This window comes from Platalea leucorodia, assembly GCF_965183815.1.
Source record: "Platalea leucorodia genome assembly, chromosome: 3".
Taxonomy (NCBI): Eukaryota; Metazoa; Chordata; class Aves; order Pelecaniformes; family Threskiornithidae; genus Platalea; species Platalea leucorodia.
Genome location: NC_138825.1, coordinates 92008135 through 92152313, shown reverse-complemented (window position 1 = coordinate 92152313; position 144179 = coordinate 92008135). Strand labels below are relative to the sequence as shown.

The 144179-nt window shown below is 38.9% G+C and overlaps 1 protein-coding gene across 1 annotated transcript; it reads left to right on the top strand.

Moving 5' to 3' along the window:
- Nucleotides 1-42269: 42269 nt before the first annotated feature.
- Nucleotides 42270-136351, top strand: MEI4 (meiotic double-stranded break formation protein 4; the record flags this gene model as incomplete). The annotated part of the gene is made up of 5 exons (XM_082305485.1): nt 42270-42342; nt 59435-59683; nt 72220-72776; nt 92018-92149; nt 136100-136351. The coding sequence occupies 5 exons, from the start codon at nt 42270-42272 to the stop codon at nt 136349-136351; spliced, it is 1263 nt and encodes a 420-aa protein (XP_082161611.1).
- Nucleotides 136352-144179: the final 7828 nt, after the last annotated feature.

The following is a 144179-nucleotide window of genomic DNA, read 5'->3' as shown; positions in this document are numbered from 1 at the left end:
CTGAAAAGGTATCCTAATTTGCACAAGAATTGAGTACTCACAATGAACATTGTTTGCCATGAGCATTTTTGATCCTCAGAATGCCTTGATTTAGGCAGCATTCAATGATTTTGGCATCAAAATATGTTTGAATTTGTTGGTTAGCAAATACAGTTGTCATTGCCATATTCTTAAAACCACTTTTTTCACTGAACATGTCCCACCTTTCTGCCAAAAATACTTCTCCGGCCAAACTGGGGATAGCTACATAAGTTACTTTGCAAGTGGTTTCTCAGAGGTTCAACCTCTTCGTTTGAAGTCTTTTATCTTTCCCAGAATCTTTCATTTCACTGTCAGGGACCAGGAACTCATCCTACATCATATCTTGTTTGTTGCTAAGTTTCTGTAAAGCTCTGGTGTAAACAGGAACTGTTAGTGATTGCTGATGAATCACACTGTCCCCTGAGTTTCTTATGCAGTAAAATTAATCTTCCTGGGTTTTGCATGTACAGACGCAGCCTGTGACCTCACAGCTGTGACCTGTGCTGAAGCACAGTGCAATGAATCATAAAGGACCTTGTCATAGACTTGGGGGGGTGGAAATTCTCTTTTGTTACCCTCTGGACTCTCTTCATAAGGAACAGAGGGACTGTCAAATTGGGGAGCATTACCCACTGGTGCAACTTACTCAAATAGCCAGAAGGCTCAGCCAGCAAAAGAAAGGTTTCCGTCCTAGGCACAGGTCCTATAATTCTCCTGATTTCAGGAGAGCGGAGGGGGGTGTGTGGAGAGTGATGGTTTTGTTTTCTGACCTATCCTCTTGTTCAATAAATGCTTGTGTCCATCCTCAGTATTCCTTGACTCCACTGGAAAATGTTTACATCATCAGTCATTTGCCACATCTGCTAGGCAGAATTTTAACATCAGATATAGAATGTAAATACAAGCTCTTGTGGAAAGGGAAAGGAATAAAATGGGAGAATCACTGCTACCAGCTTTTTTCTGCACCCCAGTCCTACCTGTGTAGGTGGTGACCTGCATTCTCCTTGAGAAACAGAACCTCTTCACACTCGCCTTTTCCTCACAAAACAAATCTTGATCACTTACACACCTCTCATGTTTGTGCCATGTTTTGATCTATATGAAATTGCAGCTTTTGATAGAGAATATTTTCGCAGTGTGAATAAGTAAATATGAAAGATCTACCTTCATTATCAAAATGAAGCAATTAAACCATTGCTTCCTCCAAGTATCATCGCTCCATCACTCCAGCCTTTCTATAGTGGAAGTTTTGCATTTTGTAGTTTTGGTTTCTGCTAATAGAAAGTCTTTACTTTTTAAATCCGCTTTGCTTTTTTTTTCCCCCCGGCAGCACCCTTTAAGGTCTCATTTCTAACATTATTTCATAATTAAAATAGGAAGGAGAATCTCCTCCCTACTTTCTATATCTCCACTGAAAATAAAAAGAAAGGTTTTCTCTTGAGTATTCTGACATTTTTAATTATCCTCTCAAATTTTATTTAGGGTTTTTTTGTTGCTCAAAGTAATTTTGCTTGCCAGCAATTAGAGGTAGCATGTTGTACAGCAAACTGTTCCAGACACCGGGGGAAACCTCAGGAAAAGAGTTTCCATGGTGTTTAGTCAGATCTGCATAACTGTTACTTAGTGGGGAAAATAAGACAAGGGTACTCAAGAGCAGCAAAACAGAGGGCACTTGATGTTCTGGGTTTCAAACTGCCTGTTCAGCCATACTGGCCAGACCTTCCAGTCAGCCTGCTGATGTGTTGTGCCACAGCATGGATGGGGTATTTTACCAAGGTGAATTTGTTCAAGATTTTCAGTCTGAAGGCCAGATTATGATATGATTCTCTTTCCTTTTTACTTTGACAGTTATGATGAATAAAAGATGCTGAAAGCATGATTTATGAAGGGGTAGATCTACAGAACTCCCTCCTTCAAAGTTCACCTTTCTTCTCTTAGCCCACTGCTTGCATGCAGGAGGATTTCACTGTTCCCTGAAAAAACATCCCTGAACCTCTTTGGTATTGCTCCAAAGCTGCAGAGTCACCCAGAAATTGGAAGCTGGGTACTGGCCATCCTGAAGCTGCAGCTCAGGGAGTCACAGTTGGAACTAGTGTAATGTTTTGCAATTCCCTAAAGCTAGAAATACTATTTCTTGCTTCTGCTACCCAGGGGAAGAAGGTAAGAGGGCAATCTCTCTGCAGGGTAATCTGCATGTGGGCCAGGTTCACTTATAAAACTATGTAAGAACTGAAAGGTTTTTTTATTTGGATGAACTTGCAACCTGGACATCAAACTGTACTCAGACAGGGCAACCTTGTGTTTAGGAGTTCCCACAAGACAACCTGGCACTTCCCTCAGAAATGAAGTCAACCATCTCCCTCTCCAAGAAATTTCTCCCAAAGAGAACGGAGTCATGTGTTGCTCCTGCCTTAATCACAAGCAAACTCTGACAGATCTGGAGGCCTTCCCCACATTTGTATGGGGCCATACAATGCCCGAGATCACTGATTCCACCTGGGAGCTTCAGAAGCCTGCGGCTCACCCTTGTCCCCACGTCACTTGCGGCTGTGGCTCACAGAAAGGCAAATGCCGCATGCACCACACCTGTGGGGCAGTCAATCCAAGGGACAGGAGATGGATAGCTCAGCCCTCTTCTGTCCTGTGCTCCAGTGGGAATAAAAGAGCACGTTTTTAGTGGCTTGCAGCAAATGGCTGCTTACGGGCACACTTGCCTCTGCCTGTTTCATCACCCTCCCTAAGCAGAGCACCTCAAGCAGCACTGCCCAAGTGTTATACAGCCCTGGCTCTCTCTGGGCTCTTCCCCATGTAGCTGTGGTTTTAGCTATTGCATTACACTGATTTATCAGTCCCTGTTAACTCTATCCCCTGTAGATACAGTCCTGCATTTCACTGTCAAGCTAGGAAAAAAATCTTTAACGTGTTAAGCCAATTTCTGCCCACAAGTGCTCCATTAATTCCATCAAATCTATTTTGGTCTTATTTCTGCCATCAGTTCTGCCACATTTTGTGCCAGCTCAAACCAATAAACTAAATTATTAAGGCTAGGAGCCTTGCTCAGATAATATGGGCACTTTCTGAGCAGCACAGGACAAAGGTTAGCAGCAGAACGCAGCAGTGGAAAATGAAGCACAGAAGGGATGTAGCATAAAGATGTCACTAGTTTTCTCCCCAGTCCTAGCATTAATATACTTACTATATTTTCCACGTCATTTACACCATCCTCTACCCAGTTAATTTTGTAATCTGAATCTGAGGACTCAGGCTGGGGAGCAGAACTGCTCTTCTGGAAAAGGGGAGGCTGTTTTAACTATTTGAGAATTAAAGTAGAAATAGTGGGTATGAGGAGAGGGAAGGCTGGGAAATTTTGTCTGGGAAAAGGCATGTGTTTCATTTGACTTTCCTTGCACTATAAGTGTGAAATGAACAAGATTTGGGTAAGCAGCTTTAGTTTAGATTCATCCCAAAGCTCTTCACAAATGCAGCTGAGTTTGTTTTTAGAGGAAGCTTCATTTTCCACTGAAGAATTATATGATGCTTGGGTCAGAAAATAAGGACTAACACCTGGATTTGTTCCTCTTAAATTGAGGAGTTAGGTGTCAAGATATCATACCATAGCAACCAAAGAGATTTTCAGCCGTTGGTGTGCCTTTCCAGTTCATGACATCCAGGGTGGGGATCCACCTGCCTTCCCCAAGATCCCTTGCATTTGATTGATTCACCCTCATGTGAGGAATATGACCATCTGTATAGAAAGACCTCACTTCATCCTGACCTTTGTGCTAGCTGGGGAGGGAACAAGCAAGAAGGGGTCGAGTGAAATAAACATTGAGGGTTTCTTTTTTTAATGGGCAAGTGTGAGGATAAGCTAAACTGGAGTGGATTGGAAGGTATCAGCAGGTTTTAGGGAGAGAGATTAAAAAGGAAATCATCCCTATATGTTTCTTCAAGAGTTTGTCAGCTAGTCACACTCTCTATGGGATGCTGGCAGAGACATGACCTAGGGGCAGGAAATAGTGTGTACGCCAGTATTAGGAAGTTCATGGGGGACACAAGATCCAACCAAAATGTACAAGATCAGCTTTGTGTAAAAGTGGCAGAGTGCAGCCTTTCATGACTGTGGGTCCCTGCCATGATACTTCTGCATGGCCCAAGTTTGGTTTCTTCACCCTCTTCGCCTTCAGGGAATTTCCCAAATAGGCAGCTACTTTGTAAGCAAGTCCTAATGGGGACTCATCATATTTTACACTCAATGCTGCTTCTGCATGGTGCTTACTACTATATCGACAATGATTAAGTGTTCTTCAGAAGGAAAAATGCCACCTTCTACATCAAAAAATTCCTGTTTCCTTACAAGCCTGGATTTAATATTTATAGATCCTCACATTGTTTTCTTTGTTTAAAAAGCATATTCCTCCTCCTCCTCCAAAACCTGTGTCAGAAGCATGAAGGGGAGAAGCACACTTATTTGTAAGATTAAATTCCTTTTATTTTCCTCACCACCAGTCTTCACTTGGATAAGACACAGTAGGTTAGGAGGTCTCTGTAAAGCACAGAGTTCCAGTTCTTATCTGTCTTAGTACAGACTTTTCAGTCTCTTCCTAATCTTCCTTATTACTCCCATCTGCACCCTTAGAAAGACTGTATTTTGAGATGCGCTAACCTGAGGACAGTATTCCTAGCACAGCAGATGTATCTTGATTTATAAATGGGCTTATGATCTTTTTCTTTTTATTCTTCACACCAGCCTTTTGTAGCCTAATATTTACTTTCTGATTTTCATCTCTGTTGAGCAGTGATCCTCAGAGAACTGTGATTAGCAATTTAGGACTGCATCCAGGTTTATTGTAGCCACCTCACTACACTGCCTATTTCCCCATGTTAGTCCTTCTAGTTTTGCCTGGGTTTGCCTGACCTATATAATTTTGCTATCTTGCTGTTTATCACCCTCCCCAGAACACTGCTACATGTATATAACTGCACAAACCTTATGAATATATTTTCTGTACCTCAGCAGTCACCTTTTTTTGACTCTTAGCCAGTTTCTAGTCCATGGCAACAAATTGCCTCTCACCTTGATCCTGCTGAATTTCTTTATCCGTTCGATGTGAGGGATTTTGTCAAAAGCAGTTTCAAAATCTAAATAAATAATGTCAGTTAATTTTCCTTCTCCTGTAAAACATTTTCCTGGCATTTTGAAAGACTGCTAAGTAGGTAAGAAGACATGATCTCCCTTCTAGCATACTCACCCTCACTGTGCCCTATGGTCATGAGGCTTTAGAGGACATATAATTATGGTTATAATTATCTCCATAATCAATTCACAAAGTACAAATTCAAGAGATTAGAATTATTCTAATAAAAATATATATTTATTAGACATTAACACTGTATTTGAATAAGAATAAATGCTTTTGAAAATTTAATGCTTTTGATTTATTTCTCAATAGCAAAAAATGTAGGCATTGTGGAAACTTACCGCATTCAGAAGATAAGCTTCCCCTCTGCAAGTCATTTATGCAGTCATTAGAAGGGAGGCCACATGGTGTTATGCTGATCTTTTAGAACAAGATATCCATATGGGAGATCTCAGTACTACTGATGTTTTCAGTTACAGCAGTCTTGCTTGGCACAAAAATACTTCTGACATTTAGGTAAGATTTTCTTCAGGACCCCTCAATTGTTACATGGGCTTCTCGTTTTTCTTCATTTACCGGAGAACATGTTAAAGCACACTGGCATATATCAAATACCCTATAAAACAATGACTCTTTATGCTTTAGTGTTGATTTGGCATTAAAGTACTTTGACATATTTATTCATTTAAACAAAGTTTGATTAATGATTATAAGCCATCAGTTTGAACAGTCTTAAAGACTAATAGAATGGGTTGTCAGTTTAAATAAAAATCAAATTGTTAAGTAGCAAATTAAAACATTAGATCACACTTTTCCTTCAGTTTACCTCTAAAATCCTATGTCATTTTTACAAGGAGTAACAATTGTCCATATTCCTTGTTTAACTGGTCAAAATGTGTCACCCCAGTATGCTGATCTCTATAGGTCTCTGCTGTGTTCCTGTCCAATTACCATTTTTTCCCATTTTGAATTGCCAGAGCATCCTATTACAAAGAGCTCTACTCCCAACTCATTCTAAGCAATGAATAATTTTCTGCGCATTATTTCCCTTCCTTTCAAATGGGATAAGCTTTCCTAAGCTTTGGAAAGGTCCTGGAGGACCCAGACTGAAGCACAGTCTTTGAGAGGGTGATTCAACCCATCTTGAGACAAGCATGAAGACGGATAATGTGCATTGCCTTTGGGAAGCACCTGTCTCTCTCTGTTGACTGTGGAAAGTAAAAAAACACATCTACATTGCCCAGTGCAGTGCTACACACAGATACCTGACCTTAGTCTATAAGCAGAAGCACAGTGGCCACTCTACCCTCATGAATTAGTCCTTCCGAAAAAGCACCAATGTGGCTGGTCACAGGATCTGAATGAGCACCTGTGCTTGACACTGGTATTCAAAAGTGCCTGCTGATCTTTCTATGGCAATACACTGCATTGAGGAGATGTGCCATAAAGGCACAGGCAAAAGTCAGATGCAGATGGCAAGTCCAGGCTCAGAAGCAGCCAGGAATGTGGATGTATTTTGGTTTGGACACCACCCACAGAAACATCAGGATCTCACATAAAGCCTGGGGTGATATGCTAATGCTAGAAAGCCTAAAGGGAAGATTCTGCCTTTAAAATTATTAAAACAGGGAATCAAAGAGAGAATAAAATTTCTCCAGCAATTTAAGGACTTTGAGGTTTTAACTAATTATATAGATTTTTTTAAAATCTGTGGCTTCATTTCCCTCTTCTATTAATGAAATCCTTTCCACCTGAATGCGTAGATTTTCTCTGTATGTACAGAAAGACAATTTAAATCAACTTTCATTTTTTATTCTAACAGAGTACCACTCTGAATAAATATTTCATTTATTCAGGAGACTTCCTGAAGAAAAACAGATTTTCATGATGGAAGGCCACTAGAAAAAAATCCAGTAAAGAACATGGCTTTTAGTAAGTTAAGACTGATACTTGTTTATTAATGTTATTGTCATCATGGATCTCTTGACAGGATTAGGTGCAACAAAATTGGAAGCTTCTCTAATCTATCCCCATATGCCTTTTTACTCAATTACAACATCCTTGCCTTGTTTTCTCTCTAGAACATAGGTTAGCTGTTTGCTCAAGCCAGTACTGGATGTAGTCTAAACATGACAAATGCTTTCAACTAGATGGCTGTACAGATATCTCTCTTTCAATTATTTTTTCAATATTTTCTTTCTGGATCTCTTATCTATATTTATCTTAAGGTTTTAGCACCACATGTCCATTTTATATACCTATTAATTACTTGGACTTGCTACACAACACTTTCTTTTTGAATGACTCCACAAAACAGAGAAATAACCAAATTGTTACAATTCATGGCCGTAGAATCATAGAATTATTTAGGTTGGAAAAGACCTTTAAGATCATCAAGTCCATCCATTAACCTAGCACTGCCAAGTCCACCACTAAACTGTGTCCCTAAGTGCCACATCTACCCCTCTTTTAAATACCTCCAGGGATGGGGACTCAACCACTTCCCTGGGCAGCCTCTTCCAATGCTTGACAACCCTTTTGGTGAAGAAAGTTTTCCTAATATCTAATCTAAACCTCCCCTGGTGCAACTTGAGGCCATTTCCTCTTGTCCTATTGCTTGTTACCTGGGAGAAGAGACCGACCCCCACCTCACTACAACCTCCTTTCAGGTAGTTGTAGAGAGCAATAAGGTCTCTCCTCAGTCTCCTTTTCTCCAGACTAAACAACCCCAGCTCCCTCAGCCACTTCTCAGAAGACTTGTGCTCTAGACCGTTCTTTGGATGTGCTCTAACACCCAAAACTGAACACAGTATTTGAGATGCGGCCTCACCAGTGCTGAATACAGGGGGATGATCCCTTCCCTAGTCCTGCTGGCCACACTATTTCCAATACGAGCTAGGATGCTGTCAGCCTTCTTGGCCACCTGGACACACTGCTGGCTCATGTTCAGCTGGCTATTGACCAACACCCCCAGGTCCTTTTCTGCCAGGCAGCTTTCCAGCCACTCTTCCCCAAGCCTGTAGCATTGCATGGCGTTGCTGTAACCCAGGTGCAGGACCTGGCCCTGAGCCTTGTTGAACCACATACAGTTGGCCTCAGCCCATCAATCCAGCCTGTCTAGATCCCTCTGTAGGGCCTTCCTACCCTCCAGCAGATCAACACTCCCAACCAACATGGTGTCATCTGCAAACTCACTGAGGGTGCACTCAATCCCCTCATCCAGATCATTGATAAAGATATTAAAGAGAACTGGCCCCAATACTGAGCCCTGGGGAACACCACTTGTGACCAGCCACCAACTGGATTTAACTCCATTCACCACAACTCTTTGGGCTCGGCCATGCAGCCATTTTTTTACCCAGCGAAGTGCGCGCCCGTCCAAGCCATGAGCAGCCAGTTTCTCCAGGAGAATGCTGTGAGAAAAGATGACAAAGGCTTTACTAAAGTCCAGGTAGACAATATCCACAGCCTTTCCCTCATCCACTAAGTGGGTCACCTTGTCATAGAAGGAGATCAGGTTAGTCACCCAGGACCTGCCTTTCATAAACCCATGCTCACTGGGCCCAGTCCCCGGGTTGTCCCATATGTGCCGCGTGATGGCACTCAAGATGATGCTCCATAACCTTCCCCGGCACCGAGGTCAGTCTGAGAGGCCTGTAGTTCCCCAGATCCTCCTTCCAGCCCTTCTTGTAGATGGGCGTCACGTTAGCTAACCTCCAGTCAACTGGGACCTCCCTGGTTAGCCAGAACTGCTGATAAAGGATTGAAAGTGGCCTGGTGAGCACTTCCACCAGCTCCCTCAGTACCCTTGGGTGGATCCCATCTGGCCCCATAGACTTGTATGTGTCTACGTGGTGTAGCAGGTTGCTAACCATTTCCCCTTGGATTATGGGGGCTTCATTCTACCCCCCGCCCCTGTCTTCCAGCTCAGGGGGCTGTGTACCTCGAGAACAACTGGTCTTACTATTAAAGACTGAGGCAAAGAAGGCATTAAGTACCTCAGCCTTTTCCTCATCCTTTGTCACTATGTTTCCTCTGCATCCAATAATGGATGGAGATTCTCCTTAGCCCTCCTTTTGTTGCTAATGTGTTTACAGAAGCATTTTTTATTGTCTTTTATGGCAGTAGCCAGATTAAGTTCTAGTTGGGCTTTGGCCCTTCTAATTTGCTCCCTGCATAACCTCACGACATCTTTGTAGTCCTCCTGAGTTGCCTGCCCCTTCTTCCAAAGGTCATAAGCTCTCCTTTTTTCATTCTCTAATGTCTTTTTTCGCAATCTATTTAAAAGTAATTCTGGTACCTTATGCAACGAATGCTGCATCCTCTGAGATATTCCAGAGATATTCTCAGAAAACACAAAAGGTTTGGCCATGCATTGAACAAGATGTTAATGAAGACTGAGTTCCGCATCTATCACATTCCTGCTTTTAGATATGCAAATCTCATCATCAGATGGCAAATTTAAGTGAGCTTGTTCCTATATAGAAATACTATAATTTTCCTTTATAATGGAAATCTCTGTGAATGAACACTTGATTTTGCAAGTAATTTTGGTGACTGCACAAATACATTCCCAATTTGGGACTGTATTTTCCACTCAGATGTTTAAATTTGCTTATGTGAATAATGTCATGGAAACATTCTTCTTTTTTTTTTTGTAAATTTAAACATACTGCATGTACGTCTCACTAAGGATGTCTATACATAATGGTAATGGCTCTAGTCTATGTACTGAACAAGAGTTACAGATAATTGCTGAAGTAATCTACAATAGCAAGAAAACATTTTTTAATATATGTAACCAATTTCTTCAGCAAAAATTGCAGCTTTTATTGTAATTAACTATTTGTAGTTAAGTGCCCTGAACTGAGCCTAGATCACATTGATTAAATACATCTTCCTGGATGTCGCATGTGGTGAGTCCTTACTTCAGGGAGACCTCTCTGTCCTTCAGTCTTTTGTTCAGTGCCTCCTTCCACAAGCAGAATATTGGCGCTCATCATTTCTCTCATCACCTCCAAGCTGCCAGTATGATCATCAGTATACATCTACATTATTTTTCTTGGTTCAGGCAATTTTCTTTGTGCTATTTTGAATAAAATTGAAATTGTTTCTCCTTTGGAGGTGACAGCTCTTAAACTTTTTCCTTAATTTGCTGCTATAAAAATGGTACCCACTAAAAAGTCAAAAATTATCATGCTGATGTAAACGCTGTTAAATACTTTGAACACAGCTTAAATAAAGCCTTTAAACTTCTGAAAGACTTTATCAGAAGAGTTTCTTAGAGAGAGGGAAAAAAAAACCTCATACAGAGAAAAAGCTAATTAATATTGGCAATGGATTCACAAAGAGGAAACAACATTCCTCTCATATAGTCAAATAGATGATACTTTTCTACTCACTAAATCAGAAAGTTGTCATCTTGCCAAACAGTATAGCTCTGTGGTCCAAATACCAGATTCTAAAACTAAATAAAAACAGATTGTGGCACATGTGCTGGACAGTTTGTTCTCAGATTGCCTGTAACGTGACGTGCCTTTCAGCAGAGAGCAGTGGGCTCAAGTGGTGCCTCCAGAGGGCTGGGAGATGGTCACTGGCCCCAGGGGAGGAAAAAGTGTCTGTGGGTGAGAGAGTCATGGCAAGAAGGCAGGAGCTGTAGCCCATGGAGATAGTACTGAAAGGGGCAGGGACCTGACTCACCCATAACTCAACCCCCACAGTGGCAGAGAGAAACTTTTTAGGGATCAGAGGGAGCTGGCTGCAAATCAAAACCTACTGTGATCACAGTAACCAAGCACAGAAGCAAGAACTGTCCTGCAAGTATATGAAGGATGGAGGAGATCTGTTTATATACAATTTTATTTCTGCTCTGTCTTATTCAGTTACTCTAAGATTTCTCTCTATAAAAGGTTAATTATTTTAGTTTATATTTTAATAAAATCTGGCTTTGAGTTGAAAGAGCTTTTCGGTCTTCTGATCTCCACCCTAAGGCAAGGGTCAAGACACGCATCTAAGAGCTTTCCCTGGCTCTCCTCTCACACCATTGTACAAACATCTTTTGCTTAACAGTATGCAGTATTTGAATTTATCAGAATTGGCTGCAAATTAATACTTACATCCTGTGAAAATGCCAGGGTTTCAAAATTTGTACTGTATCAGACAAAAGAAATATTGACACTTTCTTTACACAGCAGTACAATTCCATGACATCCCATTCTTTTGTTTTGTTTTGTCATTCTAAGCTAAACAAGACTTCTTGACATTTCCAGATACTGGGTTCACTCTGAGCTTAACTGTTTTAGTTAAGCTTTTTTTTTTAAGCTTTTTTTTAGTTAATCCAGTTTACTCTGGATTTTGAGCTGCTGCACTGACTCCTGAAGAGCTGGTCTTTGTGCCTCAGCTCTATATTAACTCAACTTATGAAACTTAACCATCTCAGTGCTATGTAACCCAGCCCCAAACTAAATATTTCATCCCAGTGGCAAGCTGAAATATTTCAACCTCTGCTTTTGGGTTTGGAGGTTGCAGTTTGGTTGGTGTTTCATTTTGAAAAATTCCAAATCAACTCTACATATTATTTATAAAAATACCGGGCTTAATTCAACCAAGAAATTCCCAAGGAAGAAAACCCTCAAGTTATTTAATAGTCACTATATTTTTTTATCCTGGCACCATGGGGCACTATGGTTGGGACTAATTTATGTCTTCTCCCACGGGCTGCTTTCCTGATTTGGACTTAGTGTTAGATCATCCAGAAACTTGGGAAAAATCTCCAAACATCCTAAGAATGTGTTTTGACTTACAGAAATGCTTTTTTTTTCCTGTTTCACTGTAATAGTATTGTCTTTGTAAAGTACTAAGTTATGAATGTGGGTCTGCTCTTAGGTATCTAACGAAGACCTTACATTTCAATACTACACTATTATTTTGAGTACCCTTCTGTAGCTAGAGACCTACTTCAATTCCTGGAAAAACTGTGCTATTTTTGGATTCTGACTCCCTGTTTCCCTTTTTGTGCTCTCTCCTTATCTCCTCCTTCACAGCATTTCCTTTCTCTCTCACTAGCTTTATATGATCGCTTCCACTTACCACAAATACCACTCGTGAAAGCTGGGCAGGGTCATCCAAAAAGGCTCCTTGGTACTATGGGAAAGGCACAAATAATCATAGGTTATCACATTTCTTTACTTGTTTATTTATTTGCAGGTCGCAATCCTAATTCTTTAGTCTGAATTGATTCAAAGTGAGCTAAAGGTCATACTAATTTTGACCAGGCAGTTGAGATGATTTATAATTTGTGTTTCTTCAGTTTTAGCCATGGTCAAATACTTAAGAGAGCTATGTCTGGGATGTTAACAGCATCCTAATCTAAGTACAAGGGAATATTTTTGGTATCCATTCTTTTTCTTTTTTTGAAAAAGAAAATTTGAACTTATAATGAAGAATATACAGGAAATTCTTAGATTAAATTGTTTCTTTTTATTTTCTTTCTGCCTTTCTTTTTTAAAAAAATTGAATATTGGAATTGTGCAATAGTATGTCTTTCCCTTTAGGACTCTCTTTTACTTCTATACTAGTTTTCTTTTGTTTCCATAATTACAGTGAAATTCTATCATGTCCAAACATATTTTCTAGTTGATAATTTCCTGACTATTACAGCACCTTTTTATTATGTGTATTTACTGTTTTCTTCAAACACTAATAGTTTCTGTAAGAGTCTACATGACTCATGTGTTACTATTTACTTCTGATTAAAAGGTGAATGAGAACATCCTAACGAACATCCCGTTTCCTCATTCACACACACAGTTATAACTGTGGCTGTGTGTGGGTACACACAGACAGACATACATATATATGTAAGCCCAGAGCAGAGGATTTCATAACTGTTCCATGACCATAAGTGAATACTCTGAAGCTATTAAGTAATGCATTTTTACACTGATATTATGTCATGTTGTCATAGTATTTGCAACATTTTCCATTCTAAGTGTCTAGAACTCTATAATAACTATATAATGACATTATTATTTGTGTATAAAATGTTGTGAATACTATGTTGCCCACAATAACTCTGCTTAAACCTGGGGAAATGTAGACAAATAATTAAAAAATCTTTTGCTACAACCCTTTGTTTCAATGTGTTGAAAATTTGACTAGATTTTTTATGTTATCTTCTGCTTGCACAATATCAAGTTACGCTAGACTCCAATTTATTTCTTATAAAACTGTTTTCTTGGAACCTCTGTTACCAAGATCTCAGACTGAAGTAATACATTTTCAATCTTTCTATAGAGAAGAAATGGTATCTTGCAGAATGTGAAGGTCTGGAAACTATTCTAATGCATAAAGTGCCTTTCAGTGGACAGATACTCCAGTGAAAGTAATATCTATCTGTAATGTGACAGGCTTGCAATAACTGCAGTCCTTGTCTAGTCTAATTTGAAAGCCCAGAAGTAACCATTGAAAACCGCAGGAAATGAGGCTTAATTTGACTATGTGACCTTATGCCTTGATCCAGATTAGTTGTTTTATGGTTTCTGAAACCTTAATCAGTTTGTTTAACAGCCACCCTGTAATAAGCACCCAGTAAACAATACCTCTGCCTCAATCTACCTATTTTTATTTTGAAGAAGGCAAGAGTTGTGGAGATATAGAACGAAAACTGAAAAACAGTAAAGTAAATACACAACTAGATAGGAAGTAGCAAACAAATTGTCATACTACCCAGATGGCTTATCCTGTTTTGATAGCAACTCCTAACTGCTGCATACATTTAATTTAAATGCAGAATAACTACCTGCAGAACTATGCTATGTATTGCTAGTTAAGAACTGTTTTTACAGTTTTACAAAGAAGGCTCCTTCATATTTCTTATTTCAAAGGAATAGATCTATTCTTTTGCAAATGAGTGTTTCTGTTCTTTTTCTAATCTAATGCTAAGAATTTTAATATACTTAATCTTCACTTGATTTATTCATCTGCTTGATTGGTTAAACAGTGATCACACATGTAGGTGTCTCTGGGATGTGCTTTCTCTTTTTTTTTATGAACTTGCAATCCTGTGTGCTGAATACTTATCAGAAGTAGTCATCTTAGTTAGGACTGTATTCAATTATAGGGCTGTTGTGTTTCACTGTCCCTATTTGTGTAAGGTGATTTCATCCAGAATGTTATTTGGCTTGTCCATTATCATGCAAAATAGTATTTCCAAATAACTTTCTTCTTTTCTTATCTATAATTTGCTTTCTCATGGCCCTTTCTGACTGCTTCAAAATTTCCTTATTTGAATTCCCATGGTCTGACTCTCCCTTCAGCATAAGAACAGGACAACTTGGACAATATATCTAAGTATTTTGAAGCTCCTGGGATTGCTGATACTAGTTTTCTTTCCCCCAAGCTCAGCTTTCCTCTACCTCCCCTTTTTGCCATCACTTCAGCAATCTTCTTTCCTTTGGACATCTTGCAGAGCAAGCATCCCGTGAGTAATATGGGGCTTTGTGGTTCTCTAATGCTACTTCACTTATCCTATTTTTTATCCTATTTCTCCACCCTGGAAGACTTCCAATAGTACAGCTCTGCCTCTAGCAGTGCAGTTGTCATGATACTTAAAAGAGTAGAGAAGATACTTTTTAGCTCTTTACACTTTTAAACAAGTCTATCTTTGTTGTACTTCTTTGTAGATTTTTTTGAATACATGGAAACTTTTCCAGGTTCTGGAAATCATTACACAAAGGGGTAGAGCCCACAGGCCTCTGCACCACAAGCAGGTTGCCTATATGCCAGTAAAAGATCTGGGGACACAAAAATGCTAATTGCTAGGCATAAATCTCTGTACTTCAGGAGCTATAATCTTAGAAGTTCTTGAACTCCCAGATCTTCTGGTAGCTGCAAATAAAGGTTTTGGCACTACTTCTAATATCCTACCCTGACAGTAATTCTCAGGAGCACAAAGGAAAATACATGCATATGGGTGCTGTAACTGAAATGTAAGAGTATGAGCATCATTGTGGCTGTCTTCAATGATAATTTAAACTGATGCAATCAAATGTATGCACGGAAGAATTGTTAAACCAGTCCCTGGCACATTTTGATCTGGGCGAACTAGTATCCTTCTGAGCCACTCCACAGCACAGGCTGGCCCGTGCCAGGGTCCATTTGCAACAGGCAGTTTGGAAGCGGCCACCCCTTTTCGAAGGCTGAGTAAAATGAACACGGTGGCACAGCCAGTCAAAGCCAGCTGGCTGGGAGATTAGTGAGTGGACCTTGGGACTGGTACGTTTACAAGTATAGACGTAAACCTCTTGTCTACTGAATGCTTGGGTATGCATTGCAGAACTGCAGCTGGATAAAATCCCCAGGGAAGTGGGTGAGTGGGGTCTGACAACGTCATCAAATGCAATTTAGCTCTTTCATGGTAGAAGTGCCTGAAATGGGCATGAGGGGGCAGTGCCTGAAAGCCAGGCTTTTTGCCAAGTTACAGTCCATATACAGGTAGCAACTAGGATCTGCATGAAAGGGCAGGGAGTGGACTTTATAGAGAGTACCAGTATTTGGGCAATGAGCATTAGGAACCTCAGGGACAAACCATCACAGATGGTTCAGAAAACATCTGTAGTACTACCCAGAGAGGGTGCTCTTGGGTTAACTGCTGGCTGGTAACAGGCCTAGCACTGTAAATTTTCTCACTCTGTAAGATTTTTACCCTGTTTAAGAGGAAAAAAAACCTTTATGGACTGCTGTAAACAGAGATTCAACCAGATTCCCCTGCAAACAGAGATAAGGAGATAGCAAAGATAGTTAACAAGGTGTGTCATACTGGCTAACTATACAAATCAAAAGGGGAAGCACTATCATTTTAGGTCTTATACCTTCTACATGGTTATTTCACTTCTGTAACACTTTGCACCTGTGCAGAACAGGATTTGCTTTCAGTTTAGCACAACAGACCTTATGGCTATGATCGTCCGTTGTCTTTCATTTCTTGTATCCTTCTGCATTCTTGGAAATATGGATCATTTTAAATCACCTGATTCTTTCCTGTACAGCAACAAGAAGCATAATGAAATTACAATCATCAATGGAAAATAGATGTGTGCTGTCCAGGAAAGATAAGATTAAATTGGTGGGACTGAGAATCAGCATGGTAGTAACTGGCAGTGAAATAAAGGTTAGATGGATGAAAACAGAAAGGATTTTGGTCAGTTGTGGTCTGGAAAGATTGCAAAGGTGATTTCACCGAGGCAGTCCTTGAAGTACTGCCACAGATCCTGAAGACAGGTGAATAGAGATCTCTGTATTTCTAGAGAATTCTTATTACTGGGATTACAATTTTCCAGGTATATGCTGGAGGACATGTATAAATGATAAAGATAAGGCTCAGTTATTACTACATAGCCACATGTACAGGAATAACAAGCATAATGGAATAACAGCCATAACTGGGACATAGGTTTCTGCACCGTGATGAGTTGAGTTGATGATTGAGTTAATAGAAATGGGACAACATTCAGCAGCACGAGACACAAGGCCAAGGATTCAGGAGTAGTTTCTAGAGTTTCTGCAGTAAATTAGCTCACGTGTTGGAACAATAGACCAAAAAAAATTGATAGCTGGTAGCGATCCTGTGATAGACTGATGTGATGCAGCCATATAAAAAAGAAAACATATCCTCAAGGATAGGGAAGTACTAAACAGTACTCTAGCAAGAACGTACCTGCAGTGTAATGTACAATTATAGCTGGTTACACAAGTGAATTAAACATGCTGAAAATCAGAAAAAGACTTCTGAGATACTTAGGGGAAAGAAAGGTTATCAAATGATCAGAGGGCTGGAACACCTCTCCTATGAGGAAAGGCTGAGACAGTTGGAGTTGTTCAGCCTGGAGAAGAGAAGGCTCTGGGGAAACCTTATTGCAGCCTTTCAGTACTTAAAGGGGGCTTGTAAGAAAGATAGAGACTTTTTACCAGGGCCACAAGTGACAGGACGAGGGGTAACCGTTTTAAACTAAAAGAGGGTAGATTTAGATTAGATATAAGAAAGAAATTCTTTACAGTGAGGGTGGTGAGACACCGGAACAGGTTGCCCAGAGGAGTTGTGGATGCCTCCTCCCTGGAAGTGTTCAAGGACAGGTTGGATGGGGCTTTGAGCAACCCAGTCTAGTGGAAGGTGTCCCTGCCCGTGGCAGAGGGGTTGGACTAGATGACCTTTAAAGGTCCCTTCCAACCCAAACCATTCTGTGATTCTGTCTTCTGAGAGGAACTTGGCTTTCACAGCCTAACAAAACGTGGCATGTCTATAATATTGCGTGTTAATACACCAGAGAAAAGCTATTTGAATGAATAGCCACTGCTGGCACAAGAACAAATGGGTATAAACTGGCCATTAATAAATTTATCCTGAAAAGAAGGTTTCTAAGCATTGGAGCAACAATGTTTTGGAACAGCTTTTCTAATTGCAGCACAAAATTTAATGTGGTTAAACAGCATGATGACAACCTGGATTAAATGATGTGATTGACCAAAATAGCAGAACTTCAGTGCTTTCCTATGGCCTGTATTACTAGAGGGAAACATTATACAAGCTTTTGGGCAATAGAGGTATAGATCCTCTGTCTCTAGATAGGTTTCTGAATTCAGTGCACACTGGAAAACACATATGCTGTTGCTAATTTTTTCTTGCCTCACTTAATGCTTAGTTTCTGTGTCTGTTGTTTGTTAACAAGAGTTTGTGAACTTGATTATATGTTGTTTTGCTACTGTTTAGGTATTTAACTACATCTCAGTCATTAAATATACATTAATAGTTTTAATAATATAAATAAAACATTTCATTGTTTCAGTAGATTAGATCTTCACAATATATTGTTAATCTTTTAGTTAAATTGTTACATTTCAGTTTGGCATGCTGATGTGTAATGCCCATTCCCCTCTCCTCTTAGGGTTTTATTGGTTGCTATAGTTACCGGCCATTGCTCCTCCCATGTCATTTATGTAGGCTAAATTCTTAGTGACCCTAAATCTGTTATCATATACGTCTTGCTGTTTCTATTTTGTGGGATGGCAAGGTACCCAACTTGTTGTGAGGAAGACTTCTGAAGAAATGAGTATAGCTTCTCTGCATGACAGTCTGGACTCGCGGGGCTGAACCCTCCCTGAACTGTCATATTTTTTAAATCCACATTAAGAAAAACCCAGCAAGATCTTGTACATGCTGTAACACAGTCTATCTTGATATTTATTATTTAATCTATTAAAAATATTTGGCTCTCTTCACACACAGTTGGGGGACCAATTAAAAGTCCAGAAAAACTATACAGTTTCTCATGTAATTAGATGTTTCAGGGCATGTTATTAAGGGCCATCTGTTCTCCTGGTTGACTGAGTATGACTGAGAAACAAGATGTTTCCTTTTGTACTTGGGGTTCCGTCTGTCTTGATTCTATATTTGATTAATGCTGTGTGGGGGTGGGGGCTGAATTTATTTATAATGGTCTTAATTTGTATAGTCGATTAAGTATGGTTTATCGGGTAGGATGTTAAACTGTTTAGCATTTGAGATGCCCTTTATTGTTTTAGTGCAAATAATTCTCTTGAACATTTTCTAGGAGAATCTCCATTGGTTTTCTCTTGTTTACATTCCCCCATCACCTGTTTTTTTTCCCTTTCTAGCAGTGATCCATTTTTGCCATGGAGTAAATGGTTACAACTAGAGAGAAATCACTGACATTTCATGCATTTTGAATTTGGCTGGTAAAGCCAAGCAGATCTGAGCAGCACAGCAAAACATATGCTGTAAAGTTATGAGAACTGGCTTCCTATCTCCTCTGTAACATCTGTGCGGTCCCACTGAAGACAACTTAGAATATGTCAGACTGGTGCACAATGTGGAGATACCCAAATTAACTTTTAATTTAGGTATTTCTGCTATGCTGCCAGCCATGATGTGTCAATATCGTTAAGAGGAAAGTTCAGTCCCTTTGTATCAGTGCAGCTGGTTGTCTACACTTTTCTCCCTAAGTGCCTCTAAATCCTAACAGAGCAATGACATGCAGATATACTTTTCTTTAACATTTCTAACAACAACTGATTGCTTGAGCTAGATCTTTGGACTAGCACACACACATTTAAAACCTAAACCTGGCTCTAAATAATACTTTCACTTCTTGTATAAATTAATGCAAATAAGATCAAAGGTCTTTTATGCTCTGCATATAGAAAAATATTCACAAATCTGTGCCAAGCCAAGACATCTGGTCATTCTGCTTTGGTTACAGCACTGTGTTTTGTTATAGCAACTGTGCTTTGATGTTTCATCCACTTTATATACAGCAGCAGGTAGAGTTCTAGCAATATTCAAACAACAAGTTTATTCATTCATTCACTCAAATGCAATATTGTATGAAGAATTAAACCTGAAATATGAGTTTATAATACACTGTTGCTGCACACTTAGCACTGCTAATGTCACTGCTCTAGCATCACCCTTAGGCATGCAACCCCTGGCACTTGCCCAGGCTGAATGCCTTCCTGTCAGTTTTAGGAATGGTTATCAAAATCCATAAGCAGTTTAAAAATAGTATTTGAAGATAATTGTAGGTACTTAGGGTAGGATCATCTCACCAAAATTTAGACAAAATTAGTTATCAAGGAGTGAGTTTTAGTTACCTTTCGCTGCCTTTAGTGCCAGCAGAGAATATCAAGAATTTCCAACTTGCAATTATTTTCCCTGACTTAGGGAAGGTGTGTAATTAGGTACCTCATTTGGAGTGAGATGAATCACCTAGGAGCCCACATCCCTCATCACTATGAAGAGCTCAACCTTGACTTCTCTAACTTTTATCCCTCTGAAGTTAACTTCATCCCCGCTCCCATGTGTGTTTCCCTGGCCTGCAATGCAATGAACTCAGCATTTTTCAGCTATTAGTAGATGACTCTAGAGATGTTCTTCCTCTTTCTTGAGGAGAAAGGGCATGCATTTTTCTACAAAGAAAATATAAGTGCAGCCACTATGACCGTGAAGCTACAGCTGTTCATGATGCACACCATAGTGAACACGATTAATATAGTCATCTGGAATTTATTATCTATTGTGAAGGAGATGTGGATACTTCGGGGTGTAATTGGAAAGAGAATTTAACTTCCTTCTTAAAGAATTCTCCCTGAAATAAAGAGTATCTTTTTTTTTATTTAAAGTGAGGGAAGTTGCTTAAAGAACACAACAAAAGCTATTAAAACTTTGACAGATGTTCTGCTCTGGCGAAATGTGAAACTGTGTTAATATTAACCCAAATAACACAGAGATAGATTGAGCATGTCAGAACTTTTTGTTACAATACTTTTGCAGACTGAAATATTCCTTTGTATTTTTTCCCTTCAGGAATTACTTTATTTCAAAATTGTAATTATTCTATAATCAGAAAACTGGAAAAATGAACTTTGATGGAGATTTTTTTTTTCCTAGAGTGGTTCTTTCATAAAGTATCTGAAAACATCAAGATTTGGGGAGAAATGAAATCATCCAAGAACTGGAATTTTCATCCTCATAGGAGCTCTACTTAAAGGATCAGCTTGCAAAGGTGTTTTCATCTTGGGAATGGTCATGTTGGCTGTCTGCACCCTTGATGATAACAATGTATGTCAGTTCTCACAGTTTTCATAAAATGGAGGATGGTATAATCATTGCAGATTATATAATTATTAGATAGTAAAAATACTGGGTTTGTAGATGTTTTTATATAATTTTCCTATGTGTTTTAAGACCTGTATCTTCTACATGCTACAGTAGTGGCTGTGCTTTCTCAAAATTTAATAATCATCAGGAATCCTTAGCATGTTCCTTATCATTTTTCTCCATTTTCTTGCTTCATAAGAATACACATTCTGTTACAGAGGAACTGAAAAAAATATGCATGTGAAAGCCAAGGTCTGAAAAATGGCTATACTATGAGCAGGATGGAGAAAGGTGAATTTTCCAGCCCTCTTGGCTTTTCTAGGCCTGGGCAAAAATATCTGAGCTTCTCAGGCTCCTTCCCAGTCTCAGGACACTTGTTTATAAATACCTACAAGGGACATGCTTTCTTATAATTGAGACTGAGTGGCCAGAGATTCAGTAAAGTCTCTGCTATTCAGTGGTGAGTGTAATTTTCCATTCCAACACTTTACCTAGAGACACAGTGCATACTTTGTCTGTCAGCATCTAAATTAAGATCAGGTTTTTATCTTATGCAAAAATTCCTTAGTGATATCTGCTGTTTTCCGTGCTACAGAGGAGGTTACAGGAGATCACTACAGCCTGATCTGGCTGCAAGAACCTGTGAAAAGTTGAGAGCTGTTTTCAGTGACTATCCTGTCCATGGGATTGCTCCTCCTTCCCCTTCCCAAGAAGAGGGAATTGCATGTGAAGTCATTTGTCCCCCTCTGGCAGACTCACAAAGCCCCGTGTCCCACATGCCGCCTCAGCCTGTGAAGCTGAGGGTGAAGCCTGGGTGACCGGTGCTTGTTGCATTCCCAATGGAGATGGGTCTGGGCTGAAGCAGCAGTAGACACAAATGGGGTGCTCCTGCTCTGGGGAGCAGTTGTCCAAAAGACACTTGGGGAGCTTTTGCATCAGTGGGGTTAGTAGCCTTTTTTGTTTAAATCTTGTTTTAGTAACAGAACAAATGAGAATGGATATGTGAAAGCTGTCCTGTTAGGCAGAATATTTTAGACTGTGTTGGAGCTGTATTTTAATCAAGGGCATCAAAAATACAGAAAGAGTTTGTCATACAGACTGAACATTAGGGATATTTTAACAGGCAGAAAGAAGGATGAGTGAGAGCTTAGCAAACTAATATAGACCTGGAAAATAAGATTTGATGACCTTTTAATCACTGGCTTTCTCAGTATGTAGAGGAAGATCATTTATTTTCTCAGTGCTTCAGTATCTTTCTGTATAGTGGGGATAATAACACTACTTGAAATAAGCCTTGTAGGGAGAAATGTTAAATTTTGGCAGTTGCTTACAGGTTTCGATCGAAGAACCACACTAGCTATTTACTTTGGACAAGTAAATGCTATGTGTAGATACAGAATCTCAAAGTAAAATAGGTCATGAAATCATGATGTGGTAAGGCACTTCTCTCAGACTCTGACCAGAGGGTACAGAGGACCTGTGGTTATTTTATGAGACATCTGTACCCTGAGCTAAAAAAACAACTGGACATTAAAGAGCCTTTGACAATCTTCAGAGGAAAAGACAAGTTATCATCACCTTTAAATCTGAAATTACAGATAATTACATTTTCCTCCCTTAATCCCCCTGTAGTTCCAATTAGGGATGCTATTTCTCACTTCCTCTTCCAAAGTGTGGCGCAACACCGCTATGCATTATTGAACAGCTGCCTTACTTGACCCCAGAGGTGACTGCTTCTTCGCGGTGGATGAAACAAGCCACACAGATTCCTTGACTACATCACAGAGATATTGTGACTAGCTTAATTAGATAATGCTCAAGAAGTGTTGTGAGATACTTGGATTAAAAGCATTATGTAAGGCCAAATTAATTATGAGTATTAATACAATCTTGATCTAAAGAGTAATTTGAATAATGGATAAAATAATAATGAGATCTTCGTGAGTCACGTACAGCGTGCTTTGCTTCTCCATATAAAATATCTCCCACATCATTTAAAATGTTTCTGTGGAGCAGAGCAGGGCGATGCTGCTCAGAAGTGACAGGAATACGCGCTGCCAGATGTGAGTCACGGCTGAACTCCAGCACTCGTTTCTTTATTCACATTTCAAGCACAAGACACGCTGTTCTCTACGACAGATTTGCCTGCAGATGCCTAGAAGAAACTTGAAATGAGGAATCCGACAGACAAGGGGGGGTTATTTGGTTTTGTTTTGAAGTTTGGGGGATTATCTTCATTCCCTGTGCAGGTAGGTGGTGACATGGCACAACCATCCTTGTCCCTAGGTGAAATCCTGGCATTTCTGAAATCAAGGAAACATTCCCTTTGACTTCAGTGGAACCAGGATTTCCACCACAAACATGTTTCTGTGCCATGTTCTTTCAGGTAAGGAAACGTGGAAATGCTGGAAATGATGTGTATTTATGCAGCCATGTAGTCAATTTGCCTTCAAAAATAGAAAAATCATACTGAACCAAACTGACTGGTCTCCAAATCTGTCTTGACAGTTGGGTGGCCAGCATGGGATTCCACTGCAGCTTTTTGCTTGGTAAGCTTTACACATTTTGTGGAAAGCTAGAAAGTGTGGTATCAGATTTTTTTTAATGAAATCTGAACGCATGGAGATCGGATTTCTAAGTCTAAACTTTTTATATTGCTAGGGTAGATTCTTTTGATTAAATACACATATCTACAGTATATTTAAGACATCTGCTCTAGGATGAGCTGAGTTGCTCCATAGATCTTCACTGACTTTAACAGGAGTCTACAGTAACTAACTATATTTAGTCATGTGAATTTTATAAATTTATACTTACTTTTTGGTAAGTACTTTAGGATTTTAATGAAATAGGGCTGGAATATTGAATTATTTAATGTTACTGAGCTAGTTACCACAGAAATGTGAGCATAGAATTGTATTTTAACTTTAGAAGCAGTGTAACTCTCCAAACTTCTCACTTTGATTACTACCTAATGAAATATTTGAACTGAATAACCATTTTCTTTTCAGGTGTTGGACAAATACCTCTAATGACTACTCCTCACACAAACTCCACTTATAAGGCCAGATTTCCACATGCAGACTTCCTTGTTATGTAAAACTTGAGCTGACTGACTAAAGCTGAGCATATAGATGACATTCTGAACATTTAGTTCTAGTCCTTTTATTTTTGTTTACTTCTGTGCTTCATTATAATGAGAGATACATGTTTTTGTGTATCAGGGATTATAATTACTTGTGTCCATAGAGCAGCTCACCAGAGAGTATAATTATTGCTCACATGTTGGCTCAAGGCAAGAATTAGACTAGAAAGTCTGACATGGCCATGACTCTTACATTTTAATTTGTTCACCCCCTGGTAGCACCTAACAAATCACCTATGCCTGTCCTAATTTTTCCATACAAAGAGATTAAACTCCTGCCTCCGTATCCTTTTTTGTGAGGAAGATATTCATACCTGAGAATGAAGTTCACCTTATTCACAAAGACACAGAGCTGCCTGAATTGCCACCTGGTGCGGGGACGGGGATGGCACACAGGGCAGCTGGCTGCACGTGCAGCACAGCCAATGTCACAGAAATGTCCGAGGCCACAGAGACGCGATAGACAGTGCTGGGTGCACAGGGATGGAGGGCGTTCTCTTTTTTGGGAGAATTCAAGCAAGGTCTTGGGGTAAACTATGTATCTACCACAGCTGGAGAGATTTATTCAGGCTGGAGGTGACATGTCCATTGCTCATGCGCCACATGTAGATCAAGAATCGGTTTGATGTGGGCACTGAGGACTCCTTCAAGACAGGGGCTACAGCAGGGATGGCCAGAGAGCCTGCAGCGCATGCTCTCTGTAGGTGCCGTGCATGCCCATCTATTTCCAGGTGCCACTTGGTCCAGAATTCAAAAGCACTTTTAGCGCAGGAGGGCGCTGGACTGCCCCTTACTCACCTGCAGAACAGGAGCAGAGGAAGGCTGCTGCCCAGCACAGGTACCCGCTCCTTTGCTATTACACTGGCCTGTGCACCGCTGAGACTTCTGGCTTCTTCTGTTTTCTGTCTGGAGCAGTTTAATTTCCTGAGAACTCTCATGCTTCAGTACAACAAAAGTCTCCAGGCTTTAACACAGCATATCTGGTAAGGCATTATGGTTTGAGCTATATGTTGGGCTAAACCAAACAAGTTAAGCCCTATCAAGTAATAAAAACTGGAAATGTCTCTTCTTTGCCTATTACCAGTGAATCCTGGGCCTCTAAATCACTGAAAAACATCTGGTACTCAGGCTTTCCTGGACTGGATTACTCTGAATTTGTGTGAAGATTTTCCTCCACAGCAGGGAGCCCTGACCATCTCCTCACAGCTATATTGCAGGGCATGTATGCATGAGCTTATTTTGGGAACTACATACCCAGCTGTAACGCTAGGGTTGACCAAGATTGCTCCATAAGGCCTTTGTAAGGTAAGTGAGCCTACACAGAGATGGCCATCCTGCTCTCCATGCTACCACCAAGTGAACAGAGGAGCCACTTTTTCCTCTATGCTCATACAACTCATTACAAAACAATAATAATTTTTCAGAAATTTGTCTCCATTATAGAAATGCTGGAAGTGGTAAGAGGAGAGTGAGTGAGCAGGTTGTAAATATTGCTCATTCTGTTTTAATATCTCAGTAATATGTGTTCACAAACAAGCACAAATGAAGTTCATTCTGCATATTTTAAATTCATTTTACCTGTTTCTTTTATAAGACTTATGTCTCACTATATGATTTTAAGTGGTTTTACAAAATTGCTTCAAAAGAGATGATTCTGTTGAGCTGGCATACACTTGATATATATCTTTGAAATTATTTGTTCTTGTGAATCCTTTTAGTTACAGAATAAAGACCGCTTAAACTTTTATTGAGACAACTCAAGTAATTTCCTTGTAACAAACTGAATGAAAACCACATCATTAAAAGAAGATTTAAAGACAAGAAAAAAGCCTTTTCATGAGAGCACAACTCTAGAATAATAACTTCAGCTCTGACAGTGAATTCTTAGTTATTTAATGAAATCCTAGTAAGCAGTACGTTATCCCATATGTGTAAGGATTTTTCAGTGAGAGAAAATAAACTTTGGTCCTAATGTGTGCTCTGGGAGCAAAAGGCACTGGGAAAACATTATAGCAGGGCATTTCAAACTTAATTTGCTCAGTTGTCTTTGAAGGTAGCTTGGGTGCTGATAACAGCAATTCCTGGTTCTCCATCGCGCTGTGCATGTGTGCAGGAAAAATGTGACATTGTCCTTTCCTTCACCACCCACCGGTTATGATCATTCATGCTGATACACAATCCATCTCCCCAGCTCTCCCCCCAACATCACCTCAAGCCCTTCTTTGCCACCACACCAGCCCCATGCTCAGCCAGCAAGCTGGCGTCAGGACACACGCTGCCGGCGGTGCACACTGGAAGTGCACATCCTCCCATGCTCTACCACCTTGGCACAGGGGCTGGTGTCAGGACAGTTTGGGGCACCCACAGCTGCTGTGGTGCATGGCAGTGAGCCACCCTCACGATCACCACCTGCCCCTTCTGTGCAAATGCTCAGGTCAGCACCTTTCGCAGCTGCTGCTCTGAGGCACGACCGCACTGTCGGCCACACCTGTACACCAGCGGGGCAAGGTCTGCAGTAATGCGTTAGGACACTGAGGCTGCAATTCCTCTCACCTAACCCCAGCTTTCTAAAGTTTAGAGATCTAGATACTGGTCTCTTCCCTTTCGAGCTAATGGAAGGAGACAGGAACAGCTGTGCTCAGAGCCGAAGCTCCGGGTGGACCTCACTGCTCTCCGAAGGTGTCTGTCCTCCACCTACAGGGACATCAGTTGGCTAACACTAACTGCATGTGGCATTGCCAGGTCTCGAGAGTTCGCAGAGACAGAGCTTGACCTTAATGTGCACCAAAATTATTTTAGCATTAACAGAACCTTTCTCAGCAAGCAAGTTGCTCTACATAAAGAAAGATCTGCACATGGTCCTCCCAGCATCCGGTCCTAAGATTTCAAATTTCTTTTGCAGATTATAAGATTCAAGAGCAATACAAACAAAAAATGTTCTCAATGATGAAGAAATATTGTCGTTAGAAGCTAATGAAATAACTTTCTAAACCATTTCACACCAGTTTGCCAATAGCCCAAGTCCAGACTGAGCTAATTCAAAAGGACTATAAATAGTGATCTTTGAAAATTAATAAAATAAGTAAAACCACACTAACATTATATGAACAAAATTAAAGGTGGAACCGAGAAAAGTAGAAGCAGATTATTTGCATTTCTCAAAGATTATTGCTGGAAGTATATTTATTCCTATAAGTACAAAGGGGAAACTGAAACTGATATTATTCAAAAATCAGCACATTTAAGTAATATTATGTAAGTAATTTCATTGAGTATTGATCCACTTAAAAGCCATATAGCATAGAAGAACACTCTCATTACATGAAGTGCTTCATAATAAATAAGTGAACCACTGAGTAAATCCATCTCATTCATAACCTGCACAGAAGAAGATAAAGGAAACCAGTGGGACAAAAAACATCACCTAAATCTGTCAGTGTTCAATACAACGTTCTTGTTTAGTGCCAAATAAAACTTTCTCAAACTTTTTTTCTCATGTCACTACTCTTTGATTCTTTATGTTAAAGATGTACCTGAATAGAAAGCCAAAGACATATCTTTCATTTACAAAGCCAAAGTCATATCTTTCATTTGCAGATAAGAAATAATTTGAAATTTGATTAAATACATTTCATCAAATGGCACGTCTGGTACCAGGATGTGATTGTGAACCTGTCCCAGTACAGTGAATGACTTTTAAGCTCTTTTTTTTTTGGAGAAAAAGTTACTCACTTGCTTTCTAGCACTAGCATTTACTTTTTACAAATACACTTTCTGTACCTTACTTTTTTTGTGATGGAGCTGTTTTGACTGATCTCACAGTTTTAAAAGTCAGTGAAAAACCTCTGTTTCACTGAAGTGGAAGCCTTGATCAGGCATTGCTTTTTCTTCTTAAAGGTGAAATAAATATAGAAGCATGTCTCTTAGTACATTTCGATCAACCTTTTCTTCTGCTCATGAACAAAGAACTCAGGAGTGGAGGGAGAAGATGAGGGCTTTCTCTGGGACAGGGGAGAAAGGCAGAGGAAAAAAAGTATAAAAACCCCTATAGTTTCTCCTTAAAATCCTTAGAAGACCAGCTCTGCCTCCTCCTTTGTGTTTTGTGGCTGGAGGGTTTTGAGCTGATTGGTGACTGAGGTGGGTTAGTATAAGGACCATTTATTGAAATGAGGAAAAATAGCTCTCCGGGTCATATACTTCCATATCCTTTGCCTTTTCCAGCGGTTAATCAGTACTGTCTTCTGCGATAACATGACTATGTTGATCCCTGTTGCAAGAAGATTATTGCTGTAAAATGTCCAACTGACAAAGATTTCAGAGTATATATTATCAATTTGTATGAGCCAAATCTTTCTTGGCAAAATCTCACTGGGATTTGCTTGATCCTGCAAAATGCAGTTTCCAGCTCTAGCTCAGCAAACTCATACCAGACATATAAAACTCTAAGCAGACTGCCAGTCCCATGTATCAGAGTAAAGGTTTTCAGCATGTTGCAAAACTCATCCCTAGTTGTTTCTGTTCCAGTAACTTTTCTGTATTTTTGTTGTAGAAAGTTCTTGTTAGCTGATACAAAATTCCTTTCTTACACTGCATCCATCCCAGAAGATGCAAAACTAATTGTCTGAGTGTGAATGTATATATACACATACACACATACATATCCACACACACGTCCTCTAATACACACACAACATCAGTCAGACTCCTGATATCTACACACAAAATTAAAAGAGGGACTGCTTGATGCAAGAACATGTAAATGCCCATACTGAACTGAAAAGGTGAGGATATCTTTTTTTAAAATTGTTCCTCTTACTGCGACCACCAATATAACTGACATAGCTCTCCAATCTATCATCAACTAATTTTTTAATTCCTGTACGTTAAAACTACATTTAAACCAAAGTCTTGGAGGCATGAAGTTCCACAGTTAGGTACCACTTCAGTAAACAGCCAGTTTCATCAGTTCAGATTTCATTTACTCGTGAGGAAAATATCAAAGAATCTGAAGATTTTCTTTGATCTGCTTATAAACATTCTGAGATCAGTGGCAAGAATCAAGGTACACTAATATTACCGATTGATACAAACAAATTAAGCATCAGTGAAGAAAGTCATTGAAATGTCTGAAACTCCCAAAATTCTTAGAAGACTGGATTTCTTCTAAAAGACTTTCTTCTCAATTAACTAACTTGGCAGTGCTCAATAAAACTGAAAAGCTATTAAGCTAAGTTAATAATAAGCTAAGTGAATAAAGTTAATAACTATGAGAAACTATCTGCTTTTTGTAGTCAGCTTCTTGACAACCAGTTGTAGCCAACATCCTTGGTGTCTGATTGGGAAAACTCTTGGCTCTAGATTCTTAGAGGAGAAATTTCAATATCAAAATAGAAATGGTTTCCATGTAGCTTTAAATTTTCATTTTGTTTCCTTAAATTATATAAGGAGATGGAATTTTATTCTCTCATATACCAACCAGGAGCTAGGAAAATTTAGCAACAACAGCCTGGATAGATGGTTACACATAACACACTGAGTATTGCAATAGGATGTGATATGCTGTGCATTGCAAATGACATAAATTATTAAACACTTTAATGTTAAAGGCCCTTAAGTAATTGATGTAATTTACTGGCTGGTTCACAAGTCAGTGTTTCAAGATTAATATTATACTATTATGAGTTGTTGAACAATGATGTCAGTGGTCAGTTCCCTTCTTTTTCCAGCACCTTATTTTGTGGTTGTCATCAGCGATATCACTTAACGTTTTATTGAACCTCCATTTGCCTGTTTTCTCACTATGTAGATATTTCTGTTCCCTGTACCCAAGTACCCACAGAATAGCACAAATACTATTCTCTTTAAAATGTAGTGTCATTATGAATACTTGCTTAAGCACACAAAAATTGCTTGGATTTGGAGGCCAGTAAATATGGACTCAAGCCATTCTCAGGTGCTATTGTCAAAGTCTTCTCATTTTTCTACTTATGTCTGTATATTTATTGAGTTATATGATTGCATCGTTCATAAAGAATACTGGGATCACGTCCTGACTTTGTCATTTCTGTTGGTTTTGTAACAGTATACACTCCACCATCTTGGAAAAATAAGAAGGGAAAAGAAAGAGAATTTTATTTTCTATTCATCATTGTTCAGCATACAAAATGCTACTCCGAGCTATTTGAAGTTCTACCTGAAAATTTTAGCATTAAATGGTTATCGAAACACACACAGAACACAAAGGAGAATTCTATTAACACAATTAAAATGGAAAGACAGATGTCAAGCACAAAAAATCCCACAAATTATTAAATAGTCCTTTAACATCATCCTGTCCTATAAGGTAGCTGTGAAAGTAGATTACCTCTTTGTTGGAAGAAATACCAAGACAAATGCTATTACTGCACCCTCTCATTTTAAAAGAAGTTGTGCAATGTCAAAATGTTTTATTCCTATAATTTATCTGACATTTTATTTTTCAGTATGCCTCTTTGTATGTGTTAAGAAATTTGTTTTCATGAAATGAATGGAAAGAAAGAGGACAGTAGGAATAAAAAATGGAAGTCAAGGCAAAAATAAGCTATCCATAGTCATGTATCTCTCTGTAAAAATGCCAAATATCCTCGACACCGGGATAATTGGCTGCTTTGGGTGACAAAGGGTATAGAGGAGGCATTAGCTCACCCAGAAACTGTACCAGCTTTCATTGGCGATACCCAGGCTTATTGGGAGCTTGCAGCAGGAAGCCCACCTGGAGATGAGCTGCAGTTCCATCCACATCTCTGTGTCCCCTGACCTGGTCACTCCTGTCACATGAAATCTCTGAGGATGTGACCAGCATGATGTGACTTGTACTGCTTGTTTAGAGAGGTAGGACAGGAACAGCATGTCCTACCTGGGGCTGGTGCAAGCAGTGTTTGTCTCTTTTATATCATGATTCCCTTCCATTACCTGCTGATTCAAAGAATGCAATTAGACTCACCCTAAATGAGAAATCACTTTATATTACATCCGTGAGCAATGTTATTGTAGTGTAAATTACTGTCAGCGAACAGAGGATGGATAAACAGACATTTTCCTGGTGTGCATTCCTCTTTTATTAAGAATATCAATAAGCAAAATCACTTGTCTTCTTAGGCAGGCTGGGGAATACAAGCAACTGTGACTGTTCATTAACTCATTTACACAAGTACTTTTTGCTAAATGGGCACATATACTTGTATCCTCACCGCACAAAAAAGACAAGATTGCTGGAGCTCAAAAGAAACAAAGACAAGCCCAGAGGGATTGCAGATATTTATTTAATCACAGGACCATTTACCTGATTTTCTTTAAGCTATTTGCTCACTTGAATTCAAACCCATCCATAACAAGCAATTCACCAAACTTTGAGATTTAGACATCAAAACAAGCCTGTTTTATCTGATTAAGTAAACGGAAAGGAAAATTTTGCAGTCTCTGGCACATTAAAAGATAAAAATCCTCCCCTCCCTTGCCCTCCCCCACACGCTTACACCTTGTCTCCAGGAACACATCACGTGAGAAAGAAACTTGTCAGTTATCAGAACTTTTAACACTAAGACTGGGATTAGACAGAACATGGAAACATGTTTCAAAATTAATGCAGTAAAGAAATATGGCAGTAATAAGGCAGCCTTATGGTTCATTTTAATATTTCCTCATTCTGGTTATTGGTTTGCAATATCAGCATCTCATTAGAGTCCAAGCTACAAAGAAGGCTTCAGGATAATAGATCTTGCTTTAGGCACCAGCGTTTGAAGGGAAAGGGACAATTTAATATTTTAAAGTCAGTGGAACTGTGTGTGGGCAGTAAGGAAGAGGGGCTTATCTATAGATTTACTGTGAAACAATTACGCTCCTGCAAGCTCTAAATCCCTCTCCTACTCACAATTAAAGGCATAGATAACTTCTTAATGTACAGTAGCTGACAGTTCGGATGATGGAAAGCCAATATCTATCAGTCTCTGTTTACTTCTTACTCTGTATGGGGAAAATCAGCCATATGCAGAATCCATTTGGGACAAAAGGAGCTTGACTAGCAGTGTAGAGATCATTTCCAGTACGAAACTGTTTCATCCATCAACTCTCTCCAGCACGATAGGACTGGATGTTTCATTTGCAGGGCAGAGGAGGAGATACCAAAGGAGGAAGCAATCAGTTCAATGAGAAAGGGAAAACTCCTTTCAGGCAGAATTTCAAGCTCCTAAATGACTTCCTGGAAGTCTCTGCATGGCTCGTTGATGGTTCTTTTGTTTGTTCATTCCTCCTCAGAAAGGTAATTGCCAGAAAACTTGAACTTGCAAGTTTTCGTTCATAGGGAGAGCGGTGCAAAAGGAAAGGGTGTGGGATTTTAACAGGTACAATAAATCAAATCTTGAAGTCTTTCTTCAGTTTGTGTTTTAGAGTTTATATAAAACTAACAAATCTGGCAGAAGCTTTAGCACTTCAGGAACCCCAGAATTTGTCCTGCTGTGCTTAGCTGTGAAGCTCTTACCTCCACCTGTTAAACAGAGGTACAGTATTTGTATCTCTAAATTCAGTTTATTTCACTAGTAAAATTTATGCAATCCACCAGCAAAGGTTGCTTTTAATGCACGTTACTGCTCTCTTCCAGCAGAGAAAGCTGTGAAACAGATCATCCTGGATCCAAAGCATCCTGTGGCTCTCACTGAGCCACAGTTGGAGGATTCTCCACACGTTGGAGGACTGCAGAGGCAGGGAGTTACTGCCTGGGGGCAGTAATATTTTCATATTACTTTTCAGATTTCTGTATCTTCCCTCCTCCCCTCCTCTGTTAATTTCACAGGAGATTCCCAGCTGATCCTTGTCATGAAGATTTTGCAAGGAAATTGTTTAAGGGGAGTCTAATGAAGATGGCTAGCAATATCTTGCTCATGCTAACTATAGACTAACTGAGGAGACCTAAGACTTGTCCTCCATCTGCCAACATTTGTGGATTCAAACCCAGACAGAAATGAAGTCAAAACCGCTCTGTGTCACTTGTGCTCCTTCAGGATTACATTTCAGTCTCAGTGAGACTGGCAGCAGACTAGGGCAGACAAGTAAAGATGGCAGGTACTGATCAACAGTGAAATTACTTACTTCCTTTTTATTCATTGACCCTTCTAGAAAATGGGATCAAAAAAGCAGGTTCAGCTGTTTTTCACCTCACTGGTTATTTAGGTGTATGTCTTTGCAGCAACATTTTTATTTTTGGAAAGAAAGGACTCTTGCTTTGATCTTAAAAATTTATATCAATTTTTTTTTTTATCAGTTCAATCATACCTGAGTAGCATCTTTTTGTGCTTAAACATACTGTGTAGAGAGTTGCATCAAGAAAACTAACAAAAGGAATTGTAATAATTCTTGATTCTTGTTTCCAGTTCCTATGCAGAAAGTTTCTACAGTTCCTTCTATCCAGTTTCTAAGTCTCGGTGTAAGTTTCAGTTGTTATTATTATTAGTGACTATTTAAACAAGACGACACTTCATTATGAGGCTTTGGGGTTTTTTTTCATGTTAGACATCAGAAGAAGATGAGCTGTTTGAAAAGATGCAAAAACAGTTTAAAATGAGATGCTACCAAATGTTTTTAACATCTTTCAGAATCAAAGGTGTATTTATCTCTATAACTTTCGTAACAATGTAGTATTTACAACTGGGGTATTAGAGAATTGGCTACTAGGCAGAATACTGCTTTCTTTTTTTTATCTCCTTGAAAATTTTAGGGGATCTTTCAATGTGCTCTCACCAAAAAGGAGCATCTAATCACCATGCAAGACACTTTAGCTTCTAAGAAGTAATCCTAGAAATTAAAAATTGACACTACCCATTAGCCTCTATCATACGGGGAAAAGTAATGAAGAAGACGGAAAAATTTCCAATTCACAGGTTTTTCCTGTGAGTTTTGTGGAGGCTCAAAATTATTTTAAGATCTTTTCATTTCCTTGTTTTATATTGAAAATGCAAATCCACATTTTTATAATTTTTTTCTTTTTACCTTGAACTGTTTTAGTCACCTAACAAACCATTGTTCACGATTCTCTGATATTAATAACTCAACATTTCCTTTCAAGGTTCTGCTTTGAAAACTTGCTGTCTAAGCCCTTGTAAAAGTCTGATTTGATTTGCATTTATGATTTTATAGTGAAGGACCCGTCAGATTTTCAATTATAAAGTTTTATTTTCAAGGACATTTACATAATCTTTGAATTCCTTCAGGGACATCTGAATGATCCTTTTAGGGTTTCCTATATTTGACAGGATTTTGCAAGGTTTCTGTGAGCTACTTAGATATTTCACAGGGGCTTTCTTAGCCTCATGGTGCAAGCTTACTGCATATAACTCATGAAACTGTAAATTAAGCACAGAAAATCAGTATGGGATGACGTTTGACACAGTACTCAATAGCAATTTTTTCAGTTACACATGGTGTAGTATCTTTATTTGGGAGTTCTCTTACAAAACGTAAATACTCTGTCCTGCAAATGTGCAGAAAATTTAGGATTGTGGAACAGTGGTTTGGACACATGTTAAAACCTATTCTATTTAATTTACAAACAATTTATCTAAGCACACAGTTTTTGAAAACTGAATTAACATCTCTGTTGCATTAAAGTCTTTAGAAAATATAAATAGTGATGTACATGGCCACAGCCTGACTTACAGCTGTCATTTCACCAAAGGAGAAAAAAGCACTGCGTAATTTCAACCCATTGAAATAAGTCCTCCAGGAAAAGAGTGAAGTAAGGCCCTGTAAAATTTAGACTACAGCTAACGAGCTTTGAGGGCAATATAAATGGAAAGCAGCCACGTTTGAGGGCAAATTAGTGGAAACCGACTTCCCCTTGATGCCTCCACATTCTTTGTTACTTCAAGTTCTCTGTCAGCTTTGCTAAACTCCTCCTTATGCTTTATTGAAGACAATTTCTTCATCTTATTATGTAAATTTAAAGGGGTTTACTATCTATCTTCTCCTATTGACATATTTCAACTGCTACTGGAGTGTCTAACGGCTAACAGGTGACCTACTTCCTATGGAAGATTAGCTGAAGTCATATTAAATATGATCAGTAACACTTGAAACAAGCTCTGGTTAAAAACCATTACCTAGAAGAGTAAAAACATTATCTGTATAATTTGCATTTTTGCTTTGAACATAACAAATAAGAAAATGGATGATCTTGGAAACATAAATATGCACTGAGGAGGATTAACAAATGAACATCTATGAAAGCAGCTAGGTTAAATAGAGTTGGCAAGACTTCTGTCCAAGTTAGTTGCTAATTAATATCTTTGTTAATCACATGGGTCAAATAGGATAACTGACTGTATTAGATAGGGTGCTAGTAAAGAAGCTGGAGACAAAAGTTTAATTTCTCTCTCTGTGGTTGATTCCCTGCGTCACTCTGTTCAATAGTATTTAAGCAATGATGGCACTTTCTTATCTCAAAGATGCCAAGGAAAATAGAAGGATGCTCAGCTATGGCAGTAATGAAGGACTCAACAGTGTCTAAGAGCCAAAACAACACACAATGGAGAAAACAGATGCCAGCAAGCAACATGTAAATAATATTCTAACAGCCTTTCCCACTGCTGCTGTAGGAGAGAGAAAACGGGTCTAGATGAACCCTTGATTTCACCCACTGCGGGTGAGACATTTCTTATATTTTCAACTGATGAATGCTTCCATCCCTGGTGTTACTTGCTACTGGAATTACCAGCTATGGAGACCCAGGTGAAATTGTTTTGACTGACAGTCTAAGGAATGATCTGTGGGACTCTGGGATCATCTCTTTGGCTTGGTATTGACTTTTAACTGAACTGAACTCCTAGAGCACTGAGACGGTCTATCTGATCTGTTTTCCACAAATAAAATAAAAATAGTGAGGACAAGCTGGTCTTCATGAATATTGGCAGAACAATTTCTAGCCCTTAAAACAAGTGTAGAAGTAATTACTTCTGAGGAAGAGAGAGATTCTTAGCATAGGAGGAAACACGTTTGGTACCATAGGTTTCTTTGAACTTTGACAGTACTTCAAAACTCTGAGCAGTCTGGAGCATTTAAAGTATTATTCCTTGAAGACATTTAATAGCAAGGAATAGTGTTCTGAGAGCTACCTAAATAAACATTTCAAATGAGGAAACAAAGAGGAAAACATATTTTTATTACTTTTTATAGCATCTCACTTGCAATGGCCATAATTATGGTTGAGAAGGTATTTCTAATATGACATTTACAGGTTTAAGAACATGATCTGTTGTGCCAATATTGTTCATGTTTGTTCACTACCCAAATATGAATTATCATGAAAGTGTGGTAAAAATCTAGTCTGGCTGGTTCTGAGTTATGGAATATGAGAAAACACACTTCTGCATAATTTGAAAAATGTTTAGGTTGCCCTTTTGTACTCCCAATTCACATAACTTTAGCTTGACGTATACCTGCCTTCGGCATGTTTGAAGAAATCTGTTTCTGAAATAATCACGTTATGCATCTTAAAACTGCCTACCTCAATCACAACTGTGCGACATTGCATATTTATTAAAGGCCACATTTTCCCTTGAGAGAAATATGTGCATATGTGCATGACTCTCAATGAAGTCATGCACGTATCTGTGCGTAGAATGTGGTGATAAAGCATAAATAAAATAGTAGAGTTGAAGAAGGAATGAAAATTATAAAAGCTATTGGAAAATAACTCCCCTCCAAATGCAAGGTGCATGGGAATACAAGAGGATTATCTCCATAAATACATTTCTTGGTCCAATTTCACCTTAGGTTCTCACACATCAGTGAAAGCAAAACTTCTGATTAAACTTCAGTTTAACTTTTTTACAGACCTTAAGGAAATTATATATATATCACATATATCAAGTATCACATGTACCCCACATAACTCAGATTTCTTTATTCTCAGATATCCAAGTAACCTACATAAGAATTTCACTCTGCTGACTTGCTGCTTTTCCTTTCATTGTTCCTCAAATCCTTGAGACCTCCAGTTATACAACCGATTGAGCTTATAGTAAAGAGCAACCGAATGTTACAGTTGAAATGAAAAACTGTGCGTTGATTTTACATATCATAACTGAAAAATCAAATAGTGAATTATTTCAAAAGAAGTCGAGAATTTAGTTAGAACTAAACTAAACAGAATTTAGTTAGTTAGAACTAAATTTAGTTCATTCTATGAACTATATTATACAGTAGTTTTCATGGATTTAAATGAAGCGTCCTTCCCTCTAATGAGGGTTTTAGTGATGTTGTAAGTCATGACAACTCGGTCTAGTTCCAAAATTACACATATCATAAAATTTAGGTTCACTTAAATTTTCATTGCAGCCAATTCCTTCTAATAATTTGTTCTCTTAATAATTACACAGTTGGCAATCTTGTTAATTTTTTTTTTTTTTCTTCTGATGTTTTCTACTCATTCAGCAGAAACATGATTAAAGATAGCACACACGTATTGGCAGATGGGTGATTGCCTTTTAAATGGTCCTGTGGAATGGATATTTGTGGAGACTTATGGGCATGTGCAATTTTCTCCACTTAAAATATGCACAACCCAGCCTTTGTGGTTCTAATCCGTGGCCTGAGGCCCATGTACGAACCTTCAGATTCCTGGACAGCTGCATCAGGACTGTCGTGGTTTAACCCCAGCCAGCAACTCAGCACCACGCAGCCGCTCGCTCACTCCCCCCCAGTGGGATGGGGGAGAGAATCAGAAGGGCAAAAGGGAGAAAACTCGTGGGTTGAGATAAGAACAGTTTAATAATTGAAGTAAAATAAATTAGAACAGTTAAATAGGCAAAGCAAAAACCGTGCACGCAAACAAAACAGAACAAGGAATTCATTCACTACTTCCCATGGGCAGGCAGGTGTTCAGCCATCCCCAGGACAGCAGGGCTCCATCACGCGTAACGGTTACTTGGGAAGACAAATGCCATCATGCCCAATGTCCCCCTCCATCCTTCTTCTTCCCCCAGCTTATATATATACTGAGCATGACGTCACATGGTATGGAATAGCCCCTTGGCCAGTCTGGGTCAGCTGTCCTGGCTGTGCCCCCTCCCAGCTTCTTGTGCACCCGGCAGAGCATGGGCAGTTGAAAAGTCCTTTACCACTGTGAGCGCCACTTAGCAACTACTTAGCAAGAACAAAGCATCAGTGTATCCTCGACATTGTTCTCATCCTAAACCCAAAACACAGCCCCCATACCGGCTACCAAGACGAAAATTAACTCTATCCCAGCTGAAACCAGGACAGTATCCACCCCTTATTCCATACCATTTACATCATGCTCAGGTCCCACATTATCCAATACATCCTTTTTAACCACCACCCCTGTTGTCCCAAAAATGTCCATTGAGCTCGTTTAGTCCATGACTTTGGGCTCCATCTGTGATAGTGGTCACTCCGGACAGGAGAGGTGGTGAGGTGGTGTGTTGCGTGGAGTTATTGGGCACCAAAGCCAGCTCAGGTCAGGTCACTGTTGCACTTGCCCTGCTTCTTGTAAGGCTTCTCCTCCATTGGTTCAGGTGGTTCCTGCTATGGTAATTCCTATAACATGCAACTCAGATCATGGGTTACAACAATTTAAAGGTATTTCCATCACAATCTCCACCCCTGGCCCCTTTGGGCTAGGTTTAACATTGCAATGAACTCCTCCCCTTACTCCTAGCCTGGCTAGCAACAAGGGGTTCCTGCTATAGTAATTCCCATAACATGCAACTCAAATCCCGGGTCACAACAATTTAAAGGTATTTCCATTACAGTCTCCACCCCTGGCCCCTTTGGGCCAGGTTATAGGGTTTAACACTGCAATGGAGTCCTCCCCTTGCCCCTGCTCCGGCGTGGGATCCCTCTGACAGCACAGTCCATGAACTTCTCTAATGTGAGTCCTTCCCACGGGCTGCAGTTCTTCACTAACTGCTCCTGCGTGGGTCCCCCACAGGGTCACAACTCCTGCCAGCAAACCTGCTCCAGCGTGGGCTCTTCTCTCCACGGGTCCACAGGTCCTTCCAGGAGCCTGCTCCAGCACAGGCTTCCCATGGGGTCACAGCCTCCTTCGGGCATCCACCTGCTCCAGCATGGGGTCCTCCATGGGCTGCAGGTGGAACTCTGCTCCACTCTTAACTTCCATGGGCTGCTCTGACATGGGATTATCCACGTCCACAGACGCTTTGGGGTGTCGTGCTCCCGCAGGAACTCGTCCACAGGTCACAGTCCCTTCGACTCGAGTTGACACTGGAGTTCCAGCCTGTCCAGTACAGCAGCACAGAAAAACAGCGATGCCCTGGCCATCTGCCAGCCCGGGTACGTGGCCATTGCTGTTATCAAAATGTTCCCAGGCACAACACAGTAAGATGACTCTAACATACAGTAAGGCAAGCAAGCCCCATGGCAAGCACAGAAGCCTGCCGATTAACAGCTAAACAGCAATAACAGCTATAAATTCGATCTAGCGCATTCCAATTAAATCTGTTGTTATCTCGAACCCTTCGGGCCCCACGTTGGGCGCCAAAAAGGACTGTCGTGGTTTAACCCCAGCCAGCAACTCAGCACCACGCAGCCGCTCGCTCACTCCCCCCCAGTGGGATGGGGGAGAGAATCAGAAGGGTAAAAGGGAGAAAACTCGTGGGTTGAGATAAGAACAGTTTAATAATTGAAGTAAAATAAATTAGAACAGTTAAATAGGCAAAGCAAAAACCGTGCACGCAAACAAAACAGAACAAGGAATTCATTCACTACTTCCCATGGGCAGGCAGGTGTTCAGCCATCCCCAGGACAGCAGGGCTCCATCACGCGTAATGGTTACTTGGGAAGACAAACGCCATCATGCCCAATGTCCCCCTCCATCCTTCTTCTTCCCCCAGCTTATATATATACTGAGCATGACGTCACATGGTATGGAATAGCCCCTTGGCCAGTCTGGGCCAGCTGTCCTGGCTGTGCCCCCTCCCAGCTTCTTGTGCACCCGGCAGAGCATGGGCAGTTGAAAAGTCCTTTACCACTGTGAGCGCCACTTAGCAACTACTTAGCAAGAACAAAACGTCAGTGTATCCTCGACATTGTTCTCATCCTAAACCCAAAACACAGCCCCCATACCGGCTACCAAGACGAAAATTAACTCTATCCCAGCTGAAACCAGGACAGTATCCACCCCTTATTCCATACCATTTACATCATGCTCAGGTCCCACATTATCCAATACATCCTTTTTAACCACCACCCCTGTTGTCCCAAAAATGTCCATTGAGCTCGTTTAGTCCATGACTTTGGGCTCCATCTGTGATAGTGGTCACTCCGGACAGGAGAGGTGGTGAGGTGGTGTGTTGCGTGGAGTTATTGGGCACCAAAGCCAGCTCAGGTCAGGTCACTGTTGCACTTGCCCTGCTTCTTGTAAGGCTTCTCCTCCATTGGTTCAGGTGGTTCCTGCTATGGTAATTCCTATAACATGCAACTCAGATCATGGGTTACAACAATTTAAAGGTATTTCCATCACAATCTCCACCCCTGGCCCCTTTGGGCTAGGTTTAACATTGCAATGAACTCCTCCCCTTACTCCTAGCCTGGCTAGCAACAAGGGGTTCCTGCTATAGTAATTCCCATAACATGCAACTCAAATCCCGGGTCACAACAATTTAAAGGTATTTCCATTACAGTCTCCACCCCGGCCCCTTTGGGCCAGGTTATAGGGTTTAACACTGCAATGGAGTCCTCCCCTTGCCCCTGCTCCGGCGTGGGATCCCTCTGACAGCACAGTCCATGAACTTCTCTAATGTGAGTCCTTCCCACGGGCTGCAGTTCTTCACTAACTGCTCCTGCGTGGGTCCCCCACAGGGTCACAACTCCTGCCAGCAAACCTGCTCCAGCGTGGGCTCTTCTCTCCACGGGTCCACAGGTCCTTCCAGGAGCCTGCTCCAGCACAGGCTTCCCATGGGGTCACAGCCTCCTTCGGGCATCCACCTGCTCCAGCATGGGGTCCTCCATGGGCTGCAGGTGGAACTCTGCTCCACTCTTAACTTCCATGGGCTGCTCTGACATGGGATTATCCACGTCCACAGACGCTTTGGGGTGTCGTGCTCCCGCAGGAACTCGTCCACAGGTCACAGTCCCTTCGACTCGAGTTGACACTGGAGTTCCAGCCTGTCCAGTACAGCAGCACAGAAAAACAGCGATGCCCTGGCCATCTGCCAGCCCGGGTACGTGGCCATTGCTGTTATCAAAATGTTCCCAGGCACAACACAGTAAGATGACTCTAACATACAGTAAGGCAAGCAAGCCCCATGGCAAGCACAGAAGCCTGCCGATTAACAGCTAAACAGCAATAACAGCTATAAATTCGATCTAGCGCATTCCAATTAAATCTGTTGTTATCTCGAACCCTTCGGGCCCCACGTTGGGCGCCAAAAAGGACTGTCGTGGTTTAACCCCAGCCAGCAACTCAGCACCACGCAGCCGCTCGCTCACTCCCCCCCAGTGGGATGGGGGAGAGAATCAGAAGGGTAAAAGGGAGAAAACTCGTGGGTTGAGATAAGAACAGTTTAATAATTGAAGTAAAATAAATTAGAACAGTTAAATAGGCAAAGCAAAAACCGTGCACGCAAACAAAACAGAACAAGGAATTCATTCACTACTTCCCATGGGCAGGCAGGTGTTCAGCCATCCCCAGGACAGCAGGGCTCCATCACGCGTAATGGTTACTTGGGAAGACAAACGCCATCATGCCCAATGTCCCCCTCCATCCTTCTTCTTCCCCCAGCTTATATATATACTGAGCATGACGTCACATGGTATGGAATAGCCCCTTGGCCAGTCTGGGCCAGCTGTCCTGGCTGTGCCCCCTCCCAGCTTCTTGTGCACCCGGCAGAGCATGGGCAGTTGAAAAGTCCTTTACCACTGTGAGCGCCACTTAGCAACTACTTAGCAAGAACAAAACGTCAGTGTATCCTCGACATTGTTCTCATCCTAAACCCAAAACACAGCCCCCATACCGGCTACCAAGACGAAAATTAACTCTATCCCAGCTGAAACCAGGACAAGGACATAACTTGTATGGATTTTATTTGAATTTGAAATTGTGCCACTTCAGTCATGCCATGCAAGTTTTAAATGGCGTCTTCATTTGTATCTACTGATGCTCACATTCGTATATCACCACCATTTTATTTCAGGCATGGGAACCATGGTAATGTAACCCTCTCATGCTATAAGCAGATGGTCTTCTCTGCAGCAACAGCCCAGCTGCTGGAAGAAAGGATTTATGTCAGGTCCACTGCCCTTCCCTGAAGGGCTCTGGGAGCCCCAGGAAGCACAGGATAACAGTTTCAAAGCAGGTACAGTGTTGATTGCAGCTCCCTTGATCTGTTAAAATTATGTTCAATCCTTCAGCTGTAAAGCTCAGTAACCACTGAACTAGGACATGTGATGGAATTTTTCTGAGGGAAGGAAAGTTGCACGTGGAGGAGACAAAGTGTTTTATCTTTGGAAGCTAGTTGCTATAGCTGAAACATACTAATCAGCTAACAAAAAACTACTTTCTCTACCTCTTTACCAAAACCTGTTTCACTTTGTCATTCATATCTAGCTATGTGTCTGTCTGTCTATCTATCTGTCTAAATATGTATATATTTATGTGTGTATACCTCTACATATGACCTATTCTATTTACACTACATATTGCATTAGAAATTCATTTTACTAGTCTAAAATATTTAAGTTTTTCTGAGAAGTGTTTTTGCTTTCTCCAATCTCCTCTCCATAGTTGCTAGATACAAGGAATTCTGGGCTCCAAGAACCTATATTTTTAAGAATTTAACCTGAAGCCTACCTTTCACACCAGGAAAAACAAATTAATTAATGGTTTAAGCTTGTTAAACTCAGTGGGAAACATTTACAATTAGAGCAAACAGACAAAACGCCTTTTAAGTGAATGAAATTGTGACAATTTACATGGCTGAGCAGATGGCCCTCCCTCTCCTCACCTATGAGAGCAGTACAGTCCAGTCCTTCTGTGGGGAGAAGTTATGCTAATTTTGAATACTAAACTGGACTGCTTAGCCTGTAAGAATAGGTCTGTTAATCACTAGTTATGCGTGCGCCTGTGTGCAAATGAGTGTGGGTAAGCAATATAAGTTTCCACAAAATGAGGAAATGTCTACATTGTCCTTTTTGGACCGAAGGAGGAAGAGCACTTTGGTTCCTGGTCAATTGGTGTGGATTTCCTAACACACAGGGCTTCCTTGTGCTTGACACCAGCTGTGTGGTGCAGCCAGACTGATATTGCACAGGGCATGACCTGGATAGTGCCACAATATAGCGCAGATATGCTGTTAGGTCCAGAAAAAAACTTCCGTGTTGCTATGCAATGCAAAGACTGTGAATATTTTTTAGTGAGAGACTTCTCAGCACTACTACCAAGGATGCTGGGAAGAACGAGGCTGACAAAGGCAGGTGCTGAGCGAGGAGCTTCTTGAGGGAGTCAAAATTCTTACACGTGTGTAAGACTGCCAGACCGTATGCCATTTCATCCAGTGTTGATCAGAGCACGTATGTCCACATTCAGGTCACAGCCTCCAAAACCTCTCCTGATTTTAGGTCTGGAATAGTAAAATTTTTACAAAATACAGACAGTAGCTACTTTAACCAGCTTCTGCCTGATAACTTAGTGGCCTGAGGGCTCATCCACAATGTGGCACACAAATACTACACTCACACAACTCACCAGATTATAGGCTTTCTTCAGGTGGTTGGGGAGAAGGCAGGGGCAGAGCACTCTGTTTTGCTTTTGGTTTGGTTTGGTTTGGTTTGGTTTGGTTTGGCTTGGTTTGGTTTGGTTTGGTTTGGTTTGGTTTGAAGGGACTTCTGGAGGTTTTCTAGTCAGTCCTATGTCCCACTTCAAGTAGGACTATCACCAGGACCAACATTGCTATTACAGCTCTTCCATCAAAGGAATGAATCCTTGGCCGAGATGGCATATTACATGGTATCATACATGACCCCTCGCATAACAGTAATTTCGTTTCTTACCTGAAAGCAGGGCAAATTCCAGTTCTTGCTGCAGAAAAATACACATTACCTGGAGTGGGGATCAAAACTGGAGCCCTCATCTTCCTGCCAGTTAACTGCTCTTTCACCATATTAAAGCTTCCTGTAGCCTAAAGAGTATTTAAGTCTATCCAAACCAGAGCATTTTTGGCCAAAGGAATTGAGACAAGCCTCTTCCAGAACACCACTGTGACTGCTGGGTGCAATGCTCCTGTGGGAAACAAGATGCAAATTCCCCCTAGAAAAAGGAATTGACTCTGTATCCTTCAAGCTTTTTTCAAGCTACTGGTTAGACAAGTGAGATGCTAGCAGCACTAGCACAACCACTGTGTCTTATGTGGGTTAGCATCTGGCATTTTTTGTGTGTGAAGTGTGGTTAAGTGAATATGTTCCCAGAGGTGAAACTCATTTCATCAAAACTTACACCAGACCCATTTGAGGCAGTAGAAAGAAATGGACGTCGTAAGCCATGATTCAGCTGACACCCAATGTTTGCAGAGGAATGCCAATCAAAATGCCTCAGGATTAAATCAGAATAATGAGGCTAATTTAATGCACTTAATTTTCTATATTATGAGGCAGTTAGGGAGGACTGCTCAGATGCTCTTTGATTCTAGCCCCGTGCGTGGAAGTGTAATCTGAATTTTGTATATCCTAGGATAGCTCAAATTTGATAGCAATTACCTCTTCTTCTCTCTGCTTTTTTATAAACTTCATAAAGAAAACCTTGTAGAATTACAATAAAAAGTACTAAATTAAATGAGTACTCTTTTTATATGTCCTTACTTTGTTTTTTCTTTCTTCCCAGATGTCTGTTGCCCTATACAGGGTAAATGGAAAAGAAGCTCTCACAACACTGTTTTGTTAGTCTTAGATCAATGACAAAATGCAAATGCAGAAAATTGTCTGCTATATTGTCACATTCATTTTTAAACATCTCTACACTAAAGTATGACCATCATTTTGATTACCTGCTAACATGCTTTTACCCTTTTTCTTACCTGGTGGTGTGGGAATCTTTTAGTATTGATTTCCAGGTGGTAAAATTCTTTGAGGGAAAGGTTTTCTTTTTCTTTAGTGTATACTGCATAGAAAAGAATGGAATCTGTCGTCATTACCTTTATGTAACTGACAGCATTTAAATAAAGCACTGCAAAGTATCTATTCATAACCAAGCATACTGGCATAACTGATGGTATGTTGCCTCTTAATGGTAGCAAGTTTTGTTTGTTTCCCTGTTCTCCTCATATTAGGTCTAAATTTTTATATTGCTTTTGTAGAACGAGGTTTTCATTGCCATCAGATGCTGAAGTGTTACCTTTTTTTCCTGATGGTAATGCTTTCTTTCTGAACAGTAACAAAGAAGCCATTGCATAACTCCCTGAACATCCTAAATCAGATGATTTGTTTAGAGTTGCAGATTATGATCAAAGGGGCTACTTGAGCCATATCTCTGTCATCAGAATTACTTACAAAATAGAGGCACCACAAACACAATATAATCTATTTTGAAAAGAGCATGATGCTGAGTAATGAAGAATCATGATGCCAAAATTTTTATTTTTAATTGAATATAGCACTGTAACACAGAAGAGTGAAGACTCAAACGAGAAGACACTGACGTTCCTGCTCATGATTTTCACACACTCTTCTCAAGATGCTACATCTCTTGTCCCACATCAGCTAAACAAAATCGCCAACTACAACAGTTGAGACAGCATATTTCATACATATTTTCAGACACTTCCAGCTCTTGGGTAAATTGAGATGCATTAAAATATAAAGATGTCTGATGAGTTCTGACAGACTGTAGTTCTCCAAATGAAAAGGTATTCTTTCATGTTTGCTCAAATTGTTGTTGATACTGTAGGCATCCAGTAAGAGCAAGGCCTGCATGTCTGACAGTAATGTAATCCATTTACTTTTAACAACTGATTGAAGCCTGTGTTTTTGGAGTTTGTTCTCAGTTGACCACTGACTCGTCTGTAATTATTCAGCGTGTGGACTGGTTAAGTACTGAGAATTCATGACCTCTAATGCGATTAAACACCTGCACTGCTTTTATGTTTAATTATTAATAAAAGCAGCTAATTATTTTGTATGACCTTTTGCCACGAACATATCCTTTGACTGTTCTTGAGATCAAAGGGCATCTTCTGAAACAGAGATCAAAAGAATTTATCTGCAACTAGTAGAATCAGCTTCCTTCATGATCTACAAACTGCTTATTTCAAATCAAAGCTTGAGTTTACTGCTGGTTCGCTTGAGATTACATACAGTGCTAATCATCCCATGTTTGCATATCAAAATGGGAATTGTATCTTATTTTTTATTTATTGGATATAACATTAATTTGCACACGTGCACGAATGCATGTGCACACACCCCCGTTGTTGATTTATGAAAAAGCAATGTTAGATTATGTAATCACTGGGAATATTCAGCCCATAAAGTTAATACAAGTCCTATACGTTATTTTTGGAAAGCATTCTTCAATAGAACAAGATCACACATCTCAGTGACTCTGCGGTTGATTGTGCCCAGATTTTGCTGCTTTCAGATGAATAAAAAAGTCCTTAGAGATGCTCTGTTAAAGGTGGGGGGGGGAATTTTTCCACCTTGAATATATTGGGATGCTTCAATTTATTTTAAAGGCAAACCTAAAAACTGTAAAAAGGTGTACTTTGGTTGGTATTCTGAAAGTTGCATACAATAAGTTTATAAGTTTAAGACACATTCCTTTTAAATACTACTATCTCCAAATAAATAAAAAGGGGGGGGGGGGCTGTGCATCTAAAACTAAATTTATGCAGCTCTTAGATGTTTAAGTACAAAATAATCAAGCGAAAAAACATCCCTCCAGGCAGCTGTTTAATGGTAGAAGGTCTCAGGATCATTAGGTGCCTCCCAGTAAGCATACAATTGTGAGTAGGACTGATACTCTCACAAAAAGCAGAGACACTTTTTTAGAAGAGTAATAATATTGCCTCTGCCTAATTCTGCTTTTTAGATTCAGCTCTCTGTATATAAACCCCAGGTCTCCAGGTAAAAGCACTGATGTCTCTGAATCTTTTATTTCGGTCACACTTGAAAAGATTATGTGAAAATGTGGACATTCTGATCTACATAATGACTGTCCACTTTGCAAAGCATCTGCATCACTTACATGCAGCAAAGATGCACAGAAAATGATAAAGTGTAGCTGCTGATACATCACTATAATAAAAGGCTGGAGAATATTTTATTATTTTTTGCCTTGGGTTTCACTGAGAAATAAGTACTGCTGTCAGAATGAAAATATTCTCTAAATTATTCAGTCTAATTTATTTTTATCATTTGAAGTCTAAAATGAAAGTTCCAATGTGTTAACAGTTTTCTGTAGTTGGGACGGTAAATTTATTTTTCGAATTAAAAAAATTAACTGCGTTAGCTCAGAAGTCTACCACTATGTATATTGATAAAGCTAGTTTTTTGAATAAATTAATTTAATGTGTCAAAAATAAAGCTGTTTAGATTATCCAAGAACAAAAAATGGGGATGAGAATTTTAAAAGTATATATTGTTTGTCACATTTGAATACTTGTGTTTAGAAAGATCAGTCCCTCTCTACTTAAGAACTTGATGTATTATGATAGGCCTAACTGTACCTAATGCATCTGACTTCATTACTAGTTTCTTATCTCTCCTCCTATCCTCCCTCCCCACTCTTCTCAACTGGAGACTCCATTTCTGGGCAAGAAGTCTTAACACAGGCTTTTCAGCACTTTGTGTAAAGTGCTTTTTTCAGCAGTTTGTGTAAAGAATGTAACTTGACATACAAAAATAACTTCTTAAGTTGACTGGTGAGCTTTGATCACAGTGTTTCAGCTAAAAGGCAGCTTCTGTTTCCAACATACTGTTAAAGAAATACTGTTCCGAAGTTTTGTGATCTCATTCGCTCTTGGGATATCAGAACAGAAGAAACGCTTAAAGAGACCTAAATTAATCAACAAAATAGTTCAAGAGACCTTCATGCAATTTATAGCAGTAAAAACGCCACAGATTTGAGACCATACATAGATCAGTGTAAATGTGTGTGGGGTCCCTTCAGGTGACTTGAGGCGATGGCGAGTGTGTGTGTAAATGTGTGTGGGGTCCCTTCAGGTGACTGAGGCGATGGCGAGTGTGTGTGTAAATGTGTGTGGGGTCCCTTCAGGTGACTGAGGCGATGGCGAGTGTGTGTGTAAATGTGTGTGGGGTCCCTTCAGGTGACTGAGGCGATGGCAAGCTCCGCCACCTCCACCCTCAGCGTGAAAACCAAGCGTGTGTCTGGGCGCCCAGGGGCTGGGCCCGCACCCCTCCGCAGGGCCCCGCTTGCCCAGCGCCTGCCCACAGCTCCGCTCCGCTCCCTCTCCGGAGGCAGCACAAGGGGACTTCAGCTGTCTCCTACGGGGCTCCCCTGCTTCCCCCTTCCTTCAGCTTCCCCACTATGCCCGTCTTTGCCTTTGCAGCAAGGTGGCCTTCGTCCTTCCCTCTCATCCCTCAACTCGTCCCAGCCCCGTGAGCAGGAGGAAAGGCCCACAGCATGAGCCAGCGGGCTCCGGCAACACCCGTAGGAAACACCCGCGTTTGGCCGCGACAAACGCGAGTGGGACGAGGCGGGCCTGTACCGCAGGGCTCCCACCAAGGTGCCCCGGGGCTGGGCCTAGCGGAGGGCCCAGCGGGGGCGGTGAGCTCCTGTCCCGCCCCGCCGGGCGCCGCCCCTCAGCCCCGGCCCAGGCCGCTGCCCGCCAGGGGGCAGCGCGGAGCCGCCTGTGAGGGAGGGCGGCTGCCGGCCGCCGGCGCTGCCCCTCGCCATGGAGCCGGGGAGCGGCCCCCGCGGCGGGGCTGGCGCTGCAGGTGGGTTGGCGCCCGGGGACGTCGGGGCTGCCCGGGGGCCTCGGCCTCCCCGCGGCTGGGGAGGCGGTAAGGGAGCTGGGCGAGGGCTCCGGGCGGGAGGCAGCGGCCTGAGGAGGTGCCCCCAGCCCGCCGCCGTCGCGCGGGGTCGGTGGGCTGCCTCCCCCGGCTGTTGCTGCGCCTGGGGGCATCCTTCGTGTTCCTAAGCCCCGCGTCCTTGGGTGGAGGTCAGGGGCTGTCAGGGAGTTGAAATGATTGTTTCTGATCGCCTCGTCCTTAAGAATTTAGAAATCATAGTGCTCAGTCTCCTACGCTTTTGTCAGTGACTGACAGAAGAAAGTAATGATGAATTTTCTTTTATTTCCCATTTGTTTTCTTAACTTGAATAAACTAGTCATTGAGCTGAATTAAAGTGTAAAAAATACTTTTCTTTACAATGGACTTGGCTGCAAATGCTTGACAAGTCACTTCCACAGTCTTTTACAACTTCCAGTGTTTCATAAACTACTATTCAGGCACTACGTATTTAGTTGTGGTTATAGTTATATTAGTATCTATAGTATATATACGACTTTGTTCTTCATTGCATACTGTATGCTCTTTAGAGTACCAGATTCCTACTATTCCTGCTATTCTTTCTTTTCCTTGTCTTGCGTTACAAACATTCGCTTTCTTTTGAACAATCTCATCTTTCATTCTGCCAGTATAAAATTTGTGTAAGAAAACCAAGAACGAGGTTTTTAAAATACAACAGATGCTTTCTGGTAACTTACCTGAAGGAAACTTGTTCACTGAAAGATACCGATCTTGCAGGTTTAAAAACTTGTGGAAATGGAACTATTCAGGTGAAGGCTGAAAATGTGAAATTAAAAAGGAAAAGTATGGTTATATTTTAGTTGATATATTTTAACATGGGAAGAGAAGAGATGCAAAATAATCCCTGTATAATCCTCCAGACTGTTCATGATTGCCTTTTTTTGAACTCTGCTTTGAAATTCTACATTCAAGAACTAATGCAGTCATTGCAGTAGGTAAAACTTAGGAGATATGGCTGCTTTCTTGCTGTAACTTGGCAGTATATAATGACTGGGATTATTTTCCACAGTCCAAAATGCCAACTGTAAATTTATACTTTATGTAATTAAATATTACTAGCACATCTGAAACTTTGTAAATGACTAAGGGTCTGACTTTCATGGTCTGGCTCATAAAGCTGTAATGAAAAATATGTCCTCAATTTCCAAACCAAATGGATTTACACCCAGCTGATTAAGTGATTGCAGTTTTGTTTTGGTAGGGGAAGAAACCTGTGCTGACAGAAGAATAGATAAATTTACACCACTGAGTTATACTTTAATTTCTGAACAGCAGGCTTTATAGAATAAATTCCCTTTTGTGCAAATACGTGCAAGTCTTTAGTAGTGAGAATAGTAAAGAAAAACATGGTAGTGGTAACAGTACTGTGTGCCAGATTCATTAGATATCATTGTAAGCGACACAGCAAAAAAAAAAAAAAAAAAGCCTGTTGGAGAAGAAAAAAGAGTGCAAAGGGAAGAACTCTTCAGCTTGTAGGGAGAACATATACATAATTTAAAACTATCAGAAATCTCAGACTGGCATTAGGGTTTTTACTTGGCGTTTTCTAATGGGAATAGAGCTCTTGAGTGACTTGGGATTCTACTACGTTAAATCTAATATGGTGTTTCTCTTCTAGATGTGTCACTGCGACAGCATGCTAGCAAAAAGACAGTTAAAAAAACCCATCAAATGATTTGTTCAGAAAGCAAAATGCCAGAACAGTCCAAACTTGGAAAGAGTTAATCGAAGCATACAGTTATGGGAGTATCAATATACTTGTGGTATCTTAAATTGCAAGTTTTCACATTTTCAAATGCGAGGAAATAATTTCCTCACATGTGATCTCACTGAAGAGTGATCCACAGTAACTTTATGAGGGGCCAAGCTGATTGTTTTGTGCTCATTTAATTCTGGACGTACTAGATGCTTCCCATGTGTTTTACTTTGCACCTGTATGCTATTTTGTTTGTGCATGGACAATGTTTCAGTGTTCTCAAGGTTATTCTCACAAAATTTTCCCATGATTTTTCGGGTTTTCTTCTACAACGCTTAATTTTTCTTCAGAGCTATTCAAAAGACCTAGGATTACAAACTTTTAAAAGGTGCTGATTTTAGCCTTGCAAAATTTCAGTTGTTAGTTAGGTACTCTAAATACTTTTTGAAGGTCTCGGCTTCAGCTGCCTGCAGTACACCAACTCATCTCACTCAAGTTAGCTGTCCACAATACATGTATGTGCATATGATCTAATCATCTTAACTCTCTTTGTAGTCCGGGGGGGAAACAAGTGTTTCTGGGTCATGACTTACTTCACCACAAGGTAGGCGTACAAATCACTTGGCTTATTTTTGACATTAGAAATCTGTTTCTGCTCATTGATGATAAAGGAAACCTAGACAGCTAGCTTGGCCATAGCCTTCTAAACTGTAGATTTCTGTAGTTAAGTGGAGATAAATGCTACCTCTAAAGTGTTACTGAAATCCTGAGGGATTATGCTTGTTTATGTTCTTAAGTGCTATAAAATGGTTATAATTGGGGAATGTTAAAAAGCTCTAAAATCTTTTACAAATCATTCATGTTATTTGGTTTTGGAGAATATATATGACTTGATTTTAGATGCTAAAATGATTTAAAACTTAATTGTTTGAAGAAATAAATTGTGTTACATTTTAATCAAGTTTCCTTGTGCTTTTGACATAACTTATTTTAAATATTTATTATTTTCAGTATCATTTTAGCATCTTGAGTCCATTTAAAATAAGAAAGAAAAAAAAGAATATGCTGGAGGTATTGTTTAGGCTTGTGGTAGTAAAACTGAGTTTTTCCCTCAGTATGTCAACATTACATATCTTTGTGTATTATGAGTATAGGTTGTTTAAAAATGACGCTGCGGAGTAGCCTTTGTTTAATATACATTTTTACAATAAAAGCTGCTTAATTGGAACTCAAGGCATACTTTAGTTCATCTTGATTATGCAGCTGTCTCATTATCATTATTTATTACATACATGAAAGACAGTATTATGTTAGGCATACCAATTAAATCAAGTTTATTTTATTGTTGCTTAATGTTATGGCCTTATATATCTGCAGCTCAGCCCAGTTCCGCTACAGCACTCAGATAATTTTGTGACCTATTTTGTGTTCCATTATAATGGGTCAATATCTTGGCTGCTATTGTATAATGCAGAATGAGGTTACAAAGAAGTGGGTAATTTTTTCACCTTTATCTGCAGTGTGTAACTGACTGACTAGTTAAAGTAAAAATCATGGCAACAAAACAGTTTTTCCTATTATGTTTCTGCCATTAAAGACAGATTATACACTTAAATTTAGAAGGAAAACCATTTTTTGGATATTTGTTACATACTTTTATTTAGGACTGTCTGAAGATTTTTAGCTGTGTAGTAGTGGTGGATTGCAATTGTTTCTGTCCTGACAAATCCTTTTACATGTCCCATCTATTTCAAATGTGAAGAAAACTGAGCCCTTGAATGGCCTGGAAATTAAATGAGTCGATTTTGTGTCTTACCCTGTTATTTTTTAAAATGTTCAATCTTAGATGATGGTGATCTGAATAACAAATAAATGTCCTGTTGTAAGCAATAAGGTTTTGTCTGTGACTTTTGAAGAAGTTTCTTCCATTATTAGCCATGAATTTCACGGGCAAACTTAGAGATCGTGCCTAAGGTGTGCAGTCCTGTTGAATGTTGAATTATTTCAAACAGGTTTAGGTTTTTGTTTTATTTTGAGGTGTCTTATAATTTTAAATTGCAATAGAACTTATCTCCTTTCCTTCCATCGCTCTGTGACTTCCCTTGTTCCAAGGTCAGCCAGAAAACTGTATGTAGCACTCAGAAAGGTAAATTATCTAAAATTATTCACCTCCAATTATTCACCCCCAAAACACCCCCAAAAGACTGAAAAGCTCTAGAGCTGAGGATTCACCTGTGCAAACCGAGTAGCTCACCCCTTGATGGCTGGGTGCGGCACATGCTGCCGTTCCACTGGGTAGAGGAACCCAGAGCTGGCTGGGAGAGACCAATGGACATGGGCCCAGGAGCTGGGGGAGTCTCATCCCAAGATCACAGGGGTTTTCCTCAGGGAGCAGTCCATTTTCCTCTGACTGCAGACTTAACTGTACCCCTTTCTAGGTTAATCCTCTTTGGGAGGCCGATCCCTCTAGTTCACATGTAGTAAAGCAAAGAATAATGAAGAGAACATCCCTGTACTTCTGTTAAAGACAGAAAATTATTGTTATCCCTGTCAGCCTGTTGTTGACACTAGTGCAATTCTGGCATGAGGTAGAAAAACCCAAATAGCATCCAGGAGTAATTTTTTCCTCCTGAGACTTAATTTGGTGTTGGGTGCAGCAGTGAAGGCAACTGCTCTGCATTCAGAGACTGGGCTGCTCAGTTGCGTGTAGTTAACAGTGAAAAAAGAAACAATGAAGAGGTAAGAAGCAGAAAAGCATCTTCTGACAGTTAAGAGAGTGCTAGAGGAGGAAGGGATGCTTTTGTGCCAGTAGCGGGCTTAGGGAATTGCCTTTGTTTCTTGAAGATGTCATGTGTTTGCCCTCAACTTCCAGACTTTCACAACATGTTATCACTATGAAAGTGGGGACTGCTAACTAGCAAGGTGCATAAACAGCTATTTTGTGGGGTTGCAGGTTTTTTGGAAATAGGACATTTTATAGCTTGTTAAAATGACTTTAATGAATGGTTTAAGTTTAGATGCAAGTTTCATGGCTTTAGTGGATGTTTTCAGTTTTTTTAGTTACAATGAATGATTTGAATTGTTTAGTTTTTTTAACCAATAATATGAAACCTTTGACCTTTGGAATAGAGTTAAATATATGAAGTTTCCGACTGAGAAGAAAACGAACTAAAAAGGTGATCATTGGAAAATAGTGGGTTTTTTTTCTAATTAGTGGGAATTATTTCCTCTTCACATGTTGCAGACAGTGTCAAAAACAAGGTGAGACTTTCCAGAAAGGTATCTTGCTGTAGTTAATGGTGTAATATGAGCTGTTGCATCAAATGCAGTTGCAAAAGGGTGGGACTGGCAGGTTGGTGGCATAGGGTAGTGTTTATGAATCAGATTTACCTTGCTTCTTTCTGTTATCCTGTTCCCTGTTTATATCTAAGGTCCTCAAAGGATCTTACACCACCTCTTAGTTCCCCTTGGTTATCTAACACAGAGCTGTACAGGACAGTTCATGACTTCTTTTGTAATTGTTTCAACAGCTGAATGATTACTCAGCAGCCTTCCATGGCTAGGACCTTGCTGGGGCTGTGGGTCCTCAGTACCCTCTCCCTGCACGAGACTTAGAAGGCTGGAGAGAGACAGGATGTCTCTCGTATCGGAAATCTGGAGACCCAGTCCTATTTGACAGCGATTTTAGCCGATCCTGTCCTCTGAGTGCACTTCCAGTGTCAGACTGTGGATTGAGGGCATTGCATAGGAGACTTGTCACCGGACACTATCTTTTGTTAGGGTGCTGCACCCTGCCTCTAGCAGGGCTCACAAGGGGTTACTGGTTCCCTTAACACTGAGTAAACACACAGATGGAGCTTTGTTAGTAAGTAATTCTCGCTGAATAACATGGATGTGTTTTGGTGGATAATTCTTGATCCTTCCAGTTCCTGTTGGACATTATTTTGGCATTAGCAGCTAGGGTTAGACTGGTGACTTTTTTCTACTCTTGTCCTGGTACTATTCCCAATCAAGGAAAATTTCTGGTTTAGTTCTAAACCTGTTTTCTACCTAACCATTGGTGTCATTTCTGTGCTGATATGAGCAAAAATATTATTGATAAAACCCTGTAGCTGCCAATATGCTTTTAGTGGAATGCATTTGCATTTGGTGGTCTTTGGCACAGCACTTCCTGAGAGCAACAGATTGCTGTGCAATTTTTGCTAATGCATCGTTGGCCAGCATCCCCATATTTCTAACAATGTCATCCGGTGTGTTATTTTCTAGGAGATTTTTTACAGTGGTTTCTGAGAGAGCAGTTGTCCCTTTAGGGAACTGTGAAAAACTTCAATCAGCTCTTACAACTCCCGCTTTTCATTCCACAAACTTCTCTTCTCACGATCATAAAGGGAAAGAGAAGAGAGATGGTGGTAGTGACAGTAATAGAAGGGAGATGAAAGAGCAGTATATTCTCTACAAAATCCTTATGAAATCCATTGTTTCTGGAAATACATGCAGGTATATCACCATTTGTCATTAATTACCTGGTTTTAAACAAGAGATTTTGAGATTACAACAGAATTACTTCTCCAAAAACTGCTTTGATTGTGCCTTAGAATCATAGAATCGTTTGGGTTGGAAAAGACCTTTAAGATTATCAAGTCCAACTGTTAACCTACCACTGCCAAGTTCACCACTAAATCATGTCCCTAAGCACCACATCTACCCATCTTTTAAACACCTCCAGGGATGGGGACTCAACCACTTCCCTGGGCAGCCTCTTCCAGTGCCTGACTACTCTCAGTGAAGAAGTTTTTCCTAATATCTAATCTAAATCTTCCCTGGCACAACTTGAGGCCGTTTCCTCTTGTCCTATCGCTTGTTACTTGGGAGAAGAGACCGACCCCCACCTCACTACAACCTCCTTTCAGGTAGTTGTAGAGAGCAATAAGGTCTCCCCTCAGCCTCCTCTTCTCCAAACTAAACAACCCCAGCTCCCTCAGCTGCTCCTCGTAAGACTTGTGCTCCAGACCCTTCACCAACTTCGTTGCCCTTCTTTGGACACGCTCCAGCACCTCCATGTCCTTCTTGTAGTGAGGGGCCCAAAACTGAACACAGTACTTGAGGTGCAGCCTCACCAGTGCCGAGTACAGGGGCACTATCACCTTCCTGGTTGTGCTGGCCACGCTATTCCTGATACAAGCCAGGATGCTATTGGCCTTCTTGGCCACTGGTCACAGTGCTGGCTCATGTTCAGCTGACTGTCAACAAATACGCTCAGGTCCTTTTGCACCAGGCGGCTCTCCAGCCACTCCTCCCCAAGCCTGTAGCGTTGCATGGGGTTGTTGTGACCCAAGTACAGGACCCGGCACTGAGCCTTGTTGAACCTCATACAGTTGGCCTCGGCCCAGCAATCCAGCCTGTCCAGGTCCCTCTGCAGGGCCTTCCTACCCTCCAGCAGATCAACACTCCCAGCCAATGTGGTGTCATCTGCAAACTTACTGAGGGTGCACTCAATCCCCTCCTCCAGATCATTGATAAAGGTATTAAAGAGAACTGGCCCCAACACTGAGCCCTGGGGAACACCACTTGTGACCAGCCGCCAACTGGATTTAACTCTGTTCACCACAACTCTTTGGGCCCAGCGATCCAGCCCGTTTTTTACCCAGCGAAGAATATGCCCATCCAAGCCATGAGCAGCCAGTTTCTCCAGGAGAATGCTGTGTGAAACGGTGTCTAAGGCCTTACTAAAGTCCAGGTAGGCAACATCCACATCCACTAAGTCTTGTTCCTAAGGAGAACCAACTTTGTGATCTGTGCTTTTTTTTAAACAGCATCACTACAAGTAATTATTCCAGAAAAGGAAGGATCCTTTTTCTCCAAAGTAAGCGTACCTCATTAAACTCATTCAGTGTAAGGCACTACTACTGTAGAAGTTAGTCTGTACAAGATGTTAAAGAGAGAAAGGCCTCCCTCAAAATCCAAATTTCATGATTTAACTGTATGTCTTAAGTGTTAAGGTGAAATGCTATTTAAGATTGATGATTATGATTTAAAGCAAAATTAGGTAAGATACCATGGTTTATGTGATTTTTTTTTTTATTTTTTTTTTTTTTAGGGATACATCTTCTTTAGGAAATAGCATTTTGGCATGTTGAGGATGAAAGAACCTTTTGCTTGTCTGTGTTGTATTATTAGTATGTGCACTAAGGTTTTTGCTCTGCTTAAAATATAGTAGTCCCCTTTAAAACAAAGTAGAAAAGTGACTCTCTAGTTTGGTAATAAGTGGTGAAAAAATACTACTGAAGTAGCATTTCACACTTCTAAATTTCCTTGAGCTGTAGAAATTCAGTCTCAACTATTCCCATTCCAGTTCCTTGTAATACTGATCTACTTATTAGATTATTTTTATTGGGGATTTTTTTGACTTTAAATCACTTGATTTAGAGTTGTGGGCTGAGATGTGTAAAGTACATAGGGGTGAAGTATCAGTGGTCAAACAGCTAACTTTTTGACTTTTGTTTGTAATAGTATGTCATGTGAGTAGAAATAAACAGAGCATGATAGAAAAGAAGGTATTGGTGGTGACTCTAATGATAAAAGGCACCTGAACATTCATGAAACAGTGAAATTAAGTACTATCCCCTAACCTGTACTGGAATATTGGTTCTTCTGAAACTTCCCTGAATGTAATTTAAAGGAAAATGCTAGTACTGACAAAGCATGTTATAAAGCACAAAGCAAATCTTTATTTGTCCTTTTTTAAAAGGAGGTGAATCAGAAAGCTTCTGCAAAGTAGTCTCTGGAGATATCAAAATGATAAACCAGCAGCGAAAGGCATTTGTAAGACATCTTTCTGCCTGCCTTAATTTGTGGCTCTGCTCTGCAAAGGAACTTTGTAAGAATGAAGCTTGACAGACACTGTTTGAGTGATATCTGGGTGAAACTTCTATTAAGAAGACGAGATACTGTTACCACTTACTCTTCTTTCAATGTGGTTCCATGTATTTAATTTTATTCACAGCTTTGAAGGCAGTTCAATTACTTGCATGGTTCTGTATTTGTAAAATATTTCCTTTGATGTATAAGGCAAACGAGTCTTACATCAGTTTGTTGTCCCACAGAGGTGCTGATCCTTTGAGAGTATTAACTTCTGCTTTTTCACTGGAACTCTTAGATATGAATGGAAAAGTTGTGTGAAATAGATTTTTACAAGTAAGAAATTTTGCAAAAAATAACATTTATTTAATGTATAACTGCTTTTTCACTGGAACTCTTAGATATGATTGGAAAAGTTGTGTAAAATAGATTTTTACAAGTAAGAAATTTTGCAAAAAAAAAGTACCATTTATTTAACGCATAACTGCTTTAAGCAGTGGGTATAGGTAGTATAGCTCTTCTTTCATTAGCTTTAAGAGTGCACTGGTGGCTTGGACTAGGTGTTTTTGCCATGACACAGGGCAGGAATGTAGTGTTTCAAGTGGAGAACAGTAGCTTAAAACATAGCTAGATAGCTCCCAAGGAATTTTTGCAGTCTTATCCCTTGTGCTCTGTGCACTTCAAAGTGTAACTGACTGGTGTGTCCGAATGGACAGTGTGCCAGGAATATACAGGAGTTGTGTGTGCATTTCAGAAATATTTGAAAGGTGAAAGAAATATTTAAAAGGCAGCTCTTTCTGTAAGTGCTGCTGATGGATAAATAAATATGTGACGATTTGTGACTTACTGTCCAAAGTTGAGGAGAACCAAAGGATAAAATCAGTTTAGTGATAGCAGGTGATCTGGTTAAAGGATGACATAAAATACCTTATTCAAACCTGTGCTGTGACTATTTCAGAGATACTCAACACAACTTATTATAGTGCTTAGCCTGCAGCTTTCTTGGATAACAAGAAAAACTTTTCTAATTGGATAGACTGGATATTATTAGTTATTTTTAATTTTATTTTTTCCTTTTCTGTTCCTAGGTCCTGTGCTGTTGCTCATGACATAATCATCTAGATAAATCTTTTCTTTTTCTGGCTCTTATAATGCCTTTTGCTCCATCCTCACTGTTTGTAACAGAGCTGATAAAACAGTCTTCTTCACTTATCTAACTAGCCACTTGCATCACTTTGAAGCTGTCTGCATAGACCTTTCTGCTGGCTTGAGGCTTAATGCAGACTTAGAACTGCAAGTGCAGCAATACCAGGTGTCCAAAACCAGATACTAACAACAACCTCAGAAGTTTTATCTTTTGAGCACTGGAACTTTTTGATACACTTTAAAGAAAGTGTATGTATGTATTGTGTTTAAGATAAGTATAAATAACACTCTATGCATTCTTCAGTTGTGGGCTTAGGATTTTTTGGGGGGGGGGGGAATCAGGTGGTGTCAGGGGTTTTTTTGAGGTTAATATTTTCTGTGTTTTCATCTTTGTTTTAGTGGAGATAACATTTGCATTTAAAATTTTGCTAGGATAAGCCTATTTGAAGTGGTTGCTATTTCCACAATTATTCTCAAACACTGCTTGAATTGTATTATTATAGCTGGAGCACAGCTCATGTATGTTTTACTCTCACATTGTGCACAGATGCTTCTATTTCTACTCTTTTTCTTGATGATTTAGGAATGCACTAAAACTAATTGGTCTCACTGTTGACCAGTTTTCAAAGCCAAGAAAATACTGTGCATAATTTGCTTAATAGTCATAGTAAAGTTACTTTTTTTTGTTTTCTGTTTTTCTAATGTAATAGAAATCAAAGGCAGAAGAGAAAATCAAGTTTGGTATTTGAAAATATCAAAACTAGCATTGGCTTTTGCAATTATTCACTCAAAACCACCAGGGAAGAGTTGCAAAGAATACACTGAGCACCTTGCCAAAACTGTATCCGAACAAGATTTTGGATGGAAATCGAAAGTTGAAGCACTGGAAGCTGAAGTTCTTCGATTACGTCAGGAACTTCTTTTGAATAAGATCTGTCCGAGATTCTGCTTGGAAAATGGTAAGTTTCTGAAATAATTTCTGACTATGTTGCAGTAGAAAGGAAACAAACAGCTTTCATGTTGCCTGCCCCATTTCTTGTACCTAGATACAAGAGTGTTCAGTGTACAGCTTTCTATTCTTTCCAAAGCCCTGAAGTAGTAGAACACTTAATTCATTTGTAATGGGACTGAGCTTGAGAATTTGATGCTTACTCAGAACTTATATTTTTAACCTTCAGAATCAATATGTAGCATACAGAATAATTCCAGACAAAATTGTCAATACAAAGTGTTACTCTGTAACCTCAGAGATATTAGTTTGTAAGAGTATTGATTTACCCTATTTACATTTGAAACATATCTTAAAGATACATTGCATATTTTTTTACCACTTTAAACATGCTTAAAATCAGAATTTAAGCCTAATGTGTTGAAAGCATGTATCCCTAGTATGTATAATGGGAAGGTTGGGCAGGCAAAGGACTGTATGTCTGCTATCTCTGTTAATGTATTTAGACTGTGGATACTGTGAATGTTTATTATGACATATGATAAAATATTGTGAGTCTGGTATTGTAGGATTCAGTTAGTTAGTTAAAGAATATGACAAAAAAAAAAAAAAAAAAGAAAAAGAGCTCAAACAGCACTGTTTCTCTGACTTGTGCCTGTGAGGTGAGTCATTCTCCCTCTGAGAGATCAATGGCACAGGGTGAGCTTGGAAATCAGGCAGTGGAGGATGTCTCCAGGCTCTGGGGAGATATTCCCCCTGGGAGACGAAGGTCAAAACGCTCTGGGCTGAAGGAGAGAGACAGTTCACTGTTGAAGGGAACTCTAAAAGCAAAATGACTAGCTAGTTGCTTTATGACTTGAGATTTTTAGAAGGTTCCCTGATAGAAAACTTGATGAGGCTTTACTGGAATGCTTTTGTACTGAAACGGTAGCTTCTTTATCGCCTTGTAAAAAGATTTCTGGATTCGAACTTTGACTGAGTGGAGGGATGTATTAGACTTTAGCTAGAAGCTCTAGTGATATTTTGTTTTTTATAATAGACCTTTCTCTCTAGAGAAGTGATTTAGTGACTATTCATACTTATTGTTTGTGTGTCTCTTCTCTGCAACCTATTCCAAACATGGAGTTTATTTAAGAGTAAAGGTAACTTTCAAGCTGGTGTTTGCAACAGGTGTCTTAATGTTGTGAAGAACTGATTAGATATGATGCATATGATCAGGAGAGATTTATTAACATATCCTAATTATGGATTAAGCAGAACATATCAAACACTAGAAATGAAATCAATTAATCTGCAACTTCTGTGTTCCAAGTCTAACTTTCTAAAGATTCTTTACCCCGAGCTGTTGAACTGAGCAATACTGGTATCTCACTTGCCAAAGTAAGCTCTTCTAGTTGTGACATAGGCAGAGAAAAGCAGCTGTCCCTGGTGTCCTCTTTCAAAGGATGTTTATTTTCATTGCCCTAGTCACAGTGAAGTTTGTTCACAGACCTAAAATGTGATAAATCTTGTATAATTTTAGATGTCTATAGCTGCACAAAATTTTCTGTGCTTTGTTCATTATCTGTACAGGGAAATAGCACGCTTATCTCTACAGTTTATGGTTCACTTGACCTATTGCGATATTCACTAATAGGGATATGGTGAATTGTCCACAAAAGACGTCCCTCTCCATTCTGCTAACAGTAGGCTGACTGGCTTAGTAAAAGTCCCATTATTCCCAAATAATTTCAGTAAGCTGCTCTTCATAGATAGCTCTTTTTATTTTTATGGTCTCAGCAGCCTGTTCAAACATACCTTGGGTAGCTGACCAAGTCTCATTTTTCAGTGAAGCCAAACTTTAATTTCAGTCTATGTTTAGCTAATGGAATCATAAACAGTAGAGATGAGTATGTGGTATGTGTAATCCTATATTCCTTCAGTTTCTCCAGGGTACAAAACCAACACCCTATTAATTTGAAGGATTAGTATGTAGCTCCTTTTCCCTTCAAATGTTTGTTTATATATATGATTTCACTGTTGATAAACCTGTTAGACAGAAAACCTTTTCACATTTGAAGTACCTATGAGAGTTCACATCAGCCCCACCTACATCGCATGCTGTCCAAGGGGAGCAGGGTGCAGTCCTCCCCTTCAGTTTCTCTTAACCCCTTGGCTGTAAGAGAGCAAAAATATGTGGAAAATCTGAACTGTATCATAATTTCTGTTTCTTCATACAGGTTTTCCTTAACATTGAAAGGACACTTGTGAGCTCTTGGAGTCTTGGAGACAGACATTTTTTGTGATATTTCTTTCTTTTGACTGTTTCTTTTTTTTTTTTTCTTTTTTCTTCTTAAACCTTGGTATGACGTGTGAACTCTTCTGATAATGGATTTGAGCCATATGTGATTTTGGAAAGATGTTCTTCATCACACAGACGTAACTGCTGAGTGAACATTCATGGGTATAGTTATGTTGGAGACAAATGCTCAGTCTCTTGCTTTTGAGTAAAGAAAGATCATTGCTGATATCTGATGGGATATCTGTTGGTGAGATCTGTGCACTCTTCTGGTGATCCAGTTGACGATGTGTATTGAGAGCAGAACACCTGTGGTTGACATTTAAAGGAAGATGGTTGTAGAAACAAAGCCTACCTGAAATAGGGGCCACTCTACCACTGACATCATCTGCTTTGGGAGAAAAAATTTCCTCTCTTGTGTGTTGTGCCAGTTTTGAGATTTTTTTCAAGCCCATGAAGATTAGAAGCTAAAGGTTGGCTACTGCTGAGATAGGAAGGCTTAAGGAGCTTGAATCTAAGTTGATAGGAGAAGTGGTAAAAGTAGCGTTCCATCCCGTTCACCTGAAGGCTACTATAGATCCATCAAGCCATTGTTATGGTTTGTTGTTGGTGATATATTGCCCAAGTTTACAGCCCAATATCACACCAAAGAAGTTCTCTTTAGGGCCGAGGATAACTGGGCTTGTTCTTAGGGCCAGGTAATCTACAGATGTCATGGATCCTTTTCCTCCTCCACTCGTTTCTCCAGCCTTATTTTTGGAGTTGGTGTTCTGCTTAAAACAATGCAACCTCTTAAAAGCATTCAAACCCTCAGCTTTTCTTTGGCTTCCTTGTGTTCTGCTTAACAACTCTATAGATGCAAGAATACCAGGGTTTCACAAAATCCACCACCGGAAAATCTCATGCAGTAAGGATCAGATACTGCATTTGTGTCTGCTGCTGCCTGTTGAGAGCTGAAGAGTTCGAGTCCTTCAGGCAAGGTTCACTTTGCAGCTGTATCTTCCCTGCTCTGCATTCTGAGTGTGAGAGATTTCCTCTCCCACCTGCTGTTGGTAATAATAATAGTGGGTCTTTCAGAGGCTTCAGGAATGATTAGAGACCGCCCATGGAGTTTTATTTCCCTGATAAGAGAAATTTGTGATCTCTTTGAAGCTGTGATACCTGTTTTCCTTCTCCACATAAAGTTGCACACAGTATGGATGCACAAGCACATGAAGGAGAAAGAGCAAAGTATCCATTTTTAAAGATATGTTGTCTAAATTATTTTTGTCCCACCTGACTAGTTCTTTGTCCTCAGAGACCCTAAAAAAGTTTGGGTTTCCTCGCTGAAGGGGAGGAGCATGCTTTGCTGCAGGTGAACTGTTTGTTAGTATGGGTTGTTACAGTTTAATGTGTTGTTTAGAAAATTGCTGTGGTATATTTTCACTGACTGTGCTGTGTCTGGAAGTTCCTTAATTGACTTAATGTGCAGCTGTCTTTCTGAGTACAAGGACACTGGTATACCTTTTACATGGTGGTGCTTTTGGCTGTATGTCAGCCATCCAAGGAGGAGGAGAAGCAAATCTTTTTGTAATTGTCTGTTCATTATTTTTCACCTTGCCGGTATTGTCCTGACAACTATGCCCATTGGCAGAAAAAAAAAGAAATTTCATATTAATCAAAGTTTCTTGCCTTTCTTTGATTCAGATTGAAATTTCACAGAGAGGAGGAGAGAAACTCATTGGTGTTACTCCGAGAATAAGAATATAAAATATTTGAGCATTCTGTTGTCACTTTGCTGTGGAGCTACATGAAAAGACAAAGGGTCTTACAAAGCATTGATGAATTGATAGATTCATGGATTGAAGCACCTGTCCTCTAAGAAAAATTCCTTAGCTTTTATCAGCTCATCAAATCAACAATCATATTGTTTCTTGGCAGCCTCTGTTAAAGAGATCTGAAAAGCCTGCAGCTGTTACTCCAACCTAAGAAGGCATAAATGCAATACTCTACCCTTTTTTGCCAAGCACATATTTTAGGAATGACAATTTAGAGGATAGATGTTTATTGCCTTGGTTGCTTTAGGCTGATACTCTTGAAGGGTTCCGAATCAGTTATCCAGGATCTATTTTTGGCAAAACTTGTATTGAGTATGTATTCCCTCTTCCTTAGCTTCACCTTCAATCTTGGTTCCAGTTATTCCCTTCTTATTGCAGTGGATAGGAATTTACTGAACTGCTTGCTCCTCCAATTAAAAAAAAAAAAAAAAAAAAATCAGATTCTCCCCCCCACCTCCCCCTGCCTTTTTTAGAATTAGTTTATTCTTCCTTGTATAGGTCAGTCACAGTAGAACTTCATCTGCCATGTGCTGAAGTCCCCTCCTGTGTTCTTAGCCTCCACAGTAGCATATGGCTGCCAGCCCACCCTACCATAGTGTGGCTGTGTGTTTAGGGACATGCTGAACTCCAAGTCAGAATGTGGTTAACGTGAATGTCTGATCTTTAACTGTGTCCTGAGGCTGTGTTTGACTTTTCAGGATACTGTCCCCTAAATTCTGCTTCCTGTGTCAAGACATTTGAAGCAACTTATATCTCTTTATGGAATAAGAGCCAGAGACAAAGAGTTTTGTATGTCCTGATTCACTCCTTAACTTAGTGTGTTCCTTGAGGCATTTAGTTGTACAAGTGGAATAAGGGAGCAATTTCCTTTGTAGATTAGTATGAGTGGAGACACTTCAGTCTCCTTTCTTCTTGCTGGAAGCTCAGACTTGCTACAAAAGCAGAAGCACATAGAACTGGAATCAACCAGCTCATCAGCTGAAGTAAAACTGATTATAAACGATACACAACTCCAGTTTACCAGCAGCCTTGTTTTGGGCCACAGAATTCAGCCACCTCTTTCCTTTCCACTTCCCTGTAAGTCATAGCTTGGGTGTTTCTTGCTCAGTAGGGAGAGGCAGAAACTCTGGGGGCTCATCTGAAAGCACTAGCATTTCCTTGGTAGGCAAAGGAGGGATTGGATAAATCCTGCTTTGATGAGAGCAGGAAGAGTGATAGCCAGTCAAAATCTTTTCTGAATAATTTGATTTCAAACCTCTGAAAGGGCAAAACTCTCCACCATGACTTAAATAACTTAACTTGAGATGTTTTCTCTGCCTGCTTACATTAAAACGAGCGGTGAGAGAACGTAATTGATAATAGATTTTTTTAAGCTCGTTTTCCAAGAGAAACCAATCAGATGAATTCAGAAAGATCAGACCAAAACATATGCAGATTCCTCAGTGAATATGTTTATGCAGATTCCTCAGTGAATATGTTATCTGCAGCCTCATAAAGGTGTCTTCCTTATTAGTGGAGGCAGCAGCAGTCCACATCAGACCGAATAATAATGACAAAAACATGTTAGTCTATTACGAGAAATTACTTCCCTCCCCAGAAAGAAGATGAAATGGTGTGAAATGTTTACGGCTGCCCTGAATAGCACTTAGCAAAGATATTGGTTCCTATGGCATGGTAGTAAGGTAGAGGAATATAGACTAGAATTTCCAAGTTATCATGGTATGTTTATGTAAAAGCTATTTCTTCAGGTCAGTATGTTAGAATGAGCTGCTGTTACAGATTGCTGTGTCCTGTCACCACCTTTTTCCCCCTGGTATTTGGCAGGAAGCAAGGAATGCAAAAGAACGACAGTTGCAGAGGAATTGTCAGCCTCCGAGGGTATCTTTGGCTTCTTTCTTTTTCTAGCTTCCTTTTTCCAAGGTGAGAGGATTCCCCGTTGGGCAGCAGTCAACACTTAGTTTGATGTCACCATGGAAAACAGATCTGATTATTTTTTGTCTGGTGCTTAGGGATGTGTTGTTTCTGCATAAAGAGATTCTTCCTCCCTCCATTTGCCCACCCCTCCCCGAAAAGGTGGCCTTCTCTCCATACAGATTCATAGGGGCAGCCCAATCTAACTAAGTGTCCGCTCAGCATTTTCTCTAAGGCATGATGGTGTCAGACAGACAGTGCTTCAAAAATGAGCTGTCGTTTGACATCTTAAGTGTACTAGTGTACTCCCATGCTTCTACCAGGGGCACTAATGCAAGCAGGCAGCAATGCAAGTAATGTCTCACAACCTAAAAAGTATTTTTTTTTTTTTTTTTTTTAGGAGGGGAGCAGGGAATTGAGAACAGATATGTGAGATGACAAAAAATGGAGTTAAAATGTGTTTAGCACAGATTTATGGGAATACAGCTCTTGGAATATGATGATGAGATAAATCTGTTCCCCATAATTGTAGTGACACAATGGGGAACTTTATGAAAGCTGAGGCCTTTTCAGGATAATTAAATAAGTTAATTTGCAATCTGGAAAAAGCACCAGCTGGAGTGTAATGATTCATTGAAATCTCAGAGTACTGCTCCTTCCATGGATAACAGGTCTTTTTGGTTGTGGAAACTTTCTCCTTTGAAAGCAGATGCTGTCTGTCTTATCAGATGGCATTGCTACAGCTGTTCTAAGCACACACTTGGGGCAAAGGGACCCAAGAAGCATCCTTTTCTTTCCAGGTTTCTGTATGAGGAACGCATTCAGAGGCAAAAACAACCCAAATGTCCCAGCAAGAGAAAGGGTTTGGTATTATTTTATACATTCCCTGTATAGATCAAGTCCCTGATGAGATGCGTAGTGATTTTTAGGAATAAGGTTCATAAAAGCCAATGGGATTTGTAATTTAGTGTAGATTCATTTCCTTTCTTCTGGGTAACAGAACAATAGTTTTGGGGGAAGACTGAATGTTAAGAAGTGTGGCCATGGCAATTAGTATCCTCTTACCTATAAGTGTACTGTGGGGAGCTATGGATCAGTCAAATTTTTCCCTGGAAACAGAGTGTCACAGAATGGTTGAGGTTGGGAGGGATCACTGGAGGTCATCTTGTCCAACCCCCTTGTCAAGCAGGACCACCTAGAGCCAGTTGTGCAGGACCATGTCCAGACAGCTTCTGAGTATCTCTTTAAGATTCCACAACCTCTTTGGGCAACCTTAACCTAACTCAAACTTAGATTTGAGTTCCTCAAGCAGATCTTTGTTTGTGGGCTTCTGGGTATATAAACACAAAAGCCAAACATTTGTACCATGTTGTATTCAAGAAAAGACACGTTTTTAGGAATGCACACCCTAGCTGATTTCTTAGGGAGTCCACCTCATTTCAGACTTTAGCTCATTACGGTTGCACCCGGATCATTGCTGTCTACATTGGCTGATAGTTCTTGTCTCTTAGTGAAGCTCAGTTTGTTCCACGATGCAAAGCATTTTTAATAAGACATAGTACTTCCAGTTCAGTACTACCAGTTCAGACAGGTAATATTCATAGGTAGCATTAATTCACTTAATATCTTGAAATATCCCTTACCTAGCTTAGAACTCAAGTCTCGGTCATCTCATTGAAATGGTCAATATTGTAAAGCATATGTTAGATCTTTTGTCATGAAAGCTGCTTGATGAGCATTAACTGACCCAAATCTGTATGTTCATCACCTGATTCTCGATCCTTCCATATCTTTGCTGCATGTATTCTTTATTTGACTTGAACTGCAAAAGATTTGTGCTGTCTTCTACAGAAATCCCCTAAAAATGAATGTTTATATCCTCAAAATCCTTCTCAGTTCTTACTGAATTCTAAACGTTTAGATGCTTTATGTAAGCAAAATCCCTAACAAACTGAAGTATATGCTTTTAAGCCTTCCGAGAAACATTTAAATCCTGGCACTGAACAATTAATTTGAGAATTTTAGATACTCAGTCCTATATTCATTTCTGTGAATTTATTCCTACATGGGACAAAGTATGTCAGCATGAAATACCTTAGCTTTAAACAGAAGAGCTTTCTTTTCCAAGCTGGTTAAAAAGCCATGGAATTGCAGAAGCAAAGTGTGGGATACACAGCTTCTAAAATTTCTTCATTTGGAGAATCCTGGAAGCTTGTTATTATTTTTTCGTTATTATTTCAAAATGTTCAAATATGTGAGACAATATTTCTTTGCTTTGATATATACAGAAGTTTGGCTTGGTTCCAGATCAGGACAACAATGGTGTGCTAAACACAGAAGTTCATGAGGGAGGAGAGATGTGTTTTCTCAACCAGCCAGCTTGGTTAGTAATGAAAACAGCAGAATAGAGAGTAGCTTACTCATGGAGATAAGATAAATAAAACAGTTAATATGTATGAGGAGGTTTTTTTGGGTTTTTTGTTTGTTTGTTTGTTTGTTTTAAGGAGAGAATAAACTTGATTCATTGTTCATGAAAAGTGCACTTGTAACAAACCAATCAATGAAGATTAAATGAAGAATAACAGAGTCCTGAAAAATGCAGAAGTGGAGAAGTGAACACAACAGGAAAAAAATATGAATAATTTCACATATGTTTTCATTTCCCTTTAGAAGTTATTGACTGAACATCTACTTGAAAAGCAGAATGCAGTATCATCAAAGAGGTTTCTAAGATTGTCTCATTTCTAACTGTCTTTTTTTTTTTAGAAGTGGAACTGAGCCTGCCACTTGTAACTGAGTTTTAAGAGAGCTTTAGGTGTCTAACGTTGTTATTTTTGATTTTCAAGTGATAAACCATGTGTGTGCTCACAAAGTGAGAGAATATAAACAATGCCTAACGCTTGAAACTGAAGGAAGTTTTTCTTTGCAGAATTCAAATTCTCTCTTCACTTTGTTTCTTACATCTGCCACCTTCAAGCCCATTTTCTGTTCTATAATCCCTGTTGGTGGTGTAACTGCAGGTATCAAAAAACCTGCAGGTATCAGAAAAAATGTCAAGTTTATGATTCCACAGCAATTTCATTGGTTGAGGACCCTTCTTCAGTTTTTAAATTTTGAACTACATAGAGCATGTGGCCTTCCTCATTCAAACCCTGTGTGGTCTGTGACAGCCAGTAGTGCAAGTGTCTGAGAAAACATCTTCTACCACCCCTGCTCCCGCTACATGGATATTACAAATGCTGCCTCTCTTACTCTGTGTTGGGTAGGACCACGAGCTGGATCATTCCCTTGTCTCCAACAGCTCTGAGAATCCTTATGACCGTACTTCTGGCAACAGGCACTTGGGAGACAAAAGGTGTTTTCCTGTCCTGATGAAGCAGCTGGCTCCTCCTCCTCCCTTTCTTGTCCCTAAACTGAGTCTTGGTGTCTGTATTAAGGTGGCTGTTCAGAAGTGACAGAATTCACCTGGGAGATGGGGTGGACTTTGGTGTTTGCCAGACTCTGCTTCCTCAGGACTAGCTTAAGACTCCACACTCTCTAACCATAAGACTTACTGGCATCTCGCTCCCCTGATAAAAGCCTCTGTGTTCTGTGGTCCCACGGCAATATGTGCATTTGAGTTCTTCTGCTTCACAGAAGTGCCTACAAACCTTGCTTACATACTGAACACAGTATGCAAGTCGCTCCCTTGTCTGTTGAACGACTGCTGGTTTTCAGGCCAGACACTTTCTGCAGTGGTGGGTAGGTGTAGAGGGATGTCAGTTCTTCAGCCTTTGCACCCCAAGGCTGTTCTTGTGACTGTATCTTGCTTTGTTTGGGGATCACACAATTCTGATTTTCAGCTCAGGATCTTAATGTAGTAAGGAGCTAAAGTCCTAAATAGGAATTAAGAGTTTAAATATTTCCTGAATCTGATGTGACATATTTAAGGAGGCTGTAAAATTGCTCATGACTAGATATTTCATTACCTATATAAGGCATTGTAAAATTTTGTGGTTAGTTTATCATGCACACTAAATTTTTGTATTTCTTGTTCCAGTATATTTATAGTTGAATGTTCTTGAAATTACTGTTTAAAGATGATTGTTAGCGAGGCAGGCTTAATGCTGTTTTGTTTTGGGTTTTTTTTTTTTTTACTTGATAACCACATGGTGTGAACATCAAGACTGCTTTCTCATTTAAATAGTAGGTAAGTACAAAGTTACAAACATACCTTCTTTCAAGAAATAAATGATAAGTTGTTTCTAGATATTTTGAGGGAAATGATGAGTATTTCCTGGTGGGTGATTTATTTATTTTTTTAAAACATAACTTCCATCTTCTACCCAAATGACTAGAACATATCAATGACTGAACATTTTTAAAGCATTTTGCATTATTCGTTGGACAGGAAATATACTCCTATTGGGAACTTACTATAACAGGGTTTTCTGGAAGCTCATCATGGGACAGGAGTTTGATATCTCAGTGAGTAGGAACCTAAGTATTAATTCAACATTGTCTCCTACTGGTAGGAGTGTTTCATTGTATGTGCTACCTTTTCTATTTGGGGACAGTTTGGTTCCTATGGATATTTCTGTATTATTCTTTTCTTCCCTTCTTCTTCTCTTCCCTTCTCCTTTCTCTCACCTCTGCTGGTTTTTTTTTCCTTCAACAAGAGAATCAGCAAACGTACATATGCTTTTTTGCACGTAGTTCTTGCTTTGCTTCTTTTGACTCCTCGCACTACATCCTCATGAGCAATTTTCGTATTGCCCCATGGGGTTAAAAATAGGAACAAAATATCCACATAGTGAAACTCACAGTAGATGGATTCTGTAGAAGGGCTTATTTTCCTTAAACAGCACCAAAAACAACTTTCAGTTTTTTTCTCCAAGAATGTCTTTTGCTCAAAACCCTAGGGAGTGAAGGCATGAAAGATTGATGCCTGTTTTTGTTAGTCAGACCATGGGAAGTGTGCTTTCCTGCTTTGCTTGCTTTCCAAGTTTGGATATGCAGGGCATTTGGGAACAGTGTTAATATATAAAGTGCTAGGCTGGCCTTACAAGCCCTGCTTTTCCTACCTCCTGGAAATGTTGGTTGATTTCCCTAAAGTTAGCCCTTTCATTGTGAGTTGGTACCAATCCTGTCAATTTTGAGTATGTCTGAATGTTATAGGCATGAAACTCAACAATAAATAAATAAGCCGCATTTCCAGTTTTGATCTCAGTAGTAGTACCCTTGTTGGATGATCTGGTATATATATATCTGGTATATTTTCAGACTGAAGTAATGGTCAGAATTCCATTTGAAATTGTATATTTAATTAAGTCTGTATAAACTTTTTTGTGTAGTGTTTCGTTAGTGTACGAAATACTGTAGATTGCTGCCTAGTGATGTTTTCTGTGTTAAAATATAACATATATTTAACATTTATATAATAATATAACATTTATTTCCCATCAGGCCAAACCACCTATAAAATCTTTTTATTCATTTAAGAATACAAACACAGAGGAGTATGATGTTGCTTTGGATCCTTGTGGAAAATATGAACCGTATATAAATGTTTTTTAAGAGTGAGAGGAGAAACAGTTTGTGGCTGTGCCCCAGTAAGCAGGGCACAGCCAGGAGTTGGTCAGATGGGGTTCTAGCCTTGCCTCGTGGCACTGAGATGTTTACGCATGTTGGTCTTCCACTTCACTGCTCTAATGTCTCTTGCTTGTTTTGACTGTAATCTTTTGGCTTAGGTAGCATGTAGCACAGGGGGAGTCTTGTCACCTAGTGCTGAGTTCATGCCCACAGGCACTGACTTAAATGTATCTAATGTGTGAAATAGGATGAAAGAGATTCTACAATGGTGTAAGAAAATAATTTAATAGTGTGAACGGAAATTGCATACCTTCTGTAATGTAGTTTGTGTGTCTTTGAAGAAGATGGTATGAGACATAGGTGGTGACTAGAGAAATTTTTGATTCTGAATTGTTCTTTTTGTTAAATAATAAATGGTTCAAGTGTAATGTTCTGTTCAACTTTGACTGTTAGAATTCCTTACCTGACCTGGGGAGAAAGAGTGCAAGTAAAGGAGAAGATTTTATTTATTTGATGCATTTATAGTAACAGACCTTCACTGTCCTTTAAAAGCAGTCTGAGTTCTTGAGAATAGAAGCATTGAAAATGTTTGGGAGGCCAGAAATTTACATGCATTTCCTTCCCTGGGAATTCATGAGAGTATAGATGTCCACTTAAATTGTTTGTGTGATGTCCACTTAAATTATATGTGTAAAAACTTAAAGCCATCAGGAATTTTAAACCCCAAATTGCTGGTCATATTACTATGAGCATAAAACATCTTGTTCACAAATAGACACTACCTTCTGAAAGTTTTGACTTTAATTTAAAAATGTCACCTTCTTCCACAGCTAAATTCTAGTCACGGGAAGTTCTTGGGGAGCAAGCATACTTATGTATTACATGATTTTTTGCATGAAAGCAAAAGGAGAAAGGATATACGACACTTTCTATAAGCATGTATTTAAGTCTTTCACATTTGTTTTTCAGGAAAACCAGATGTCTCTGCTGAAACTCTTCTGGATCAGGAATGTATAAACCCTATGAGTTATTCAAGCCAGCTAGAAGACTCTGGGTGTGATGTGTCCAATGACTATGCATTCGATTCTTTAGGCATAGCTTCTGATTTTCACCAGTCTGAGCATGTCGACACTTCTAAATGTTGGTTGGAAAGAATTCCCCCATTGAATCTTTGCTGTACTAGCAAGGAGGAATCTCTGACTGCTCCAGTGCAGTTTTTGCAACATCTGCTTGAAATAAGAAAACTATCAGAAGGAGGAATTCTTCAAGCAGACTTCACAGAGCTTGAGAATGACTCTTTCACAATATGCAATTCAGTGTCCCGGTTGCTTGATGGACTGACTGTTTTTTACAACAGTCCTAAATTTCCAGTTTCTAATTTTCTTACTGAAGCGGTTTGCGTTTTGATCAGTTTAATAACTGATACTAAATTATCTAATCATGTTTTGAAGAAGTGTTTCAAGAAGCTGGAAGAATTTAAGAAAAATCTAATTCAGATTATTTTAAAAAACAGTGATGTCAATAGGGTAAGTGTAAAACATCTTCCATCTTTCCTACACCATTTCAGCATACTGTAATATTCTCCTGGTTTTATGCACTTTTTAAATATTAACTTGTCTTATTATATTTTGATGAGTACTTCTCAGATTTTTTTAATTGTTCTTTTTTGTGATATGGACAATAAATGCTCTAAAGCATTTGAAAAAGGTTCTTGCTTATGCATGCAAGTTCTTCTAGTCTATTCCTGAGTATAGGACTTTTATGAATTGTTAAAAAGGCAGATTAAAACAACTTTATAGAAAATATGAGAGAAAAACACACTCTTGCTATATGGAGATACAGCGTAGATATTCACAAAGTAATGACTATACAATTTTTTCTTTCTTGTGCACCTAGATTAATCGGTTGGTTTGCTTCAGAAGATATCTGTCACTCTCTAGACATTTGCAAATTTGTGTTTTAAAAATAAAGCAGCAAATGAGTGAAGAATTTAGGAATGATATGTTCCCAGCACAAACAGCAAATAGGACTGAGCTGCATTTTGTCTATATTCATCATGTTGCATTGTTCCATGCATCATCTTGTTAGTTTCCTCATTCAACTGAAATATCCCTAGTCTGTCTTCACAGGACTTCCCATAAGTAATGAATTCCATTGTCTCTCTTAGGATTTTTGGTTTTCCTTGTGTCTTTTAGAGTGACTTGGAACAGGCATGATGGTGGAATTGTTTGAGACTTAGACATACCAATTTAGTGTCCACATGTATGTAACTACTCTACTATTATAGTAAATTAAGATCATATTCCTTTAATCCATGGAGCCTAAAGAATGCTGACCAGGTACTAGCTCCTTATTTTAGGATGAGCTCTAGAGTTGCCTTTAGCAAAATGAAAGCCTAGACATCTGCTACACCTGTGGACAAATGTACCCATTTGTCTTAATTTAAAATGAATCCCACTCACTGTGTGTTAAGTATTTACTCCAGAATGTAAATATCAAACAAATACAATTACCAAACTAAGGGGAGGGGGACAGGGGGCGGATATGCCTGTATTTTGGTTAGATGTAGGAAAACAAAAGCATTCAGAAGGAAATTTTCATATACGGAAGATTTTCCAGGACTAGAGCCTTGTGCCTCTAATACCAGGGTGTTTTTATTTTAGTGTCGCCATGGTGTGATACTTCGTTTTTAATTAGAGGTGTCCCTGGCCAGTGTTTTGAAAGGATGTGAGCATACATACCATTTGTGTGGTATTAGGAATAGAGTGTCATGCAGGTGTGACTCCTTTTATTTTTTGTGTAATTACAGGATACAGAACAAAGAAAACTTGAGCAGGCACTCAGTAAGGACTTCTTCATAGTTGATGACATCCAGTGTTTCCACCTGTTCCCATCCTCTACCCAAATGGGAAGTTAATAAATTATTAAAATAAAGTTAATTGTAGGAGCACAACAAAGAGGTTATCCAGAGAGGAATTGCTTGGTGATTGGAGGAACCTGGGGAGAGGACAGAAAGAAAAGCAAAGCTTCAGTGAGAGGTGTCACATCTTAAATGAGAAAAAATATCCTCATAGATCAGGGATGTTTCAAGTCTGCAAAGTGCTTTTAGAAATCATTAAGGAAGGGTGGAATATGTCCACATAATTTGCAAGTGGCATCTTTTCTCTGAAAAACTTCACTGAAACAGATGGCTTTTTATGAGATGTTTTATATCTTGCTTCCACCAAAATATTGACTTAACAGTCATTCCTATTGGCAGCCATTACTTCAATCAAACAGTTTCAGAGAGTTTAAAAACTGTATAAACCAATTATTAAGGAATAATCATCATAGTTTCCAGATTTCTAGGAAAAAAAGGGGAAATCTTGTGTGTAGTAATTGCAGTGTTTATAAAGATTTATTGAAAAGTTCTTTTTAGAGGTTTGGTTTTCTTTAAACTGAACTGAATATGGAAATAAATATGTAGAATTCAGAATTAGTAGTGGAAATTGTATAACTAATTCTTCATGTGCTGTGTACCAGAATATCTCCCAGGGACACTTAATGCTTCGGTTTTAATCATCACTGTTTACTCAAGTGGTGATTGAAATATCAAGATTATAGGTTTAAAATAAAATTATCATTAATTACAAAGCTGTCATCTGGAAAGAGTGGCAAACTCTATGAAATTTGGTTCCAGGAGGATGCTTAAATGCCTGCCGTATAAAAACATTAGGAATTTTGTTATATCTAACAGTACTAACTGTCAAAAAGCGTTTGTACAGAGAGCCACGATTGCAGCTATAGTATTTGACACAACTTTCCCTTTGCCATCCTCACCTATAAAACTGTCAGGAACTGTCAAGGAGGACAAAGGACTGTGAGAAACATCTTCAAAAAGTGAACAAAGAGAGAAATGGCTGTGGATTACACTTAATGCCTCATCTTCAAAAGCAATTCCAGCGTTTTGCAGAGCAAATTAAATAACTTAAAAAACCTTTGAGACTTGGAAAAGAGATAATTATCTCTACATTAGATGTAAAGGAAGAAAAACAGCAGCAGAATTACTTGCTGTAACTGTTGAGTCCCATTGTTTGAGATGTTTCTAATTATAAAGCACTGGAAGCTGTAGGAACCAGCAAAGACATGTACTCAGAGTTTTTCCGCCTGGATTCAGTTGCCTAAAGCTGTGCACTTTGGATAGAATTTTTTTGACCTGAAACTCCAAATTGACATGAGTATCAAAAGGAAAAAAAACAACTGTCATTTGAGATGAGAGGTAAAATAAAAGCAAATATTACTTAAAACCATTTAAATCAAAGAACTACAAATAAAAGTAGCCTCTTGAATTTCCCTTTTTAATTTTTCTCCTCTCCCTCCATGTTTGGAGAGCAGCTCAGAAGTCTGCATACAGCTGTCAGACACACAATCTTTTGGAAGAAGCCTTCTGGAAATATCTAGAAGGAGTCTTAAGTCACGGCAGCTAAGGGTGAAGCATGAATGCTCTGAGGTTAAATCATCCGCTCAAAGGCCCGCCTCTGCACTTTCTACTGGCGTAGTCTTTCATCCCTGTATGGATGCTACAGAAAAGCTTGTGAAAATCCTGTGTCTAATTCTGGTACGGATGAGCTCTTGCTTGCGTGTTGCAAAATCCGCAATAGTCGCTACTGATCTGTGGAGCAAGTGCTTTGCTTGTCACCAAATTTGAATCCCCAGCACAGACTCTTGGAGGTTCATATGGGTGTATTGGTTTTGGTGCATTGCCTTTTGATGTGCAAATTTTTCATTCACGTTGAGTCACTCTACTGTCAGCAGAACCACTGTCCTGTTTATGCAGGTTCTTTGCAAGTCCTGCTTTGTCCTTTCTCTTGCCTAGAAAGGTTGGACCAGATGATCCCTGAGGTCCCTTCCAACCTGGTATTCTATGATTCTATGATTGTATGAAATGCTGTCGCATTATAAGAAAACTCTGCGAGACTGGATTCAGTTTGTGGAGCCACTGGCTCTACTTTTCAAATGGACTGTCCTGTACTACCTGACAAAACATGGAAAAACATTTCTCATTGAAAACTTCTGTAGGAGCTACAGTATGTAATTACAGCTCCAGTGGAGTAGAAACTTTGTCTCTTCCCCTTCAGAAAGGAAGCACAGGAATGCTTTTTTCCTTAATCTACCCATTTGGGATTTGACCACAGCTACTCCATCCACCTCCACGGCACCATAGTAAATGTGCATCTCTCCTGCTCCTAGGTGTACCATTTGCTCACTGGCACTGAGATGTGCCTGTTCTGTTGAGGTTTGTCTCTGTTGTCCAGGATGTGTTGGAACAAGGGATCATTTCTCCTATTTCGGAAAAATGCAACAGCCGGAGACACTGGGGATTCCCAACTCCCTGTGCTGTTCCGAATAACATGTGTGTTTCATGTTTGTGGTGAAGGTTTTGCAGAGCTCATTGCAGTAGGCCACTTCAGAGAGGACACTGCATTCCTCTTACATGGGCAGCATCTGAAGCTTGCCTGGAAACAAGCTAGCTGTAGCTTCACAGTATATGGAATTAGCTTTAAACGTCAAATCTCTATAACAGAAGTTAAGATACTTCAAACATGTCATATTTATATCCCTCATATATACAGCCATGCAAAACTTCAAAACAATTGTAAAGGAATTCAGAGTCTCATTTGTTAGTTTGGAGACAGAAGAAAAATACTTTTACATCTGACTTCTTTCAATGCAGTTCAGTCGTCATAGCCAAATACAGTCACAGGGTGCTGTATTACATAGGATTTATGTGATGTGATCCCTAGTGGTGTCACACGAGTTTATCAGCATTGTTGACAGAAGTTCAGTTCACTGGTTGTACTGCTTTTAGGTGCAGCTGATACCGTGATTTGGAGCATGGCTAATGCAGAAGTTATGTGCCAGAAGATCCTGGCCTTGACCCTATACCGAGAACTGTCTGTTTCTTGGATCTCTTGTTTTAAGGGGTTAATCAAAACACTAAAATGGTCAATGGTACGTTGCCTTCAGGATTCTAGAGTAAAGTCAAGCTGTGTAGGGCTCTCAGAAGAGACTGCTTCCTGATGTCCGATTCCTGTTCAACAAATACCTCATCCATCTGCCTCACCTCATCATCTCTTTCAAACAAGACCCAGAAGGAACAGAGCTGTGTTTCAGTGAACTGTGGTTGGTTGCTTCTTCTCATGCGATGTTTAAAACATCAATACAGACCTCGAAGATGCCATCAAGAGTCATGAATTGCCTGCTCCATTCAAACAAAGCAAAAAAAAAAAAGTTATGTGCTATTTCCTTCCTTTTGTTTTAACCCTTGTCCTCTTTGGAAATTGGCTACTCTACCTTTAGGGTAGCTGTTTTGAAGTTGTTTTGTGTTAAGAGTATCTGAATGGATACTGAGACATGACCATAGTCTCTAGGAACTTTTCTTATCCTGTTTGAGACTGTACTGCCTGTTTTCTCTCTCTTCTTATGTTCCGTCTAAAAGTCTTTACATAGTCTTTGCAAATGCTCAAATATTTCTGTTGATATATTTAGCAGAAAAGCAAACACAAGAATTCTAAGTAGTAGTTTAATGCCTTTACGGGATGCTTGTGTGAGAAAGGGTTCACAATTCTTCATGAAAATAACAGGTTGAAATGTGTACAGTGAAAAGCAGAGAGAGAGAAATGTTTGAATCTTATTGGCAATTATATAATGAAATGTATGTAAGTGTACTTGTGCAATTGAAAAAGTACAGATTAATCAGAACCATGGTTTTGAATCTTTTCTTATCTAGGATACAATTTGTATGATTCATTAATGACTGAAATTGCCTGGAAGAGAATAATCATAAACTTACTCTGATGGCTTTAATACATGCAACAGTATGTATTTAATACATGCTCCAAGTAGTTGTGGCTAACAATAAATTCCCCCATCCGTGTATAGTTTGCAGTATCTTTTGTCAGCGACTGCCAGGACAGTATTTAACTCATCAGTTTACAAGAGTCTTGCCTGCTCAGGGACAAATAAGATTTAAAAATAGTTATTCACGTCACCAGTGGCTCCCAAGTATAAAACTAGTGGGCTTCAGTTTTCCTGAATTAACTGAGTCCCAAGGGGAGTATCATGGCTCTTGAGACATGGTGCATTTTCATCGTCCAAAGAATTTTGCTTGTATAGTAGAAGAGCAGTTCATTCGTATGAATATTAAAATGTGTTGCCAGGATTTTATTGTCCAGTAAGAGTCAATGTTTGAATCTCTTGATTGTTGAATTAAATTTTCTCAGCAATCTGTTGTCCTATGTAGAGAGCTATTTAAGTCAAATGGTGATCGAAATCCATTGTCTTGTAAATCACTACAGTCTAAGGCAATCGCCAAACTGACTGACTCTCATTTACTTCAGTAAAGTGGATCATAGGAGTAACTAGACAGGAATGAATGAAGGAAAATTTTGTCTGCCTCTTAGACTTTTGTCCACCTTCCCTCTTCAGCCAGCCTCAGTTGATATACATCATGCACTAAAGCTACAATTATTGAAGAGTTACAGGATGAAGTTAGCAGGATTTTTTTTTTTTTTTACCATTAGGGCAAAAAAGTTTTAGTCATGGTTTCCAACCTGCCTGTAATGCTGTTTTGTCAGGACCGTCTCTTTTCCTAATAACAAATACTGTCATTTCCTGGTTTTATCCAAGTAATTAACTAGTATTCAGGGTATTACAGATTATTTCCACTAGGATGAGAAAAAAAGGGATGGAACAGGCTTTTGCTGTTCTCTTGATTTACAAATTAAATATATGGGGGCCCTTGATGCAAGAATACAGGAAGTTATTGGTTTTGTTGGATATGATAGGAAATAAATATAAAAAACTGTTTGTTTGTTTCCTCTGCCCCCAGTCTCTCTCCAGTGAATGCTTTCTGTCATAGCTCTCTTAACTTTCTGTTGCATTGCATTAGCAGTGTCATTTTGCTTCTTTGGCATCTCTGATATCTGCAGCTGAGACCATGTGGAGCAGCAACATCAAAGCCCGTCCCTCAGTCCTTCACTTATCATGTCTGTGTAAAAGCATTTGAATTCTATCTAGGCCTTGTTTGCTGTTATTCTAGCCATGTTATTGAACAAAAGGACCTAAAATTGTTCTATTTTTCCTGTTCTCGGGTACCATAGTAGGTGGTTATTTGAAGAGATGATATGCCTACCTTAACTCCATCACATCATTACTTACCCCAGCTCTTTAGTTCCATTCTGGTCACTTCCAGATGGAGGCCTAGGGCTGTTCTTGCTGTAAGGATTGTCTTTCTCTTCACAGAAAAAATCAGTTTGTTGCTTTTTACAGAGGTGGTGCTTTTTTTTTTTGTCTTAGGGGAAAATTACCTCTTACATCCTCTAGTTTTTGAAGGTGGCTGTATATCCCAAGGAGTTTTTGATAGTAGTCCTCAACCATTGCTTAAAATGTGTGTACATACTTTAATAATGAGAATCTTAGGGTTTCTCTTTCTTTTGCTTGTTTACTAATGAACCTTTTCTCATAGCTTAAATTTGCCATGCTTCTCTAGGAAATGTTTTTGTGTGCCCAAATAGGGTCTGTATTTGTTATGGCGATAGGATAGAAATGAAAAGTAAGCTCTGTAGAGCCTGTTATCTACAGCCAGTTGCAAAGACAGTTGAGTATTCCTTGCCTAACCTTTTAGTGCTCAACTCCTGCAATGAAATCCACAACCCTAAACAAGGTACCTCTGTTCTTCCTAGGTATACATGCCAGATACTTGACATCTTTAAGTGTTATTCAAAGTAGCTCACACATTGTGGGCAGAGGGAAGAAGAGTGAAGGATTGGGAAATAAACATCTGAAATCCAATTTCATTTGCAGGGACTGTCTGTAAATCTTAGACACTTAAATGAGACATTGATTTACATCCCTGAATTTCTTTGTGGATAACAAACTCACCCTTTAGTTTAAAATCCTAAAAGCTAAAGAATACCTGTTTTCTGTAATTTATCCAGTGACTTTTTTAAACACTTCTCAGATTAAAAATTCGAATCCATAACTCTTCTGCTCTGAGTGAGCTCACACTTGTTGCTTAGTGTCTTCTGCATCCATTAACATGGCTTGGTAACTCAGCATAAGCAGGCAGACAGGCAGACAGGCAGTTCTTCACTCCGCTAAGCTTCTGACCAGGAGTAGTGAAGAAGGAGGAATCAAGAGTAATATAAATTTTAATCTCTCAGGCAGGGAAGACTTCGTATCTAGAGCTGCTTCTTCATTATCAACGGAATATTTAAAAATAGGTATTAAAAAAATGGGCAGCAGTAACATCAGAGTTGTCTGACTGGCAGCTGTTGTGAATGCTGTTTGTTTAACTGGGATCGATACTGTCCTCCTGTTGACAATATTTACTGGATCCAGCCTCTTGGATTAATTAGATATTTAGATGCCTAATTCATGAATCCCAAGAAGATGCAGACATTCTTGATATCTGCCAAGATAGCATTCCTTAAAGTAAATTTATTCATGACAACTCCGGTGCCAGCAGGATCCCAAGTGTCTTCAGTAGTTAGCTGGATTTCTTTATACATCAGTTTCTTGTACTTAGTCTTCAGTTGAACTGATGACTTGTGTGTTTGTGTGCCCTCAAGGAAAGTGTTGCCCATTCTGTAAAGGTGATTGGGGTGAAGTGATATAAGCAAGGTACTTGGTTTTAGTGTATGGAAATGGATATTACCATTTTGAGGTAGACGCTAAATTAAATGTGACAGGTATTTGAGGCCCTGAATTCCTCTAAGGAAATCCAGGTCATGCTTTAGTTTTAGGTTGGGTTTTTTTGTTTTGTTGGTTTGCTTTTGGTTTTGTTTGGTTTGGGTTTGGGTTTTTTTTAAAAAAAAAGCACAGAAACTCACAACAGGGTCTGTTATATGTATTTTATCCCATCAATGAGGTGTTCATTGTTTTATATATATTATCCAGCTAAAGAGGATGTAAGGTGTTCAAAATGAGAAAGACAAGATAAGTCTTCATCCTGTGAAAATGAAAGAAAAAAAAAAATTACAAGTTTAGAATTAGACTCAGAGATTGTGTTAGTGTGACTGTAGAATTTCTAATATAGCATATTCCATATTTGAAACTGAAAGTTAAAAGGAAGTTACCTGGGTAGCAGTTTCTCTCAATAACATAAAAAGCTTTAGAACAAAGCTAAAAGAAAAGAATAATTAAAAATTTAGAGATAAATGGTATAAAATGTAATGTGAGTTTACCAGAGGTAACTTGTGGCAGAACAACGTAAGAACATTCTTTGTAAAATAAGCCCTGTTTACAGGGTATGGTAGCTTTGACAGGCAAAATGTCACCAAGAAAGACAGGCAGGGAAAAAGAGGTGGAGGAGTCGCACTCTATGTTAAGGAAAACCTCGAATGTATCGAAGTGAACTACAGTGACTGTGAGTGCTCTATTGAATGCCTCTGGGTTAAAATCAGAGGGGTCGTCTCCAAGCAGGACCTTACAGTGGGCATCTGCTACCAACCCCCAAACCACAACAATAAAGCCGATGAAGCAATATTTGGGACACTAAGGCAAGCTTCTGGTCAACAGAACCTGGTTCTCATAGGTGACTTCAACTACCCAGACATTTGCTGGAAGAACAATACAGCAGCTCGCATGTCGTCCATCAAGTTCCTGGAATGTGTAGAGGACTGTTTCCTCTTACAAATGTTAGATGGGCCAACCAGGAAGGAGGCACTACGGGACCTGCTATTCACAAACCAAGAGAACCTGCTTTGTAATATCACCGTCAGTAACAACCTTGGCTGCAGTGATCACGATATTGTGGAGTTTGGGATCTGGCTGAGCATGCTGAAGGTTAGCACCAAGACAAGGGTTCTAGATTTTAGAAGAGCAAACTTCAGCTCGCTCAGAGCTCAGTTGGGAGGGATTCTGTGGGAAGCTTCCATGGAGGATAAAGGAGCCAGTGAGTGCTGCGAGAGTTCTTCAAGAATACTCTCTTGGAAGCACAAAACCAGTTTATCCCCTATAAAAGAAAGGGAAGTAAGTGGAGCAAGAGGCCCCTTTGGCTCAACCACGAGCTCCTGGATCTGCTTAAAACCAAAAGACATGCATACCAGAGATGGAGAAGTGGAAGATTGTCCACTAAGAACTACAAGGGCATTGCCAGAGTGTGCAGAGATGCAGTCAGAAAGACAAAAGCTCAACTTGAATTGGAACTGGCCAGAGATGTCAAAAATAACAAGAAAGGGTTTTTCTGTTATGTAAGTTGCAAGCAGAAACAGAAGGAAAACACAGGCCCACTGTTAAACAGTAGAGGTGAATCAGTCATCAACAATGCTGAAAAGGCAGAGGTTCTCAACACCTTCTTCCCCTCTGTCTTTACCAACACTGTTGGATCCCAGGTGCTGGGAACAAAAATCCTGGAGGATCCAAACATAGACCCACCATCACTGATGAAGGAGTTAGTATGTGAATTATTACAGGAGCTTGACCGCTACAAATCGGTGGGTCCTGACGCCATCCACCCGAGGGTGTCGAGAGAGCTGGCTGATGTCATTGCGGGGCCACTCTCTATAATCTTCCAGAAGTCGTGGAGATCGGGGGATGTCCCAGAAGACTGGAGGAAGGCAAATGTTACCCCTATCTACAAGAAGAGCTCAAGGGAGGATCTGGGTAACTATAGGCCCATCAATCTTACTTCAATCCCTGGGAAAGTCATGGAACATCCGTTCCATGGGGGCCATCATGAGTCAAATGAAGCACGTGATTGGGAAGAGCCAACACGGCTTCACAAAAGGCAGATCGTGCCTCACAAATCTGGTGGCCTTCTGTGATAAAGTGACCTGCTCAGTTGACATGGGGCGAGCGGTCGACATTGTCTACTTGGACTTCTCCAAGGCCTTTGATACAATTCCCCACGGCCTCCTCCTGGAGAAACTGATGCGTTATGGCCTGGACAAGTGGCCTGTGCAGTGGGTGAGGAATTGGCTGATGGGCCGCACCCAAAGCGTGGTGGTAAATAGCTCTTTTTCAAACTGGCAAGCCGTCACAAGTCGGGTTCCCCAGGGACTGATATTGGGCCCAACGCTATTCAATATCTTCATAAGCGATCTGGATAACAGGATCAAGTGTAGCCTGATGAAGTTCACACATGATGCCAAATTGAGTGCGGAAGTAGACACTCTGGAAGGGAGAGCCACCCTGCAGGAAGATCCGGATAGGCTGGAAGAGTGGGCTAATAGGAACCTTATGAAGTTTAACAAGGAGAAGTGTAAGGTCTTGCACCTGGGAAAACATAATCCAGGAGTGCAGCTCAGACTGGGATCCACCTGGCTAGAGAGCAGCTCCGTGGAAAGGGACCTGGGGGTCCTGGTGGACAGGAAGCTCAATATGAGTGAACAGTGTGCTGCTGCGGCCAAGAAGGCCAATAGGATGCTGGGTTGCATCCAAAAGGGCATCACCAGCAGAGAGAAAGAAGTCATTATCGCTCTCTACTCAGCACTTGTCTGGCCACACCTGGAATACCGTGTACAGTTCTGGTCCCCGTTACAAAAAAAAGATGTGGACAGGCTGGAGGGGGTCCAGAGAAGGGCCACCAAGATGACCAAGGGTCTGGGAAGCCTGCCGTATGAGGATAGGCTGAGAGAGCTGGGTTTGTTCAGCCTTGAGAAAAGGAGGCTTAGAGGTGATCTCATCACCATGTACCAGCACTTAAAGGGGAGCTACAAAGAAGATGAAGACTCCCTTTTTACAAGGAGTCACATGGTGAGGACAAGGGGTAACGGGTACAAGTTACTCCCAGGGAGATTCCGATTGAACGCAAGAGGTAAATTTTTCACAATGAGAACAGTCAATCATTGGAATAATCTCCCCAGGGAAGTGGTTGACTCCGTTATGCTGAACACATTTAAGACTCAGCTGGACACGGTGCTGGGCCATCTCATCTAGATTGTGCTAGAAAGGTTGGACCAGATGATCCTCGAGGTCCCTTCCAACCTGGTGTTCTATGGTTCTATGATTCTATGATTTTATCTATCTATCTGGTGTTCAACGAAGCATTTGTTATGGAACTCATACTAGAAAAATATTAATGAAAGTGTAAAATATGTTCTTTGATGCTTTAATCTTTTGTAATTGGATAAGAAAGCAGCTAGAGAAGCAGCAGCAAGTTGTGCTATGTACCTAGTGTTTGTGCTTGACAGGAAGAGGAGGGGAAAGGTTTGTGTATGTCAATCAGAGGACATACTACTTAAGGGTAGTCCAGTCTCTGCAGGTGCTGGGTCTGGTCTGAGTCTGTCCTCATTACTTCATCAGTAACAGCCATCCCCTGTGCAGGGAAGGAGAGGGTAAACACGTAGGAAATAGTCTGGGAAATTTGCTTCTGCAGGGGGCTTGGTGGTGTGAAGAAGCAGTAAGGGGAAAGAATAGGAAGGTGGCTGCGAGTGCATCTCTTCTTCCCAGCAGTTGCTATGGTCTCTCATCTCTCCCTCTCCTTGCTGATGTGGCAGCAGCAGCCTGGTCAGCTTAGTGGATAGGAGCAAGCAGATGCACTGATTACTGCCTGTTTCACTTGGGTACTGGTATTGGGTTGTTTAAAAGCATGTTTGGAGCCAGAGGGACCCTGCTGATTCGTGAATCAGAGTGACTTTTAGGCAGCTGTGAGGAAATAAACCTGAGAAAGATATTTTTAATCTGTGAGCAGAAAAAAAATGCACCTTCACACTCCTAGTCTGACATACAAGCTTCATGGTCAGCAAAGATGACTGGGAGGAGTTCATGTAGTACACCTCCTTGGAGATCTTCCCTTCCCACTCCACAAATTCAACAAAGCTGTGCTTAAGCCAGTAGCTTGCACGTTTCTTTCAGGGAGTACCATGATATCTACTGCTGGCATTTTCAACTTTTCCAGTGTCATTCACCAAAGTATTCTGGTTTTCAGAATACTTAGTAGGCTGACTGCAGGTTTCTCCATCTCCATCATCTGCCCGGCATGCAGGTGCTGTATTGCAATCATTCTTTCTTGGTTTTGGATTTTAGCAAAGCTTTTGATACTGTCTCTCACCGTATCCTTCTGGATAAACGGTCCAGCACACAGCTAGACAAGTCCATTATACATTGGGTGAGCAATTAGCTGATGGGTTGAGCTCAAAGAGTTATAGTAAATGGGGTTACATCAAGCTGGTGGCCAGTCACCAGTGGGGTTCCCCAGGGGTCAATTTTAAGGCCAGTTCTCTTCAATGTTTTTATAAATGATCTGGTCGCAGGAATTGAATATACATTAAGTTTGCCAACGATACTAAACTAGGAGAAGCTGTGGACTCCTTCGAGGGCAGAGAGGCCTTACAGAGAGATCTTGATAGACTAGAGAGCTGGGCAATCACCAACTGTATGAAATTTAACAAGAGCAAGTGCCAGATTCTCCACCTGGGATGGGGCAATCCTTGTTGTATATACAAATTGGGGGACAAGAGGCTGGAGAGCAGCCCTGCGGAAAGCACTCTGGGGGTCTGGGTTGATGGCAAGTTGAATATGAGTCAACAGTGTGCCCTGGCAGCCAAAAGGGCCAGCCGTGTCCTGGGGTGCATCAAGCACAGCACAGCTAGCCGGTCAAGGGAGCTGATTGTCGCACTCTACACCACACTGGTGCAGCCCCACCTCGAGTACTGTGTGCCGTTTTGGGTGCCTCAATATAAGAAGGACATTAAACTATTAGACTGTGTCCAGAGGAGGGCGACCAAGATGGTGAAAGGCCTCAAGGGCAAGAGAAGAGGAGCAGCTGAGGTTACTTGGTTTGTTCAGCCTGGAGAAGAGAAGGCTGAGGGGTGACCCCATCACAGCCTACAACTTCCTCATGAAGGAGCAGCGGAGGGGGAGGTGCTGATCTCCTCTCTGGTGACCAGCGATAGGACACAAGGAAATGGAATGAAGCTGCATCAGGGGAAGTTCAGATCGGACATTAGGAAAAGGTTCTTCACTGAGAGGGTGGTTGGTCACTGGACCAGGCTGCCCAGGGAAGTGGTCATGGCACCAAGCCTGTCAGAGTTCAAGGAGGATCTGGATGATGCTCTTATGGTTTAGGTTTAGGTAGTACTGTGAGGAGCAGGGAGTTGGACTTGATGATCCTTATGGGTCCCTTCCAACTTGAGATATTCTATGATTCTATGATTTCCCAGACGTTGAAATATCTTGCTTTAATTTTCATTTTTTTTTTGCCTTTTCTGAATCTTTTCTTAAAAAAAAAAAGCCTAAAAACTTGTGTATCCCTTTTGCATTTTAGTTTGATCTTTGTAAACATTTTTGGTGCATGCAGTCAAACATGTTGCAAATAGACCTGCCTCCATTGTATATCGCACTGTCTTCAGAATGTTTTTCAGCCAAAGCTCTGCAAAACAGTACTGAAATACTGCAATATAAAAAGCAGCTTACAGCAATGAAGCTAACGGATGGTTCTAGCAGAGAACATCAGATTAAGAAGAGTGGAAAGAAGCATGAACAAGATTATGAAAGGGTAAGGGCAGAGCAAGGGCTTGAGATGAGGCTTACAGCGCAAAGAATTGGAATAATATGTATCAAATCCCAAGACTTGAAGATAGGACAAATAGTGCAGCATAAACAGGAGGAGAGATAAATGACAACCATCAAATTAACAAAGGAAGCAACATGACAGATAAGAAAAGGGATACTAACACTCTCTGTATAAAAGTGAAACTTTTCAGTTGACATTGATGAGTTAGGACTGGAAGTCAGGTTGGACTAAATGGGCAGAAGGGAAAGATCAGGTGAATTCAAAGGCAAAAGTACTGTTTTGTTTTTAATATCTCACAGTTTGAGGACACCTGTATAATTATTTGCCTTACTCCGTATTGCCAAATATGCCAGTCGCTTTCAGAACAGAGCTGTTACCTGGCATGAAAGTTGTAAGCTGATGAAACAGAAACTAAGGTGCAGTTGTTGTAGTTGTGTAGACTAACACATTCCAATAAATGAATTCGAAACAAATAATTCATAAGTAAAGATTTTTATCCTGGTTTACCGGAGAAACAAGGCTTATGGGAGTGTGCTGTTTGTTTTGCTTGTCAGTCTTTTCCTCTACTAGTAACTTTGAAACTGATAGCCAGTTTGAAATCACTTGAAAAGAGAAGTGGAATGTCAAAAATATCTTCTGCTTAAAATTGGTTGCTGGGTGGAGGAGAGAACAAATTAGTATGCTCGAGGTGAGCAGAACAATGACATATGTTCATTTTGGCAACAGCCAGGTAGACAGTCCACACATCTTTACTAGCACAGCATTGCTCGCTTTTGCTCTGCATCCTGAGGAACATGGAAAGAGAACCGAAACTGGGATGTGGGAGGAGATGATGCACCTCCCAAACAGTGAACTAGGCTCCATTATTTTCTTGTTTCTGATCATACGGTTTTTACAATCTAATTTTCTGACTGCTTTTAACTTAGAGTCCCTGAAGAGCATAGGTTTCATTTCATCTATTCATTCATAGGTTTAATTTCATCTATACCATTAAGCAAGCCCAAGGGATTAAAAGATTTCTGTTCCTTTTTCAATGTTTGATAGATTTGAGAGCTGAAGATATGCTTTTATTTTAAATGAAACTGCATACTATTTGGACTATTATCAGTTTGAATGTTTCCAGAGTTTAATTAGCAATACATGAGCATTGCTCTGAAACACAAAGTCTTGCTTCTGTTCGTTATTTACAGATTTATTGCTTATATGCTATACATTTGTTCTGTATGCATTTAATGCATACCGTCTGTGAGTGCTATTTTAACCTTAACTCTTTGCTGTCTCCTTATTTTCTTAAAATATACTAAGAGATTCACCAAAATACAATATTAAATCCATACTTTTTAATAAACCAGTTAGCAGGTGGGATTTTTCAGTGGCATTAATATCCATATCTCAAGTACACTAAGTGCCGTCATTACAAAATCCCTATTTACTTCCCTTAGTAGAGGCTCAGGCTTTAAATTTGAAGATCCCCTGTCATCTATTCCCACAAAATTCCAGTTAGAAAATGGTAACTCTTGCCAAACCAGAAATGATATGGAATTTTTGTGAAAGATCCTATTTTAGTTAAATCTCAGCTGCTAGCATTAATAACTACAAAAAAATAAAAATTTTCATTTGTTTCATTATCTGTGTAAAAATCTTGCAAGCAAATAGAAAAGAGCTTAAAAAAGAACAATTGTAATCATGTTTGTGTGTAAATATATACATTTAGCGTGTCCTTTGGGAGAGGTAGCATTGAAAATCTACTTTTTTGCACCTAACACACACTGAACTCCTATTTAATTTCTTTGTCTGAATTGTTGAATCTGAGTTTTGCCTGTGTGAGAAGTAGAGAATATTGATCAATGCCAAAGAAATTTCACCGGTTTGTAAAGATGTTAAGCATGGTATATACAACTATTTTTTTCATCTTAACGTGAGATTTGTTCACACTTCTCATATAGTAGAACTCAATGTAGGGTAGAAGTATTCATGAAAAGGATTAGGCAAAATTTATTTAATCTGTACAGAGATATTTTTAATTGTTGTCTAAAATCTGCACAAGGCAGAGTGAATTAAGCTTTATTTAACGTAATCTGTTCAAAGGGCATCTGCAGAATCATAATGTACTAATTTCCACTGTCTTGCAACCAGAACAAAAAAAAAGAAAAAATTTGTGCTCTTCGAAGGCCGAAAGAGTTGATTCATGAATGAAGAAGTCAAGCTACAAAGGGCAGAGTAGTGTCTGGTTTGACTTTTTTTTTTTTTTTTCTTTTCTTTGCTGCTAGTGATAGCTGTAGGTATTGTTTATAGAACACTTGAGACTTCCAGAACATAATGGGTAAATCGTACTAGTCAAGGAAATTAGGAAGTCGTGTTCTAAAAACCCATCAGAGAGGATTTCCATAGACTTAAGTGCCTCACTGTATAAATTTAAATTTGAGTTGTAACTAATGCTTATTTTACTTCTGCTTACGTTAAGAATGACATATATTATTTAGGTGATTTTTTTTTTTTTTTTTTAATCCTTCTGTACTCAAGCCATTACATTGCAACTGCTGGTCAGAAAGGATTGTGGAAGGCTGCTTGATATTTTGCAAGCTGCCCAGTGTGGTGGATCCCAACCAATCCATTTTTCTTTTCCTCAGGGAAGAGGCACAAAATGCTGGGGAAGGGGTGGGACAGCAGAGGCACTCTCCTGTGTGAAACGTGCAGAAGATTTTGTATTCAGTTTTGTTTCATGTTGAACTGAAATAGATTTCTCAAACGTGTTATTTGGGACAGAAGTGTGAGGTGAAGGGGAAGAAGGAGGGGTCGTAACCCTAGAATGCCAGCAGGCTGCTGACTACAGTGTTTGCATGAATATTGATTCACTTAGATTAAAGTATCTGCACTAAGCAGAGTTCAGTGTTCTGACTTAAGACAGCATACATTTGAACAGGAATCTCTCACATCCATGCGAGTGCTGTAACTCAGCAAACAGGAATTCAAAGGTCTCCTTACTCCCTCACATTTTGAAACGAAACACAACTCTGGATTGTCTAGTTTGCTTGCCTGCCAAAGGCAAATTAGCAAGTATACTCAATGTTATGCTCTGAAAATATAGAACTATAAAGTATGTATCCATCCTTAATTTATAAAAAGAAGTAAAAATTATTGGGGACTTTAATGAAAAATGTGCTATTTTTTAGCATTGTTTAAACCTCTGAGTAGTGATTTGAAGCAGTCTTACCCTTTTGGAACATGTATGCTGTCAAGGCAGAACTATCCAGGTGTTGCAAACTTAAGTTTCTGTCATACAGTTTTAGTAGATACTGTGGAAGATCTTTCAAAACTCTAAATGTTTAGATTATTTTGGGGAAGAGAAGTCATTGTTTTGTTTGGAAGGGTGTACGTTTCCAGTATATGGAAGTCTGATTTTAATTCATATATCCTCAAAGCACATGTAGGTGCGTGCATTACATTATCTTTTCATACCATTTTAATTTTTTAGAAACGTATTTTTATCCCACCTTCATTCACATTTCATCTTTATAGACTCTTTGGTGGATACATTTATGAATTATTTTAATCTCACAGATTTTTAAAGCTATATGTGTACAGTTTATGAATTCTCTTTAATATGAGGTGTTTACTTTGTCTGTCTGACTGCAGATTTGATTCTGAACATAAGACTTCTCCGTCTTTTATAGCTTTCTTTTTATATTTGTTTCGGAATTACATGCTAAAGTGAGGTGATTAACAGCAAAGAATGATTAAAGTTTGATTGTTATGACTGTGAATAGGAGATTGTCTCATGTTGGGCAGATGATAGCCAAGCTGATCAAACTCCTCAGCTGTAAGAGGCTGGTAGATAGGCATTGCATCAACTGGCAGGGTCGTTTGACCATTTGATCAGGCAGACAAGCAGTAACTGTAAGTGGGAAGCTACTTAATTGACTGTTTTTACACCAAAAGTTTTCAGTCCACCTCACTGCTTACCTAGCCCAAAATTTTGTCAGTAACGATTTTATGGGAGACAGTGTTGAAAACCACGGTAAAGTCAAGGTAAATGATACTTGCTGCTTTCCCCTCATACACTAAGCCAGTCATCTCATTGTAGAAGGCAATCGGGTTGGTTAAGTATGGTTTCCTCTTAATAAATCCATGCTGGCTACTACCGGATCACCTTCCTGCCTTTCGTGTGTTTGGAAATGTTTTCCAGGAGTGTTCATCCTATGCAAACTTGTAAATGGTGGGCAAGTATTTTTATTCTCATATATGTGTGTGTGTATACACATGTAAGCTGGCTAGAGGAATAAACTAGATTGTTAATAGGATGCAGTGGTCTGCTTTTAAGTGGTTAAGACATGGTAGTTATTCTTAGACATACAAATTTGGGTCAGAGTATCCTTTTGTCAGTCAAAAATACACATCTACAAAGAGATGCTGAATATTGATGTTGTAGGGGTATACATTTATATAAAAATATAAATTATAGTCATATTACTTTTTTCTTTGAAAGAACACTGATACATTTATATATATATAAAAATGATAATTTCTTCTAGTAGTGTTTTATGAAATAATGTCATGTTTACTTTGTAGAGCAGCATGTTTCATTACATAATGGCTATACATTTCCATTTCAGAGAACAAAGAAAACAGTTTTTATTTTTTTAATAGAAAAGACTATGGCAAAAAACAGTATTACTAATATAATTCTCATGTAAATTGACATACCTCCTCCTATGGTTCACAAGAAATGCCTTGGTTACAGCTTGTTAAATAACGATATGAAGTGAATTGTTTGAATTTGAAAATATAGTGTATCTTCTATCAGCTAGCATTTAATCAAGTTTCTTCCTGATAACTCTATTGACAGAAAACTCCAGTATAGCTCTTAACTTGCTCATGCATTTGAATTTCAAAGAATTCATTTGTTCATTTGTCTACCTGTGACAAACAGAATTACTGTATGTGCAGGATAGTCACCCACTCTGTGTGACAGCAGATGGGCACAATGACAGCTAATGCTGAAAAGCTGCTTCCTGGGGAATTCACACTCTTGGAGGAGTTTGTTCATGTGAAAGTTTCCTGTAGTGCTAATCTAGGTAATGGATGTGGATTTCTCATATATCTCATATGTATGTAATTAATAGCTTTTTAAACTCAAAAATTTTGAATTTTACTTACTCTCTTTAAAATTTTAATATGTAAATCCCATTTCTATTTAAGGCAATTGTTTGGGGTAAAAAAGACTGAGACATATTTTGAAAGATTAAATTTACTATTATTTCTCTTTAGTTTCAGGCACTGCATGCTGTATCACACACGCTGGTTTTGCTAGGAAGGAACAACATACTAAGAAATTCTTTAATATCTCTTCTGCTATCAGAAGTACGTCAGTTTGCTGAGCAGCTGTTGCAAGCTCACCAGGTACTGTCATCTTTTCTTCCAGAGAAGGGCAGAAGAGTGGTATTGGGGAGTGTTTTGTCTGTATTTATTTATTTCATAAAACGTACTAAATGGATCATTCTATAGAATATGCACATTTAAGAACCTAGAAAATACTAGCACCTAACTTTAACAGCAGATTAAAAAAAAATATCTAAAGTAAAAGAAAATTTCTGTATGGACAAAAGTAAAATTATCAGACTGTGTAATAAATAGACTGTATAAGTTTTAAGATTATGCTCTATAATTTGGAAAATACTTGAAATAATTAGTTAAAAAAATTATTGCAATATATAAATTGTGGGCTATGCAGGCAATACAACTTAGGTATCCAGCTGGACCAACAAAGAATTATGTCTCTCTCTAGCTTATGTAAAACTGGAAAGGAAGTTGCATTATTTTATTTCAGAATTAGATTTCATGTTTCACTTTATAAGATTAATTTACATGATGCAAAAGTTATCCAACACTTAAAATTGTACTTAGTTTGTTGCAATGAGTAGGAGCTGACGAGCAGAATAGAATGGAGATATTTCTGGTAAAATTTATTTTTAGGTTAATTTTTTTCCAGTAAACTATAGAGTTTTAAAAAAAAAAAGACAGTAAGTGGATGTTCCTTTAACATATGAAGAAGAGATGTTTGAAATAAATTGGGGTTTCATAGATTTTTCATGTATTTGTGTGTGGTGGTATGTATTTGATGCAAACTGTTCAGTCTCATTTGGGATTATGACTTGACTTAACACCATCCTAGAAAGATCAATAAAAAGAAAGCACACAGCTTTTTATTGGGTGGAAAAGAAAGTTATTTATATATATATATATATAAAATATTCATCATAGGTATATCTAGTGGTTGTCCAGTTTAACAAATATTTTAAGTGTTGCTCAAGCAGTCTTAACTTTATTCTTTTTCTCTCTAGGATATGATATGGGAGTAAGTTCTGACTGCTGGAGAGGGAACATGTCATTTCCAACCCAAATTTATAGTGTGTTTGAATTATATTCTGAAAAGGCTTCAGAAAGGCCAGTTTTGAAAGAATTAGACAATGAGCCATGTCTTATTTTAAGTCACTAGTAGCATACCAGAGTTACTGATGGCAGCAAAAAGCTAACAGATTTTAAAGAAATATAAGGATAGAGAAGTGTGTAATTAAAAAAAAGTTTCGTTTTTTAAGTTTAAACAAGTTGCTCATTTTTAACGTTATTAAATCTCACCTGTTTAACAAAATTAGTCATCCCTCCTTTCAGCAGAGTTTTTGCCAGTGGCAACACAGAGCTCTCCAGTGCTCCATACTGATGAAAAGCTTACATTAAGCATTGCACTTTGCTGAGTTAGTTACTATGGTACTACTTAACCTTGCCATACTCTAATTATTTTAAGTATTGCTTTTGCATTTGGTACATAAAATTTATTTCTAAAAATTGCTAAAAGAAGTTTGACTCTTCTTTGGCTTCATTTTATGTTTGAAAGAATCATATATTTGATTTTAATATCATAATAGGAGAGATTACAAAACTGTATAACTCACAGTTGAGAATATGGAAGTAAATTAGTATCTTGTGATTTTAACCATAAAAGATTCTCTTTAACTACGCAAGTGATTTTGATTTTTCTGATGGCAAATTCTTTTATTACTTGCAGTGTAATTTATGTATTTATGGGAAGATAGTAGATTTGGTTCATATATAAATATAGAGAAGTTGGTAATTTAATCCCTGAACAATTCTTATATCACAGCTGGTATAATAAATTCCTTAAATGCCAGTCTCACTAGGGTGGCTTGATGTGTACAGCAGTTTTCCCTTTTTTTTTTTTTTTTTCCTTAACCTCTGGGAAAGCTATCACTTCTCTTGATTATTACCACCACCACCACCACCCCCCACCCCCATCAAGAAATGGAAACCTTCAATTGTACTTCCCGGAACAACTGAAGAAAGTTGTAGCTAGCACTGAAGGGAAGGTGCCTGTGGAGTGGGAGACAATTTCTTAGGGGGACAGGGACTTGTACTCCTTTATTGAAAAGAAAAAATAAAGATATTTTTGATCTTGTAAATTTATTCTGTTTCTTCGTACTTAGTATATATGGACTGAAATTCAGGACAGTAAAATGCATTTGTTATTTGATCTTTTCAGCTTCAGGACAAAAGGTTAAGTCTTTGCTACGTGCCGCCCTCCATCTGTCTCATTTTAATTACCTTGCATTTGTGCTGGCTGCAAATCTTAGCCATTATCAGTCCACAGTACCGATTTTCAGACTTTCTACTACCAAGAGCCTTGAAATGTATGTTTATTATTGTGCAATGGGAAACGTAGAAAGACTTTCTGACAAAATACTTAATGAGGTTCCCTTTCACCCTTTTTTTTAAACAGCCCTTTCTGTTGACCCAGAGAAATAATTTAATTCTCTCATATTCAAGACTTTAGAGCCATGTTTACATAAGGAGAGTTTCCTGCTCTGCTTCTGCTTCCTTCCACTAAGTTGTCAGTCTGCCTTCTGCTACTGAAATGTGGTAGACCCTCTTTTTTTCTTTTTAACTGATACAGTAATTTATTTATTTATATTTTCTTCATCCAGCATTATAAGTGTTTCTTGGAAGATTAATACATCTTGATCAACCAACCACAAACCGTGGTCTGGAATAGGACTTCCATATAATCCTACCAAAGCTTATGGGGCTTTCCTTTGAGTCCTTTTAAACCACTTGCATTTAAGCGACCATCAGAAGAATAAGTGAGCTTCAGGCACTTAGGTAGGGACTCCAGTGACTAATTTTACAATGACAAAGTAGTCTTGAAATGTTCACCCCCCCCAACACAGTGTTGGACTTTTTCCTGGGAATAGTGGAAGGTTCAAGGGGGCTGAATTTGAAGCCGCAGCAGCTGTGCATCTCTCTGTAGCTGACACTTTGTAGGACTATAAGATTTTGAAAAGCTGCAGTTCATGCAGGGAAAGTAACTGAAGTTCTGGTTTGCTTAGCTTGCTGTGAAGTCAATGTTTTTAAAGTTTATGCATTCTTGCATTTAGTAGTCCAAATAGATGTATTCATTTACAAACCCTTATATGTTCTATATGTGATAATTATTTTTGGAAATACTGCTTAATAAAAACCTTTCTACTTATTACAATAGGACACTAAACTCTAGTATTTCTGACAGCCTGATTTACAGACCTGCTTCGGAATGTTTTGACTTTGTGTAGCATTACTTTTGGTAGACATGATTCTAAAAAGGATTAAAATGTTTTTTTCTTGTTTTATAATCAAAACTAACAATACGATATCAGCTTGAAATATACCAAGTGACAGCTTGAAAAAAAAAAATTCTTCATAAATACTTAAATTAGAATTTGCAGAAGGATAATACTTTATATAATCAAACTCCATTAGCTGACAAGTATCCTAATCCTGTTTTGTTACTGAAGCAAAACTGCTGTTAATTGCAAAGGCATTTCATGTCTTCCACTTAAGACAATCAAATTAGGGACTATGAGTTTTAGTTATGATTAGAGGTGTGCAAATACCTGTCTTCTTTTGTTTTGTTATTTGTTTCGTTTTTTGTTGTTGTTGGTAGATAGGAGAAATAAAGAAATCACGTGAGGCATGTATTTAGGTTAGCTTGCAATTAACTTTTAAACATTTGGTGAAAAACATAAATTGAAAAAATAGTTATTCATACAAGTAAATTTCTGTTTTATTTTTTTCATAATTATAATTTTTTTTTAAAGTTGAGATGTTTTCCAATGCTGACTTGGATTGAAAACAAAATTCCTTTTAATTTTTCTAAAAGAATCACCTAGCTATCTCAACATTTTTATTTTAACTTCCACATTAAGACTTGAGCTAAGCTACAAATAGTTTGTAAAATATTTGCATTCCAGAATATGCAACTTTATATTTAATCATTTCTTCAATAGGAAGTGTGCTCAGCTCAGGTTATGTAGGTTTGTGGATATGTCCTTTGATAAATACTGTACATTTTGTACTTTAAAATTCTGACTGATTTTGGTGAGTTTGTATCTGTGTCCTTTTGGAACAAGCTTATCTATCTATGACCCACAGTTTTAAAGAGCTATCTATGCCCCTAGCTTTACAAATTAAAAAAATGGGTGCATAGAATGAACTACACCAGAAAAGTACAAAGATTACTCTGCATATTTTTATATTGTTCCCTAATTGGCTAAATCCATTAATCTTAGAATATGACAAATTAATGTGAAATATATGAGTAACAGAATTTTGTTTAATATTTGAGACCAATATTCCCACATGTTAATATAGAAAATAAAAGTAACTAAGGAGCATGTAAAACAGTATAGTTATCCTGATTTTTCACCTAGTTAAGATGAGTTTTATGGTAGTGAACTCTCAAGCAAGTTAGTAGTTTGCTTTAATTAATTTAAGTACTTCATCATGTGTTTAAAGTGAAGCTCATACTTCAGCGCTTCACTGATGTCAGGACACTGACTTCGAGGCAAAAGCATATTAATATAAACTCAGTTGGATCCCTTAATTTTTACTTATGTTGGATACATACTTTTCATTTTTATCTGTAATAGGAACCTTTCATGCTTCATAAATGTGGTTTATAAGAATACGGTAACTGAACCTTATCATCCTATGGAATAGAAATCTTCTGATCCCCAATTGGATTCCTACTGCAGAGCAGATACAATTCTAAGATACTAAGATTTCGGTATGATACTGTGGAAGATGGATTATTTTTCAAATGTTGAGCTCCTCACCATGATAGCAGATCTTCCTTTATGATAACTGTTTCAAAGACAGAGGAACAGAAATGGAAAGCATGTATTGGTTCAATGCCCATTTCTAACCCCCCAGGTGTTAATTCTAAGAACTCTGAAAAAGACAATTAAAAAACAGAAAATAGATTTTAAATAGAAAAAGGAAGACATACTGTGACGTTTGGACAGCCCTGTTGTTCAGTAATTGCTGATACATAGCTTGTCTAGCATTACATTTTTATATCACATCCTTACTTTCTGTACACTATTTTTCCATTTTTAAAACTTTAAAGTATTTCTGGCACAAAGACTGTACACTGAATAGTTTGGGGTCTTTTTAAAATCAAAACACCAAGTTATATGTAATTGTTAATGTTATATGTAAGCATTAAGTCCAAATCCAAATGAGGGTGCTAACTTTTCTCCTGAAATAAATGGTGCAGTTAGACTTTGACACAGGATACAGGGTGGGATTCATCCTATTTAATTTACATGTATGTAGTAGACACTGCTGTCTGCTTCTCATAGCAGTCAACCAAGCAGCTAAGGTTAACTAAAAAATTTGCCAACGTGAAGACAGGTACTCCTGCAAGGCTTCGTTGAATGTTACATAAATTATTGAGAATCGGGCTCATTACAACAGAATAGCTTTGACTCAAATGAACCAAAGGAGTTAGACATATGGTGGGATTTGTCTCACTTAGTTTCAGATTTCAATGATGTTTCCATCTGGTTTGCTTACTTCAGTTTTCCTTTATAACCAAGGGAGGGAAAGAGGCATTTCTTGTCCAACCTATTTTGAATGTACATAATGATGATAATTGGCCCTAGCATTGTCGGCTTCTCTCTTCTGGCTATGGGGAAGGAAACTTAAGTTGATCAGCTGAAATGTAGGTATTTATGTTGTAGGCATGTAAAGTTAAGGGAGGAAAATCCTATCATATGTCTCTGAATCTCTTTTGGATGATCTAGGCCAGAGCTGTTATGCCAGGAAAGGCCTGATCCTACAGAACAGTTGTAACAGGTACTCATCCAAAGCGTACTTCTGTCTGAACACTGACAAACTTATGTAAGTAACCTCATTAGATGTCTGTAACAAGTTATATTTCCGTTAAGATAATTAATAAGTTAACTTAGTTACCAGGTATTCTAATTCTTTAAATGTGCACATTGTTGGAAGAGATTGATGATGAGCTGGGGTGCAAGATATGTCATAGAATCATAGAACCATAGAAGACCAGGTTGGAAGGGACCTCGAGGATCATCTGGTCCAACCTTTCTAGCACAACCTAGATGAGATGGCCCAGCACCGTGTCCAGCTGAGTCTTAAATGTGTTCAGCATAACGGAGACAACCACTTCCCTGGGGAGATTATTCCAATGATTGACTGTTCTCATTGTGAAAAATTTACCTCTTGCGTTCAATCGGAATCTCCCTGGGAGTAACTTGTACCCGTTACCCCTTGTCCTCACCATGTGACTCCTTGTAAAAAGGGAGTCTTCATCTTCTTTGTAGCTCCCCTTTAAGTGCTGGTACATGGTGATGAGATCACCTCTAAGCCTCCTTTTCTCAAGGCTGAACAAACCCAGCTCTCTCAGCCTATCCTCATACGGCAGGCTTCCCAGACCCTTGGTCATCTTGGTGGCCCTTCTCTGGACCCCCTCCAGCCTGTCCACATCTTTTTTGTGTAACGGGGACCAGAACTGTACACGGTATTCCAGGTGTGGCCTGACAAGCACCACATAGAGAGGGGTAATGACTTCTTTCTCTCTGCTGGTGATGCCCTTTTTGATGCAACCCAGCATCCTATTGGCCTTCTTGGCCGCAGCAGCACACTGTTCGCTCATATTGAGCTTCCTGTCCACCAGGACCCCCAGGTCCCTTTCCACGGAGGTGCTCTCTAGCCAGGTGGATCCCAGTCTGAGCTGCACTCCTGGATTATGTTTTCCCAGGTGCAAGACCTTACACTTCTCCTTGTTAAACTTCATAAGGTTCCTATTAGCCCACTCTTCCAGCCTATCCGGATCTTCCTGCAGGGTGGCTCTCCCTTCCAGAGTGTCTACTTCCGCACTCAATTTGGCGTCATGTGTGAACTTCATCAGGCTACACTTGATCCTGTTATCCAGATTGCTTATGAAGATATTGAATAGCGTTGGGCCCAATATCAGTCCCTGGGGAACCCGACTTGTGATGGCTTGCCAGTTTGAAAAAGAGCTATTTACCACCACGCTTTGGGTGCGGCCCATCAGCCAATACATGTATTGGAGCTTCTTGTAACCTGCATTCAGCAATGGTGTGTCTGATGCATATGCCTCTAAACAGGAAGTTCTGTTAAAGTAATAGTCTGTGCAGACAGTGTATTTAGGAAAAAAAAGAACAAGGAGGAGCATGGATGCAGTATGATTTTGAGCATTTTCCGAGGATTTTGTTGCCATTCACCACTGTGTAGCAACAGTTGTGTCACTAAAATGTCAAACTACACGACAACAGCTCTGTGTGCAAGCAAATGAAGGGCTGAAATATTCCTGTGTCTGGAGAGCTGTTTTTTTCTAGCAGGCCTGCAAATTTGAGACATTGCGAATGTCAAGATGGACTAGCTCAGTTGGTAATCAATCCATTGGGGAAAATGGAGTTTGCCTGGCGCTGTGTTCAGCTAGATAACAGAAAGGTTTAAAGTGCTAAAAACTGAGCTATTAATGTCAGGCCTTGTCTCCATAAGCCTTTCTCCATGCAGTCATTCTGTATCCAGTGGATGCTCTGGGCAGGTATGGTACCGACCACATGCTTTATTCCAAATGCAAGTGGGTCTGATGAGATGTAGAGAATTCTTCAGATAAGGTCCTCTTTCCAAGAAGTCTACTTCATTTATGCAATATGTCTAATCCCTTCAGCCATAAGTTTATGTATGTTGTAACAGAGCTTTCATATGGGTTAGGAAAAAAGCTATACTATATTTATATGGCAGAAAGTGGCTAAAATCATTAATTAGAAAAAAAAAGCTGACAATATTATACAACTAGAAAAGCTAAATGCACTTTGCAGTCCACTGTTGTTCAAGGTACTAAAAAGGCTACACAGCATGTTTGGCTTTTTCTGGTTTCTACTGTTGACTTTTACTAACACATCAGATTACTAATACTTCACTCAGGTAAAAGAAAGGAGATTGATGCTATGTAGACCTCATGAAAATAATTAAACTTGCATCTGGACATCTGTTCATCCTTTTTAAGATGTCATTTCTTCCCTTATTATGCTGGTAAGCACAGATTGTAACATATTTCAAATTGTGAATGGTTAAAGATGCTGAAAAATAGTGCTCTGGGTAAATGTAGGATTATTTTTTATTCCATGTGACTGCTGATGCTGCTGTTAACAAAGGAAATAATGGCTGGATAGAATAATCAGTGGATCTGCGTGTTGTCTCATAGATATATACCTAGTTTGGAGATGCGGACTTGTGAAAACATAAATCTCTCCCCTGAGAGACAGGAGTGAAAGAATCAGTCAGGACTCAGTGTATGTCGAAAGAGTGCCGTACACCTTTGAAGTGTATACCTGCTTTTGCTGCATATGTCATCCCCTATTACAGATTAGATTTTAAGATGCATACATGTCAGACAGAACTGGAAAATGACAAATGGTTTATACGTTTTCTCTCTTCCCTCTCATACTATCATAAAATGATAGTGCTAAGGAGAAAGGGGTTTAGAAGTATTCTTACAGAGCGAAAAGGTAGCAGGGCTTTGCACTTAGGTGCTTGGCAAAATTGAGGATGACATGTAATCAGAAAACCTCAGGTGTGTTTGGGAATAGAAGCAGCAAATATCAATTACATGAGGAGAACTCTGTATTACCGTTGACTAGAGAATTATTACTTTTAATTTGAGGAATCATCTCATTCATGGAAACATAATAGTGGAAAAGCAAAAATGCTTAATTACAGAAATAGGAATATATCATACCTCAACAAGTAAATAAGTAATATTCTTGGAAATCTTCTTGTTTCAGATTGTGCACAAAATCCAGGATTTAAAAAAAACAAAAATAACATGATTATAAATTAAAATGACCTATTTGAATTCTTGATACAGTAAAAAAAAAAAGAAAAATACAATGAAAGCTTATCTGGGTTGATGCTGCTTTTACTTCTTTATTGTCAGTGTTTATTCTTGTCCTTTTTCTATTGCTTTCTTTACAGCTCAGTTAATCCTTTTGCATGCTTGAAAGGAGAATGTGAATAAGGAAGAAGCATCTGATTTTTGTGGCGTATGTGGTATACCTGCTAGTCTGGAAGACCATTTGATTATTACTTAATCTGTGTCTCCAAATAGGTAGTTTTAATGCTCCTGTTAACCTCCTTTCTTCATGGAGCATTCTTGCGTACTGACAGTGATTTGCAAAATGGAAGGATGTTACAGAAAATTAAGCACCACTTCCTTAATGCTTTTAGATACTGGAGTTGTCTATGTGAATTAGCATATATACCGTATGTGCTCTTAAAACTTCAGTTGACAGGCAAGGTAACATTTTGGTACAGATGTACCTTCTGATTTTCTTTTTTCTTTTGGAGAATTGTTTAAAGTCTTCATTATGATGTACTTTTAACAAAGCTTCATTAAATGCTTTTTGGGATACAGTATAAATGCACAGTTCCCATGTTAGTGGCTTTGCAGCTTATTTGCTGCTTTAGTGTTTCATATCTTCATAAAATGGAAAAAAGGAGAGTTGTAGCCCTAGAATTTCTAACTAGAAATTACTGATAGAATGGATTTCTGTTTGGAAGAGTAATTACAGTTGATAATTAAAACTGTCTTTAAATAAGAGCCTAGTTAAATATAGTAAAATGTAAGTGGAAACTATGGAATGGTAGTGGATACTAGTAAAATCACCACTTCATCTTTCTTTCAAAACATTCTTTTCATTTTACAGGACACATTAATATCTTTGGATTTCTTAGCTTCAGACTCACTTGCCTCTCTCTAAACATGTGGGACAGTCCTGTACATAATGACTTAGAACATCAGCTTGCCCCATTGGGACCTCACTTATTAGTTTGGGGTTTTTTGCTAAAAATACCTTTGAAGTCATGTTTATCTACCTATAGAGCTTATGCATAACCATCACTACTCTAAATCACAATACCAGGGAGATTAACTGATGTTTGTTCAGTGCTTTCTGAAATGTTAAAGTGCTTTTAAAAACTCATTATGTAGCTCACTGTGAGAAGTTATAACCACCAAGCACGTGCACAGTGGCATATCTTCTGCAGTATGCTGTGGTATGCCATCAAGCATAGAAAAACTGCTTCTGTTCTTTGCACATTCTTTTTTGATAAGCAACAGTTTTGTTTTACATTCTGTTTGTGCTTAGATTGAACTCTGGATTTTCAAGGGACTGTATGGCTTAGCTTAGGTTGTTAGTTGGGAAGGATGGCTGTACTGCGTTTAGAATTATGTTTAGGGTTAGAACTGGATTTAGATTTATGATGGCAAAATATGATCCTCACCAGAGGGAGATGCTTGAAAGGCTGTTCTTAGGAGTGTTTGTGACGACCAACCATACTATGCTTGTTCTGCTAGCTTGCTGTTAATCAGGTTAGAGTTGGTGTTAGAACAAACTCCCTGGTTAAGTCCTCAGTTGAAACTATTGTAGGCTACAGTGGTGGTGGTGGTGGTGTGGATTTGAGTGCATGTGCTTATGAGCTACATCGAATGCCACCACATCCAGAAGGAGCTGCTGCCCCAAGTTTGGCCCCGAAACAAGCAGAGTTTGTCTTGCTAGGATTTAACTGACGTACAAGTGATTAATAAAGTAGGTTTATGTCTGGCGTGAAAGGGATTGGCTACCTGGAGTTTGTGTTGTAGCTAAGGTTGGAATTATGGTTTGCATGGCTGAGATGTGCAGGAGGTTAAATCTGGTTCCATAGCTTATCTTAGACTTAGTTTAGATTTTGGGTAACAGCACTCTACCTGGCTGGTTAAGGCTTGATCTGGCAGGGCAGAAAACTGCTATTAATGCTGTGTCCAGAGGGGAAAGTAGGCTTCAGGACTGGTGTCAGCAGCAAGTCCAATTCATTGCTAGATTGGTAGGATTTCTGGTAGAGATTTAATTTAGGGTGATAGGATGTGATGAGCTAAAGCTGAACATGTTTACAGAAGGTATCACAGAGCTAGATTTAGGGTTGCCGTGTTGAGGGCTTAGGAGTCTGGGGTTTCAGTTTTAGGTAGGCACTGATGATGTAGCCTTCTCAATCCACAACTAATTTGGTGGAGGTAATGTATTGATGGGCTTGGGTAAGTGTAAAAATGAGAAGTGACCTTATTAATGCCTTTGGAACTCACAAGGGCTTTGGAGATGCAGGAATGGGATGCTGGGCTAGGTTTGTGGTGAGGGAGAAAGGGAGCAGCAGCTGAGTGTGTTTAGATCAGAGTGTTAGTGACATGAGTTGCTGGACTGGTGTTAAGGTAGAGAGTAAGGCTTGGATGTCCAGGATTTGTGCAGCAGAAAATGTTTTGCTGAAATTGGAGGTATTCCAGAAAGAGAAGCTGAAGTATACTTGGGCAGGATATGATTTATATGGCTTGATTAGATTTAGGATTAATACATTGTTGGTTGCATTCTTGGCCTTGGATGAAATACAAGCAACCAGATACCTTTTCTGGGCTGAACCACAATTGAAAACGCACACATGCACACAAGCACACACACAGAGAGTAATTTGTGGCAGCACAATCTATATTGCATATCTTCTAGAATTATTTCTTTCCTGCTGAAGTATACATTTGAAATACATGTAGCACTAACATTGCAGAATTAAAACTAGTTTTAGGAAATAACATTCTTGAATCCACTCCAGTTTAACTTCCTATTATATAAGAATGGATTATTTTCACTTGGTTCCAATAACAATTCACACAGGGAGAAATAAATTGAGTCAAAGGCGTAGAGCAAGAAAATGGGGAAAATAGAAGAAAAAGTATGTGTGTATTTCTCCTTTTTTGTAAATGATGGCATCCCAGGTTGCATGATTACAGTGCAGCCTTTGAAGATTTAGCTTGCGTGTTTTGAATTTCCTGGCATCTGTCAATCCCTAAATTGAGTTGGCACAGCACAATTAAACCTCTAGGTGTATTGTCTTGAAACAAGATAGTTTTGGCTCTATTTCATCCTTATAATTAATTCTTTCATTAAAAGTTATTCCTAGTCTCTCTGAGTTTTCAGAGTATTAAACTTCTAGCTGAAGTTGCTGTTTTAAAGAACTCTCTTTCATGTAGCCTTATCATTTAATCAAAGCTCTTTAACTAAGCCTAGCTACTACGTTTAATACGGAATACTATAGGGAATTGTGTATGATAAATATGAGAACAAGTGTGGTAATAGAGATAAAAATCTGAGTAGTAATTTTGCTTATAGGAATAAATTATAAACAGAGTTTAGTTTAGGTTAATTTATTCAGTTACTCATTTTGAGTTCTTCCTACACAATTTGATTATGTGAACTATAATTCAGTCCTGTTGACTAACTTAAACAGAGCGAATTCATTGAATGATCATAGACTTACAGAATGGTTAAGGTTGGAAATGACCTCTGGAGATGATCTACTACAACCCCCCTGCTCAAAGCAGGCTCAACTAGAGCAGGTTGCTCAGGGCTATGTCTAACCAAGTTTTGAATTTTTCCAAGGATGGAGACTACACAGCCTCTCTGGGCAGCCTGTTCCAGTGTTGATCACCTTTATCATAGAAAAAAATATTTCTTTTTGTTCTTGTTTAAATGGAATTTCCTGCATTTCAGTTTTTGCCCATTGACTTCTGTCCTATCAATGGATACCACTGAGAAGAGTCTGGCTTTGTCTTCCTTACCCCACCAGGTATTTATACACATTGATGAGATCCCCCTAGAGCCTTCTTTTCTCCAGGCGGAACAGTTCCAGCTCTCTCAGCCTCTCCTTGTATGTTCTTGTCCCTTCATCATTTTTGTGACTTTTCACTGGTCCCACTCCAGTATATCCAGGTCTCCTTTGTGTTGAGGAGCCCAGAACTGGACCCAGCACTCCAGGCGTGTCTCACCAGTGCTGAGCAGATGGGAGGGATCACTTCCCTCATCTTGCTGGCAACACTTCCCCTCATGCAGCCCAGGACACAGTTGGCCACCTTTGCCAAAAGGACTCAACATTGACTTATGTTCAACTTGTTGTCTGCCAGGGCCCCCAGGTTCTTCTCTGCCAAGGTGCTTTGCAGCTGTCAGCCACCAGCCTGTACTGTGCATGGGGTTATTTTTCCCCAGGATAAGGTTTTGCACTTCCCTTTGTGGCAACTCAAGATTCCTCTTGGCCAGTTTCTCCAGCCTGTCAAGGTCCCTCTGAATGGTAGCACAACCCTCTGGTGTGTTCATAACTCCTCCTGCTTTTGTATCATCATCTCCAAACTTGCTGAGTTTGGAGATGATACGAAAGTCCTATTGTCCAGGTCATTCACAAAGATGTTAAACAGTACTGGTGCCAGTGTCAGCCCCTGGTGTGCACCTCTAGTGAGTGGTCTCCAGCTGGATTTTATGCCTCTGATCACAACCCTCTGAGAATGGCAGTTCAGGCAGATTTCAGTCCACCTCACTGTCCACTCACCAAGCCTGTAAATTTATGCTGACTACTCTCAATCACCATTTTGTCCATAATATGCCTGGAAATGGTTTCAAGAATTATTTGCTCCACCACTGGCCAAGGAATCAAGGTGAGGCTGACTGGCCTGTATTTCCCTGTATGCTCCTTCTTGAAGACAGAAGTAACGTTTGCTTTGTTCAAGTCCTCAGGAACCTCCCATTCCATTTGATAGTTCCAAAACAGATAGCAAAATTAGAGTAGTGAGTTGCACTTCTGTCAGATAAATGCTGTATGGCTGAAAGATGTTATTGTACCATCAGCTGAAAACAATAAATTTTCAGGTATAACATGAAAAGAATACTTTTCTCTCTCAGTAACAAGACAAAAGAAACACCTCTCACACAACAAAATTCACCCACACTGTAGATCAGGTAAGTGATGGTGTTTTCTATCATAAGAGCTTGTTTTCATTTTGTAAATTTTGACAGATGTTAACCATTCAGGCTGAAACTTTTTTCTATAGATGTCTGCCTCAGGCCGTTTTTGTAAGTGCTTTTTACTTTATTTTTGTTTCTGTGAGTGCATGTGTACAAGTTTAAAGAGGAAGGCATAAGTGTCCACAGCTTTCATAGAAGCCAGTAGGAGCTTTGCTCTGAATTCATGCAGTTCTGCATAATGGCAGGCATTGTAAAATCATATCCTAGACAGCCAAGATTGGCATTAGTGCCTACTTTGAGTATGTAAAAGAGTCTTTCATAAAAGGACAAAAACATTACCTCTCTTTCTAAAAGCAATTGTGAAATTAAAGTAATATTTGTGGTATGCGTGGAATTACAGCAATGATTGTCATTAAAAAAAAAAAGTATTAATTCTGTATTCAGAGCAGAGACTGAATGCTACACATTTTATGCCCATGCGTATAACACAGGCAGAAAAAGTATTGAATAGTATTTCTTCTAATTGAGCATCATCCATCCTCTATAGTAACAGAAGCAAGTACCCTTGCAAAAGAGAAAAAAAAAACCAAAACCAACCGAACAGTAAGAGATCACATAATTAAAACTGTAGGCATAAAGGAGTCAAATTAGGCTTGCAATGTCATTGTATTGATTTAAAATTGCCATTCCTGATAAAAAGCAGGTAGCTAGTAGTACATTAAGAAACTATATAAAATAAATGAGAGAATTAATTTGCAGTATTAAAGAACATAATCTGAATCATAGACCTTAATTTCCTCAATGTTTCATGATTCTGCTAATGAATCCTTTGACCAACCTTTGTAATATGTCCTGCTAGTTCATTCTACACAGTGCTTGCTCAAGAATCACTCAGCTCTACTTAGCTTAGAGGAAGGTATTCTGTGATTAGTGTCCAAGTGTAATGAATTAGCAGTTTATACCTATATTTTCTGTCTGTGACATAGGAGCTGATTCCAGTTTGTGGTGTTTTTTAATATACGGTTTTCCATGGTCACAGATTCTTAAAATTAATTATCATATGAAAGACAGCTCCTACTAAACTATGCCTGTCTGTTTCTCTGAGTGTAGATACCACTGTAGAAAAAGTAGAAGAAGTTAACTTTCAGGTAAAGTATAAAGCTGCTGAGGCTTTCCTTATGCATGATTTAAGACTAATGAAAAGGAAGAGGATTTCTGCTCCCATAGTGGTTTTAGAACAGGCACATTGAGATTAACCTGCTTACAGAATTCTCTTTTTTTATGTAATGCTATTTTGTTATTTGCTATACGGCATCACTAGTCACCTTTTTAGTTACACTTTTAAAGTGTAAATTTTGAAATTATGGAAGACTTACTAGTATTTTGCTCAAAATTAATCTATTTTCCATAGATCGTGTTGCTAAATAGGCCAAACTGTAAAAGGTGCTGTTGCCCAACGTACATTACAATTGTGCTAGTATATAACTAGGCAAGTTGCGATATAAAGAACCAGTTGATCAAAATGTCAAGAATATATTACGTTTACTAAAAATAATGATTATTGATAATTTGTGTTTTGGTTTTGTTTTTAAAGTTTTTGATCTATTTACAAATACAGTATATCATAGAATAGGGCATTTTCATGTTTGATAGGCAATTTGCATGGGATTCTTTGTGTGCATGTTTAATATATTTTAAGATATTGTTGACAAAATGTGAGTTTCCATAAAATAATCTAGAAAAGAGAGAACTGAGGGGGAAGAGCGGTTGTCTTCCAGAACGTGAAAAGTTGCTATACAAGGAGTAGTCCTTTTGACTTCTGGAGTGAACAAGAAGAAACATGCTTTGTAATTAAGGTTAGGTATCAAACTTCTTTTACTGAAGGTCTTCAAGTACATTCATGATGAGCATCTTTTGAGGGTGACCTAAGTATACTTGAACCTGTCTCAGGGTGAGGGTTGAGACTAGAACGTTTAAGGACCCTTTCAGCCATAAATCTGAACTCTGCACTCCTATTTATATATTATATTAACATTGATAGTTATGGTCAAAATTTGAATCAGTTGCAAGGGAGGGGGAAAGAGGCAAAACTCCACTGCACATTTCCTCTGCTCCTGAGTTTTGGAAGAAATTGAAGTACTATTCTAATTAAATGTATGGATGCTAGTTTGGGGGGGATTGGTGTAATTAGGACTTAATAAATAATGCTAGTAGGTCAGGAAAGAGGTTTTGCAGAAAATTTACAAAATTTGACTCATTTTACAAAATTACTAACACGTCCCACAATCAGGATTTCAAAGTGCAGGAGGTTAAAACTCTCTTCTTCAGGCAGTAATAAAAATTCAGGATGTAGATTAGATGTGTCCTGGCAGGGATTTTAAACAGGTGATTTTTGCACAGAAGTGACTGGTTTGCGTCAGAGGAAGCCTCTTGGGGTTTTCATATTTGGAGTCCTGTGAATTCTGTATTTCTCAGGCAGATTACTTGTGATGTTCCCACTTACATTCAGTATTCACTGTAACACCTGTGTATAATATATTTTATCTATAAAGATGGAGAAAATGGTAATTTTAAGAGAGGTCTTGGAAACTGGGAGAAAAAATGTAGCTGAAGACTGGACTGCACCATTGATCGAGACCTTATGGAGTTGTTCTCAGTTACAGTGGTGCTATACATACGTATAAGGATCTGAATAATGAGTAGCTTACAGCTGTGTTCACTTGAACAGCATTTCAAATAATATGTACTGTTCTGGGTTATTTTATGCTAATGACAAAATTAATAATATTCAAGAGCCTTTTTACTAATTTTTAAATATTTCTATTTATCATAAGAGCTGTTCTTCAAAATGTATTTTAGCATACATTTCAATTTCAGAACATACATCTTAACTTCCTTGCAAACAATTTTAAATGCATTTGAAAGTTAAATTATATTATTGATTCATGGATTCTGAGGTCAGAGGAAGTCATTTAGCCCAAACTCCTTTCTATACAGGCAATAGATTTTTCCAGAAGCTGGATTTAAGAATGTGTTATTAATACATCTAATCTGAAAGCTGTTATTGATTCTGTTCATTGTTTACAATTATTATTCTCCTTATTCTTTAATAATAGCTTATGAGTTTTTGCTTTCTCTATCTGAATTTTATTGCCTAGAATTAAGTAATAGTTAAAAAAAAAAAAAAGCCCTGATCAAGATTGATAGAATATGCTGAAATAGTATTACAGCTGCATAAAGTTATATAGTGCTATATATAAAGTTATATAGTAAGCTAGATAAATTATGAATGAAGTGTAAGTGATTGTCCAAACAATTAGTTTTATGTTGAATCAACTTGAATCAATAGTATTAACTAAATATTGATTTGTTTTGTTATTTATTATGTATTTGTTAAAATATTTATTTGAGGAAGAGATCCAGTTGGTGGAAACAAATTTTTCACTAGAACTCATTTGAAAGAAGCATTAGAAATGCTTCAAATATTCCAGCATTTTCAGTATCAGTTAAGATAGTTGGGAATGATCCAGTCCTGGCTATGTTGTGGTCTAATCGCATTCTGTATGCTGCTAGTCCTGTTAATTTAAAGGTTAAAGACCAGATCCAGAGCCTGTTGAAATCACTAGAGAACTCCATTTTTCAGCCAAGTTGCATTAAACGTTTGGATATATAATATGATAGCATTATACAGGTGCTGAGTTTGGGTACTGTTAAAATAATAGAATAGTTATTTAAAACAAGAATTGAGAATTTGTTTATGTAAGTATAATTGAGTTTCCTTTTATCTAGGGATTTATAATTTTTTTTTTCTACTTCACATAACCTTTACTTTGTATCAGTAATTTTTATTTTGACCCTATGTAAGGCATGATTTCATAATTTTTTGTTGTTTATGAAACATAAACTCTTGAATAACGCTACCTGCACTTATCAGTGATGTCTTCCTTGGTTGTCTCTCCTACCTGATGCTATGAAACAGGATTCTCTATATCTGTCTCCTTATTCACAGTGTACCACATTTAGTAAACCTGAAGTACTCTATTTGCATTTTCAAACTTCTTATCGGCCACTTCTGTTATGATTCTTGTAAGAAAGCAACAGCTACAGTAATACATATTCACTAACAACTGTGAATGTCTGGTTTAAAGAGAGAAGAACAAACCTTAATAGCGTAAGTTGTCTATACTATTTTGTGATTGTTTTCATGTCATCCATATTTTCTTTCTCTTATTCCTCTTGTTTGAACAGTTTTAAATTGCAGCATAAGATATTCAAAGAAGAAATTGAGTGGAGATTTTGAGGGGTTATCAGGATACAAAAAATAAGGTATTTGAGATTGCTCCAGCAATTCAGTCTTATTTCTTCTTAACAGTGTTGGAATGGGGAAGAAATTTGATGTTTTTAAGCAAACCCCCAAAACATACAGCCAAAATAAGCTATACTAAACATAGCAAAGATGAAAAATGTGTAGCATAGTTGCCATGGCAAAGCTTTTCTTCTTTCTGGTGACAGGCGAAGCAACTGGGAGGGCTCTTGCTTTTCCGTATGACCTTGGTACCCCATCAGTCTCAGGTCCTGTGGGACAGCACCCCAGACAAGCCAAGCCTGCGAGCAGCAGTTCCTCCCTTTAGAGCCAAAGGACTATTTGCTGACTCGGCACCGTGGCACATCTTTTGTCATTCTGAGGTGCTTCCTGATTGATTCTCCTGCCTGAAAAGTGAGGGCAGAGGAACCAAAGCAGGGCTTTTTAAATATCCTGGCTGGCAGCCTTAACGACACTTCACTGTCACTGTTGCAGGTATGAGAACTTCTGTCAGAATAGCAGATAGCATACAACATTGCTCTTAACTCTACGTACAACACCACCACCACCCCTCCACCCAGAAGATCTCAATTTTTCATTTGTTGCATTGTCTTTAAAGAGGCATTCCTCATGCCCACTTCTTTCTACTAATAAGCAGTGCAGTATTAGGACAGAAGATGACTTTTTTTGTTTCCTCAATCAGTATCAATATACAGATCTGAATTAACTGTGAGCAACTGTGAGGGTGGTTTATGTGTGCAGAAGTGATGGCTCCCAATGAATTTCTGCACACACAGGAACTGGTATAACATAAACATGGCAAATTTTATTGTAATCTGTGCACAAGGCACTGGGGTTTTTTTAATGCATTTCACTCAGCAGGAGACAGATTTCTAGAATTTCGCTCACAAAGATGAGATGCCTGTAGTCATTTGATCAGTAATATCTTATTTGTAAAATATCAGCCTGTGCTATGTTCCAAATTCCAAAGAAGACTTAAATAAATAATGTAAAACTAAGAGTCTAAAAGACCAATTTATTTCTAAGGAACCTGTTTTCTTCAGTAGGAAGTTTAAGGAGAGTCAGGATTTGCAGTCAAATGCATCATGTGAAATAGCAAGGTTTTCAGGAATTTTTAGCTATCAGTGTAGTTATAAAACTAGGTTGACAGTGCAGTCTGTGGATTTTTTTATCATTATGTTGAAATGGAGGCATATTGATTTAATTGCCCTTGTGATATATTAAGGGTCTGCAGGAGCAGCAATGAACAATATTTATTATAACTGTTTCTATCAAAACTTTTTTTTTTTTTTCAGAAGCCTGAATGATAAGTGTAAAAGCATTGCATCTGAAAAACTCAGATATAGGCATCCAGTTGCAGTTGACATATTTCTAACAAGACCTTCAGGGCTTCGTTGCTGTAGGGAAATACTAGCAATTAATGTGAAATCTAGTAAGTGCACCTCTGTCTGCTAAGTTAATAAATAAAACATAGATGGGTTTTATTAGCTGCCATTTCTATCCAGGAACACAAGCAGTGAACTGTGATACTTAAAATAAATTGGCATCTTACAAATACTATTTGAGAAATAATTACAGTCCCTGAAATGATTAGCCATAATAATAAATTCTACTTTTCCACTTCTTCATGCTATTTTAAAATTAATTAACTCTATAAAAGTAAACTATGATTTTGTGATTTAATCAAATATCTGCTAGTGCCAAGATCATTCTGGGGTAGAAGAAAGGTCTGCTTCCTTTGATAATCCTTATTTGCAGTCCAAACCGTGAAATATCATGTTTGTATTGAGCATAACACTTTTTTTCACAGAAAACTTTGTATTTTTGTAATATTCAGCATGAACGTAGGGGACGGAACTGTGCTCCAGTTAATTCATAACTGTAGTAGCATAAAGGAAATTCCTTAGCAGACAGGCCCCACTGCCTTTTTGGCAAATGCAATATCCTGTTGAAATAGATATTCCAAGCAGTGATCTAGAGCTTAATATACACATATATTTGATGTTTTAATGTGGGTCTTGACATATATTCTTTGTTAGAAATACTACAAAGGTGCTCTGGAAAGAACTTGAGAGCATCTCTTAATAAAGTGTTAGGCTGTTGCAGATGATGTTTCATATCCCCACTTTTTCAGTTCTGTCCACAATATCATATGGAATAGAAATGTCCTTTTCTTCTTCCGCTTCAGAATTGGAGGAGAAACCACCCTTGACTATTTCTGGTTTTTTGCATAACTACTTATAATTTTCCAACTTACATATAGTAGGGTAACTTTGGTTTTATCTGTGGTTTTGTTTTTATTCCTAACACACTTTCAAGTTCTTACTTTCGGGGTTTGGTTGGGTTTTTTTTTTTTAACTCTACTACTTATTGATATTTAGCTTCTCTCATCAGTTACTTGCCTTATAAATTTTTATCTTACCTTCAATGCCATTAATTGCCTCCTCTTCTATTCCCTATGTATATATTATTTAATGTTTCATCAGTGCTTTCACATTTTCTTTTAATGGGTTCATTTTTACATCAGCATACTTTGTAATGTTGATAATTGGAAAATTCAGCTTACATACTGGCAGCTTACAAGGGAAAATAGTGACTTCCATAGTTTATCATCTTTAAGATAAAGGTATATATCTTTCTGAAAGATGATTAAATTCATTTTCTGGGAAAAAAGATGTGATTTTTTTCCTTAAACTTTCAGATCAAGCATTGTGGTCTTTGTGGTCCCTTCTAGATTTAAAATTGAAGGTTATGTAAAAACATCATACTACGTTATTTAATACTTTCAGGTACATGATCATCAAGAACTTGGAATTATTTTTTAAAAGAGGCAAAATTACTACACTGCTTTGGTCTATGTTTCCTTGCTGTAAGAACTTTAAGTCAAAATACTTGTTCTGAAAAATAGGAGCTTGTTTATTTAGTTTGTTTTCACATGCTCTTCCCTTCCCTTCAAGGGCAGTTGTGCTGCAGAAATGCACTGAATGGATATGAATTTGGAATTAGGAAGCGTAAAATAACTGTGTCATAAGATGCGAGAACAGCAGCAGCAAAACCAAAAACCTTTGAGAATTGATTTCTAAGTAAGCAAAGCAGCAGCAAAGGATGACTTTTTTGTCTTGTTTTTACGGACTGTGTAGAATTTCAGCCTTCTGCAGTCTGATACACACACACAAAAGAGAAATAATAATGCCTGTCACAAACGTAAGGAAACGCTACACATAATATACAAACAAGGACTGTCTAGTTATAAATTCTAAATGATTTCTTATCATCTTGCTGTTGCTTCTGGATCTTAATTTGTGTGCCTGCTTGTAGCTAATATTTGAGACTGAGCAATAGATGTGATTTTCTAGTTAGAGTGTACTTCTCAGAGTGGGCTAGTGAGTCACCGTCATTGTCCTTTTTGCTGTCAGCCAGGTTTTGCTGCCTTTCTCACAGCTTTTTACAACACTGTCAACTTTACATTTTTAATAATTTTCCCCTGTCATTTCACTGCACGATTTGCACTAAGGCTGTTGAGTTTTGTTTGACTATGTTTAAAGCTAAACGGCTATTAATCTTATTTTTATTAAATATAAATATTTTTATCGTGTGTGTTTCTTGATTTTAAAAAACAAGAGAAATTCTTTGTACTGTAAGACTAAGTGCTATATCACAGAGGGACGTAACTGAAAAAATACCACAGTGCTTCCACTTGTATGTGCCTAGTTCCCAGCATGAAATCTTTTAGTAAGCTCCTGGTACAGTGCTGGGATAGAGGTGAGTATTTCAGAATAGGCTTGACAGCAGTAGGTACAATGAGTGGGAGACAGCTATTCTAAGAATTAGGAAAAGTTAAAGAAATTGGTGTTTCTTAAATTTTGTTTTTCTGTGCAACTCACCTGTAGGGTTGCAGTTTACAAACCCAAAATGGTTTCCCTAGTTGAAACACCTGAATCTTTTATTTCAGGTTGTAAGTAGGAAGGAGGAGATTTGCATATGTCCTTTTAAATGAAGCCAGTATGTACCAGTGTTTCTGATGTCTCATTTACTTAGAGAATTACTTTCTTAGGAAATGATAGATATATACAGCCTAATTGGTGATTTAGACTAACAGATTGCACTGTTCTTCGCAGCTTACTAAATTCTCTACCATACTACTTGAAATACCACTTATATAATATTCGCGTTTGATTAACAAGCACAGCAAAAGCAGTTGGGACTAAACAGGGAATGTAATTCATAGAAAACACTTGTTTCTTGCGTCACTTTCCAGAACACTTGGACAACATACAGGGGTTAGCAGCACAGGGTGACTTTCGTCCGACACATTACATTTTTCCAGTCTTGCTAACTCACGGTTTCACATTAAAACTGCCCTTAAGCATTACCGTTATGCTAATCTTCTTATAGGTCAGTCATATTTGTATTGCATTTACTCCTCTTTCCTTTTATTTACTTACGCACACCATTAACATTCAGAGTGCCTTCTGAAAATAGACTATCAAATTTGCATTAGTCTTTTAAGCATCTGTGTCAGTATGTTCTAATGGTGTTACTGTCATGCTGCATCTTCCTAAAGCAATTCAGAACGCAATTGTCTGTCTCTGTAATGAATACTGCAGCTACTGACATAATCACTGTACTTGAATTAGTTAAGTTTTTCAAAAAACAAAGACAAAAGAAATACTTTCAGACTTGCACAAAGTCAAAATACACCTAAAAAATGTACCTGTGTTCCTGCAAAATTATTCCCACCAGTCAGTGACTGTCTTCTCAAAGGCTTGTAATATAAGTGCAAGGGGAGCATTCCAAAAGAACAAGTAATTGACTGCTATTCAAAACTGCTTACAAACATGAATATTATAAAAAACAGTAGAATGGCAATTACAGTCTGTATAGAATATTAATGTGCTACTTTGCATGAAGTAAGCCTTTGTTACAAGTTCATTTTATAGGTGAGCCAGTGTAGATTGTTTTCAATATGAAATATGACATGAAGTAGTATTAATAAAATCTTGTTGCACATATTGCCATCTCTTAATATGCAATTAAGCACAGTTTTAAATCCTGAGATAAATCGTACTGCATGCAAGAGCAGCAAATTAAAGCCCACTCCAAGTATTTTGTCATTATTCTTTCATCAGTTAGTGCAGCAAGGTGGTGCTAGCTATTGTAGATCTAAATTTTGAAGATTGCAGTTAGTGTAATTTTTACTCATAACTGTAATACATCATTTTGTTTAACCCTTAAGAGTGAGTTCTTTAAATTTAATACATGTCATTTACCAAGTATAGAAAATAGGTTCTTAGCTACTATTTCCATGCAGAGCAACTGTTCTAAAATATTATTAGGATTACAAGATAAACTGGTAAAGATACAGATGATGAGTTGTAGCAGACTTGATCATGTGATAATGTCTTCTCAGAAGATATGTAACAGAATAGAAAGGGTTTGGATAAAACCAACAGATTTAGAGACTTGTGGAGTCATCTATTCCGAGAGAAAGAAAGATTGTGATTTAAAGAGGAAACACATGAGGATTACAACAGAAGTATATAAACCAGTGTGTGATGTAAAGGAGATAAACTGGGTATTATTCTGCCCTTTATCATTATGGAAGAACTAGGTGGCATTGAAATTTGAAGGTAAAAAAAAACTTGCATGTGACAAAGAGACACCTTTGTTCAAAGGTAATATCTAGTATATTTTCTTTCCCGATCTTCAGATCCTGCATGAGAATTTTCTAGCTGCTTTCTCTGTGTGGATATTCCATGAAAATTCTTGTCATATGAGCTAATTCTCTGTAATCTCTTTTTCTTCTCTGCTTTACCTTTTATCTTTGGACTATTGATATCACTTCAGATGTGTTTCCCTCTAAGGCAGTAATTTTCAGCCAATACTTTGTGCTTCTCTGAGGATCCACATCTAATGGATCCTAAAGGGTGAGTAAGAAGAGTAGATTCAGGAAGTACTGTGCTTCCAACCTTTATCTTGTTCTCAGAAAACGTTGGTAGAACATGCTGCAATTTATACAAGAAGTCCTAAATGTGCTAAAGAATTCAAAAATCAAAATTGCTCCTTGAAAACCCTCATTTAGTGTTTCTGAATGTTTCCAAAGCTGTTTCAATTTTTCAGAAGGGAAACGGGGCGCCTGGTGGCAAGGATGGGAAGACCAGATATGAGTGGAATAACTATTTCCTTGTCACAGTAGTCTCCCACCTTCAAATGGTGGTTGCTTTTAGAAACAATGCATGTGGTTTACTTGCACACTAGCCCACCTCGTTTTAGACCAGCTAACTTGGGGATTTGACAGTATTTAGAAGCTTGTCTTCAGACTTGTGATGCTCCTTATGATGCCACAACTGACTTGCTTTTGTGAGTTCTGCCTTCCCACAAGCATGGGGATTCTAGCTCTTACTCTCTGAAACATCCCTTGTCTTTTCAGTTGTTTGCTAAGTGCATGCATAGGAGAAGCAACATACATCAAACACTCTTTAGAGAAGCAATGAAGTCTGCCACAAGTCCTTCTAGAAAGTTAGTCATCTTCATGAAGGTCATAACAGTGAGTATATCATAGTTGAGCATGTGTATAGTCTGTATGCTTCTGGGAGAAGCCTACATTTTTTTCCCAGGTTGATTTCTGAGGTCTTTCAGCCAGTCATTCAGTCTGGTTGATTTGATAGTAAAATCCCTGTACATCCTTTTGGAGAATGCATCCTGTGTCATAAGATGTTGGCCAGAATATCTCTTTGTTAACACGGCCATTTGGAACCTGGCAAAGTCATTATAAAGGTCTCCAGTTTCAAGCTAACAAATAGATAGATTAAAAAAAAGATACAAATGTGGGTTGGTTGACTTTTCGTTTGATTTGGGTGAGGGGGGGTGGTTGTTACTTCTGTGGCCACGTGGGAACTAGTTGATGGGTGACAATATAAAAATTAAGTTCTAGAGATAAGGCCCAGAAGCAAGACAATGGAATTGGGAATACCTTATGCTTATTTGCATCATCAGATTCTTCAGCTAATTATCAAGCCGTATATACAAATTTAAAGTTCTGCATAAACTGCCTTCCCTCACCAATGTTTTTGTACTGACTTAAAGAAGAATTTTCCTTCCAAGGCTTATTCATTCATCACGAGGTTGTTACAGGCAGCAATAGTTGTGCTGATATTCCTTGTCAAGCAAGATGTTGTACAATTTTCATAAGGAACACCTCCTAGTTTGAGTTTATGTGCTTACCTAGAGAAATGCCATCTACCTCTCTATGGTCATCTACCTATTGGTAACTTCATTCTTTCTAATGATAGAGTGGATGAGTTCTTTCTTTTCATTGAAGATTTTAGAACCATAGTAAGATCCCTTGGCTTAATGACAATCACTTTTCAGAGAAATCCAGTTTTGAGGATCATACTTAGAGAGGCCATGCTTCTTGACCCTTCCACAAGTACAGCCAGAGTTGGATCCACTGAAATAATGGCATTAGCATCACTTAGATGAGGGTGTAGTTTGGCCCTCCCGCTGTAGACATACCCGAGAGGCCTGATACATTCCTCTTCTTATTTATTACTTTTTCCAGTTTTGGCTATGATCCCTTATTGAAGAAGTGTGTTTACTCTGTAGCTATGTGCATACGTTTGTATTACCACAGCCAGACACTGTTCCATTTAGTTTTCCATACTGTCATCTTGAACTGCTGTTAACTCTGCCCCTTTTTAAGGATGGTGCTCATGAAGATCTTTCACAACAGGTTAAGTTTTCTTCTGATCCTGAAAACAGGTTCCTCTGCAGCTCATAGGTTCTCGCTTTTTTTTTCCCAAAATGGAGTGGAATTAGAATCAGTCTCGAACTCAGACACTAAGTTCCTTCATCTGCACATGAGCGTTTGAGTTGATAACTCTGATATAGTCTCAGACATTCAAAAGCGGGGGGGGGGGGGGGGGGGGCGGGGGGCGGGGGGGGGAGAATATAAATATATATATAAAAACTAATTTCCTGCATCTTGCTAATTACCTGTGTCACCTGGGGACAAAAGGGTTTGGAACAAATCATGGGGCACATTTTATTCTGGAAAGAGATTATAGCTATCAAGAAAGTTTCATGGGAAGGTAAAGCAACATACAGAGTGGTAATGGCCCAAGGGTGACCTTGTACAGTTCTGAACGCTAGACTGAGAGCCCACTGAGGGAACAGAGAGTGGAAGAAGTCTAATTAACCCTTTAGGATTAAGGAAGTCAAAGTCTTTCAATTCTAATTGGTTATAGGATTAAGAACTGAAAAGAACATTAAATGAACCATAGTTCTACATGGTGATAATCCCATCTCCTCCATCTCCAGTAGGGAATGTAAAATATACAGTATTAAGGAAGAGAGATGGACCTGTGACAAAACCAAATGACATTTTTTAAGAGTTTGCAGACTGGAAAGCTTAAAAACATTTATAAATCAATGGCTGTGTGCCAATATAGTATAGGAGAACCTGAATTCGATTTAAATGAGTTAAGTTTGATAGCAGAAACAGTCACAGCATGAATTTGCTGTCATCGGGGAAACTTGAAGGAATGTATTGCATGGCTACCTTAAAGCCACCAAAATGTAGCAGTAGTGTCTTTCTTATTTGTCCACAGTCTGCAAATTGCTGTATTATCCCAGAAGTTTTCCCTCCACTATAGCATACATATTCTCTATAAGAGCACTGATAGCAATGGAACGTACAAAAGCTCAGGTTCAGGATAGTGACTTTCTTCTAATAAAGTAAGTGTGAGCATTAAAATAGGAGGTTTTCTTTATATTATAGTTGATGTCTTTTACTGGTTAATAATGTTATGATTACTATGCCAGGTAGGCTAGACCTTCTAATAACTAGAAATTTGCTAGGAGTCAGTTGCAGCATAACAAAGATGATATGTGCACCTTAATTTTGATAGGATTTGATTTTGTTTCTTCTCTCTCCTTTTAATGAGTCAATCCGTAATGATTTCCTGTCAAATTTTTGTTAATGTATTTCCTGCAGTCATCTGAAATAATTTTGAAGAGCTAGGTGGCTTGTGTATTAGTATGATTTGTTAATATGATCTTTTAATCTCTGTCACAATGGTTTTAATCCTGCCTAATAAATTAAATAATTATGTTAAATTGCATTAAATTTACAGCATTATATCTGTTTAAAGTAGCAAAGAGAAAAGAGGAATTCTATTGTCTTACTAAAGGCACTTAAAGAAGCATTGCTACATTCTTGTATCTATTGCCTACTGCTAATTATTAAATAGAATTAGCTGATAGTAAAGAGCTTTGTGCGTAAAATGAAGTAGCAGGTATTTTGAATTATTACATCTGGTCCACAGTTAGGAAGATGCTTTATTTCTTGTTGCAGACCATTTAATTCTAAAAAAATCTGTCTCAAACTGAAGCTTAGCTATCCTTTTGTAAGGCTAGTCATCCTCTGAAATGCTGGAATTTTTCTAGTCTTTTCAGGACAAATTTTTAATAAATATCATGATATATCTAACATTGCATACTGATTGCACAGTAAATCTGGCATTAGCATTGCATTTCACCTACTGTGTGCTCATTTAGTAATTGGCAAGTACTGCGGCACCTGCAAGAAAGAACAGAATCATCTCAGAATCTGCTCCGAATGTCAGTTACCTTAATTCTTCTAGTACAGTGATGCTTGTTGTTTTACACCAGAGGTCATGTGCTGTCTTAATGGTGGTAAGGATTAGGAACTGTTTTCTGTAACCTTCTTGAAATTGTATTAAGCTCTGAACTTGTTTAGGTAAGTACCATATTCTGATTGCATTTTTAAACTCTCTATAGAAGCAGCATGCAGTGTTTTAAATAGTGCTAATTATTCTGCTAGTCCAGTCCCCTTCAAAACATCCATAGTTTTGAAGTGAATGTAAAGAGATTTGTATCTTTTTCTTCAGTTTGCAGATTTGATTGTTTTCTACTTTTTGATTTTATTTTTACATTTTTCCCCCAAGACCATGTTCTTGTGGGAAGTTCAAATTAAATAAAAAAAATCATTTTGTTCAGATTCAGAATTCATAGACATAAAGAGCAAAAGAGTTTGCAGTGATTGATGAAATACAACCTCCTGTGTATTTCAGATTCCTGTGGTTCCACTCATGGCCCACAACTTGGTCATGCCAGTCGGACACTTTATCTTACCTTCTGTTTTCCTGAGACGAGGGAGGAAAAAATAGAGAGGAGCCAAAAGGATAGAGATGGGGGTACAGCAGGGAAGGGAATGGCAGGACAGGTTGTAACTGCTAAGGAAGACTAATGAGAGGTTTTTAGATGTAATTCACCTAATATTGTGGCTGGTTCAGCCCATTAGAGGACATCATGACCTTAGCTGAAAGGTGGACTTGAACTCTTTTTCTACAAAATTCAGTTCCACCAAGTGCAAGTATGTTCTTGACTTCCAGTGGTGTCACAGACTGACACACCGTTCTGTTGCTGCAGTTGTTTATGTTATTCTCTGGCTGGTTTTTTTGATACCGTGACACTTCTTTTATGCAGCTATCATACCATGTTCACATGAATGACAGTCTGTTTCTGGAAACTTCAGCTTACTAACTGTTATCAGGGTCCCATATGGGCCCCTACAGGTACATTTATGTCAGCATTCTGTAACAGGTCCACCAGATACCTCAGTCATTTCCTGAAAACACTGTCTTTCAGGTTTCTCAATGCAGATGCTGTTTCATTGGGCTTTGTGAATTTGAACATACTTTGAGCTCCAATTGGGCTGTTGTTTCTAATTATTGCTTGAACTGATGCTTCTGCTTCAAACTTAATTAGTTTAAACTTCTATGATATCTCTGTAGTTTGGGTGCAATAGTCTTTTGGGGGACTCTGTGCAATAGGGTGCACTTCTGGTCATTTTTAGCCTTATTGTTCTTAGGTCTTTGGCTTAGCACAGCCATTTGATAAAATCATCTGTAATTTTGCTAGGGTACTCAGCTCTTAGCTATCCAATTCAACTGCAGAACATTATCCTTCAAACAGATTCTATGAAGGTTAAATGAGTCTGTAACTCTCCACTATTTGGCGATTCTAGGGAGTCTTACTGAGCTGTGTTGAAGCTTTGACATATGAAATTATACCAAAGAGTGAAAAATCACATGCTTCTCTTGCCATATGTAAATCTTCATAAATTTTCTTCAGCTTTCTTCCAGGTCATTTCAAATCCTGGCATTCCCAGATTCATCATTACTTAAGGGCATCCTGCAAGCACAAGGAATGAGGCCTGCTGTAAATGACTGTGTGCTTGCTGAAAATGGTGGTGCTATACATCCAAATTTTGGCTTAATTTTGCACTCTTCAGAGTCTTTTCCTTTAGTTAAGGCCAGTTGTGCCATTGCCAGTTGACACATTTGAGATTTTCAGAACAATCCAGATGACAGGTTTGGCCATGCACAAACTGTGACTTGCATAGCAGAGAACTTTTGCCAAACTACCTTGAATGGGAGTCTAGTTTTTCCAGATTTAGGTATAGGAAGCCCTTGGACTTGTTTTGGCTTGGTATGACCTAGTATATGTCACTAAATAATAATAATAGTAATAATAGTAATATTAATAGTAATAGTAATAATAATAATAATAATGCTCAGACCACAGATCTTTCTTCAATAATTCTTCCATGATTTGTTTCAGATGATATCATAACTTTTAGAATTATAAGCATTTTCCTGTTCATAATCCTTCCTGTGTATTTTTTACATTCTGCTTCAGAAGTTGAAAGAAAAACTAGTTGGCTTCTGATGGTCAATTTATAGTTTAATCCCTTTCAAGTTTACTTTGCTTTTATGTGTTCTGTCAGGATGCTGCAATTTTCCCACAAGCTGCAGAATTTTGTCTGTTTCAAAAGAGTCTTTCTAAATGTAACTGTCTTTAAGAGTTACTCCTGGCATGCTGAATTTTAGAGTCATTTCAATCTTGAGCTGCCTATCACTGCTTTCCAGCACCGGTTTCACTGTGACACTCACAAGTTCTAAACTGCTGCTCTGAAGCTCTTAAAAACCTGTCTCTTTACACTACTGTGCTGCTGTAGCATTTGAAAAAAACACATACACACATTAAAAATGTGAAAATGGCTAGAAAACTACTGGTTTGGGGTTTTGCAGAAGAGTATAATGGAAAATTAACAGAAAAGTAAAATTTGAAAGAGAAACCATATTTGCTCACAGTCATACCCATTTAGTTTCTGTAAAGCCTAAAAAGACTGTAGGAAGCAATGTGTTCCATTTTCTGTTTTCTCATGTTTTAGTCAAGGGAGTAATTGCTTCTAAAATTAAGCTTTACAGCACATATGTAAACTTTTAGATACACTGCGGTGTACTCATGATTTCATGATATTTTATATTTTGTATGATTTTCAATTAAATATCTTGCTTCTGTATTTAAGCTGAATAAGCAACATCATTTTCATATTGTTAAATTCTATTAATTCATTCAAGATTTGTTCTACGTACATATTCCACATACTTCTAAATACATTAAATAAGAAAGTAGCACTGCTTGTCTATCCTGTCTAATTTTCATTGAAATTATGATATCCTACCATGCCTCTTGGTATTCTCTGAAAGCTGGGAGAAGGTTATGGGATTTGGTGACATAATTGTAGTGGAAAGCTGGTGGTTTTGGCAGATGCTAGAATCATTGAAAGACCATGTTTTGTTGTCTTGTTTCATAGTCATATCTAAGGGAAATACTAATCCATTTTAGGCAACTAGTTTGTGAAAATGATTCAGAAAGCGGATGTCACTTTTTTTCTTACAAACTTTAGGCGTGTGTTCCAACCAGATTTGTCCATTTCCTCATACGTAGGGTAGTGCCTAGAATCACTCCTCTTGCTCTTTGTTAGGTCTTTTCTTTTGTCTTGTTTTTCATGGCTTTTCTATTTTATTTTGCAGCAGATAAATACAAGCTTCAAGTATGTGTTGTTTTCAGTTAGTCCAAAACCCCCTAGGTTTGCTTCTGTTCAAGCTTTTTTTTTTTGTGTGATTCTGAACCCGGAGCAGTGGATTCTGTCTCTGGCTTTGGAGGAAGGACTGAACTCGCTGAAACTGAAGAAGTTTGTGGTGCATATAGAGCTATGGGTTGCAGGCTTTTCTTTGCCTGGAAAAGAGAAGGAGATTTTCTTCTCTGAAGTAATTTAATGTTGGTAGTAGGTAGGGCAGCAAAGTAGACTGGGAGATAGGAGAACACAAGAATGGCCATGCTGTTAGACCAGAGGTCAAATATTCTGCTTCTGACAGTGGTTATAATAGACATTCAGGGAAGAGTTTGGAGATATTTCCAGGAACATTCCCGCAGTATCCAGCAATTTGGGCTGTCTAAGGTGGGGGGTGACTGTTTTTACATGTATATCAGTGGATTTCACTATCATACGGCCGTTTACTTTCCTTTCACCCCATGGAAGCTTTCAGCTTTCGCAATATCCTGTGGCAAGCAGTTTAAATGCAGTTGTGTGATAACCTACTACTTTGATTTGGTTTTGGACCAGCCATCTGCCACTTGCTAGTTTCATTTGATACTTTCCATCCCTAGTATTGTAAGAGATAACTTAGTAAGCAAGCTGAATGTGAGGCAAGGTTATCATGCTTCTAGAAAAACAACAAAAGCTTTATGAGATGAAAAGCGTGTTAAAAAACTTCTTTTCAAAAATTAATGAATTATGGTTAAGTACTAATAAGCATGTATCTTGCATTACTGTCAGGATTGTGTTTGTTAGAGCCACTAAAGCAAAGTGATTGCTGTTTGTTTTCAGTACTTCTGTGTGTTTTCTAAAGATATGTGAACTGTCAATAAATCTTTTGAAACTAATATAGCTGTATTTTTCAGCAATCCATTTTTTTCTGATGTGATTTTAATTAATAGAGGACTTTTTATTGTTGTTGTTATTCAAAACTTAATTTTATTACCTTAGTGTCACTCATTACCTATAAAAATGTTATATGTACGATGTTTACTTTCAAGACTTGCTTAGATTACTAGCATTGCTGTATACTTTATGACATTTCCTGTAGGATGAGAATATAATTTCTTATGTGAACAAACAGCGTCTATTATATGATACGGTTATTGCATATGGTACTCCTACACTTGCTTGTGATAAATGAAAGAAATGCATATCAGACAATGAAGTGGTGTTACGAACATGTTACCTCTCGCCTTTTTGCTAAAAACAGAAGCTTGATATGTATGAGGCTGACCCAGGGAATTCAGTGGAAATCTTGAAGGACAGACAAGTCTGCCCATGAACAGAACACAGTTCTGTCTGGGAAGGCCCCTTCAAACATCAGCTGCGATCAAAGCACCGTAGGGTTTCTGGTCAGGAGGAGCTTCCTTGCCACTTTTAAGAACACTTGCAAATAAGAAAGAATATGAAAGCTCTTTTCTGTCCTACACCTTGCCTTTCTTATGGGCAGTAGCTACTAAATGGGTTGACAGCTTATATCCTTCCTCCTTTTTTAGGTTGTTTTCCTGATGTGTTAGAATAACTTTGGTAGGATACTTGACCTTGTAGTTATGAAATCTGGATACTTATGTGCTAAGGCCTATGTCTTTCTCATTGTCTCAGTTTCCACTAGTAATTAGCAGCTTATTTGTAACCACATCTAAATTATCATCCATCTTCCATCCTTTGACTCCCTGAAAGCTAAATAGAACACAGATAGAGAAATAGAAGTCCCAAATAGGACTTTGAAGATAGGGTGGAAGGTGAGGCAGAACAAAGTATGTGGTACAGTGTGTTGTCAGTTTTTTATGACTGGTTGGAGTTGAAACACCTTTTTGGAGGGAAGCATACATCTGAGGGAGCTAAAAACGGGGGTTTTGCTTTATAGATGAATTTACATGCCTCTTTACTCCCCTTTCTGTCATGGTTTAACCCCAGCCAGCAAATAAGCACCACGCAGCCGCTCGCTCACTCCCCCCTCAGTGGGATGGGGGGGAAGAGAATTCAAAGGGTAAAAGTGAGAAAACTTGTGGGTAGAGATAAGAACAGTTTAATAATTGAAATAGTTTGAAATACCCTCTCCTGAGGTAGTCTATGCCAAGGATGCATGGAGCCTCCAGACCAGTCACAATAGGATGCCTTTGCCACTCATTCCCAGTTAGGTTTACCTCAGCCTCCAACACAGTTCTTGGGAGCCTCCTGTCACTCCAGAAATACAAATGGATTCTGCCCCTTCGTAATCTGATGGTATTAGGGTGCACTGTGCACTGGTGTCCACTAGAGCTTTATACTCCCATGGGTCTGATGTGCCAGGCCATCATATATACACAGTCTAGTAAACCTGTTTGCCCCTTCCCTCTGCCTGGCCAAAGGCAGGGCCCCTCTGTTCCTGGTCAGAGTCTTCATTACTTGATTTTTGTAACTGCAAAACAGAAGTCCCATCATCACGGTCAAAGTACAATCAGCCTGTCTGCTGCCCAACAGACACTGGAGCAGTAATTTTCCTGGATGGATGCTTTTTGGCTGTTCTTTTTCCTTGCAGTTCCTGTGCCTGAGCTTCTAGTCTCCAGGTAGGTTCACCATCCCACTTCCTCATGTCCTCCCCCTGGTCACGAAGGAAGACCCACAGGGCTGCATGTGGTGTGCGCCACCAGTACCCTTTCCATTGCACAGAAGAAGGCTGACTCTTAATAACTGAGGCCTTGGTTGGAGTGCATGAGGAAGACCTATCCTTCTTGGCTTGCTTGGACATTTTTTGGATCCGTTCCTTCACAGCAAGACACAGGCCCACGTGGAGGAAGTGAGATTATCTTCATATCCTCAGAGTTGTCTGGCCAGTCCCTCTATAGTTGGTGCCTCCGTGTCTGTGTCTGTCCGGCTTATTATTGCCAGAGCGTGGGCGTATGACATCGGTGTATTTTGTACAAACTCTTGCCACGTGGACCACGTGCACTGGATTTCATCCAGATCTTTGGATGCCAGGTCATCATCCAGGTTGTTATAGATCACCTCCACCATGGCTAATTCCCTCAGATACTGGATACCTCCCTCAATGGTGGTCCATTTGCTTCAGGAATTTGCAGGTTCTTCCTTGAAGGGATACTTATCCTTCACACTTGACAGGAGTCAGCACCAAAGACTGAGGACTCCTGCCTTTTTTCCAATCCCTTTGTCAATGGCCTTATCCTCAGTGAGGGATCCCAGCTGCCAGGCTTCCTTACGCTCTGATTCCTGACTGCTGACCCCAATATCCCAGCATTGGACTAACCAGCCAAGAATTAGTTCACATGGTTGACAGCCAAAATCTTTTCACATATCTCGCAGCTTACTTAGGGATAGGGATTGGGTGGTTTCTGTCTCATTTATGATTTCAGTCTCTTCTTCCTCCTGTTCTTGTTACTGCTCTGCTGCAGAACAGCCTGCCTCTTCTGATTCTTTCTCCTGCTCCCTTTTAGGAGAAGCTGCTTCATCCCTTACTAAACGAGCTGACTTCTGCTTCCATTGTTTCTTTTTAGTTATAGGGGCAACTGATATAGTGTCTGGTTTAGCCATGGTGTCTGTTGGTATATTTTCCATCTCTTCTCTGTGAGGCTGCTGCATAGTATCAAGTGGTGTTTGGTAGATGCTGGCCAGGGCCCAGCACAGTGCGGTAAGTTGTGCCTCTTTGGAATAGCCACGGCATTTTTTTTTTTTCCTAAACATTCTGTTGACAGATATAAATCCCTTCTAATACGCTCTGGTCAGTCTGTTATTACCTCAAACCCTTTGAGACCCATGTTGGGCACCAAAAAGGACTGTCATGGTTTAACCCCAGCTGGCAACGAAGCACCACACAGCTGCTCGCTCATTCCTCCCCCCACAGCGGGATGTGGGGAAGAGAATTGGAAGGATAAAAGTGAGAAAACTTGTGGGTTGAGATAAGAGCAGTGTAATAATGGAAATAAAATATTATTATAATAATAATAAAAAATTGTGATGAAAAGGAAAATAACAAAGAGAGAGAAATAAAAACCAAGAAATACAAGTGATGCAAATGAAAACAACTGCTCACCACCAACTGACCAATGCCCAGCCAGTCCCTGAGCAGCAGCCCTCCTGCCAACCTTCCCCTTGTTTTTATTGCTGAGCATGACGTCATATGATATGGAATATCCCTTTCGTCAGCTGGGATCAGCGGTCCCAGCTGCGTCCCCTCCCAGCTTCTTGTGCACCCCCAGCCTACTCATTGGTGGGGTGAGAGGCACCTCTTCTCCTTCTTCAGAGAAGAGAAGGCTGAGGGGAGACCTTATTGGTCTCTACAACTACCTGAAAGGAGGTTGTAGCGAGGTGGGGGTCGGTCTCCCAAGTAACAAGGGATAGGACGAGAAGAAACGGCCTCAAGCTGCGCCAGGGGAAGTTTAGGTTGGATATTAGGAAAAACTTCTTCACTGAAAGGGTAGTCAGGCACTGGAACAGGCTTCCCAGGGAAGTGGTTGAGTCTCCATCCCTGAAGGTATTTAAAAGATGGGTAGACGTGGTGCTTGAGGACATGATTTAGTTGTAGACTTGGCAGTGCTAGGTTAACGGTTGGGCTCGATGATCTTAAGGGTCTTTTCCAACCTTAACGATTCTATGATTCTAAGCAGAAAAGTCCTTGACTCTGTGTAAGCACTGCTCAGCAGTAACTAAAACATCCCTGTATTATCAACAGTTTCCAGCACAAATCCAAAACACAGCCCCATACTAGCTACTATGAAGAAAATTAACTCTGCCACAGCCAAAACCAGCACACTTCCCTACAGTTCTATTTTCCTATGAGTTTACAGGAATGGAGGCAATTCCTCCTCCTCAACCAGGAAAAAAAAAAAACCACAACAAAAACCTTTCTCTAATACTGAATTGTTCATAACTGAGAGATATCATTAAATTATTTTTGTTGGTTTCTTTCTTCGTTTTCCCCAGTAGTGACTTTGCATGTGACTGTCTGGTCTAGAACTTCACTTTTTTTAAAATTAGAAATATGCTTAAGTAGCCCATTTGATTTGGAAGGACCCATACTGTGATAGATACTTTCACAATCTTTATTTCAGATTATTTTCTGAAAAAAATAATAAAAACCCAACATATTTCATGCTTCAGCTTGTGAAGAACTGATTTTTTTTATTCTAGAATAGATTTCAAAAATATTATATATGACAGAAGTGACAGTTGAAGTTTATGCTTTGTAGGTTGGAGTAAAATAGGTTTATAAATTCCCATTATCCCAAGAAGGTTCATACATTCATTTTTTGGTTGTTCTCTTTCAATGAGATTTCTTAGTGGCTCATATTTTAGCTTTCTTTAACAGGATAACAGGGATTAGAATTTACTTTTTAAAGCTTTCTATGTCTTTGTTATGTTACTTGCAAGGCAATTGTTATGATTCTTACTCCAAAATGGAAGCTGGAATGCCCTACTGCTGGTATACTTAATTTCTTACAATATGTTGTGGAAATCACATTACTAGATAAGAATAATATTGCTTAAGATGGCTTGGGAATTTCTTGTAATTCATTGTGTCATATTAAGGGCTAGTAACAGATGACCCTGCTGAATGAGATGTGGAAGAGGCACGATGCATAGATCTCTCAGGGATAAGTGCCTTCCCTTTGGGTGTTAGAATTTAAAATGCTTGTTCTCTTTGCTATCAAAAGTATTTTCCAGGGTCTGCCAAATTATCGTGTCTGGGCAGACATCATTTTTGCAAGATGCTTACTGTTGCTTGTGAAACCTCTCTAGCGTGAGGCTGGCTGGGACATCTAAAGTGGTGTTGACAAAATGTTGCTCAGGACCGTAGTCACTGCACGTGCTCTAGCTGCAGATTCATTTGTTCCAAGAGTTTATCTGATGGTCCCTTCTCTGGAATTTAACTTTCACAAATGTTAGTAATTCCTTGACCCTTTCTGCAGGCATGTTTGGTCTTGATCTGTAAGCAGAATTGTTGAATCTTAGGGAGCTACTTGAGAAGAAAGTGATAGTCAGCATGAATAAAGATGACACAACTACAATTTCAGATCCCATTGAATAAAAGATCAAAATACTTTGAAAGTTTGGGAGGGGTGTGGTATAAATTCAAATAAGGAATTGTAGATAGCGTGAATTTTGCTTTAGGTACTGAAAGAGGGTGTAAATCAGTTTGAACTTTCTTGGCAGGTGAATATTGACGTGGTTAATGAGGATTATGATTACTGGGAGGGATGTTAGGGAAATAGGCATTTCAAAATCACAAACAAAAAGCAATTAAAGAGAAATACTAATCAGCTAAAACTGAATCCGGAGTCATGGCAATTTGTAAGGTAATTACCTTGTAACCAAATACAATAGTATTAAAATCAGAACAAAAAGTTTCCTAGGAAAGTCTTTCATGTGTGCCTGCCTTAAACATTTTAGAGATGCTTATCAGCACGTTATTTAAACATTAAACAGCAATTAGAGAGAACCTCTTTTATCCTACTGTGTGCTTTCTTATATGATGGATATTGTTGGTTTTGTAAATTTTAATGATCCACGTAGAGGTTATTTACATGCTTGTGGAACATCCAGTTAAAAGACTTTCCCTGTTGTTCTGAAGTAAAATGCCTATTATCCAAACATGCATGCTGCACTCTGAAGAATGTTTGTCTTGTGTTTAGGACTTGAATGCAGCAATGAGTAGCCTGAGTAGGGATTTCTCAAAGGAAAAATGAAGGGTCAAGAACAGAATTTCCTGTAAGAATTAATCATCTTTGTTCATAAAATGAGAATGTATTGCCACTTGAGGAAACAATTCAGTCATTCTTGAAATATATTTCCATTAACCTCTGACTCAGATTGGATGGGTAGAGTAAAACAGTGTTGATTTTACTGAAAACTTAGGTTTGTCAGCATTACCTTAGCAAACACAAAATTCACTAAATGCTGATCATTTGTTGATAGCGTTTCCAGCCAGTCACTTCCTTCTTATTTTTCATTATGATGATTTAGAAACTTTTTTCTTGAAAAGTGGTGTTGTCAATATCTCTCCATTTAGGGACTTGTTTTTACAATTATATACTTGCTAGTACAACTGTAGTGTTGAAATACTGAAAATAGTTTCAGAAAAGCATCCCTCCTATATGCAGGCATAGTGAGCACAGAAATATTTTTTTCATTTCTGTGGACATCAGTGGTTATATTTAGTTTGTCACTGCCTTGTTGTTTAGTCAGAGATCTGACTTCCTCTTAGTTCTTGATGGAGCAACGCCTCCTATTTCCAGAAAGTCAAGGCACTAAATAAAATAAATAAAAGAAAGACTTGGGGTAATTGACCATAAAACAGCATACTCAGGATTGTGTATCTCTAGAAACATGTGACTCAAGCTTAGACCTTTCCTAACAGGCATGCTCCACTTCAAACAGTTTGAAGTAGTTCAGGTGAGTCCCATGTTCTGCATTACTTGGGACATCAGCTTACACTCGCTCTGTGGCCTCCTAGCCCATGAATCTTCATTTTCTTGCCAAGAATTCAGTCTGCACATGTACTGCCTGTACCAGCAGCCTTCTGCAAGGAAGCAAGGGGTACTGGGACGATTTGCTGAGATGATGCATTCGTTGGTGATGGACTATTTCAAGGTAGATATATGCTCTTTGCCTGCTTCTACCTGCTCTAAAGAATTTCTAGGAGCTTTGACTCCATTTGCTTCCCTGAGGAGGGGATGGGCTATGGGAGATTTTTGCTGGAAATGGCTGGATGGCAGATTTTCTTCTGCTCTGTCTTCTGTCCTCCTTAACTATGTAAGTGATCACAGTCCAGCAGCTGGCAGTGCTGCAGTTCCTACTGCCTATGCTTCCATTGAAAGGTAATATTAGCCAGGCTTTAGAAGTTCCTGTTGTTTATTTCAGTCTTCCCTTTATGCTTCTCTGAAAAATATGCCTGTAAAAGAAGAGAAATACCAACACTTGATATTTCAGTGAAATTTGAAATAGAATTTCTTGGGATATAGAAAAGACACCTTGCTAGCATAAAAGTTATATCCCTGCTGAATAGTAAAAGTTTGACAAGAAATGGAAGTGGCAGAAGTTGCAAGAAAAAATTTACAAGAAGCAAAACTGTTAGAATATGATGGATTGAGGAGATTTGGGTGGAACACTTTTCTGCTAAAATAGCCATCTTCTAGAAGTGTCAGTTTTATCACTTCCTAAACAGCAGAGGTGTATAAACACTCATCTTTCCAGTTTGATTCAAATATGTATCAGTATGTCAGTATTTTATATAGCGTCATGTTGCATATAATTATTTGTTGCAATATACATTTAAACTTGGTATCTTCATAGGACTAAAAAAGCCTAAACAGGTGTTAACTAAATTATAGGGATAGAAAAGGAGGAAAGCTTTTGGTCATTAATCAAACATAATGGTGCTTCTAGATTAATTCTAATTGTTTTATTTTTGTTAGAAGTTACAGCATTTCAACATTCCATTGTAAACCAAAACGAAGTTTTTCCAAGTTAGAGCCATTTCTGGCTTATTCCAGAAAGCATACAGGTGTTGGTGATGCTTTGTCCATAGCCTATATAAGTATCTGAGTTGCATGGAAACAAATGCTAGTTGCCATGAACATCTCTTTCTTTTCATCTAATTTGTATTTGCACTCGTAAAGTATTGTCTCCATTCTGTAGGTCCTTTGAGACATAAAGGGACTAAAAGTTATTTGCCTATATAGCAGGTATCATCAGAAGGTGACTGATGCAGAACGTAGCATCAGTCTTCTGCATGTGAAAATGCCAGCCTCAACTGAGTTACGGCTGAAGAATTGTAGAGGATTTCTTCAAAGCTAATATTTATTCTCCTGTTCTTGTTTTATATTGCTGTTATTGAGAGCATTTGAATAAATTATATAAATGTGCATGAACCACTAAGACATGAAAGCAAAAATATTCTAAGTGCAAAAATTGCACGTAGAATATCACTTGGGATTTTTTCTGAATCTGGTTGAATAACCTTCAGAAATTACATTCACCATTCTGTGAAGGTTACTTCAATTAATTCTGTGCTTTTTCAGATCCCTACTTTTTGTCCAAAATTTTGCTGAAGACCCCAACTCCAAATCTGTCCAATAAGAGAGTAGTGGCTTGGAATTTGACCCAGGGCCATCTGATCTGTTACTTTGCAAAGAGGAAGTATAATAAAGGCCCAGGGACCTGGAACACAGATGGCTTTGTAGCATTCTGACTGTTATTGCTGCTTACATTTTTGAGTGGTTTCCTTTAAAGTATTAGTACTGGTTTTTATGATAGCTTTGTAAAGAAGACAGGTTAGAGATCTTCTTCCCTGCTTTCAGATTTTGTAGTAAATATGTGTGCTATTCCAGGTGGTCACCCTGTAGTGTAGGAGAAGCTTGGAGAATTAATTTCAGCCAAAAGCATTCTGAACTTGGTGATGTAAATATATGAATTCTGATTAGCAGATCATCAAATCCACCCAGGAGATCCTTGTACCCCTTGTTCCCATCTTATGTAAAGCTCAATCTTACATAGTTAATAATTTTTTTAAAAAATATTTAACTTCGAAAAGTTCCTTTGGATTGAGAAATCATAATAAGAAAATAATTTCAAAGGATAAATTCAAAACTGAGGTGCATGCAAAATGCATTTTACTGCTAAGAAATACATTTCCAAATACCTGGTGAGGAAAAATTGGCAAGGACTGATCTCACAAGAAAATTGTGTCCAAAATCCATATTGCACACCCATCTGATCTATAGAAAAGAGTGATTATCTGAAAATTCTTTCTGAAAAACAGAGTTAGAGTTATTTAAAGTTGGTATTAATATATTCTGGAATTGTAGTCTATATATAAGGTTTGTTTTACAGACATACCTTCTGAACTTTCTGGACGGACTAGCTGTGCGTATGTGTGTGTACACGTACATGCGCCACTACACGCTTACACACATTGGTGAGCAAATGAATAGGTCTGTTATCTGGCTGCACCTGACATACCTATCTGACATTAGGTAACAGTAAAGGTGTTCCTCTACAAATTCCGTGGCATAAATTTGCATTGGTAGTAATTGCATCAATTAGTGCTACAAAAGACATCTAACAAAAGAAATGGAGACACGTTTTGTTCGGATTATTAAATGGGTTGGAAAGGTTAATAAGCCTTGAGCCAGACAATGTTCTAGACTGATTTTTTTTTTTTTCCTGGTTTTATAAAACAGTATTTCAAGGTGCATTTGTCCCCTGAAAAGCAATTACCTCAAAAAAATACTTCCTCCTTACATCAGATTTACCCTTTCTGTTCAAAGTCAGTTCTGTGTGGCTAAAATAATTTTCCTTTAGTGCAGTAGTATTTGCAGAGGAAAGAGGGTTAGTTAGCTTGTGGTTTCTATTATCCATAATCAATTAGATAGTTTACTAAGTTGCAATTAGTTGCACTTTTCAAGACCCACTTGAAGTAACAAAATTGCTTAACTGCTTGGAAGACCTTGAGGTTATGGGGATAAGTGAAGTGACATAATTTGCCTTTCTAAAATATTTTCTATTGATTCCTCATGCGAAGGAAGATCTGAGTGAATTTACAAGGCCAACATTTAAGAATCAAACAAAGGTTTTTGCTTGTAACATTGTACTTCTAATATCCAAATTACAGGAACTAAAAGCATAGAATTCCAATTTATGTTTCTACGTAGTCATTTTTCTGGGCACAATCATACTCTGTCACTGTAAAGAATTTCAGGACATGCTGCATCTGAGGATCTGGTTTAGAATGGGAAGAACTACATCCTGAAAGACTCAGTTGCCAAAACTCAGACATCTAATACCACACTGGATGCCCTAAGGTACTCCTCCTGGCTTACAGCTGCTGACTCGTATGCAAAGCTCTACTCATGCACATGCCTTGGATACCCTTGGACATCCAAAATGGCAATAGACACTACATTCAAGCAACTGAGTCCCACCCACTGCTTCCCTCTGTTGACTAAAACAGGAACCAAGGATAACTATCTCAGCTTGTTGATGCCTGGTTTTGGTCGACTGACTCCCACACTGAAAGTCTTAAGAGCAGACTTTATAGGCCTTTAGCATCATCTAGTCCCTAGAAATTCAGGAAATCATTAATAGCAGTTATTTTCACAACTTAGAAAGCTGTAATTTATTCAAATAAGTAAAATAAATACATTTATCTCACCAGTATTAGTTAATAGTCAATTAGTTAGTATTAGTTAATAGTCAAATCAGTCAATAGTCAAATCAGTGTATAGACATGGTTGTCCTACAGTCAGATGCTTGGTATTTGAAGAAACAGACTGTCTTGTTACCTCTTTCTTAGAAGGCGGTTTTCCCTAATTATACAATTTGATTTAATTGGACTTTAAAAGTAAGCAAATGCTTAATATTGTCCTTTTATATTTTTTGCTGTCTGTTGTGATAAGAATATCAATATCGAATTCTTGGCAGCAGCTTTGAACTGAAGATTTTCCTTACCAGGTTCCAGAGAGACAGAACTGGAGCATACAAGGCGAGGGATAATATTTTTCAGCAATTAACCTAATTTTCAGGATGTCTAGAAAACTCAGCAAAATGTCTTTGCTACGCTGAGGCTTTGCAATAGGATGGCTATGGTGTCTTAGTGTTATCCCTGAGGTGGGAGGTTACCTGAAAGACATTACACTAGGGAGCTTCAAACACAGATTTTAGGTTTGAGAACTACTAGCTGAGAAAAACAAAGTGAGCAATCTCTGAGCCACCATCTGCTGCAGAGGTAGATGATAGCAGCCTTACCTGAGGAAGATAAAGTGCTGTCTTTTTGTTAGATTCTAGTGGAATCAAAAATGACTTAGATTGTTTGTAAAAGCAACTATTATGTAATGAATTTCACAGCTTGGAAAGTCTAGCAGTGTGTGGTTTAGGGTGAGTAAAATGATTTGGTACTGATTAATAGACCCATGTCGAAGCCTAGACCCATCTGGCTTTGTACCACAGGCCTAAACAGTTGTTTAGGCTCGCTAGAGTTATCGGTCCATTTTCTGAAATATATAATTAATTTTCTAGCAGCTATGATTTCACATTTCAGTTCTGATCGTCTAGCTACTGTAACTGCAGCCTTTTTCAGAACAAGATCATGTCATATTATTGGTAGATTTCGCTGTTAAGGAGGGCACAGAATCTCATTCCAGAGAGACAACTCCCCAAGGTTTAAGTTTTTGCCTTACCTGTTATTCCCTATGTACAGCAGAGATTCTGAAAGCTTCAGTTTGAAATGGCAGTTTCCAAACACAGGACAGGTAAATTTATATTCGATAAAGCTGTAAGGCTTTTAATGAATTCGTAGTTTGGTTAGCGAGCTTATTTCACAAACTGACTCTTCCACTTTGTAACTGACTCAGATACATAGTACTGGATTGTGTATTTTCTACTGAGATTGAGAATGTGGACTTTCTGTTTCTAGAGGTGTCACTTGAATAGATGATTGTCAATATTTGAGAGTAAAAAAATTCTTTTTTTACTTGTTATTTTATTTCTCAGAAAACAGAAATCCACCAATTCTAATTATATGCCTAAAACAAACAAAGCTTTTGTTGTTGTTGTTTATCTGTCGATCATTGTTTTATGTCACAGCCTATGGATAATTAGGTAGAGAAAACCCTCTTTGACTCATGAACAGGAGGTTATGTTGACTTTTCTTTTGGTAGTATGATGGAGAGTTAGTTGTTTGGCTGTTGTCAGAAAAAGGAAAACGTTTCTTAGAAGGAATCATACTGAGTGTATAGCCATTCTGATTATATGAATACTACTGGAGATTTTAACATTATTGCTTAAACTGTCATCTGAGATGGTGGGCTGCAGAAGCATTTTCACATTGTGCTTATGTATCGATTTTTCTTTATTCCCAGATCCAGGCCATGTATGACATTACCCAGTATGAGAATATTTTTCCTTTGTGCATGATTCTGGAACAACTTCTTCAAAATGAGACAGAAGAAAGTAGCATTTCAAGCTCAGACTATGATGGAGAAGAAAAACACAAATTTCTGAAGAACCTTGATCAAATTATTCTTCACCTCTCAGATGAATTCCCTTTATTTTCTTTATATTTATGGAGAGTGAGTGTTCTTTTGAACTCAGCTCAAATACAAATTGATTAAAACAAGCAGCCTACTTTTTAACAGTGCATTTGTTGTGGGATTACATTGGAAAATTTTTGAGCCAGACAGGAAAATTGTCATTATTGGAAAACATTTACTTTAAACTGCTGTGCTGTGCAGCAGTTTCAGAGATAATGCAATTTATTTCCAATTTTAAAGATAGGAAAAATGTAATAATCCATGTGCCATTTTGAATAAATGCTGTTTCTCATAACAGAAAACAATATGTTATTGTTTGCATACACAGTGAAAATGGCAACACAGAAAGCTGTTTCAGGTGATGTTTAAAATAAGTGCTATGAATTTTAAAGTCAAGACATAACGTGTCTGTAGAGCTTCCAAGTTAGGAAACTAATGCCTGTCTTTTAAGAGTTGTATAGCTTCTGTGTGCTTTAGAGACAATGGCTGGTTGGCAGAAATAAAAATGTTTATTTTTAAACTTGGTAACTTATCGCTACAAATTCTTATAGGACAGACTTAGTTTCTGATTTAATCAAAAGAATCATTACCTGCACAAAATAAAATCTGGTGCTTAGTTTTACAGCTTTCTTACATTCATTGTGTACTGCTTGGCTTTACTTGTGTATGCACATCTGTAGGCACAGTAGGCCTAATTTACTCTGAGTTGACTAACGATTTCAAAGATTTAATCTGAATAAACTTAACTCCTTTAATGATTACTTTAAACCTTTCTGTTCAAAATTAATGAATATTGATAAAATCCCCTTATGAATTATCTGATTTTAAAATTTTTATTTCTGTGTGATGGAATTATATTCATAGGAATAATTAAAGTAACATATTTTAACAGAAATCATCTAAACATAAAAGGCCTTTAAAATATGAGTTCAACAATATGTTAACTGATCCAGAGTCTTTGATAAATTTAGAGGGTAACTATTACGATGAATGTCATTTTTTTCTAATAGATAAACAACATTTTACTTTTGTTATGTCTCCTAGTAGTGCATATTCACCACAAATAAAAAACATTTTTAGCATTAAGTCCTTATCCTTCCCCTTGCACTTGTTTCGTCAGATCCATTTTTATGTCAGAAAAATTCTCTGAAACACCACTTTTTTAGTACTGTAAATAATTCGTTAATTTGAATGCATTTATTTCAGATAATAAACCTTTGTTTTCTATATATGTAAAATGTATTAATATTTATAAAACAAGTTACTTTTTGGTGTTGAATGGGCTCCCCAAAGAGATTCTTATACTTGTTTAGACACTAGCCACTGTTCTGTTTCTTAAACTTCATATTTGGTATGTCATATGGTAGCATTTGTTTAATGCTTTCTTTTAGCAAATTTTCTTTCAACAGAAATATTCAATCTGCAAAACAAGTGTCCCTGAATTAGAAAATCAGATAAGTTTAGCCAAATTAAAGAAAATAAAGTTAAATAAGTATGTAAGCTTGGTAGCTGCTCAGGAACTACTGTGCCCTTTTTGTTACTGTTTTACCTTTTTGTTTGTTTGTTTGTTTGTTTGTTTGTTTGTTTGATTAAAGTAGAGGATCAGTTCTTCCACCTTCCTCCACAGCACTGAAAGCATGATTACAAAAAAAGCAAGGAGAGGAATAAACAAAAGGAACTGGTATCTAATTGATATAATAATTTTCATTTTTTAAAAAAGCTTCATTTAAAAGTATTTTGTAAAGAAAAGACACAAAACGCAGGAGGATACTGGAATCTGTATAATAGCAAAATGTGTATTGTTTCAAGACTCCTGTTCTAAAAAACAGTTTCAACACTAGATTGCACACCACTGCATATTTGCTGATCTATTGGCAAAAAATATTTTTGTTATTAGTAAAGCAACTCAGGCACAAAGTGACACCCATTTTCTTCTTTGCACATTGTAGCGTTTTCTCACCAGCAAGCTCTCTAGGCCAGTGGAAGAGCAATGGATATTTTGTGAAACCCATGCATCCTTCATAAGTTTTGAAGTAACTGCTGACTTGAGACACGATTTTTGAAATCTTTTTCACAGCATACAGAGAGAGAGGGTTTTGTGTCCGGAGATGGAATAACTACACGGCACTTACACTCTGACAAAGATTTGAAAGATTGCGTTATGCAGCTTTGAGAGCGCTGGGGCAGAGTGAGGGTTCCCCTTGTAATGCCATTGTAGCAATTTACACACACTAGCCTCTCTGCAAAAGTGCTGTTAACTGGTCACCTGTGCTCTCCTTATGTGTTTCAGTGTAAAATTAAATACTGCAGTTGAACCACGTTAGTGAGCATATCTCAGCTTTGGTGGGAGCATTAACCTCTGCCACCAGAACAGTTATTAGACAGATTGTTGTCTCATGTTTCTTGAAGAGATTTTGCACCAAGATGGGGCTCTCCTCAAGATGAAGAGGCACAAGGGTAGACATGCGCATGTAGATGCCTCCACGTGGCTGGGATGTCTAAGCTATGAAACACTTACAAAGTACCCTAATGGTTTTGGGCTGGGTCTCCAGCTGTTACCCCAAAGGACTGCAGATCTTCTGTAAGTCCTGTGTCACATTTTCTCTTTCCATGTAGATGCCTCTGATACCCTGGAGCATCTTTAGTGGCACTGTCACTAAATGTGTCTGCTTAGGCAACTGAATCAAGCAGTGATGACAGCATGATCTTACATATGTAGCTCACTGACATGAACATGCATTTAGGTGTCTTAATGTGAGAACTAAATCCCACCCGTGTGATAATTTACTTGTTTTTACGAGTAGGAAATCCTAGGTTTAAGTCCATGCTCTTCAGACAATTCCTGCTCTTGTCCAGCGACTGTTTGATGTAACTTGAGTAAACATCGCTGTCTTTAGTTTTTAAATAAAACAGGATGACTGAGCCAGTCCCTGGAGTTACCTATTACAGGTGAGGATTTGCGACCCGGTTGGAAGAAACCTTCCTGCAGCTTGGACTTTAACTAAGTCTTAAAGTACTTACTAAATAGGTATGCCAACATCCAACTTTTACATATCTGGCCTCCAGAGAGGAATCCCAAATCCAGAGGAAGTACCTGTGGTCTTTGCTGAGTGGAGACTATTAGATGTCTCAAAAGAATAATGTCAAAGTCCCATGTGCTGAGCATAACACATCGTAGACCTAACGAATAGGAGACACTAACGAAAACTTGGTCTGACCTGTCATTGCTCCCTGGAGTGTTTCACCTGAGTTACCCTTACAGTTGTAGAATTAACAGTTCCAGGATATTTCTTTCATCTTTCTGATTTTCTTTTTGTAAATGTATGTATTTTAGAATTTGGCAAAATGCTAATGTTCTGCAAATGCAAATGGTTAAGGCTTTTATATATATATGTGTGTGTGTATATATACACACACACATATGGTTGAATTATATATTTATATGGTTGAATTAGCAGTGCTTATTAATTAGTAGCCTAATAGCGGTTTATGATTCTGTAATTTGTTACTTTGCCGCATTCTTAGCTTCCCAGGTGACTATGTTTTGTACCTGTCTCCATCTGTTTTAAAAAGAATTTTATGGTAGAGTGTCTCTTTTTATGAGAGTGGAAAATTTATGAGACAAGGAAAATAAATTTTTATTGTAGTGCTCCTCCATTGACTGTTCTATTCACTGAAGAATATTACATGCCTACTAATGACTGCAGTCGGTGGGATTTTGAAATGAACTGTCTCAGGATATTTTTGTAAACTTAATTTGGAATCCTTTTATAATCTATTTGTGATTTGCTGATTTTTTTGAGGTAGTTATTGCTTGTATATGTTGGTAATAGTGGAAATGAAATTGTACCATATTTTAATCCTGTAATAATCTTTAATTTTTTTCTTTCAGTTATCTATGCATTACTAGCTGATACAGAGTAACACTTTATTGTGGCGCAACATTCAGCTGATGTTCACATGATCATAGGAGATTCGGGTTGGAGGGGACCTCAAGAGGTCTCCAGTCCAACCTCCTGCTTGAAGCAAGGTTAGCTGTGGGGTCAAACCAAGTTGTCTGTTGCTGGTTCAATTTTCAGTCAGGTATTGAAAACCTTCAAGGACAGTGACTGCACAACTTCTCTGGATAACCGACTCTTCTGCTTGACTGTCTTCATGGTGAAAATGTTTTTCCTTATATACAGTCTGAACCTCTGTTGTTTGATTTTATGCTCAGTGTCTTTAGTCTTCCCACCACCCAGAGCCTGGCTCTGTCCCCTTGACACCTTCCCCATAGGCACTAGAGGCTGCTGCTAGGTGCCTCTGAAACCATCTCTTTCCCAGGCTGAACAAGCCCAGCTGCCTTAACCCACTTCCTAGCACAGATGCTCCAACCCCAGCCAACTTGGTGGCCCTCCACTGAACACACTTCAGTTTATCAGCATCTTTTTACTGGGGGCCCAAAATGGGCAGCAGTAGCCTAGATGCAGAATAACAAGGGCTGAGTAGAGGGGAGTAATCCCTTCCCTAGGTCTGTGCTCCTGCTGACACAGCCCAGGATACTATTGGCCCTAGTTGTTAGGGCCACTACAGGCTCACATTCAGCTCGCTGCCCATCAGAGCCCCCAAGGGCTTTGCCCGCAGAGCTGGTCCCCAGCCAGGCACTCCCAGCCTGTATCACTGCAAGGGGCTCTTCCTTCCCAGGTTGGATGCTTTGCACCGGTCCTTCCTGAATTTCATAGTCTCTGTCAGCCCATTCTTCCAGCCTGCATCCGTCCCTCTAATGGCAGCCCTGCCCGGCCCTCCCAATTTGGTGTCATCTGCAAATTTGATACAGGTGCACTTCATGACATCCTCCAGGTCACTGATAAAGATGTTAAACGGGCACATCCCAGAATAGCTCTCTGTGATACTCCACTTGTGACAGACATCCAGGTAAAGTACAGCCCATTAACCACTACAGTGTGTGCTTGACCAGCAAATCATTTTTTTACCCACGTGGTTTTTCACCCATCCAGACACATCCTATCCTTGGCCTGCAAGGACATTGGCCAATTCTGTCAGCACCCATGGATGTAGACCACCTGATTCCATGGACATATATGGGTTGAAATCTCACAAAGAAAAACTCTAACTTGATCTTCAGCTACTCCTAGTAGTTCCTCTCCTTGAACACTTTCACTAAGCAGAAAGGCCTAGGAGACCTTGTTGAAGATTGAGGCAAAGAAAGCATCAGGTTCCTCAGCCTTATCTGTGTCTGCCATCACTAAAAGTTTCATCCTTTGTAAATCCTTAATTTGATTGAAAGCCATCTGTGAAATACCACGATGTAAATCACTTCAAAAGTCATCAATAATGTAATTAAGGTTATCTTTGCATTTCCAAAGGATCTAGCTTTGAAATTTTAGAATTAACATCAGATTTGTATAAAATTATTTAATCTGAAATTCAATTCAGTTTAGCCTGTTTTAAAAAGCCATGGGTTTGGGGGTGATTAATACATGTTCATATTTTATTGATCTAGACAAGGGAATTTAGTCTTTAGATCTCTTGCTGGTATGGGAACAGAGGACTCAGAATGACTGTTTCATCAAACCAAAAAAAATCTCACTTCTTTTGCTTTTTTATAATAGTTCCACAATCCATGAGCATGTCTGGCCTGCAGGGGCAACTAAGTGGACCAAAACAAAGTTTACTTCTTAGAGGAGGAGAGCCCTACTCGTAACTTGTTCTACACTGCAGAAGTGCAGAGCATTCTCCAAAACTCCTGACTGCAAGGGAACGCTGCAGTACTCCTTGTCTGCGAGGTAAAATAGCAGTGACTTCTCAGTAAGGGTATTAATAGCACAGTATTTGCATGCAGAACCTCTTGTAGCTTGTCGTGGTTTAACCCCAGCCAGCAATTAAGCACCAGACAGCCTCTCGCTCACTCCCCCCTTGGTGGGGTGGGGGAGAGAATGGGAAGAGTAAAAGTGAGAAAACTCATGGGTTGAGATAAAGACAGTTTAATAGGTAAAGCGAAAGCTGCACGCACAAGCAAAGCAAAGCAAGGAATTCATTCACTACTTCCCATGGGCAGGCAGGTGTTCAGCCATCTCCAGGAAAGCAGGGCTCCATCACGCGTAACGGTTACTTGGGAAGACAAACGCCATCACGCTGAACGTCCCCCCCCTTCCTTCTTCTTCTTCCCCCGCTTATATACTGAGCATGATGTCATATGGTATGGCATAGCCCTTTGGCCAGTCTGGGTCAGCTGTCCTGGCTGTGCCCCCTCCCAGCTTCTTGTGCACCTGGCAGAGCATGGGAAGCTGAAAAGTCCTTGACTGGTGTAAGCACTACGCAGCGAGAACCAGAACATCAGTGTGTTATCAACACTATTCTCATACTAAATCCAAACCACAGCACTATACCAGCTACTAAGAAGAAAATTAACTCTATCCCAGCTGAAACCAGGACATAGCTCTTGCACAGTAGTAATTCCTTTAGCCATCTGCAGCATCCTGCAACAAGAGGAGAAGCAGCTCAACCTAAAAAATAGACTGGGGAGGAGAGTGAGGAGGGAGGTACAGTTGAGCAGGAACCTTTGACACTGCAGGCGTGCTAGGTGAGATGAGGAGTATGGAATACTAGATGGCTGGGGGACAAAATGAGACACCATGTGCAGAGAGATCAGTACTTTAAAAAAAAAACATTTAACCTTTTCACAGGGCAGAGGGAAAAGACAAGGGCAAAATTAGATTGTTTTTGAGCTAAAGCATTGTCACAGAATCATAGAATATCCTGGGTTGGAAGGTCACACAAGGATCATCGAGTCCAACTCCTGTCCCTGCATAGGACAACCCCAAAAATCACACCATATGTCTGAGGGTGTTGTCCAAATGCTTCTTGAATGTTGTCAGGCTTGGCGCCATGACTGCCTCCCGGGGGAGCTTGTTCCAGTGCTCCACCACCCTTTGGGTGAAGAACCTTTTCCTAATGTGCAACCTAAACCTCCCCTGGCATATCCTCCTGCCGTTCCCTCGGGTCCTATCATTGGTCATCAGGGAGAAGAGATCAGCGCCTGCTCCAGCTCCTTCCCTTGTGAGGAAGCTGCAGACCGCGATGAGGTCTCCCCTCAGTCTCCTCCAGGCTGAACAGACCAAGTGACGTCAGCTGCTCCCCTTACGGCTTCCCCTCTAAACCCTTTACCATCTTTGTGACCATCTTTGTCACCTCACTCCCTCACAGACACAAATAAGACTTCAATTTCAGATTCTTCAGTTCTTACCCCTTAAAAAACTTTTCTGTACCTTAGTGTCCCTGCACAGATTTTGATGATCAGCTTGAGAGAGAAGTAGTTAACAACTACAGTTCGGTAATAATCAAAGCACTACATTAACATTAACAGCTTACTCTGCTTCAGTTTAATAGTACCAAAAGGGCAAGTTTTTCAATATTTTTAATTATTCATAATGCTAAGCACAGAACCAGGAAAAGCAAAGGATGAAGTTTTAGAGGTTTTCCTTCAGTGTTTGTTTTCATTCTCTGAGCAGCTGTCTATATATGTACGTTTCCCTTTAGAGCTCAGAGAAGTTTTGCCCAGCTACATACTCGTAGCTTTCCTGGTTTGTGCTTTTTCTTCTTTCACGTGCCAGAAAGGGTCTTTTTGTGTTCTGCACTTCCTAACTGCCTTGATTTGAGTTTCTGCAACTTCATCCAGATGGTATGCCTCGCTTAGACCTTCTTTAAATCACCGTCCCCTTATATAAATTGTTTCACCCTCCTTAATAGTGTGTCCTTTTAGTTTTCCCTTTTTTCTTATAAGTAAATTTACTTAGTCTGCACCTGCTTCTTTAATTGAACAAGCAAAGTGAGTTTTCATCCTTGCTTTAATTAAGCCATTCCTTCAACATGGTTTCTTCTAAACTTGCTGATTTCAAATTCATCCCAA